Raw genomic sequence first — 144,179 nt, 5'->3', positions numbered from 1 at the left:
TATCTGAGTTTCTGATTCAGTAAGTAGGTCTGGGGTGGAACCTGAGAATTTGTGTTTCTAACAAGTTTTAGGGTGATGCTGATCCTGCTGCTCCAGGGACCACATTTTAGGAATCACTGACTTAGACCTGCTTGTCCAATATGGTAGCCACATGTGGCTATTAAGAACTTCAAATGTGTCTAGTTCAAATTAAGATGTGCTATAAGTGTAAAAACATACACTGGATTTCAAAGACTTAGTACAAAAAAAAGAATGCAAAGTATCTCTTTAATAATTTTATATTGATTTATGTTTGAAAATGTTTTAGATATATTGGGTTAACAAAAACTATGTTATTAAAAATAATTTCACCTTGGAAGAGGAGGAAGTGAAAAAAAGAAAAAAAATCACCTGTTTCTTTTTACTTGCTAGTTACTAGAAAATTTCATCTTATACGGCTCATATTATATTTCTGTTGGACAGTGCAGACTTAGACAATTCTTTCTTCTCTCCTGTTTCTGTGCTGTTTAACAACAGTATTTTGCTACAAGACTAGTTGATAAATCTGATAAACTGATAGTCTAAATTATTAATAGGTGATGATAACTTAATAGGTTTAAACTGTTTTCATTTTAACAACAATAGCTAATGTCCACGTATAAAAGAGTATCTACCAGGGAGAATTTTCTGACATCTTGGAAGTCAGGTGGAAACAATACCTTTGGTTAGGCAGTTCTTTTCCCTGCTTCTCAGTCCCTACTAAACTCCAAACACGTATGTTGCTGCCTCTTCAGCTCATGGTAGGACAGGGCCTGAAAGCAAAAGAACAACTCATTCCTCACGCTTTTTTCTCATAAAGTAGACATGTTGAGAGAGAAAAGCTAAATTAATTTGGAGCTACAGAACAGCTGTTTTAAAGCTATTAAGTTACTATTTCATGAATGTCACATGTTCTGTTTAAGTGGGTCAAAGGAATTCAGTGAATCCACATACCAGGAAACACTTTCACAACATTTAATCATTTGCTAGTTACTTAACCAAGGAGAAAAATTCGCTTTTGGCCGGGCGCGGTGGCTCAAGCCTGTAATCCCAGCACTTTGGGAGGCCGAGGTGGGCGGATCACAAGGTCAGGAGATCGAGACCATCCTGGCTAACACGGTGAAACCCCGTCTCTACTAAAAAAGTACAAAAAACTAGCCAGGCGAGGTGGCAGGCACCTGTAGTCCCAGCTACTCGGGAGGCTGAGGCAGGAGAATGGTGTGAACCCGGGAGGCGGAGCTTGCAGTGAGCTGAGATCCGGCCACTGCACTCCAGCTTGGGCGACAGAGCGTGACTCCATCTCAAAAAAAAAGAAAAAAAAAAAAAAGAAAAATTCGCTTTTAATATGCATTTAAGGGCAATAATTAACCAGCTTAGTCACTGAGTTATTTAATTTTTTAATCTAATACCCTAAATAGAATGATATAAAATATTTTGTAATTAGTTTTTTCAGGTTATACAATCATATAATCTAGAGTCAAATAGTTCCATAAGTTGAATAATGTAAAATGTTATTTTTTATTTATAAAATATTTTAATTTGTGCACATTAAAATTCGTTGCCATTACATTTATGATAAAATGAATGTTAATGACTTGCTTCCAATAGGGATGAAAATAGAGCTATGAGAAAAGTGTTATAAAGGTGTTTGCATTTTCTTATGTGTTTAGTGTACATATCATTTTGCATTTCAGAGGTCTTGAAACTGAACAGAACATCAATATTTCATAGCCCTTTTGGATTTCTTGATCTCCACACAATCCTGCTGGATGAATGTCAAGAGCGGCTTTTCTTGGGAGGCAGTGACCTTGTGTATTCCCTCAGTTTGGAGAGAATCAGTGACAGCAGTTTTCAACAGTTCACATTGTTTTGGTTTTCTAATTGAAGGTATACTCCATGCTCCATTTGTCCTGCTGGAGCTTAGCTTCAACATCACCTGGAGCATCCTCTCAGCACCTGATGTGTAGAGAAATTCAGTTTCTCAGGTCCCCCATTGATTATCTGCCATGTTGTGCAGGAATATCCTCTCCTAGCTTAATCACGGTGGAAGGAAAAGGGGAAGCAAAGCACCTTCTTCACAAAGTGGCAGGAAGGAGAAGTAAAAAATGCTATTTTTTTTTTTTTTTAGATGGAATTTCTCTCTTGTCACCCAGGCGGGAGTGTAATGGCACGATCTTGGCTCACTGCAACCTCCACCTCCAGGTTTCAAGCGATTCTCCTGCCTCAGCCTCCTGAGTAGCGGGGATTACAGGTGCCTGCCACCACAGCTAATTTATGTATTTCTTTTTTACTAGAGATGGGGTTTCACTATGTTGGCCAGGCTAGTCTCGAACTCTTGACCTTAGGTGATCCACTGACGTCGGCCTCCTAAAGTGTTGGGATTACAGGTGTGAGCCTCAACACCCAGCCGAAAAATGCTATTTTTATCCATGCTAATATTATAGTATGATTACTTTCCCTTTTATATTTTTGTTTTTCTGGGGGTTATTGTTTGTTCATTTATTTGTCTTTTTAATTATTTATTATTAATTTAACCCCAAACTTACTCCAGTTATATAAATCTGCTCTTGATACATTAAAAACAGTGGTGTAAGGTATATGGATGTGCTGTGGTCGATAGGCCCAGGTGGATATCCAGGCCTGCATAACTCAGTGAGTTTGGTGCACAGGCGTACACCTCCACTTGTTATATAACATTTTTGTGTAAGTTCATACTTGGCTCTGAGCCACTATTGTCTGTAAAATGTATAATTGCCCTGCTAACGCTATACAGGGGCTCTGGGCTCGGCTCAATACGGCTTGACGTGGAGAGTGTGCTGGCGCCCAGAGAAAGACAGAGAGCCAAAGCTGTCTGTCTTGCAGACGGACAGGAGGGAGCCATGACACAGCTCAGCTTGCTCTTGCCCAGAGAGAAAAAGAGTTAAGCTGCTGACCCTAAAGGCAAGGGAGAGCTGGCCATACAGGTGTGTGTGGGAGTCGCCGGACTAAGCAGCCAAGACAAGGTGGACAGTCTAAAAGAGCTAGTTTGAGTAAGCTGTGTAAGACAGCTGCTGCTAAACAGAACCAAATTCACCTGCCTATGGCCGGCCACCCAAGTGTTCTTTCTGCTCATCCACCCACTGCCCTTAGACTTCGGCATGGTCTGGACCCAGATCCCAGGATATAACAATTGGCGCCGAGGACGGAATGAGGTGAGTGGGTGTTCAGCCCCTGAGGGCTCCCGGGTCGGCTATGTAGCCACAGCACGAGCTGTGGTACCTGGTCGTAGTGGTGCTGCTTGGATACGCCCCAATGGAATCATGGGAGGCAGTGGCCAGATCCCCCATGAGTGTGGAGAAGGTGCTGAAGCACCTGCAAATGCACAGCATTGAAAGGAACATACCGTCCGGGCGCGGTGGCTCACGCCTGTAATCCCAGCACTTTGGGAGGCCGAGGAGGGCGGATCACAAGGTCAGGAGATCGAGACCATGGTGAAACCCCGTCTCTACTAAAAATACAAAAAATTAGCCGGGTGCGGTGGCGGGCGCTTGTAGTCCCAGCTACTCAGGAGGCTGAGGCAGGAGAATGGCGTGAACCCGGGAGGCGGAGCTTGCAGTGAGCCGAGATCGCGCCACTGCACTCCAGCCTGGGCGACAGAGCAAGGCTCCGTCAAAAAAAAAAAAAAAAAAAAAAAAAAAAAAAAAAAGAAAAGAAAGGAACATAACTTTGCCAGCAGAGTCAGATGGGCATTTGCGACTGTGCTGAGGGAAATGAATGCCCAATCCCAGGAGGATGCAGCGCAGGGAGGAGAAACCTCCGTTGCAGGCCTGCCCGGTAGTCTGTCAGAAAATAGAGCATGAACAGCTGTTGGGTCCCAAGAGGAGGCCCAGAGACTCCCCCATTGTGGTGGAACACATTTCCTATGATGCCTGTGTCCCCGCTGAGTTGCGGGAGTTAAGCAACTAATGTCTGCAGTTGTGTACAGACTTAGCGCAAGTCATTCGGGAGAAGGATCATTGCTGAGCAACCCAGTTCTGCCCGAGCATTCCAGTTCAAAGAGTACCTGCTGCAGTTTGTGGAAGGGTAAAGCCTTTTCTGCTTGATAAGAGAACTGGCCAAGGTGCCCGGCTTGCGGGGCACTGGACAACCAGAGCCACATGTGGATTTGGCAATCCACTGGTCTCTGAACCCGGATAAGTTTCCGGGCAGAGCTGCATAAACAGCTATGAAAGTTGGTCAGTGAAAGTAAAACCTGGGTCTTTGAATCTTGGCATCGGCTGCTTGGCTCTCCACTTATGCACTGTGTATGTGTCTCCCATACCTGAAGACATTCTGGGGGTGGATGTTTTGTACCGCTTGGCAGCTGTACCATCTGTCACAGACTTGCTGGACCGCTTGACAACGGAACTGGGACTTCTTGTCCAGAGAGCCAGGAACAGTTTGCCTTCATGGGAGGGCAACAGTGGACTTTCTTTTTCTTTTTTTTTTTTTTTGAGGTGGAGTCTTGCTCTGTCGCCCAGGCTGGAGTGCAGTGGCACGATCTTAGCTTCTGCAACCTCCACCACCTGGGTTCAAGCAATTCTCCTGTCTCAGCCTCCTGAGTAGCTAGGACTATAGGCACCCGCCACCACGCCCAGCTAATTATTATTATTATTTTTTTGAGACAGTCTCGCTCTGTCACCAGGCTGGAGTGCAGTGGTGCGATCTCGGCTCACTGCAACCTCCACCTCCTGGGTTCAAGCGATTCTCCTGCCCCAGCCTCCCAAGTAGCTGGGACTACAGGCACGTGCCACCATACCCGGTTAATTTTTGTATTTTTAGTAGAGACAGGGTTTCACCATTTGGCCAGGATGGTCTCAATCTCCTGACCTCGTGATCCGCCCACCTTGGCCTCCCAAAGTGCTGGGATTACAGGTGTGAGCCACCATGCCCAGCCAATTTTTGTATTTTTAGTAGAGATGGGGTTTCACCATACTGGCCAGGCTGGTCTCGAACTCCTGACCTTGTGATCTGCCTGCCTCGGTCTCCCAAAGTGCTGAGATTACAGGCATGAGCCACTGCGCTAGGCCCAACAATGGACTTTCATAGTGTTGCTGATGGGCTATTGTATAGCCCCGCCATATGCTGTGGTTTTGTTAATAATGTTCTGTTAACCTCTGATTCTCTTGCAGGTTTAAAAGTGGCAGCACTTCTCTTGCCTGGGACTGGGATGATGAGGCTGAGACAGCCTTTCTGGGTAGTAAACCGAGGGTGCCCATTTACACTAGATGTACATGTAACTACAGATAGTTTTGGCTAGGGACTATATCAGTGCATGAGCACTTGGAAGCACCAGTAAGCTTTTAGTCCCAGCTATGGAAGAGAGCTGACCTCCAGTGTTCATTAATAGAGAAGCAGTTACTAATAGTGGGATGGGTGTGTTCATGCGTAACCACCACCCCAGACTGGGAAAGCAGTTAGTAACTGCATATTCTGCCCTTCAGGCTTATAAGAGCATGGCAGTACGGGCTACAGTTGTCATGCTGACAACTAACCCAATAGGGGGATGGGTGTGTTCATGGATAACAACCCCTGGACAGAGACAGTGAAGACATCCACTTCAGCGAAGTGCGGCGCCTACTTACTTAGAGCAGCAGAGTATGCTGAATGCAAGTTCCTTAACAGCAGAGTTACAACAGGTTTTGGGACCTGAAGTCCTAATGCAAGATGAGGCCATGGGGCCCGAGGCACCTCTAGACCCTAAGCCTTCACCATTAGGAAGGGCGTCCCCCCATTCCTAATAGGGTATCATGTACAAGTGGGTCCAGCTGGGGTGCTATTGCTGGTGCAGTCCAAGCTAGTACTGACACCATATGGTTTGAAAGCAGGTATGGGCAAAGTAGTTAATAAGCTAAAGTTAAGGTAATGTGAATGGTAATCACCAAGGAGGTGACACCTAAGGTAATCTGCGCCAATAGCTGGACAGTTTATCATAGCTTATGTATGCAAGGGGCCTGCATGCCCAGAAGCTTACGTATGTATTGGGCTTGTGTGCCCAAGGCTTGTGTGTCAGGCTTATGTGTCAAGCCTGTGTATGTATCGGACCTGCGTGCCCAAAGTTTATGTCAGGCCTGTGTGCCAAACCTGTGTATCAAACCTGTGTGTCCAAGGCCTATGTCTCCCTCAGCCTAGAGGGTGGAGTGTAAGGCCGAGGTGGATATCCAAGGCCTGTGTAACTCAGTGAGTTTGGCGCATAGGCGCACACGTCCACTTGTTATATAACCCATTTGTGTAAGTTCATACTTGGCTCTGAGCCACTATTGTCTGCCCTGCTAATGCTGTACAGGGGATCTGGGGACTTGGCTCAGCTCAACATGGCTTGACATGGAGGACGCACTGGTACCCAGAGAAAGAGAGAGAGCCAAAGCTGTCCATTTTACAGATGGACAGGAGGGAGCCAGGACACAGCTTGGCTTGCTCATGGCCAGAGAGAAAAAGAGTTAAGCTGCTGACCCTGAAGACAAGGGAGAGCCGGCTGCACAGGTATGTGGGAACCACCAGGCTAGGCAACCGAGACAGGGTGGACAATGTAAAAGAGCTAGTTTGAGTAAACCATGTAAGACAGCTGCTGCTAAATAGAACCTTATTCACCTGCCTACAGCCCATCAAGTGTTCTTTCTGCTCATCTACCCACTCCCCTTGGACTTTAGCATGGCTGGACCCAGACACCGGGATCTAACAAGTGTTTTTCTAGCAATTGTAATCTATTAATTGAATCTTTCTTTGGAAATCTATTCCAGACCCTTCTGGCCTGCTCCAATCTGTATTCGTTCCTCTCTAGGCCTATACCACTGTCTCATTGGTATCTCCCTTTACCACCATCCTAGTGGTTTACTTTATACCTCTCTTTTGGTTGTACCCTTCATTTTGTGTCATATTTTTCCTCCTTCTTGGTTTGCTTCTTATTTTGGAGGATTCCATCCCTAGTAGCTTCCTAAATTTTAAAAATATTTTGCTTTTTTTTTTTTTTTAGCGACAGGCTCCTGCTATGTTCCCTGGGCTGGCCTCAAACTCCTGGGCTCAAGGGATCCTCCTGTGTAAGGAACATGGCTGCAATGCAGCAAGGGAGGCATGGGCCAAGATAAACATCCCGCATGACTCAGCAAGTTTGGAGTGCAGGTGCATAACTTTACTTGTTATATAATCACAGCTACATAGCCATAACATGGGAAGGCTCATCACTTGGCTTGGAGCCACTATTGTCTGTAAAAGGTATAACTGCCCTGCTGATGCTGTACAGGCATGCTTGTGCCCAGAGAAAGTGTTAAGCTGCTGACCTGTAGGGAAAGCTGGCTGTGCAGCTGTGTGTGGGAGTGGCAGGAGTCGCAGAGCCGGAAGAGGTAGCCAAGACAGAGACACACAGTGTAAGAGAGCTGCTGAATGAAACCATCTTTCACGTGCCTATGGCCCCTTAAGTGTTCTTTCAGCTATATAAGATGAGGGTATCACCATGTTGCCCAGGCTGGTCTCAAACTCCTGGGCTCAGGCGATCCTCCCACCTTGGCATCCCAAAGTGTTGGCATTACAGGTATGAGCCACCATGCCTGACCTCCATATTGAAGGTAGAACTAACAAGATTTACTGATAGGTAGAAGGTGGTGGGGTGTGAGAAAGAGAGGAATGAAGAGAATTCCAAGTGAGTCTGGTGACTTTTCCGTATTCCAAAGATAAAAAGAAACTCATAACTTTTCATGTTTTCTCATATGCAGCAGTAGACACAAAATGACAGTGGAGCAGGGTTTACTGTTTTAGGGAAAAAGGATAATTTTACACTGGTATGCTTGACTCTCTTTGAAATTGCAATTTAGCTAGGCAGCCAGAGAGATTGGCTAGCTGAGATCCAACTAATTTTAGGCAACTACAACAAACAAGAAGAGAGAGAACTGGGGACAAAAAGAGAAAGACTCAGCACAACAGTCAAATCACATCAGCAAAGTCCCTTAAGCCTCCACTACTTCCCTTGCTTTCTTGTTCCGGCAGGGTCTTAGCTCGTCAGCCAGTTCCATGGCCACTCATCATACTCAGGGTGAAGTCGGCCAGCAGAATGCTGCAGCCTTGGGGTGGGAGACCTAGCTCAGGGGACACTGAATAGCCCAGTAACTGACACAAGTTTTGAGGGAGTGCAAACCATCTATCAACAGGGATTTTTTTTTTTTTTCCCTTAAGGAAGCACTGTAGCAAAATGACAGATGAATTACAATAAAGAGCTCAAAAAAAGGGCAGGGGTGATACATAAGAAACAGTGATGAGTAGGCCGGGTGTAATCCCAGCACTTTGGGAGGCAGAGGTGGGCAGATCATGAGGTCAGGAGATAGAGAGCATCCTGGCCAACATGGTGAAACCCTGTCTCTACTAAAAATACAAAAATTAGCTGGATGTGGTGGCAAGTGCCTGTAATTCTAGCTACTCGGGAGGCTGAGGCAGGAGAATCACTTGAACCAGGGAGTCGGAGGTTGCAGTGAGCCAATATCATGCCACTGCACTCCAGCCTGGTGACACTGTAAGACTGTCTCAAACAAACAAACAAACAAACAAAAACCAGGCACTGTGGCTCATGCCTGTAATTCCAGCACTTTGGGAGGCCGAGGCAGGCAGATCATGAGGTCAGGAGCCTGAGACCAGCCTGGCCAACATGGCGAAACACCATCTCTACTAAAAATACAAAAATTAGCCGGGTGTGGTGGCAAGTGCCTGTAATCCCAGCTACTCGGGAGGCTGAGGCAGGAGAATTGCTTGAAGCCAGGAGGCGGAGGTTGCAGTGAGCCAAGACTGTGCCATTGCATTCCAGCCTAGGTGACAAGAGCAAGACTCTGTCTCAAAAAAAAAAAAAAAAAAAGGAAAAGAAAAAGAAACTGATAACGTTTACAGCTGTATAGATTAAATAGTTGTTGATAGTGGTTTTTATGTTTAGTGCAATTTGTCAGAAAAGATTCTTAGAAGAGACATAATAAGAAAGATGAATAACAATCTTGAACTAAATCACAACAAAAGTAGAAGTGAGGTATAAGGCAGAGGAGAAAGAAAATCTTGCTAAAGATTTTCTGTAGCAAGCAAAATTATAGGGGAGCAAAATTATAGATACCGTTTCTTGATGGTCATTAAAAATATTGGGCAGAGTGTGTTGGCTCACGCCTATAATCCCAGCACTTTGGGAGGTGGAGGCAGGAGGATCACTTGAGCCCAGGAGTTCGAGACCAGCCTGGGCAACACGGCGAAACTGTCGCTACAAAAAATACAAACATTAGCTGGGTGTGGTGACATGTGCCTGTAGTCCCAGCTACTAGGGAGGCTGAGGTAGAAGGATCACCTGTGCCCAGGAGGCAGAGGTTGCAGTGCGCTGTGATCGTGCCACTGTACTCCAGCCTAAGTGACAGAGCCTGATCCTGTCTCAAAAAAAAAAAAAAAAAAAAAAAAAAAGAAAGAAAGAAAAGAAAAGAAAAAAAGTAAAAAAAAAGAGAAGAAACCAGTGACTCATAACATAATTGTTAACAATTTATAGGTAACCAATTGTAAAAGAGAAACAGAATTAAGACAGAAAATGCACACCCAAATGACCACAGGGGCCGGAAGGGTAATGCAGAAGTGGATATTTTTACTTTCGTTTCTTGAAATACGGCTCTTTTGGGTCTTCAATAAAAGTAATAGAGTCATGGAAACAGATATTCTACCATAAAAAAAAAAATAGTGCAAGGAGAGATCATAAATATAAACTAAAATTCTCTCCACTTTGGAAAAATAACACAGAATGGGGGACACTGTGGTGAACCAGAGGGTACATACCCCATCTGGAAGGGCCAGCCACCACTCAGTGATGTGAGATTAGGGGACCTCACATTATCGTGCCTCTAATTTTTAAAGTGTGGATACACAACTGAATTTCTACATGAAAGATCCAGATTTTAAAACATTGGATGAGCCAGGCATGGTGGTGCACGCCTATAGTCCCAGCTACTCAGGAAGCCAAGGTGGGAAGGATCCTTTGAGCTTAGGAGTCAGAGGCTGCAGTGAGCTATGATCACGTAGTAAATTCTCCCAAAGTCAAAGTCATGTTGAGAAAAGAAAACAATCCCAGCTATTTACAATTTACGTAAGATATACCTAAAACAACATGACTAAAAGAGTTTGATAATACTGGGAAGTGTTTCCATCAAAGCAAATGCTAACATAAAGAAGGCTATTGTGACTAATATGATAAGGAAATGTATTGGTTCATATAACTAGAAGGTTAAAGTTAAGGAAGGGTTTATGGTTATTTATTTCAGTAGCTCAATAATTTCATCAAGGACCCAATTTATTAGGTCCATCTGATTTGCCATCTACAATATTATATTCATCCTAAAGTTGGCTTTCTTTTATTTTTTTGGAGACAGGGTCTTGCTGTGTCGCCCAGGCTGGAATGCAGGGGTGCAATCACAGCTTGCTGCAGCCTTGACCTCCCAGGCTCAAGCGATCCTCTTACCTCAGCCTCCTGAGTAGCTGCCACCACAGGCGTGTGCCACTATGTCCAGCTAATTTTTGTATTTTTTGTGGAGACAAGGTTTCCCCATGTTTCCCAGACTGATTTCAAACTCCTGGGCTCAAGCTATCTGCCTGCCATAGCCTTCCCAAGTACTGGGATTACAGGAATTAGCCACCACACCCAGCCACTTTCTTTCTTAAGACTCATCAAGTACACTAGTGAGGGCTTTATTTATAATGAGATGGCTGCCAGCCACACTCTGAACATAGGTTTTCATGGTTATGGGTAGTAGAAGAGAGCTATTTACCCAACTGTTTATAAGTCTGTCCCTGGGTCTAACTGGGACAATTTAGTAACATATCTATTCTTGAACCAGCAAAGTTCACAGGGAAATGCCACGTGCTGATTGGCTTAGGTTTGGATTCCCAAACTAATCTTGTATTAGTTATCTATCGCCACACAACAAATTACCTCAAAACTTAGTGGCTTATGGCTGAGCATGGTGGCTCACGCCCATAATGTCAGCATTTTGAGAGGCCAAGGCAGGTGGATCACTTGAGGTCAGGAGTTCAAGATCAGCCTGACCAACATGATTTAACTATATCTCTACTAAAAATACACAACTTAGCTGGGCATGGTGGTGCACTCCTGTAGTCCCAGCTACTTGGGAGGCTGAGTTGGGAGAACTGCTTGAGCCAGGTAGGTGGAGGTTTTAGTGAGCAGAGATTGCACCACTGAACTCCAGCCCGGGCAATGGAATGAGACTCTATCTCAAAAAATAAAAACAAACAAACAAAAAAAACAAAAAAACTTAGTGGCTTAAAACAACAACAAACATTTATTATCTCTCAAAGTTTCTGTGGTCAGGAACAGATTAGCTGAGCAGTTCAGGATCACTCATGAGGATGTAATAAAGATGTCATCTGAAGGCTTGACTGAGGCTGGAGTATCCACTGTCAAAGTGGCTAACTCTGGCCAGGCACAGTGGCTTATGCCTGTAAGCCTGTAATCTCAGCACATTGGGAGGCTGAGGCGGGCGGATTGCTTGAGTCTAGGCGTCTGAGACCAGCAACATGGCAAAACCCTGTTTCTACAAAAAATGCAAAAACTAGCTAGATGTGGTGATGTGCACCTGTCCCGGCTACTTGGAAGGCTGGGTTGAGAGGATCACCTGAGCCTGGGAGGTGGAAGTTGCAGTGAGTGGAGATCATGCCATTGCACTCCAGCCTGGGTGACAGAACCCAGGTGACCAAACAAACAAAACAACCCAAAGTGGTTCACTCACATGGCTGATGCCCTAGTTCTTCTTCACAGGGTCCTCTCCTCAAGGTTGCTTGGGTGGCCTCACAATATTGTGGCTGCCTTCCCCCAGAGCGAGTGATTCAAGAAAGAGGGTACTGAATGGCAGCTATGTCCTTGGAAGTCACACAGCATCACTTCCACCATATTCTATTTGTTAGGTGTCAGTCACAGTAAAGAAAGGGAACCTCTCTTTCCCAATAGTTTCAACTAAAGTTCCAGAATTGATTTCCATTAGCCTTGCCAGGTTCATCATCACTCTGGCCAAGCCTGGGTCTTGGCTAGTCTCTGGAGCTCAGAGGTGGGCTCAGTCCCATCTGAAACACATTGACAGAAAGTGGAAGAGAGATAGTTCCTCAAAGGGAAATCAGGTGGTGTTACCAGAAGAGAGAATAGATACTAGATGAGCAAAAATAAAAGATGTCCTCTATAATGCCTCAATGTGACTGGAAATCTTTACAGTAATTGTGCATTACTTCATGAAAAAATTTAAGAATACAAAAAATTAAAGATATTAATAGTGATTACCTCTGCATGGCATTTTCCTTTTAGTTTGCTATTTATTCCAAATTTCCGTTCATGAGTATGTATTACTTTTATAATCAGAAAATAAAAATAACTATTATTTTCTAAAAGGTAAAATTCACCACCATGAAAGTGGAAACAGGATACAGTACTTCTGGCCAGGTGTGGTGGCTCATGTCTGTAATCCTAACACTTTGGGAGGCCAAGGCAGGCAGATCACCTGAGGTCAGGAGCTCGAGACCACCCTGGCCAACATGATGAAACACTGTCTCTACTAAAAATACAAAAATTAGACTGGGCATGGTGGCTCACGCCTGTAATCCCAGCACTTTGTGAGGCCAAGGCGGGCAGACCATGAGGTGAGGAGATCGAGACCATCCTGGCTAACATGGTGAAACCATGTCTCTACCAAAAATACAAAAACTTAGCCAGGCATGGTGGCACGCACCTGTGGTCCCAGCTACTCGGGAGGCTGAGGCAGGAGAATTGCTTGAACCCGGGAAGCAGAAGTTGCAGTGAGCAGAGATCACGCCACTGCTCTCCAGCCTGGTTGACAGAGCAAGACTCTGTCTCAAAAACACAAAACAAAATGAAAACAAAAATTGGCTGGGCATGGTAGTGTGCACCTGTAATCCCAGCTACTCAGGAGGCTGAAGCAAGGAGAATCACTTGAACCTGGGAGGCGGAGGTTGCAGTGAGCCAAGATTGCACCACTGCACTCCAGCCTGGGTGACAGTGTGAGACTCTGTCTGAAAAAAAAAAAAAAAAAAAAAAAAAGGGATACAGTACTTCTAATCCCAGCATTTTGGGAGGCTGAGGCAGGAGGATCACTTGAGGTCTGGAGTTCCAGGCTGCAATGAGTTTTTTTGTTTTGTTTTGTTTTTTTCTTGAGACAGGGTCTCCCTCTGTCACCAAGGCTAGAGGGCAAAGGCACAATCTTGGTTCACTGCAACCTTTGCCTTCTGGGCTCAAGTGTTCCTCCCATCTCAGCCTCCCGAGTAGCTGGGACTACAGGCATATGCCACCACACCTGGCTAATTTTTTTGGTTTTTTTTGTAGAGATGGGGTTTTGCCGTATTGCCCAGGCTGGTCTCGAACTCCTGAGTTCAAGCGATCCGCCTGCCTTGGTCTCTCAAAGTGCTGGGATTACAGGCGTGAGCCACCATGCCTGGCCTTGAAGTGAGCTTTGATAGAGCCATTGCAATCTAGCATGGGCGATAGAGCAAGATCCTCTCTCTTTAAAAAAAGAAAACAAAATCCATTTAGCCAAAGTCAAAGACTTTTCTTTCCAGGGAAAAGAAAGAAAGCAAGAATATACAATGAGTGGAAAGTGTAAACCATGATGGCTGAAAGTATAAGCATGATGGCTGAAGCAAAATCAGATATACCAATTATTAATATATGAGTTTAATTCTTATATTAAAGGGCAACAACTGTCAGATTTAGCATTTACCAAAAAAAGATACATTACAACTATATGCTGTTTTGACCAGAAAAATGAGTGAAATTGTTGAGAGTAGAAACAGTTCTACTCTCAACAAATAGAAGTCAAAATTTCACAATATTGTCTTTCTGGGAACAAAGCATGTCCCTCCTTTCATTAAAATCCTCTTTTACCTCCACCTGTTGTCTTGTAGCTTTTTCACACAGGTCCACTGCATTTTTTGTTGACTTTATTCTTCCATATTTTATGTTTTTATTGCTCTTATAATCTTTCCTTCCATTATAGTTTTAACTTATCTATATGTTTATATATATTGTATATATACTGTGTCCTTATATATGGATGTATTTGTATATAGGAAAATTACTGCCACTACTGGAAGAAATATAAATGAGTACAACATACTAAGATAAAAATTTCGTCAAAAATGATTCTATCTTTCCATATAATTAGATCTATAGGAAGAAACGTAAGAGTATCAATTGTTGAAAATAATTGCTAAGGCTGGGCATGGTGGCGGTGGCTCACGCCTGTAATCGTAGCACTTTGGGAGGCTGAGGCGGGCGGATCACCTGAGGTCAGGAGTTCCAGACAAACCTGGCCAACATGGTGAAACCCCGTCTCTACTAAAAATAAAAATTAGGTGGGGTGGTGGTGCACGCCTGTAATCCCAGCTTCTCAAGAGGTTGAGGCAGGAGAATAACTTGAACCTCAGAGATGGAGGTTGCAGTGAGTCAAGATCGTGCCATTGCTCTCCAGCCTGGGTGACAGAGCAAGGCTCCATCTAACAACAACAACAAAAAAAGACAGAAAGAAAAAAGAAAAGACAATTGCTAAATATACGAGATTCTGTAGCAGGGCACGGTGGCTCACGCCTGTAATCCCAGCACTTTGGCAGGCTGAGGCGGGTAGATCACTTGAGGTCAGAAGTTCAGAACCAGCCTGACCAACATGGCAAAACTCTATCTCTACTAAAAAATACAAAATTAGCCGGGCATAGTGGTGCACACCTGTAATTCCAGCTACTTGGGAGGCTAAGGCAGGAGAATTGCTTGAACCCGGGAGGTAGAGGTTGCTGAGATTGTGCCATTGCACTCCAGGCTGGGCAACAAGAGTGAAACTCTGTCTCAAAAACAAAACAAAACAAAATAAAACAACACTATCATATCTTTACTTGCAGATAATTTTCTGGGAAGAAAAACAAAAACCCAACAATCTATTACATCTTTGACACTGTAAGTCCATGTGGTGAATTAAGATATTTGCAGTTTTTGCTTGCCAGACATTCCTGACCCCATCTTTTGGTAACATCCCCTGATTGTTTTCTTAGGTTATTACCCTTTTTCTAGTTGATGTAGTTTTGGTGAACAATTACATTGACCTGTCCTCTGGCCAAAGGTGGACATGTGACCAAGAGAGCCAATCAGCCTTTCTATCCCTGGAATTTTAATTTTGAGTCATGTGATCTAAGGACCAAAAAATGCTTAGAGCTGTTTCATCCTGCTAGTGATCAGCATCTGCGAGATGGCCAATGTGTGCCCATCACTGCTGTGCTTTCCTCCTTCTGATCATAGAGCTTCTTGAGAGGCAGATTTCTCTCTCCTTTCTCCAGGGCACCTTGGAATTGTCAACCCCTGTGACAGGCTGCCAGTGGCCAGTTTGGGAGGCTGCCTAAAGTTCCTAAACACACAGAAATCATTCTGTTTTTCTGAGCAACTCTTGAGTTACCCAAAACACTTCGCAGATGCTAGTTACTACCAGATAATTCAAGAGCATCATTGTATGGCTCCCATATCATGCTGGGGGGCCGGGAGAGGTTGTCTAAGGCCTATCAGCCTGGGCATATCAGGCAGCTGTTCCACTTTGGGTTCCTACTGCCTTTCTCAAATCTTCCTGTGAAAGTAGGTCCTATGTACTCAGATACCACAGATCTTTAATTTTTGATTCCTACTCTGGGATCCATAGGGTGGAGGTAGTGGTGGGGTGGTGAGGGGACAGGGTGCAGGGTACTTTCTACATAATAAGATTCCTATGCTTTCTACTTTGGGCTTTCTCTCTTTTTCCTTTCTCCTCTCCAGGGAAACTGGCTGGTCTAAGGGATGCAGAAGCTCTATTCATCAAGTTGCTCCCAAATCTACTGCTGTGTCTATGCATATTAGCTCTTTCTATTTCCCTGCGGGGGCTAGACTTTTAAACAAAAGGCTCCTGTTTCTCTCTTCTGTGCCCTCTCACTTAAAACAAGTAAACATAGAACCACAACAGCTGCTGCCTCAATGCGGGGGAGGGGTTGCAGAGTAACTTCAGTTCACATATTAAAACAGTTATGTTAGTTGGGCATGGTGGTACACGCCTGTGGTCCCAGCTCCTCAGGAGGCTGAAGTGGGAGGATCACCTGAGCCCAGGGAGGTTGAGGCTACAGCGGGCTGTGATTGTGCCACTGTGCTCCAGCCTGGGCAACAGAGTGAGACCCTGTCTCAAAAACAAACAAACATACAAACTGATATCTTACCACATAAACAAACTGTATAAACATCTTCATACATAATCTCTTTGAAGATGGGAGAAAACATTTATAAAACCAGTTGGAATTGAACATTTTAAAGGCTCCTAATATGTTTGCCTAAACATTTTCTAATGTAACTTTAGTGTCTTCAATTCTAAACTTAATATGCTTTTCTTATTAGGCTAGCTCACCCTTCTGTGGATTTTATGAGACAAAATTTTTAAAGTGTATTTTAATTAATTAGAGAGAGCATTTTGCTCTGTCACCCTGGCTGAAGTGCTGTTGGGCAATCATCACTCACAAGTGCAGTCTTGACCTCCCGGGCTTAAGCGATCCTCTCACCTCAGCCTCCCAAGTAGCTGGGATCAAAAGCATGCACTACCACAACTGGCTACTTTAATTTTAAAGTTTTTAAAAAATTTTGTAGAGACAGGGTCTCACTATGTTGCCCAGGCTGGTCTTCAACTCCTGGGTTCAAGTGATCAGGAGCCACCACCCAGCCTTTTTTTTAAGAGACAGAGTCTCTGTTGCCCAGTTGCCCAGGCTAGCTAGCTCACTGCTGCCCTGAACTTCTGGGCTCAAGTGATCCTCTCTCATTGGCCTCCCAAAGTGCTGGGATTACAGGCATGAGCCACTGCACCTGGCTACAAAAATATTTTAATACCATTTTACACCCATTAGAATGACTATTGTTTTATTTATTTTTATTTTTAATTTATTTTTATTTATTTATTTTTGAGACAGAGTCTTGCTCTGTTGTCCAGGCTGGAGTGCAGTGGCCTGATCTCAGCCTACTGCAACCTCTGCCTCCTGGGTTCCAGCAATTCCCCTGCCTCAGCCTCCTGAGTAGCTGGGATTACAGGCATGCACCAACATGCCTGGCTAATTTTTTAATTTTTAGTAGAGACAGGGTTTCACCATGTTGGGCAGGCTGGTTTTGAACTCCTGACCTCAAGTGATCCACCTGCCTCAGCCTCCCAAAGTGCTGGGATTACAGGCATGAGCCATGGACCCAACCTTTTTTTTTTTTTTTTTTATACGGAGTCTCACTCTATTGCCAGGCTGGTATGATCTTGGCTCACTGTAACCTCCACCTCCAGGGATCAAGAGATTCTCCTGTCTCAGCCTCCCAACAGCTGGGATTACAGGCGCTTGCCACCACACTCAGCTAATTTTTGTATTTTTAGTAGAGACAAGGTTTTACCATGTTGGCCAGGCAGGTCTCGAACTTCTGACCTCAAGTGATCCACCTGCCCTGGCCTCCCAAAGTGATGGGATTACAGAGCGAGCCATCATTCCCAGCCAGAATGACTATTATTTTAAAAAAGGAAAATAACAAGTGTTGGTGATAATGCTGAGAAACTGGAACCCTTGTACATTGCTAGGGGGAATATAAAATGGTGCACATGCTGTGGAAAACAGTTGCCAGTTCCTCAAAAAATTAAAACATAGAATTACCATATGGTCCAGCAATTCTACTCCTGGATATATTCCCCAAACAATTAAAAACAGCGACACAAACGAGTACTGTACACTGATGTTCACTGCAGCATTATTCACATTTGCCAAAAGGCAAAAATAACCCAAATGTCCATTGACCAATGAATGAATAAATGAAATGTGGTATGTACATACAATGGAATATTAAGCCTTAAAAAGGAATGCAATTCTGATACATGTTACAGCATGGATGAACTTGAAACATTATGCTAAGTGAAATAAGCCAGACACAAAAGGACAAATATTGTATAATTCCACTACATTAGATATCTAAAATAGGCAAATTCAGAGACAGACAGTCAAAAGGTGGCTGCCAGGGCCTGACTGTGGGGACAGGAGAATAAGGCTTTTTGTTTGGGATGATGAAAATTTTCTGGAAATAGATAGCGGTGATGGTTGCACAACATTGTAAATATACTTAATGGCAATGAATTGTACATTTAAAAATGGTTAAAATGGGTTGGATGTGGTGGCTCATACCTATAATTTCAGCACTTTGGGAGGCCGAGGTGGGTGGATCACTTGAGGCCAGGAGTGGATCACTTTGAGACCAACCTGGCCAACATGACGAAACCCCATCTCTACTAAAACTACAAAAATTATCCAGGTGCAGTGGCGCACACCTGTAGACTAGACCTAGCTACTCAGGAGGCTGAGGCACAAGAATTGCTTGAGTCTGGAAGGCAGAGGTTGCAGTGAGCCATGATTGTACCACTGCATTCCAGCCTGGGTGACAGAGCAAGACTATCTCAAAAAAAAAAAAAAAAAAATTAAAATGGTACATTTTATGTTATAGCACAATTTTTTTTAAAAAAGGAAGAACGTTTTTCTTTTTTTCTTTCTTTCTTTTTTTTTTTTTTTTTTTTTAGAGATGGGGTCTTGCTATGTTACTCAGGCCAGAGTACAGTGGCTATTCACAGGTGTGATCACAACTCACTGGAGCCTCAAACTCCTGGGCTCAAGTGATCCTCCTGCCTCAGCTTCCTGAGTGGCCGGGATTATTGTTGTGCACCACCACACCCAGCATGAAAAAATATTTTAAAGTGTATGTTTTTGCTACTTTGGGTTTTAAAGAAAGTAAATGTTTTGCGATGCAGCAAACACCTACATAAACACCTATGTACAAAATGTGCTTTTCCCCCCTAGAGAAAAATAGGAAGGATCTTTCCTTTTCATCCAGTTATTAAATACTCATCCTATATCTGCACTATGTTTGGTACCTGAAATATATATTTATGTTTCTGTCCTCAAGATGCTTATGAGGGTCAGGCACGGTGGCTCACGCCTGTAATGCCAGAACTTTGGGAGGCCAAGGCAGGCAGATCACTGAGATCAGGAGTTCAAGACCAGCCTAGCAAACATGGAGAAACCCCATCTCCACTAAAAATACAAAAATTTGCTGGGCGTGGTGGCACACGCCTGCAATCCCAGCTACTCAGAAGGCTGAGGCAGGAAAATTGCTTGAACCTGGGAGGCGGAGATTGCAGTGAGCCAAGATTGTGCCACTGCACTCCATCCTGGGGGACAGAGCCAGGCTCCATCTCAAAAAAAAAAAAAAAAAAAAAAAAAAATTAAGGACCAGTTTGGGAGGTAAGGCACCCATATACAGCAGTCCCTCCTTTTCTGTGGTGGATACATTCCAAGACTCCCAGTGGATGCCTGAAACCTCAGACAGCATTAAACCCTATATATAGCATATTTGTAAATATACAGTAATGGGTGTATACAGTGTAGATATACTGTACAAAAAGATGATTCATGTCCTGGGCAGGACAGAGCAGAATGGAGTGGGACCATGTGAGATTTTTTTCACACTACTCAGAATGATGGGCAATTTAAAACTTATGAATTTATTTCTGGAATTTTCCATTTAATACTTTTGGACCCCAGTTGACTGTGAGTAACTGAAACTGCAGAAAGTGAAATAGCAGATAAGGGGCGACTACTGTATATTACACTATAATATAAATTATAACAAATCATTCTAAGAGATCTTAGGGGGCAGATTATAATGTGATCTCTTTTTCTTTTCTCTTGAATTACACATTTGTCTTAGTCCATTTCTGTTGCTACAACTGAATATCTGAGATGGGGTAATTTATAAGAAAAATAAATTTACTTCATACAGCTCTGGAGGCTGGGAAGTCTAAGGTTGAAGGCTACATCTGGCGAGGGTCTTCTTGCTGGTGGGGGCTCTCTGCAGAGTCCTGAGGCAGCACAGGGCATCACATGGCTAGGGAGCTCAGGAGAGAGAGTCAAGCTGTCTTTTTTTTTTTTTTTTTTTTGAGACGGAGTCTCGCTCTGTTGCCGGGGCTGGAGTGCTGTGGCCAGCCGGATCTCAGCTCACTGCAAGCTCCGCCTCCCGGGTTCCCGCCATTCTCCTGCCTCAGCCTCCCGAGTAGCTGGGACTACAGGCGCCCGCCACCGCGCCCGGCTACTTTTTTGTATTTTTAGTAGAGACGGGGTTTCACCGTGTTAGCCAGGATGGTTCGATCTCCTGACCTCATGATCCGCCCGTCTCGGCCTCCCAAAGTGCTGGGATTACAGGCTTGAGCCACCGCGCCCCGCCCAAACTGGCTTTTTATAACAGATCCACTCTCACAATAACCCATTCCCATGATAATTCATTAATCCATTAACACATGAGTAGATTAATCTATTCATGAGGTCAGAGCCTTCATGACCCAATCACCTTTTAAAGGCACCACCTCCCAACACTGTTATACTGTGGATTAAGGTTCTTTTCATTTTTTTTTTCCGTTGAGACAGTCACTCTATCATTCAGGCTGGAGTGCAATGGCATGATCACAGCTCACTGCAGCTGCAAACTCTTGGGCTCAAGTGATTCTCTCACCTCAGGCTTCCAAGTAGCTGGGACTACAGGTTTGTGCCACCACATTCAGCAAATTTTTAAAATTTTTTGTAGAGACAGGGTCTCACTATGTTGCCTAGGCTGATCTTGAACTCCTGGCTCAAGAGATCCTCTCACTTCAGCCTTCCAAAATGCTGGGATTACAAGCATGAGCCACTGTGCCCAGCCTAAGTTTCAACATGAGTTTCAGAGGAGACAAACATTCAAACCATAGCAATATTCCTTCTCTCTTTTGATAGAGTATACTCTCTTATCTTTACCTATCATCAACAATTACCATATTATTTCCCTAGTCTTAAAGCTTTTTCCCAGTCTTCCTGAACATATATGTGTGTGGTTTTATGTATACATAACATATATTTTGTATATAATATATAATAATGTATTATACACAATATATAATATATAAATATATATTTTATATATAATATATAGTATTGTTATATATTGTATGATATAATATATAATATTGTTATATATCATATATATTATGTATAATCCATATTATATATCATGTGCATATACACATATTGTATAATACATTATACATTATGTATTATAATGTATTATATAATGTATACATTATGTGTTATAATGTATTATATATTATGTATAATGTATTATACATTACATACAATATACATATTGTATATATACATTTTATATAATACATATTATATATTATATGCATACACACATGTATATTATGTATATTATGTACATACACACATATATATGATGTATATCATATATAATGTATCTCACATAATATACATGTGTGTGTGTATATATATATTTTCTTTTAAGAGATGGGTTCTTGCTATGTTTCCCAGGCTGGATTAAAACACCTCAGCTCAAGAAATTCTCCTACTTCTGCCCAGCTTCCAGAGTAGCTGGGACTGTAGCTGCCTGAACATCTTATAGATACATCAACCTTAATAAAAAGCTGGACCCAAATTCCTCAGTATTTGTTAAGTTCAGTAGATGGCCTCACCATATATGTTGTATTCTAAGTTAAAAACGTGTCATTTGCACATTTTAACTAAAATGTTTGGTGGGAGGTTGGAGGTATATGGGATCACTTAGGATAATGGTATTTCTACCAGATGGCTCAAGAGTTATCATTATTATATGACTATGTTATATTGCCTATAGTTTTCCCTGTTCCTATTTTTTCTTTTCTTTTCTTTTTTTTTTTGTAAGACAGGGTCTCACTCTGCTACTCAGGCTGGAGTACAGTGGCACAATTATGGCTCAGTGGAGCCTTGAACTCCTGGGCCAAGCAATCCTCCTGCCTCAGCCTTCCAAGTAGCTGAGACTACAGGTGCACACTACCATGCCTGTCTAATTTTATTTTTCTTTTGTAGAGATAGGGTATCACTATGTCGGCCAGGCTCATTTTGAACTCCTTTTACATTTTTTTCCTGATCCATGATCTTTGCTATTTTCTATCTCATTAAAGAAGTCGGCCGGGCGCAGTGGCTCAAGCCTGTAATCCCAGCACTTTGGGAGGCCGAGACGGGTGGATCATGAGGTCAGGAGATTGAGAACATCCTGGCTAACATGGTGAAACCCCGTCTCTACTAAAAACTACAAAAAACTAGCTGGGCGAGGTGGCGGGTGCCTGTAGTCCCAGCTACTTGGGAGGCTGAGGCAGGAGAATGGCATAAATCCAGGAGGTGGAGCTTGCAGTGAGCTGAGATCCGGCCACGGCACTCCAACCTGGGCGACAGAGCGAGACTCCATCTCAAAAAAAAAAAAAAAAAAAAGAAGTCATATCACCATCACAAATAAAGAACTACAATTTTTTGTTGTTGTTGTTTTGGAGACAAGGACTCACTGTGTCACCCAGGCTGGAGTGCAGTGGCGTGGTTTTGGCTCATGGCAATCTCTGCCTCCCAGTTTCAAGGGATTCTCCCCTCAGCCTCCTGAATGGCTGGGACCACAGGTGCATGCCACCATGCCTGGATAATTTTAAAAAAATTTTTCATAGAAACAGGGTTTCAACATGTTGCCCAGGCTGGTCTCAAACTCCTGAGCTCAAGCAATCCAGCCACCTCAGCCTCCCAAAGTGTTGAGATTACAGGTGTGGGCTGCCACAGCCAGTCAAGAACCACAACTTTTATTCACAAACTTCTATGTATTTTATACATTCTGATAATTAGAAAAGATTCCAGAAAATTTTACTAGGTGCAATGTCAAGGTGAAAATGAACCCACGTTAAAAAAAGAAAGAAAGAAAATGAACGCACTTAGAATTGCCCAAGTAAATCTGTTCCAGTATTATTTTCCTATGAGTTTCATTGCAACTAAAAATACTTGAGCATTGACCTATATTGGAACTGTTACCGCATTATTACAACCCAAATCAAGTCATTATCTCCCCCTCCGTGTTCCCATAAAATTTTGTGCAAACCTTACCACAGACTTTTCACAATGAATTATCATCGGTTACATGTCTGTCTTTCCACATATATGATCCTTAAGCCTTTATTCTACACATTAAACCAGCCTTTGCAGCACAAATCCAGAACTACTCAGTCCTTCTATGCTGGGTTTCTACTTCAGATTGTCAAGTAGGCAGATTGTATGTGCACAATCTGACCTCTCAGGCTCAAGCAATCCTCCTGGCTTCAGCCTCAGGTGGGCTTCTTCAAAATAAGGACTGGCCTAATCAGAGGTTATACCGTGTTTTGCTTCTTAGAGCCAAATAGGGATGATGTTTTTCGGGTTTTTTTGTTTTTTTGGAGATGGAGTCTTGTTCTGCCGCCTAGGCTGGAGTGCAATGACACAATCAGTTCACTGCAACCTCCGACTCCTGAGTTCAAGCGATTCTCCTGTCTCAGCCTCCCAAGTAGCTGGGATTACAGGGGTGCACGACCATACCCAGTTAATTTTTGTATTTTTAGTAGAGCCAGGGTTTCGCCATGTTGGCCAGGCTGGCCTCAAACTTCTGGCCCCAAGTGATCCAACCTCCTTGGACTCCCAAAGTGCTGGGATTACAGGCGTGAGTCACAGTGCCCGGCCTGTTTTGTTTTTTTTTTTTTTTTTCTGAGGCAGGTCTTGTTCCATCACCCAGGCTGCAGTGCAGTGGTGCAATCACAGCTCGCTATAGCCTTGAACTGCCAGGCTCAGGTGATCCTCCCATCTCAGTCTCCTAAGTAGCTGAGACTACAGGTACGCCACCATGCCCAGTAAATTTTTGTATTTTTTTGTAGAGATGGGGGGGTTTCACCATTTTGCCCAGGCTGGTCTCGAACTCTGGAGCTCAAGCAATAACACTTTCCTCTGCCTCCCAAAGTGGTGCAATTACAGGTGTGTGCCACGGCGGCCGGCAGGGATAGGATTTTTTTGAGACAGATTCACTCTCTGTTGTCCAGGCTGGAAAGAAATGGTGTGAACACTGCAGCTCTGATCTCCCGGGCTCAAGCAATCCTCCTGCATCAGCCTCGGCAAACTAGCTGGATGCGCCCCACCATACTTGCGTAATGTTTTTAAAAAATTTTTGTAGAGATTGTGTCTTGCCATGTTGCCCAGGCTGGTCTCCAACCCTTTGGCTCAAGTGATCCTCCTGCCTCAGCCTCCCAAAATGCTGGGATTACAGGTGTGAGCCACCACACCCAGCAGGGAGATGTTTATGTTAGTGGCAACAGTAAAGATCAAGAACAAGGGAACAGCCTAGCAGGTAGCAATTTGGATTAATTTTGGCCATAGGATCTATGTCTAACAAGCAGGGTGAATTTAAAAGGGCCAAGACAAGATGGATGGTAACTATGAACATGTTCAGAAAACTCTTTAGTTTTCTGCAAATACGGGTGATGAGGGATGATGATAATTAGGCTGGATTTAGGCCAGGTGTGGTGTTTCACACCTGTCATCCCAAGACTTTGGGAGGCTGGCGGATTGAGACTAGGAGTTTGAAATCAATCTGGGAAACACGGCAAAACCTTGTGCCTACAAATATATATATTTAGCTGGGCGAGTGTCGTATGCCTGTAGTCCCAGCTACTCAGGAGGCTGAGGTGGGAGGATCACTTGAGCCCAGGAGATCAAGGCTGCAGTGAGCTGTGATGGCGCCACTACACTCCAGTCTGGGAAACAGAGCAAGACCTTGTTTCAAGACAAGCAAACAAAAAAGAATTAGGCTGGACTTCTTATCTACATTGTTTTCTCAGGTGACCAGAACTTGTTGACAAAGACTTGCTTTGATTTTTGGTAGTTTCAAGTTACATGGGTCATTACAAAATGACCTAGTCATTTAGCTTATATGATGTGTGGTGCCATGGGTATGCCACAACAAGACCTTATTTATTTGATGGGCAATGAATACGTGCATTTTAGACTTGGAGGGCTCTCCAAAAGACTTCAGATTTAGGACAAAAATCATTGTCTCTATCTTGACACTGTGACTAGGCAGTTCACTTTTTTTTTTTTTTTTTTTTTTTTTTGAGACACTCACTCTGTCGCCCAGGCTGGAGTGCAGTGGCACAATCTTGGCTCACTGCAAGCTCCGCCTCCTGGGTTCACGCCATTCTCCTGCCTCAGCCTCCCGAGTAGCTGGGACTACAGGCACCTGCCACCATGCCCAGCTAATTATTTTGTATTTTTAGTAGAGATGGGGGTTTCACTGTGTTAGCCAGGATGTTCTTGATCTCCTGACCTCGTGATCTGCCCACCTAGGCCTCCCAAAGTGCTGGGATTACAGGCATGAGCCACTGTGCCCAGTCCAGTTCACTCTTTAAAGTGTAGCACAGTCAGAGTCTGTAAACTATGAAAGTTCTCTAGTATAGGCTACGAATCCTATCATTTTCTTTTTTTCTTTTTTGAGATGGAGTCTCACTCTGTTACCCAGGCTGGAGTGCAGTGGTGCAATCTCGACTCACTGCAACCTCTGCCTCCCAGGTTCAAGTATTGCTTGTCCCTCAGACTCCCAAGGACCTGGGATTACAGGCATGCGCCACCATGACCAGCTAATTTTTGTACTTTTAGTAGAGACAGGGTCTCACCATGTTGGCCAAGCTGGTCTCGAACTCCTGACCTTGAATGATCCACCCGCCTCAGCCTCCCAAAGTGCTGGGATCACAGGCGTAAGCCACTGCACCCAGCTTGAATTTTCATTTTCATGAATGTATCCACATGTGTAGTGACACGTATCCTTGAAAAGGAATAGGTTTATTATGGAGTCTAAGATAATGAGTTCCTGGGAACTTTAGAGGATTGGGATGGGGTGTTCCAGTTATCTATTTTGGCATAACAGACCACCCACAACATTAGCGATATAAATGAACAACCATTTTATTATGCTTTTGTGAGCAAGGAATTCAGAGTACAGCAGGGATGCTTGTTTCAGCTCCATGATGCTGGGCCCTCATCTAGTAAGACTGAAGGTATAGGGTCTCCCAGTTTCCCCCACTTTCTGTGTCCTGACCAAAAATCAGAGCGCCTGGACAGCTCTGTGACTCTTCAAACTGGGGCCTTGAACATCCCCAGGCCCTGATAAAGGTATTTAGGTTTACTACAAAGAAACCAGCCCCAGCACTGAGTCAAATTCCTTAAACCCTCATGTAAACTCTCTGCTTTGACTCCTTTGCTGCAAACATACCCAGGTAGAACGTTCTTTTTCTCTCGCCCTCTGTCAGGATATGAGGCAGCCCTCTGCATCTTAGTTCCACTAATACATGCTTGGGACTGATCAGCCTGGCATTTTGTGCTTCTTTCTTGTGAATCCCAACCAGCCTCATCTTGAGATGGTTTGGGGCACATCTTGAGATGGTTTGGAGCACAAAGATGGTTTGCCTCCACTTTTGGGGTGACCCAAGCTACAGGTTCAGTGGGATAAAATAAAGGGTGATTCAAATATCTTACAGTTGGAATCGTCTGAAGGTTCTTCACCTAAACATCTGGTAGCTGGGCTGGGATGACTCAAGGGCTGTACTCTGGGGCTGTAGACCAGAGTGCTTACGTGTAGCCTTCCAGGAGGCTTGGGCTTTGTCAGGGTATGTATGAGTAGAAAAACAAACTCAGTTTCTCCTACTATACCCTCATAACATGCCCGTGACACCAGCTGTGTGGACTTTTTCCCTCTACACATCAAGCAATCAATCAATTCTGCAGCAGACACCAGCTGAGTATCCTCTAGTTCAATTCAGACACTATCTACTTGGAGAAAGCATCAGATCCCACAGGTTGAGGGCTGAGTCCCACAAGACTGCCCCCAACTTTTGATGCCAACAAATGCCAATTGCAAGCCCCAGGCTGTTTTACTTGTGCTTCTGACAGACTGGCTACAAATCAGGGTTCTCATGTCGCTCTTCTTGGGTTTGATTAATTTGCTAGGAGGAACACTTACTTACATTTACCAGTTTATTATAAATGAATTTTTTTTTTTTAAACTGAGACAGTCTCACTCTTGTTACCCAGGTTGGAGTACAGTGGCACGATCTTGGTTCACTACAACCTCTGCCTCCCTGGTTCAAGCGATTCTCCTATCTCAGCCTCCCAAGTAGCTGGGATTACAGGCGCCTGCCACCATGCCCAGCTAATTTTTGTACTTTTTTTAGTAGAGATTGGGTTTCACCATGTTGGTCAGGCTGGTCTCAAACTCCTGACCTCAAGTGATCCACCCGCCTCGGCCTCCCAAATTGCTAGGAATACAGGCATGAGTCACCGTGCTTGGCCAGGATATTTTAAAGGATACATAGTGTAAAAGAAAATAAAAACAGGACCCTCTAAATTTATTATGCCACGTAAGAAGTTAAGCCCTGGACACCAAGTCAAATAGCATGTTTGCAAGTTCTAGTTCTTACAGATTAACTCGCTTCCTCATTGTTCTTGTTTTATAAATGACTAAGGGAGACCACAGTTCCTCCCCTTCCAATCACTCAACTTTGTTGTAGATTAACTGCCTCCTTTATTGTTGTGTACCTAACTCAGACCAGAGGGCACAAAAGACCCCATGACTGCTACATCTTCAGTGTGTAATGTTAAATATACCTTTCCTGAAAGAAAAAGACCACCTGACTAATCAGATTGTTGTAACTATGCATTAAGCCTTACATACAGCTGGATGCAGTGGTTGGTGCCTATAATCCCAGATACTCAGGAGGCTGAGGCGGGAAGATCCCTTGAGCACAGCAGTTAGAAGCTGCAATGAGCTATGATTGTACCACTAGACTACAGCCTACACAACAAATAAGACCCCAGAGAGAGAGAGATGTTGAAATTCTGTTAAGCTTCCCCAGTCTCTGTCTATATAAACAATCCAAATTTCACATTCACAGAACACTGACTTCCATCCTTCGGAATCTGTTATTTCCCAGGAGGCTGTCCTCAAACTGTGCTTGAATAAACTCTCTTTAAACCAGACTCTGGCTGGGTAAGGTGGGTCACATCTGTAATCCCAGTGCTTTGGGAGGTCAAAGTGGGAGGATTGCTTGAGAACTCCAGCCTGGACGACACAGCAAGACCCTGTCTCAATAAATAAATAAATAAGCTATAGATTCTCACCCTTTTGACTATTTTAGGTTGACAAAACGAACAGCCAGATTAAGAGATACATAGGGTGAGGAAGCCTGGAAGGGTCCCAAGTGTAAAAACTTCCATCCTCATCAAGTTGGGGTGAACCGCCTTTTAGGCATGTAGATGTATTTTTCTTCAACTTCTTGGAAGCCCCCTGCACTCAATCCTTCTGGTTTTTATGGAGGCCTCATTACACAGTCACGACTGATTAAGTCATTGGTCATTGGTGGCCTTCAGTCTCTCTTTCCTCCCTGGAGGTGGAGGGTGGGGCTATGAGTTCCAACCCTCTGAGCACTTGGTTCACGTTTGGTTTATATGTCACCTTTTAACCAATGGCCTCTTTGGCTATTATATCCAAAATTGCTGCTTTCCCTTCAAAGTTAACCTGTCTCTGGTGATACCCCTTCACTTATTCCCCACTTCACCCAGTAACAATCTTGTCTGGGCACTTCTTCAGAATATCTGCAAGCTTTAGGGCAGGAGAGTACTCTGATTTGATCTGACTGATGACTTAGAAAGAAAACTGACATGTAGTGTGAGACTGTTTTGGAATTATAGGCTGTAAATCTGGATTATTCTTTAGAATTGCTTCCCTATCATTCTCCCATTTTAAATAAGCATCCCTTGATGTGGAATTTCTTATAGAGCATCATCTTTCCACGCAAGGAAAACGATTTTTACATACTCTCTTCAAATGAAAAATGTATATACTTGGCAAGCAGCAACCCCATCCAGTGGTTATCAAGGGACTTTCCAAAAACCACCTCGTTAATATAAGCTCAGGTGTGGTTGCAAGGGGCTTGTTATAAATAACACAAAACTGTCTTTCATCTTTGTCCCGGGAGCTGTTTCTGAGCTGTTTCAGAAACCAAGGACAACAGGTCAAATATTTTCACAAAAGATACTCGTATTGCTCTAGTCACTGAGGAAATTACAAGGGTTACAGGAGCTATGAGTTAGGAACCATGGGGGAAAACCAAAAAATATATATCATATCATACAGGACATGGTGGCCTCAGAGTAGTTGATTTTCTTATATGGTAGCTTAGGAATCCAAGACTATTTATTATAGATAACAAGGTGACCTCTGAATGTCCTTTTCTTTCTTTTTTTTTGAGATGGAGTCTTGCTCTGTCACCCAGGCTGGAGTGCAGTGGCGCAATCTCGGCTCACTGCAAGCTCCGCCTCCCGGGCTCACACCATTCTCCTGCCTCAGCCTCCTGAGTAGCTAGGACTACAGGTGCCTGTCACCACGACCAGCTAATTTTTTTTTTTTGTATTTTTAGTAGAGACGGGGTTTCATGTGTTAGCCAGGATGGTCTCGATCTCCTGAATTCTGGATCCGCCCGCCTCAGCCTCCCAAAGTGCTGGCATTACAGGCATGAGCCACTGTGCCCAGCCAAATGTCCTTTTCTGATCTAGCCTCAGAAGGCATGCAGCATCACTTTCAATGTACTCCCTTGGTTCGAGCAGTCACAATCCACCCAGATTGAAGGGGAAGGTATTTAGATCTCATCTCAGTGAAGGGATCCTTAAGGAAATTTCGACTTAAAAAGTTATCACAATGGGGCCAGGCACAGTGGCTCATGCCTATATAATCCTAGCTCTCTGGGAGGCTGAGCAGGGTGTATCACCTGAAGTCAGGAGTTCGAGACCAGCCTGCTCAACATGGTGAAACGTCATCTCTACTAAAAATACAAAAATTAGCCGAGCTTGGTGGTGCATGCCTGGAATCCCAGCTACTTGGGAGGCTGAAGCACAAGAACAGCTTGAACCTGGAAAGTGGAGGTTGGAATGAGCTGAGATCAGGCCACTGCACTCCACCCTGGGTAACAGAGCGAGACTCTGTCTCAAAAAACAAAAACCAAAACAAAAAACATTGTCACAATGTGCATCACAGTCTCTTAGGATTCTCAGAAATCTATTTGGACAAGACTCATGTCTCAGATATCTCTGTCTGGTGCAAGGCCTCCTGGCAAATTTGAAAGTACCAAAAGTCAAGGGTTAAAGGGGATCTGGTGGACTGTAGGGGTAATTTTGTGATAATATGGTCCTGTGTCTAAAATGGTATAGGTAGCCACAACAGTTTAGGCCTCTTTTGTATTCTACCCTTTTCTCTTTTACCCTTCTGGAGCTGGGAGAGCATGATTCTGGATCTTCTTCTGGTTCTCTGTGCTGGTCATAGATTATTGTCATCTTCTTTCTGACGCACAAATCTGATCTGTTTACTTGCCTGTTTACAATGCCTTAAGGATTGCCTATCAGCTCCGAGATAAAGTCCAAGGCCATTAGCATCACATATATGCCCCTTTATGTTCTGTCTCTGATCACCAGAAACTCAGATTCTATGTTCTAATCCAAAACATGGAAAGCAGCATAGTATAATTACTGAGTCCAAATCACCACTCTGGTAAGCTTCTGGGCTTTCATTAATTTTCTGGGGTGCAAGGGAGGACCTTTCTTCCCTTAGTCCACAACAAAATGGCCTAGTTTCCACTGGTTTCTCTAGTCAGCCAGTTCTGGAGGGCCCAAGCCTGAAAATGGATTCTAATTCTAGAGCCTATGCTTCCTTTTGACCTTTGACCCTTAGTATAGATGCCAGCCTATTGCTCCTGACTCCTCTAACCCTCATGGTGAATCGTTTTTCAGGGATCTTATCCTTTTTTTTTTTTTTTTTTTTTTTTTGAGACGGAGTCTCGCTCTGCCACCCAGGCTGGAGTGCAGTGGCCGGGTCTCAGCTCACTGCAAGCTCCACCTCCTGGGTTTACGCCTTCTCCTGCCTCAGCCTCCCAAGCAGCTGGGACTACAGGTGCCCGCCACCTCGCCCGGCTAGTTTTTTGTATTTTTTAGTAGAGACGGGGTTTCACCATGTTAGCCAGGATGGTCTCGATCTCCTGACCTCGTGATCCGCCCGTCTCGGCCTCCCAAAGTGCTGGGATTACAGGCTTGAGCCACTGCGCCTGGCCCGATCTTATCCTTTTTGAGATAGGGTCTGGCTCTGTCGCCCAGGCTGGAGTGCAGTGGTGCTGTCTTGGCTGACTGCAACCTCCACCTTCCAGGCTCAAGCGATTCTCCCTCCTCAGCCTCCTAAGTAGCTAGGACTATAGCTGCATGCCATCATGCCTGGCTAATATTTGTATTTTTTTTTTTTTTTTTTTTAGAGACAAGGTTTCACCATGTTGCCCAGGCTCATCTCAAACTCCTGAGCTCAAGCAATCCGCCCACCTCAGCTTCCCAAAGTGCTGGGATTACAGGCATGAGCCACCGTACCCGGCTCCTTATCCTTAAAAAAAAAAAAAAAAAAAAATATATATATATATATATATATATATATATATATATATATATAAAACTCTTCTGGAGCTGGGAGAGCATGATTCTGGATGTTCTGGTTCTCTGTGCTGGTCATAGATTATTGCCATCTTCTTTCTGACACACAAATCTGATCTGTTTACATATATACATGTAATATATATGTAAATTATATTACATATAATATATATTTTAGACGGAATCTCCCTCTGGAGTCTCACAGGCTGGATTGCAGTGGCACCATCTTGGCTCACTGCAACCTCTGCTTCCCAGGTTCAAGCCATTCCCCTGTCTCAGCCTCCCAAGTAGCTGGGATTACAGACATGAGCCACTGTGCCTGGCCCAAAAAAAGATATAAATTTTTAATTTTTGTGGGTACATAGTAGATATATACATTTATGGCGTACATGAGATATTTGATACAGGCATGCAATGTGAAACAATCACATCATGGAGAATGGGGTATTCATCTCCTCAAGCATTTATCCTTTGTGTTACAAACAATCCAATTATGATCTTTTGGTTATTTAAAAAAAATGTACAATTGTTGTTATTGACCACAGTCACCCTGTTGTGCTATCAAATAGTAGCCTTTATTCATTCTATTTTTTGGTAGCCTTTAACCATCCCCATCTCCCTCTCAACCCCCCACTACCCTTCCCGGCCTCTGGTAGCTATCCTTCTACACTCTATGACCATGAGTTCAATTGTTTTGATTTTTAGATCTGACAAATAAGTAAGAACATGTAATGTTTGTCCTTCTGTGCCTGGCTTATTTCACTTAACATAATGATTTCCTGTTCCATCCATGTTGATGAAAATGACAGGATCTTTCTTTCTTTTGAGACGGAGTCTTGCTCTGTCACCAGGCTAGGGTGCAGTGGTGTAATCTCAACTCACTGCAACCTCTGAATCCCGTGTTCAAGTGATTCTCCTGCCTCAGCCTCCCAAATAGGAGACTAGAGGCGTGCACCACCACGCCCAGCTAATTTTTGTATTTTTAGTAGAGATGGGGTTTCACCATGTTGGCCAGGATGGTCTCAATCTCTTGACCTCGTGATCTGCCTGCCTCGGCCTCCCAAAGTGCTGGGATTACAGGTGTGAGCCATCGCGCCTGGCCTGGATCTTTTTTGTTTTAAGGCTAAATAGTACTCCATTGTGTATATGTACCACATTTTCTTTATCCATTCATCTGCTGATGAATGCTTAGGTTGCTTCTAAATCTTAGCTATTGTGAACCGAGCTGCAACAAACATGGGAGTGCAGGTATCTCTTTGAAATACTGATTCCCATTCTTTGGGGTCTATACCCAGCAATGGGATTGCTGGATCACACAGTAGCTCTAGTTGTAGTTTTTTGAGGAACCTCCAAACCATTCTCCATAGTTGTTGTACTAATTTACATTCCCACCAACAGTGTATGAGGGTTCCCTTTTCTCTATATCCTCGCCAGCGTTTGTTATTGTCTGTCTTTTGGATAGAAGCCATTTTAACTGGAGTGAGATGATATCCCATTGACTACTCCTGCTCTTTTTTTGGTTTCCATTGGCATGGAATATCTTTTTCCAACTCTTTACTTTTAGTTTATGTGCGTCTTTATAGGTGTAGTGTGTTTCTTGTAGGCAACAGATCAATGGGTCTTGTTTTTTCACCCATTCAGCCACTCTACATCTTTTTATTGAAGAGTTTAGTCCATTTACATTTGATATTACTATTGATAAGAACTTATTCCTGTCACTTTGTTTTCTAATTGTTTTGTAGTCTTGTTTCCTCCCTGTGTTTTCCTCTAGTGAAAGTGATTTCCTCTGACAATATTATTTAGTTACTTGCTTTTTATTTTTTGTGTATCCATTGCTTGCTTTTTGGTGTGAGGCTACCATGAGGCTTGCAAATACTATCTTATAACCCATTATTATAATCTGATAAAAATTTAACACCATTTACATAAACAAACAAGCAAAAAAAAAAAACTAATAAAAACTCTGTTTTAACTTCATCCCCTTTTTTTAACTTTTTGTTATTTCTATCTTATTATATAGTCTATGTCTTTTAAAGTTGTCACAGTTACTATTTTTGATTGGTCCATCATTTAGTCTTTCTACGCCACAGTTTCTATACCACAGTTATAGTGTTATAATGTTCTGTGTTTTTCTGTTTATGTACTATTACCAGTGATTTTGTACCTTCAGATGATTTGTTGCTCATTAGTATCTTTTTCTTTCTCATTGAAGTACTCCCTTTAGCATTTCTTGAAGGACAAGTCTGATTTGAAATTCCTCAGCTTTTGCCAGGGAAACCTTTATTTATCCACAACCTTTGGGAGTTTGATTATTAAATGCTTTGAGATAGTCTTCTTTGGCTTAAATCTGTTTGGTGTTCTATAACCTTCTTGTACTTGGATATTGGTATCTTTCTCTAAGTTTGGGAAGTTCTCAGTTATTATCCCTTTGAATACACTTTCTACCCAATCTCTTTCTCTACCTCCTCTGTAAGGTCAATAACTCTTAGATTTGCCCTTTTGAGGCTGTTTTCTAGATCCTGTAGGCCTGCTTCATTATTTTTAATTCCTTTTTCTTTTGTCTCCTCTGATCATGTATTTTCAAATAGCCTGTCTTCAAGCTCACTAATTCTTTCTTCTGCTTGAACAGTTCTGCTACTAAAAGACTCGAGGCTGGGTGTGGTGGCTCACACCTATAATCCCAGAACTTTGAGAGGCTGAAGCAGATAGATCACTTGAGCCCAGGAGTTCAAGACCAGCCTGGGAAACATAGCAAAAACTCTATCTCTACAAAAAAATACAGGCCGGGCGCGGTGGCTCAAGCCTGTAATCCCAGCACTTTGGGAGGCCGAGACGGGCGGATCATGAGGTCAGGAGATCGAGACCATCCTGGCTAACACGGTGAAACCCCGTCTCTACCAAAAAAATACAAAAATCTAGCCGGGCGCGGTGGCGGGCGCCTGTAGTCCCAGCTACTCGGGAGGCTGAGGCAGGAGAATGGCGGGAACCCGGGAGGCGGAGCTTGCAGTGAGCTGAGATCCGGCCACTGCACTCCAGCCCTGGCGACAGAGCCAGACTCCGTCTCCAAAAAAAAAAAAAAAAAAAAAAAAAAAAAAAAAAAAAAAAATACAAGCCGAGCATGGTGGTACACACCTGTAGTCTCAGCTACTCAGGGAACTGAGGCAGGAAGATTGCTTGAGCCTGTGAGACTGAGGCTGTAGTGAGCTGATATCTTGCCACTGTACTCCAGCCTGGGTAACAGAGTGTGGCCTTGCCTCAAAAAAAAAAAAAAAAAAAAAAAAGATTCAGATGCATTCTTCAGTATGCTAATTACATTTTTCAGCTCCAGAATTTCTGCTTCTTTTTAATTATTTCAATTTATTCGTTAAATTTATCCAATAGAATTCTGAATTCCTCCTTTCTGTTATCTTGAATTTCTTTGAGTTTCTTCAACATGGCTATTTTGAATTCTCTGTCTGAAAGGTCTCATAGTTCTGTTTCTCTAGGACTGGTCTCTGGTGGTTTCTTTCTTTTTTCTTTTTTTGACACAGAGTTTCACTCTCGTTGCCCAGGGTGGAGCACAATGGCATGATCTCGGCTCACCGCAACCTCCACCTCCCAGGTTTACACAATTCTCCTGCCTCAGCTTCCCGAGTAGCTAGGATTACAGGCATGCACCACCACACCCAGCAAATTTTGTATTTTTAGTAGAGACAGGGTTTCTCCATGTTGAGACTGGTCTCAAACTCCTGACCTCGGGTGATCCGCCCACCTCGACCTCCCAAACTGCTGGGATTACAGGTGTGAGCCACCGCACCCGGCCGGTTTCTTTAGTTTATTTGGTGAGGTCATGTTTTCCTGGATGGTGCTGATGCTATAGATGTTCTTCAGTGTCTGGGCATTGAAGAGTTGGATATTATCAGTCTTCACTGTATGGGCTTGTTTGTACTCGTCCTTCTTGGGAAGGCTTTCCAGATATTTCAAAGGACTTCACTACTGTGATCTAAGCTGTATCTGCTTTAGAGGCACCCCAAGCCCAGTAATGCTGTGGTTCTTGCAGACTTGTAGAGGTACCACCTTGGTGTTCTTGGGTAAGATCTAAGGAAAATCCCTGGATTACAGGCAGAAACTCTTGTTCTCTTCCCTTACATTCCTTAAACACACAAAGTCTCTCTCTCTCTGTGCTGAGCTGCCTGGAGCTGTGGGAGGGATTACCCCAAACCCAGTAACACCGTAGTTCTTTGAAGTTCTTACAGACTCTTAGAGGTACCACCCTGATGGTCAAGGACAGCATCTGGGAGAAATTCTCTGGATTACTGGGCAGAGACTCTTGTTCTCTTACCTTACTTTCTCCCAAACAAATGGAATTTCTCTCTCTGTTCTGAGCCACATAAAGTTGGGAGTGGAGTGACAGAAGTACCCCTGTGGCCACCACCACTATGACTGGATTGGGTTAGAGATGAAGCCAGCATAGCATTGGGTCTCACCCAAGACCTGCTGTAACCACTCCCTGGCTACTGCCTATGTTCACTGAAGGCCCTGGGGCTCTACAATTAGCAGGTGGCAAAGCTATCCAGGCATGTGTCCTTCCCTTCAGGGTGGCGAGTTCCCCCAGGCCCTGGGTAGGTCCAGAGGTACACTCCAGGAGTCATGGACTAGAGTAAAAAATCTCAGAAGTCTACATGGTGTTCTATTGTACTGCAGCTGAGCTGGCTCTCAAACCATAAGACACAGTCCTTCCTACTCTTCCCTTTTCTTTCCAAAGGGAGACTAGCCTCACTCTGTAGCCACCACCACCACAGGCCACGGGGAGTACTGCCATGCTACCATCGATGTTTCTTTAAGGCCCAGGGGCTCTCAAGTTAGTGTGTGGTGAATGCTGTCTGGCCAGAGACTCACCCGTCAGGGCAGTGGGCTCTATTCTGGACCAGGGCAGGTCAGAAATGCCATTTAGGAGTCAGTCCTGGAATCAGGAACCAACCCCAAGGGCCCACTTGGTGCTCTACCCCTCTATGGCCATGCTGGCACCTGAAGCCAACAAGTCTCAGAGGCTCACCCAAGGTCCTCAACGTAGTACCTGGGTATATCTGCTGGTTATTTAGGGCCCAAGGGCTCTTCAGTTAGAAGGTGATGAATACTGCCAGGACTAAGTCCTTCTCAGGGGCCCTTATCCTTTCTGGCAGTTTATCTGCTCTTGGTCAGGACCTCCTAGTCCGTCATACACATCTGAATAACTTTCAATCTGAAAGCAGTGAAGAAGGGATTAAGAGGCCCTTTTATCCAGAGTCCCCTTTGTGACTATATACATTTTTCAATGTCTAACTCAGTGATATATGGTTTGGCTCTGTGTCCCCACCCAAATCTCATCTTGAATTGTACTCTGATCATTCCCACGTGTTGTGGTAGCGACCCAGTGGGAGATCACTGAATCATGGGGGTGGTTTCTCCTATACTGTTTTGTGGTAGTAAGTCTCATGAGATCTGCCAGTTTTATAAGGAGAAACCCCTTTCACTTGTCTCTCTTTGCCTGCTACCATCCATATATGATGTGTACTTCCTCCTCCTTGCCTTCTGCCATGATTGTGAGGCCTCCTCAGCTGTGTGGAACTGTTAGCCCAATAAATCTCTTTCTTTTGTAAAGTGCCCAGTCTCAGGTATGTCTTTATCAGCAGCGTGTAAATGGACTAATATACTCAGCATCTAAGGTCCATATAGCAATCAATATGTGTGTCTGACACACCTTTACCTGTTTACAGGACCTTAGTACAGATCCTGATTTAGCCAAAATGTCCAAGAACATGTGCATTCAATTTCAGGGGATTCATGGATCCCTTCAGGTAGGATTGCTAGATAAAATCAGATGTCCAGTTAAATGTGAATTTCAGATGAACAACAAAGTTTTTTGTTGTTGTTGTTTTTTGAGACAGGGTCTCGTTCTGTCACCCAGGCTGGAGTGTAGTGCCATGATCATGGCTCACTGCAGCCTCAACATCCTGGGCTCAAGTAATCCTCCTGCCTCAGCCTCCTGAGTAGCTAGGACTACAGGTGCACGCCACCACACGTGGCTATTTTTAAATTTTTTGTAGAGATGGGGGTCTTGCTATGTTGCCCAGGCTGGTTACAAATAAGTTTTTAGTATAAGTATGTTCCCTGCAATATTTGCAGAGATAATAGACAATTATTCTTTTATGTGGGGCAGGGATCCTGAGCTTCAAAAGCGCCAGTGTCTACTTAGTGATGAAGGGATTTGCTGAATGAACTAATACACTTGAGTGACTCCAAAGGCATGAGCAAAACTATTGCATGGAACATACTTACATTTCAAAACCATTTGTTGGTTATATGACATTAAGATGTGACTGGGCATTTGTATTTTTTTACTTGCTAAATCTGCCAATCTGATCTTGAGACCATCCACAGCTTTACTAGGTTCATAGATTATAGAACAAGAATTTATATAGACTGAAGAAGATTAAGAGTGTTTCTTTATTTTTTTGTGGAATTATTTAATCACTTAACACTGAAGTAGCAGGTGAAGGGTAAACTGAAAGAACTCTTTCCACTTCTTTTAGCTCTAAATATTCACCAGGACATTATTATTATTGCTGTTTTCAGGACTCACATCGTTATAGAGTGACTATGAGTTTGATAGTGTCACCAACCATTATGGCCAATAATTTCCATGTTAAATTCCTAGAACAGAAAGATGTTGCATCAAATTCTTGAAATCGCAGACTTAGGAAATTAAGTTACATAAACAGCAGATGTTCAGGCTGAGGAAGGAAAGAAGCTGATACAAGTACTCCCAATTATTCAACAATCCCTTGAAGCCACCACTGTAACTAAGGGAATTGAAACACCATTAAGTCCTATCACGGCCACCACTTAGCCTTTTTTCTCTTACTATTATTTGTAATTCCATAATCAAGCTAGTTTTCCTACTAAGTTCTAGGGCAGGAGTTTTCTTTTTTCGGAAATTTTATTTGGATAAAGAAATATGGTCAAAAAGTTAAAACGGTGCAAATGGTTATACAAAGAAAAACAAGTCTCTCTTCTATCGTTACCCCTAGTTCCTGGACCGCGGGTTCTTAACTTGGGTTAGGAACTGCAGTCTAAGGATTTCTAAAGTAATGTGAATTTTCTCAGTGCATAATTTTCAATGTACAGATAATTTTGCTCGTTTGTGGGGAGAGGATCCAAACTTTTACCTGAGCCTTAAAAGGGTCCGTGATGCAGAGAACCTGCTGAAGTAACCGATGCGCCCGAGTGACTCGGAATGGGGAGTGCAGATATCCTGTAATAATTTGTCCCCGTGTGAAAAGTCTACCCCTATCCACACCACTCCACTTCACTCCGAGGCCGCTTGGAAAGGACGCCCCCCGTGGGAGGAATCCAGCTCTTCCTAAGTTTTCCGCCTGCCGCATTCCTCCCCTCCGGCGCGTCGGCGTGCTCTTACGTCATGACGCCGCACACGCAGCCCCGCCCCTGCAGAGATCGGCGCTGGGACGGAACCCGGGTTCCTCTCAAACCCGGAATGTGAGGCTTTGGCCTGGGTGGCCCCTGTTTTGTGCCCCACTTTTTACTCGGGCCTGCGTCCGCTGCCGCCGTCCCTCACTTTGCCCTCGGAGAAGGCAGGGCGGCCGTGCCTCCTGCCGTGCGCCCGCGTGGGTGCCACCGCCCCTCCGAATCCTCCGGGGCCGCAGAGGGGTTCGCTACGGAGGGAGGTGCGGGCCTTCGGGAGGAGGAGGCGGAGGAGGCGGAGGAGGAGGGAAGGAAGATGGCGGCCGTGGAACTAGAGTGGATCCCGGAGACTCTCTATAACACCGCCATCTCCGCTGTCGTGGACAACTACATCCGCTCCCGCCGAGACATCCGCTCCTTGCCCGAGAACATCCAGTTTGATGTTTACTACAAGGTATGCGCCGTGGGCCTGCTCTCTGCTCTCCTCCAGCAACCCCGGGGGCCGCACCCCCTTCCACGTCTGCGAACCCCCGCAGTTAACCCCTCACCCCTCGCAGCACGCTTGCCTCCCGAAACGTCTGGTGTGGTGTCCGCGTTGCCAATGGAGAAGCACCCTATCTGCCCATGCAGTCTCTTAAGCTTTGGGGCATTGAAATCTTCCTAAGGAGTCTTGTCCCCTTTTGGTGTTCCCTTCTACACAGTGGCCCTCTTGGGTAGGCCTTTTGCGTGGACTTCCTCTGTCGCGCCCCTGTCCCACCCAGTCCTTTCCTTCTAGCCAGTATCTTCAGGATAATTTTCCACCCTCTCCTTCCAGTTAAGTGTCAGCATCAGCTGGACTTTTTTCCGTGCTCCTCCCCCGACCCCTTCCTACTTTCTCATCTCGCCGCCTTCCTTACCCGAGTGTTTTGGTGTTTCTGCTTTGTGTTCCTTCGTTTCTCCTTTCCCAACTGGGAAGGAGTTAGGGATTTTTGGAAATGATCTCTGTGTTTTATTTGCATATTCTTTAAAGCTTTGCTTTTTTGTGGGAGAAGAGGGGCTCTGTACTTGAAGTTGAATTAGGGATTTTGTGAAAATGGGAGTGCTCATCAACTGTTTGAAAAGGACAGGGAGAGATCTTTACTGAAAGAGAAAAATGCTTTAGATGGTGTTCCTGTATTTGAAAGTTGCAATCTTGCAGCATTCTTAAATCGCTCCACCTCAAAAATCTGAACAGAAAGTCTCGCAAACCACTCTCCAAGGAGTTTCAAGGGTAAGTGTCCTTAGTTGTGGACTATTTTTGCTGTGTTTTGAGAGTGTAGAGAACTTTATGCACTCAGAGCCTGCCTTTTTCTCTCCCCCACATTTGAATGTGAACACTGGATTTATTATTCAGCCCTCCTTGTCTTGAATCTGCGTCGATAACTCCTAGGTAGAATGTAATTTATTTTTTAGACCTTAAATACTTCCTCTTGATCTGTAAGTTGGCTGGAACAGTGTAAACTGACATTTTAACAAATGTGTATGTTCTTATGTATGTACGGTGTTTTATGGCAATTGTTTTATGGGGAAGATTGTCTGCTTTCTCCAACCCTAGAATTTTTTTTTTTTTCCAGAATTAGCAGTTCTACTAAATCCAGCTGCTTTGCACCAGTTCTAACAATTAAAGTGGGGTTTCCCCCCTGAATATTTGGAGAAGATTCATTTAGGTCATGCATATTATTATTTTGGATTTAGAGAAAAAGCTCCCTTTATTCCTAATCCCTTTGATACATTGATTTACTTTTGTGTATATCTAAGGAAGTTTTGTTCATTTAAGATACATTCCTCCCCAGGAAGGACCAATTAGATGTATCTTTCTCAGCCTGGGAAACTGCAGCTTTGTGTGTGCTCTCTGTCCATTTTATTAAATTATATGTAATCTTGTACCGCATATGTAATCTCGCAGAGGAAATCATTAGGAATGTAATCAAAGTATATTTACTAGTTGAATTCGCTCAGAATACTTGAATATTTTCTAGTAACTTTCACTTCTAATTGAAGCTTTTCATTTGAAGATTATTAGTATGAACAGATGGTGGTTTTGTCAGAATTTCTGTTTCACATAGTTCACAGTTTTAATCTTTCTCCTTTTTGGTACACTTTTACTTCTTATTGAGAGTATGGCATTGTGCTAAGATGAGGGAAGTGTTAAATATGTGCCTGTAACTGTGTTAAGTAGTTTTATGTGTTACCTTGTTTAATCTTCAGAATTAAACTGTGAAGTAGAGTACAGTATAACCCTGCTTTATTGGTGAGAAAGTTAAGTAATTAAAGTCTCCAACCTCATGTTTAGTTTCTGAGTTCTTTGCTTTTTGACTTAGCTATCTATCTTAAGATAGTGGATTATTTTAATGAAAGGTATTATAACACTAATTTTTTTATTAGCCTCTATAGAAGTAGAATGAAAGTCAGTCCCAGGACTCTATTCCAGTCTTCAGTGGAGATAAAAGAATAAATTATTCTTTTTATTAAAATAAAAAAATTGATGGGGTCTTGCTATTTTGCCCAGTCTGGTCTTGAACTTCTGGGCTCAAGCTATGCTCCTGCCTCAGTCTACTGATTAGCTAAGACTACAGGCATATGCCACTGCACCTGGCTTTTCTTCCTTTTGAACACTGTATTAGCATATACATGTAAGAAACTTTTTTTGTGGAGACAGGATCTTACTCTGTTGCCCAGGCTGGAGTGCAGTGGTGATCATAGCTCACTGCAGCCTTGAACCCCTGGGCTTAAGCGGTCTTTCCATCTCAGCCTCCTGAGTAGCTGGGACTACAGGTGCATGCCACCCATGCCTAGCTAATTTTTTGTATAGATGAGGTCTTGATATATTGCCCAGGCTGGAGAAACTTTTTAAAGCAATATAATTGCACACATAAATATAAGATACTCATCCCCTGCCCAACTTGTGAAAATTTTAGGAAGCTTACTGTTTACGATTTCCAGTTTTCTGCACTTTAAAGCCAAGGAGAATTTCATAATTACATCTCTCTTGCAGTCCAAATTTCCATCAGTAGGCATAGTCATAGACAAAATGGTAGTATTTGTGGAATCGTAAATTTCCCTATTCTGCTTGTTTGGTGTAGTACAGTATGACTGTGTTAATTTTTGTAATAGCTTCAGATAAAGGCACAATCATAAAACATTAGGAGATGGGGTTATGAAATGAGTGGAAGGTAAAGAAGTAGGAATATTGACTGCTCCATAAGCAGGGAAGGGAGAGAATAGAAAGGGTAAAATATGAATTTTTTTTTTTTTAAAGAATGGAAGACATTAGAATATATTTGTTGGCTGAATGGCAGAAACCAAGAGAGTGAGGTTAAATATCCAAGTGAGGTGGGAAATAAGTTTTGGAACAAGGTCCCTGAGCAGGAACATGAGTTGATGATTCTTGCCTGTTTTTGGTCTTTCCTCCTTCACTGTGCATAAATTAAGGTATTATCCTTATACTGGAGTTGGGGAGAGAAATCTTCTAAGATCAGAACGAAAGAATTAAAGATATAAAGGCGCAGGGCTCACACCCACAATTCCAACACTTTGGGAAGCTGAAGCAGGAGGATCGCTTGAGCGCAGGAGTTCGAGACCAGCCTAGGCAACATAAGTGAGACCCTCGTCTCTACAAAAGGTAGAAAAAATTATCCAGGCATGGTGGTGCCTGCCTGTCATCCCAGCTACTCGGGAGGCTGAGGTGGGAGGATTGCTTGAGACCGGGAGGTCAGAGCCTGCAGTGAGCTGTTATTGTGCCACTGCACTCCAGCCTGGGCAACAGAGGGAGATCCTATCTCAAAACAAAACAAGTCATTAATATAGGTAAGTTTGTAAGAACGATTGTCACGAATGAGGAGGTGAGTTCATTTGCTGAGGGTAAGTGATAGGAGTGGTAGCTTTTATGTAGGAAGTCTAAACAGAAGTTGGGAATGTCTAGTGAGGTGTATGAGAAGGAAAGATGACTAAAAATATGTAAAAGAATTGACAGTTCAATAAAAATCAGAACCCTACGAAATACAGTCATGTGTTGCTTAATGACAGGGATATGTTCTGAGAAATGCATTAGGTGATTTCATGCTTGTGGGAACATCAGAGAGTATACTTATATAAGCCTAGATGGTATAGTCTACTACACACCTAGGTTATATGATAGCCTATTGCTTTTAGGCTACAAACTCGTACAGCATGTTACTTTACTGAGTACTGTAGGCAGTTGTAAGACGATAGTAAGTACTTGTGTATCTAAACCAGGGGTGTCCAATCTTTTGGCTTCCCTGGACCGCATTGGAAGAAGATAAATTGTCTTGGGCCACACATAAAATACACTAACGATACCTGATAAGCTGAGGAAAAAAAATCTTATAATGTTTTAAGAAAGTTAACGCATTTCTGTTGGGTTGCATTCAAAGATGTCCTGGGGACCAGGTGCAGTGGCTCATGCCTGTAATCTCAGCTCTTAGGGAGACAGAGATGGGAGGATAGCTTGAACACAGGAGTTCGAGGCCTCCCTGGGTGATAAAGTGAGACTCCATTCTTCACAAAAAGAAAAAAAAAAGTAACTCAAAGCTGACCTGGGCCACATGCGGCCCACTGGCTGTGCATTGGGCAAGCTTCATCTAAACATAGAAAAGGTACAATACAAATACAGTGTAAAAGATAAGAAATGGTACACCTGTATAGGGCACTTACCGTGAATGGAACTTTTAGGACTAGAAGTTGCTCTGGTAAGTCAGTGAGTGAGTAGTGAGTGAATGTGAAGGCCTAAGACATCACTGTACACTACTATAGACGTTATAAACAGTGTATACTTAGTCTACTCTAAATTAATGTTAAAAAAATAAAGTAATTGGACTACAGTGTCACTAGGCAATAGGAACTTTTCAGCTCTATTATAATCTTATGGGGCCACCTTTGTGTCTGCAGTTGGTTGTTTACTGAAACTTTATGTGGCATGTGATTGCAATGGCTTGGATTCTGAAGTTTTCTCTCCAAGGGCGTGCAACCATTTTGGTATAAAAGCGGATAAGATGAAGTGAAAGAATTGTAAGTCAGATGAAGTGATATATGCCTGTAGTCCCATCGTAGCTACCCAGGAATCTGAGGCAGGAAGATGATTTGAGTCCAGAAGTTGAAGGTTGTAGTGTGCTAGCTGTGGTTGTGCCTGTGAATACTGCACTCCAGCCTGGGCAGCAAAATTGTCTCTTAAAAGAAAATTCTAGAACTCTATACAGAGTGAAAGGAAATAGAGACGGGGCTAGGTTCTTATTCTAAAGAATGAAGTTTATGGCCAGGCATGGTAGCTCATACCTGTAATCCCAACAGTTTGGGAGGCCGAGCTGGGAGGGTCTCTTGAGTCCAGGAGTTCAAGACTGGCCAGGGCTATGTAGTGAGACTCCATCTCTAAAAAAAAAAAGAATGAAGTTTATGATCTTTTTATTTTAACTACTGAAGGTCTATTTTGTGTTTTTTCCAAATACAAAGTCTGCCATAGAGTTAAGCTTTGTCTGGGTGAAGTGTTTCAGTAGTGTGTTCTATGTATAGTTTTCACTGTCTTAATGTTGTTTTTTTTTTTTTGAAACAGTCTTGCTCTGTTGCCTGGGCTGAAGTGCATAGGCACAATCTCAGCTCACTGCAACCTCTGCCTCCCGGTTTCAAGTGATTCTCCCTCCTCAGCCTACCAAGTAGCTGGGATTACAGGTGCCTGCCATCACGCCCAGCTGATTTTTGCATTTTTAGTAGAGATGGGGTTTTACCTTGTTGGCCAGGCTGATCTTAAACTCCTGACCTCAGGTGATCTGCCCACCTTGGCATCCCAAAGTGCTGGGATTACAGGAGTGAGCCACTGCACCCAGCCTCCCTAATGATTTTTTTTAAAAATTAAAGTATTAATGCTGAAAAGAAAAAAGGAAATAAAAATAAATACCATGCTGAAAACCATACTAATTAGGTTTTGATTTAGGATCAGAGTTAATTTTTTACTTTTCTCTATATATTTCAGTTGTACAGCTATATACAGCCTGAACCAACATTCAGTTTTCTGAGAATTTAAAAAAATTCACTGATGGCCAGGCATGGTGGCTCATGTCTGTAATCTCAGCACTTTGGGGGCCATGGTGGGAGGATTTTGCTTGAGTCCAGGAGTTTGAGACCAGCGTGGGCAACATAGTGATATCCCATTTCTAAAAAAAAAGAACAAATTAGCCATGTGTGGTGTTGCATGCCTATAGTCGCAGCTACTCAGCAGGCTGAGGCAGGAAGATTGCTTGAGCCCAGGAGGCTGAGGTTGCAGTGAACTGTCATTGCACCACCATACTCCAACCTGGGTGACAGGATGAGACCTTGTCTCAAAAAAAAAAAAAAAATTAAATTTGGCTACTAAAATTATAAAAGTGTCAGAATAAATTATTGGGTCAATATTTTGCAATGGGAAATGACCAGAATTTCTTCTTTTTTTTTTTTTTTTTTTGAGACAGAGTCTGGCTCTGTCGCCCAGGCTGGAGTGCAGTGGCCGGATCTCAGCTCACTGCAAGCTCCACCTCCCGGGTTCACGCCATTCTCCTGCCTCAGCTTCCCAAATAGCTGGGACTACAGGCGCCTGCCACCACGCCCGGCTAATTTTTTGTGTTTTTAGTAGAGACGGGGTTTCACCGTGTTGGCCAGGATGGTCTCGATCTCCTGACCTCATGATCCGCCCGTCTCGGCCTCCCAAAGTGCTGGGATTACAGGCGTGAGCCACCGCACCTGGCCCTCCAGAATTTCTTCTTTAAAGAAATTGTTTTTCTTTTTTAAGACACAAGGCCTCCCTGTGTCTCCCAGGCTGTAGTGCAGTGGCATAATCATAGCTCACTGCAGCCTTTGAACTCCTGGCCCCAAGTGATCCTCCTGCCTCATCCTCCGTGCATGCTGCCACACCTGGTTAATTAAAAAAAAATTTCTCCTTCCTGTAGGAGATAACAACAAAAAAAACCTCAATTTTTTTTTTTTTTTTTTTGTAGAGACTGACTGTATCTCACTTTGTTGCCCAAGCTGGTCTTGAACCTTAGCCTCAGGCAGTCTTCCCACCTCAGCCCCGCAAAGTGCTGGGATTACAGGTGTGAGTCACTGTGCCCAGCCTAAAAAAGTATTTTTAAGGTAATGTACAAATTATGAAAATGTCAAACACTATAAAAGTAAGTGACCAGGAGCAGTGGCTCATGCCTGTAATCCCAGCACTTTGGGAGACCAAGGCGGGAGGAGGATTGCTTGATCACAAGAGTTCGAGACCAGCCTTGTCAACATAGGGAGACACTGTCTTTACCAGAAAAAAAAAAAAAAAAATTATTCAGGCAGGGTGGTACATGCCTGTGGTCCCAGTTGCTTGGGAGTCTGAGGTGGAAGGATCATTTGAAGCTTGGGAAGTCAAGGCCGCTCAATGAGCTGTGATTGTGCCACTGCACACTAGCCTGGGCAACACAGCGAGAACTTCTCTCAAAGGAAAAAAAGTAATGCAAAAATAATTTTAAAATCTATCTTTACCTCTTGTCTTATCTTGCCAACACTGTAATGCCATCTTGGCATGAAGAAGGCATTTCTAAGAATGAAACCAGAACCCAGAAGGAGAAAAAAGAAATTGATGTGTTGGAATGCATTAGAAAGTAGAGCCAGGACCGGTGGCTCACTCCTGTAATCTGAGAACTTTGAGAGGCCAAGGTGGGAGGATGGCTTGAGCCTAAGAGTTTTAGACCTGCCTGGGCAACATAGGGAGACCCCGTCTCTACAAAAAAATTAAAAATTATTCAGGCATGGTGGCACATGCCTGTGGTCCAAGCTGCTCAGTCGGATCGCTTGGGCCTGGGATGTTCGAGGCTGCAGTGAGTGGTTATCATGACACTGCACTCAGCTTCCGGAGTGAGACACTGTCTCTCACACACACACACACACAGAAAGGCTGGGCATGGTAGCTCATGCCTGTAATCCTAGCACTTTGAGAGGCCGAGACAGGCATTGCTTAAGCCTAGGAATTCAAGACTAGCCTGGGTAACATGGCAAAATGGTGTCTCTACCAAAAACAATAAAAAATTAGCCAGGCATGGCGACATACACCTGTAGTGCCAGTTACTTGGGAGAATTGCTTGAGCCCAGGATGCGGAGGTTGCGGTGAGCCAAGATCATGCTGTTGCACTGCAGACAGATTGAGACTGTCTCAAAAAAAAAAAAAAAAAAAAAAAATTGTAAGCACACTTTAAAAAAACACTATGCAAATGACAGCATTTGACAGATGAAGGGCATGTTTTCTAATACAGAAAGATCTAATACTAATCAGTTTGAAAACGGCAACTAAGGCAACTAATTCATGTCCCAAAAACCAGCTTACAGAAGAGGAAATATGAATGGCCAATGAACATTAAAGGATACTCAACTGAAATACAAATTCAAATGCAAGATGAAACCAGATGCAAGGTAATCATGATGATGATGAAAGAAAATCTGGAGGAATTAAACTTGTTACCTAGCTATAACAATTAAGGTAATATGGTATTGGCACATGGATTGACAAATAGACCAATGGACCAAAATGAACAGTCCAGAAACAGACTGGCACATATACTATAACCCGTATTATGATAAAAGTGACATGGCACGATGATAGGGAAAGGAAAGTCAAATCAATGGTATTGGTTAATTAATTTCTGTATCAGGGAAGAAAATATCTTGACTTTACCTCACACCACACACAAAAGTCATTTCCAGATAAATTGCTGATCTAAATGTGAAAAAATGTTTTAGAAAAAAAGTTTCGGCCGGGCGTGGTGGCTCAAGCCTGTAATCCCAGCACTTTGGGAGGCCGAGACAGGTGGATCGCGAGGTCAGGAGATCGAGACCATCCTGACTAACACGGTGAAACCCCGTCTCTACTAAAAAATACAAAAAACTAGTCGGGCGAGGTGGCGGGCGCCTGTAGTCCCAGCTACTTGGGAGGCTGAGGCAGGAGCATGGCGTAAACCCGGGAGGCGGAGCTTGCAGTGAGCTGAGATCCGGCCACTGCACTCCAGCCTGGGCGACAGAGCGAGACTCCGTCTCAAAAAAAAAAAAAAAAAAAAGGAAAAAAGTTTCTTTATGTCAGTAAAGATTAATTTGGATCTCAAAGTGGTTAAATATAAAGGAAGTGTGATAAATTGGTGCTATATTAAGATCAAGAACATCTCATCAAAATATATCAGTAAGCAAGTGAAGAGTCAAGCCATAGAGTGGGAGAAGATATTTGCAGTACCTGTATCTGACAAAGGACTCCTTGTACACCTAAAGAACTATACACATTAATAGCAGAGAAAAGGCTGGGCGCAGTGGTTCATGTCTGTAATCCCAGCACTTTGAGAGGCTGAGGCAGGTGGATCACCTGAGGTCAGGAGTTCGAGACCAGCCTGGCCAGCATGGTGAAACCCCATCTCCACTAAAAATAAAAAAAATTAGCCAGGCATAGTAATCCCAGCTACTTGGGAGTCTGAGGCAGGAGAATTGCTTGAACCCCGGAGAAGGAGGTTGCAGCGAGCTGAGATCACGCCATTGCACTCCAGGCTGGGCGACACAGCAAGACTGTGTCTCAAAAAAAAAAAAAAAAAAACGCAGAGAAAAATACTCAGTTTTTTGTTTGTTTGTTTGAAGAGAATTTGAATAGCATCCCAAAAGAAAATATTCAAAAGGCCAAACATTTAGAAAGCAACTCAACCTTATTTTGTCTTCAGAGAAGTACTGTTTTACTGTACACCCATCACAGTGACTCAATGAAAATGTTAGGAAGGATATGGAGAAATAAAAACTCTCATATGTTGTTAATGGGAATGTAAGTTGATATGCCATTTTGAAAAAGTAGCATTATGTACTAAAACTGAACATAAACATACCCTGTAACCCAGTAATGCTACTTCAAGATATATACGCTTATGAATGTTCATAGCACTGCTATTCATAATAGCCCAAAGGTGGAAACTGTCTAAATACCCATCAATAGAAGAATATTAATAAAGAGTGGGATAATCATATAGTTGAATATTACACAATGAAAATGAGCAACAACTACTTGAAATAATATGAATGAATCTTGCAGATGATACTGAGTGAAATAAACCAGTCACAGGAATGTGTACCAGAGGTTCCTAAACTTTTTCCCTTTATAGTTCATGGCAACCCCAGGCCAAAAGAAATACTTGACAGTTCTGTTTATTAAGTAGTTAGATCCAAAAAACTTCATATTATTTATGTCCTAACAACTTAAGATCTATTTTTTAAAATGCACAAAAATTGAAGAAAAAAACTTTCATTGTTAGACAACCACCTTAACTAATGGGATGCTTGTGTGTTGGGCACTGTACAGCATCTCAAACCTTGGAGTCAGATTGGATACCACCACTCATCTTTTTTTTGAGACGGAGTCTCACTTTTTTGCCAAGCCTGGAGTGCAGTGGCATGATCTCTGCTCACTTGCACCTTTGCCTTCTGAGTTCAAGCAGTTCTGCCTCAGCCTCCCCAGTAGCTTGGATTACAGGTGCGTGCCACCACACCTGACTGATTTTTTATATTTTTGGTAGAAACAGGTTTCACTATGTTGGCCAGACTGGTCTCGAACTCCTGACCTCAAGTGATCCGCCTGCCTTGGCCTCCCAAAGTGCTGGGATTACAGGCGTGAGCCACCGCGCCTAGCTTCATCTGATGTTCCATATTGACTTTTGCATATTACTCTTTTTATCACAGCAACCACTGAAAACACAGCTTCATAAAGATGTCATTGAAAGCAATGTAGTGTAGCAATCTAGTATTTGGTATAATGCAATGCAGATGTTGAATGTTGTTTCTCTCAAATTAAGAATATCTTGCAGTGCGTCAGGGTACCTTGTTGCAGTTTGGAAACTGTGGGTGTATAATACATGATCCCATTTATATGAAGTTCAAAACAGGCAAAATTTAGTTGTTGGGAGTAGACACTATCCTTGGGCAGTAGTGATGATACAGGGACAGATATGAGGGGAGGCTTCTGAGATTCTGGTTATACTTTTTTATTATCTGGATGCTGGTTACAAGTGAAAATTTATCCAGCTTCACATTTAAAATATTTGAGTTGTGCACTGTTCTGTATGCATGTTATACTTTGATTTAAAATTTTTAAAATAGGCTGGGTGTGGTGGCTCATGCCCATAATCCCAGCACTTTGGGAGGCTGAGGTGGGTGGATTACTTGAGGTCAGGAATTCGACACCAGCCTGGACAGCATGGTGAAACCCCGTCTCTACTGAAAATACAAAACTTAGCTGGGCGTGGTGGCGGGTGCCTGTAATCCCAGCTACTCGGGAGGCTAAGGCAGAAGAATCACTTGAACTTGGGAGGTGGCAGTTGCATGAGCTGGGATTGCACAGCTGCACCCCAGCCTGGGCGACAGAGTGAGACCCTGTCTCAAAAGAGAAAAAAAAAAAAGAAGTTTTAAAGTAACATCAGCCTTCACCTATCAGATTGTCATGCTTTAAAAATTCAAATCACTCATGCCCTTTAACCAACAATACCATTTAAAGAATTTTTCCTCCAGGAATACTTGTTGAATGTGTGGAAAATCCTATTAAAGGATATTCAGTGTTTGTTCATAAATAGCATTGTTTATGATGGCAAAAATTGAAAACAACCGTATGCTAATCAGAAATGGAATATCACAGTGCATTTGTAAAGAATGAGTATTCTATATATACTAGAGTAGAGATGCCAGAACATAGAGCAAGTAGGGAGAATAAAAAGTTTGTTACAAAGTAGTGTGAATAGAATCATCTTGTGTGTGTGTTTTGTTTTTCTTTTTTTGGTAGAAGTGGGGTCTAGCTGTGTTGCCCAGGCTGGTCTTGAATTCCTGGCATTAGGCGGTCTTCCTGCTGTGGCTTCCTAAAGTGCTGGCATTATAGGTATGAGCCACTTTGCCTAGCCCCCATTGTGGGTTTTTTGTTTGTTTGTTTTGAGACAGGGTCTTGCTCTGTTACCCAGGCTGGAATGCAGTGGTGCAATCACCACTCACTACAACCTCCACCACCTAGGCTCAAGTGATTCTCCCTAGTAGCTGGGACTTACAGGTGTTTACTGCATGCTCAGCTAATTTTTCTATTTTTTTGTAGAGATGAGGTTTTGCCACGTTGTTCAGGCTGGTGTTGAACTCCTGGGTTCAAGTGATCTTCCTGCCACAGCCTTCCAAAGTGTTGGGATTATAGGCGTGAGCCACCATGCCTGACTGCGTTTTGTGTTTGTTTTTTGTTTTTTTTAATATGGGGAAAATATGTATATTCATGTGTTTGCATTGAAAGAAGAATATAGGGGAACACAACAAAATTTTAATGGTGTTTACTCAAGGGGTAGGATCGCAGTTGCTTTTTACTTTGTACATATATGCTCTATTTTTTTTTGAGATGGAATTTCACTCTTTTTGCCCAAACTGGAGTGCAGTGGCATCTACAACCTCCGTTTCCCAGGTTCAATCGATTTTTCTGCCTCAGCCTCCTGAATAGCTGGGATTACAGGTGCCCACCACCACGCCTGGCTAATTTTTTGTATTTTTAGTAGAAACGGGGTTTCACCATGTTAGGCTGGTCTCGAACTCCTAACCTCAGGTGATCCACCTGCCTTGGCCTCCCAAAGTGCTGGGATTACGGGTGTGAGCCATCGCGCCCGGCCTCAAAATAAAAATGTAGAAAACAACATTTCTTTTGGTGCATCTATCTTGATACTATATTTCTCTGTGAGAAGCTTCAGCTGTTCCTCCTCCTTCGTGTCCATCTTCTGAACTGCCCTGTTGGCATTGTAGTACAAAACCACAAGTTATCTGTCACAAAAATTGAATCTCGGTAGGTGATCACAAGCATTCTTGGCAACAAAGATGTATTCATAGACCACATAAGCTGTTCCTCTAGTTTCAGGTGTGTTCCCTACTCTGATTTGATGAATAGGTCCATATTTCCCAAATATACATTGATTCAACTGTGATTTTGTATGGCAAATTTCTTACATACAATATCCGATTTACTTCAGGTGGAAGTCGAATGCTCACCCTCTTAGCCGCTTGCATTGCTGTCTTGGCAGGCTGGTGAGGTTACTGTAGCAAATACTGAAATTCTTCTGGACACCTTCCAAGCTCACTGGGCTTCAGGTGCTGCATAGCGTCAGGGCAGGATATCAACACCCAAGCACTGCTGGAAGCTGTTACAGTACCCACAGAATAGCACTGTCTTACGCCAAGACGTGTCCGTGTAGCGTTCCATTTCGAATCGACTCCTGGGGCAAAAAAAAAAAGACTCCTTTTTTTAAGGCGGAGTCTCGCTCTGTCGCCCAGGCTGGAGTGCAGTGGCCGGATCTCAGCTCACTGCAAGCTCCGCCTCCCGGGTTTACGCCATTCTCCTGCCTGAGCCTCCCGAGTAGCTGGGACTACAGGCGCCCGCCACCTCCCGGGAGGCTAGGTTTTTGTATTTTTTTTTTAGTACAGACGGGGTTTCACCGTGTTAGCCAGGATGGTCTCGATCTCCTTCCCTCATGATCCGCCCGTCTCGGCCTCCCAAAGTGCTGGGATTACAGGCTTGAGCCACAACGCCGGGCCAAAAAAAAAATTTTTTTTTTAAGTGAAGACTTTCAGACTTATTTCTGAAACTATATACTACATATTCAGCATTTCATTCTTTTTTTTCTTTTCTTTTTCTTTTTTTTTTTTTTTTTGAGATGGCATCTCACTCTGTTGCCCAGGCTAGAGTGTAATGGTTCAGTCTCGGCTCACTGCAACCTCCACCTCCTGGGTTCAGACGATTCTCCTGCCTCAGCCTACTGAGTAGCTGGGACTACAGGCGCGTGCCATCACACCTGACTGTTTTTTGTATTTTTAGTAGAGATGGGAGTTTCACTATGTTGGCCAGGCTAATCTCGAACTCCTGACTTTGTGATCCGCCCGCCTCAGCCTCCCAAAGTGCTGGGATTACAGGCGTGAGCCACCGCACCCGGCCCTATTCAACATTCTTGAGGTGCTAACCTGTACAGTTAAAATTAGTAAAAAGCCAGCAAAGTCAACTGAAAAAGTATAGCAGTAAGATAATTCAGTAAAGGGGTTGATTACATGTTTATAATTAAAAATTCACTTTTTCTATGTGCAATATAGGAAGGATTATATCTGACTCAAAATAATAAAACACCTCTTTGGGAGGCCGAGGCAGGCAGATCACGAGGTTGGGACATCAGGACCACCCTGGCTAACACGGTGAAACCCCGTCTCTACTAAAAATACAAAAAGTTAGCTGGGCGTGGTGGCAGACGCCTGTAGTCCCAGCTACTTGGGAGGCTGAGGCAGGAGAATGGCTTGAACCCAGGAGGTGGGGCTTGCAGTGGACCGATATTGGGCCACTGCATTCCAGCCTGGGCGGCAGAGTGAGACTCCATCTTAAAATAATAATAATAATAATAAAACACCTCAAGGAGTAAAAAGACACCCAGAAATCTTCAATAAATGTAGAAGAGACAATATTTTGTTCCTAGATTGGAAGATTTGGGGTTTTAAAGATGTAACTTTTCCCAGAATCTGTGTATTCAGTGTGAACTTAATCAGAATCCCCAGAACAGTTCTTAGAACCAAGTTAAAAAATTTAAAAATGTGTAGTGAGAAAAAATATATCTGTTATATAATAGAGGATTAAAGTTTATTAAGCATGTTCAAAACTCTTGCAAATCAATAAGAAAAGGAGGACTGAAAAGAAGTGTGCCATTATGTTGACAGTGATTTTCCTCTGTAGATGGTAACATTGAGCAATTCTTTATGAAATTCCCTACATTTTCTAATGTTTTTAAAAACTAATGTTTTTAAATACTGAAATCAGAGGAAACAAATGTTTTACAGTTGGTTATCTAGAATACAGAATGAGTTTTCTTGTAGAGACAGAAAGTGTTTTCTTTTTTTTTGAGATGGAGTCAATCTGTCGCCAGGCTGGAATGCAGTGACGCGATCTTGGCTCACCACAACCTCTGACTCCCTAGTTCAAGCATTTCTCCTGCCTCAGCCTCCCTTGTAGCTGGGATTACTGGCATGCACCACCACTCCCAGCTAATTTTTGTATTTTTAGCAGAGACGGGGTTTCACCATGTTTTCCAGATGGTCTCGATCTCCTGACCTCGTGATCCGCCCACTTTGGCCTCCCAAAGTGCTGGGATTACAGGTGTGAGTCACCGTGCCCAGCAGAAAGTGTTTTCTTATAGCCATACTGCCCTCTCCTTCTGCCTCATGGAAACACTTTTGATTTTCACCACATATTGGTAGTGAAGCTTCAAGAACAGAAGCTGAGAAACTTATCCCAAATATAGAGATTGTTGGTATATATTGTGTTATGTATGACTGGTTATCTGTCGCTGGCTAGGCCTTACATCTAACTAGATTTTTGTTTTGAATTTCCATTTGTTCTATGGTAACATCTACCACTAACACAGTCATACGATCTTGAAAATTATGCCATTGACTTAGAAAGTGAGGTATAGAGTTGGAGCATCTCGGTAAATATGCAAGTTCGTTATTTTAACCATTGGGGGAAAAACTCTTGATTTCTTGTTTCATGGATAATTGACCTAGTGACATCATCATCATAAATGGACAGCATATTTAAGTTTTAGTAAAGGGTTGCCCTTTTATTTGAATACTCTGAAATGACACTTTAATGAAGCAACAACAGATAAAAGACCTTAATTGTAAGGTATAAAGTACAAAGAAAAGGAATATCAATATTCTAATATAATTTTTTTCAGAGTACATTTCAGATGAATTTATTTCCCCACAGAAACAGGATCTCACTTTGTCACCCAGACTCTGGTGTAGTGGAGCAGTTATGGCTCACTGCAACCTCAACCTCCTAGGCTGAGGCAGTCCTCCCGCCTCAGCCTCCCAAGTACCTGGGGCACACGCCATCACACTTGGCTAATTTTTAAAATTTTTTGTGGCAATGGGGGTCTCCCTACGTTGTGCATGCTGGCCTCAAACTGCTGGTCTCAAGCAATCCTCCCACTTTGGCCTCCAAGAGTGCTGGGATTACAGGTGTGAGTCACCACGCCCAACTGCAGATGAGTTTTTTACTTTTTTATTTTTATTTTTTTATTTTTATTTTTTATTTTTTTTTATTTTTATTTTTTGAGACGGAGTCTTCCTCTGTCACCCAGGTTGGAGTGCTGTGGCCGGATCTCAACTCACTGCAAGCTCCGCCTCCCGGGTTCACGCCATTTTCCTGCCTCAGCCTCCCGGGTAGCTGGGACTACAGGCGCCACCACCTCGCCCGGCTAGTTTTTTTTGTAGTTTTTAGTAGAGACGGGGTTTCACAGTGTTAGCCAGGATGGTCTCGATCTCCTGACCTCGTGATCCGCCCGTCTCGGCCTCCCAAAGTGCTGGGATTATAGGCTTGAGCCACCGCGCCCGGCCACTTTTTAAAATTATTTGTTTTTGAGACAGGATTTTGCTGTATTGTCCAGGCTGGAGTGCAGTGGTACAGTCATGACTCACTGCTGCCTCAGCCTTCAGGGCTCAAGTAATCCTTCCATCTCAGCCACCCAATTAATTGGGACTACAGGTATGTACTACCATGTCTGGCTAATTTTTTATTTTTTGTGGAGATGGGGGTCTCGCTACATTGCCCAGGCTGATCTCGAACTCCTGGTCTCAAGCAATCTTCTCATCTTTGCATGCCAAATTGCTGGGATTACAGGTGTGAGCCACCATGCCAGCCTTCAGATGAGTTTTGAGATCAGAGGATAATAATAAATGAATCATGTAAGTGACAATAACTCATGTTTGTTAAATGAAACATAGTCTTTTATGTTAGAGGTAAAGGATACATTTATAAGACTTTCTTTTTTAAAAAAATTAAATACGTACAAAAATAGAATAGAATAATGGATTCCTGTGTCTGTCACCTAGCTTTAACAGTTATCAATTCTTGGCCAGTCTTGTTACTGAATCTGTTCTCCCATTCACTTTCCCCTTTCATGTGGCATTTGGAAGCAAATCTAGACATCAGATATTTCTTTGTTTTTGTTGGTTTTTGAGACAGAGTTTCACTGTTGTTGCCCATGCTGGAGTGCAGTGGTGCAATCTCGGCTCACTACAACCTCCGCCTCCCAGGTTCAAGCAGTTCTTCTGCTTCAGCCCCCTGGTAGCTGGGACTACAGGCACGCACCACCACGCCTGGCCAATTTTTGTATTTTTAGTAGAGATGGGTTTCACCATGCTGGCCGGGTTCGTCTCGAACTCCTGACCTTGTGATCCACCCGCCTCGGCCTCCCAAAAGTGCTGGGATTACAGGCGTGAGCCACGGCGCCCGGCCTAATTTTTGTATTTTTACTAGAGATGGGGTTTCACCATGTTGGCCAGGATGGTCTCAATCTCTTGACCTCATGATCCGCCCACCTTGGCCTCCCAAAGTGCTGGGATTACAGTCGTGAGTCACCGCGCCTGGCCAAAAATATTTTTTTTTTTTTTTTTTTTTACGGAGTCTTGCTCTATGGCCCAGGCTGGAGTGCAGTGGCCGGATCTCAGTTCACTGCAAGCTCCGCCTCCTGGGTTTACGCCATTCTCCTGCCTCAGCCTCCCGAGTAGCTGGGACTACAGGCGCCCGCCACCTCGCCCGGCTAGTTTTTTGTATTTTTTAGTAGAGACGGGGTTTCACCGTGTTAGCCAGGATGGTCTTGATCTCCTGACCTTGTGATCCACCCGTCTTGGCCTCCCAAAGTGCTGGGATTACAGGTTTGAGCCACCGTGCCTGGCCCAAAAATATTTTTTTTAAAAAAGAAAATATTGAATATATATTTTGTACTAGGCATTGTGCTAGGTATTGAGAATATAGTGGTAACTATGGTCACCTCATAGAATGTAGAGTGTGATGAAATAATATATTTAACAAATGACTGTTGAAGTGAATGCATGCATGTCTTGATGTTACCATGGAGGTAAAAAAACAGCGTGTCATGAGAAAGTTTAACAGGACACAATTTAGATTGCCGAGTCAGGGGAAGATCTCTGAGGAAGTGACATAGTAGTTGAGAGGATTTGTATGAATTATAAACTAACCAGGCAAAGAATCATGTTACCATTGCTTCATGTAGAGGTAGTAGCATATGTGTGCAAAAATTATGAGCCAAAAGAAAGCTAAGGTGGCAGGAATGTAGGAGACAGGGAGAAACAATAGTAAACAATGAGGTCAGAAATATAGGCAGACATCAAGGCTGGAGGCAGTAGCTCATGCCTGCAATCCCAGCACTTTGGGAGGCCTCGTTGGGAGTATCACTTGAGCCCGAGTTCATAGACCAGGCTAGGCAACATAGTGTGACCCAGTCTCTACAAAAAATAGGAAAATTAGCCAGGCATGGTTGTGCATGCCTGTAGTACCAGCTACTATCTGGGGCTGAGGTGGGCGGATTGCTTGAGCCCAGGAAGGAGATTGAGGCTCTAGTGAACCATGATCATGCCGCTGCCCTCCAGCTTGTGAGACAGAGGCCAGACTGTCTCCCAGGGAGAAAAAAAGAAAAAGAAAGAAAAAAAGGCCGGGCATGGTGGCTCACACCTGTTATCCCAGCACTTTGGGAGGCCGAGACAGGTGGATCACCTAGGTCAGGAGTTCGAGACCAGCCTGGCCAACATGGTGAAACCCCATTTCTACTAAAATACAGAAATTAGCTGGGCATGGTGGTGGGTGCCTGTAATCCCAGCTACCCAAGAGACTGAGGCATGAGAATTGCTTGAACCTGGGAGGCAGAGGTAGTGAGCCGAGATGGCACCACTGCACTCCAGCCTGGGCGACAAGAGTGAAACACTATCTCAAAAAAAGAAAAAAAAAAAAGCAGGGGTCACGTGGCTTTTAGGAGCTCAGAGGTAACATTAAAGATTTTGGATTATGTTCTACAGTGAGGGTGCCATTTAAATAAAGGTTTTAAACAAGAGAATGGCATGATATGAGTTTTTTTTTTAAACAAGATTCTGGCTACTGTATGTACAGTGATTTTGAGGGAGACAAGTGGTAGTGGAGAGACTAATTCTATCAAACTTTTACAGTAATCTAGGTAAAATATTTGAGATATAAATCCTATACCATATATATAAACATTGTATTATCATTTCAGGTTCTTATATGATGCATATATAATGTAGGTATACAATTTAGAAGCAAAGGTGGCATTTTATTACCCTTTTCAGGAACTTGTTCACTTCATATATATGCATGGTCATTTTTCCTTGATAACAACCCGTTTTCATTTCTGAAGTTTTTGGCTATTTAAAGACTCTGAGAGAGTTCCAAACATGAATGAGATGCACAGGTTTCATTGGTATATGTGAGTGTGTGCGTGCAATTATGTGCCTTCAGGTTTTCTTAGAACATAGGTGTTTTTTGGTTGGTTGGTTGGTTTTGAGACAGAGTCTCGGTGTCACCCAGGCTAGAGTGCAGTGCACAATATCAGCTCATTGCAACCTCTGCCTCCTGACTTCGAGCAATTCTTGTGCCTTAGCTTCCCAAGTAGCTGGGACACACAACCATGCCGGGCTAATTTTTGTTTTTTTGTTATAGTCAAGGTTTCACCATGTTGGCCAGGCTGATCTTGAATTTTACCCGTGATGTAGTGCTTAGGAAGGCAATGTTAGCAGGTAACTTTTAATAAGGCTCTGATATAATTTATTCCATTTAAAATTTTGATAAATCTGGAATTCATTTTTGTTACATTTTATTAGGTAGGCATCTTTGTTTACCCATTTTTATACACTCTTTATTAAGTAATTTTTTTCTTTCCTCAGTGGTCTTAAAATGCTTCTTTTGTCATACGTTAATTTTTATATGCACTGAGGTCTGTTTCTGAACATTGCATTTTGTTCTGTTGGTTGGTCTATCTTCATACCTGTATGATATTGTTTTAATTGTATTTTTATTGTCTGTTTTTATCTCTGGTGGGAGATAATTTGCCTACTTCTAGAAATAAGCTTGTTTTTCCTTTAAGGAAAAACAACAGCTAAAAGTAGTTGATATAGCCCTTAATAGCTTCATTATGCTACGGGTACATAATATAAACACTGTAATGGACTAAAATAAGTTTTAAAAATCTTATATGAGAATCATTACCGGAACACAAAGCATCAGTTTCCTCTTTTCTAAGCTCTGTTTCATAAGATGTATAAATCTATGAGGGGATTAACCTTTAAATCTTCTATGATTTCTATAAAAATATTTTAAATTGTCCATTTAATACTTTTAAAAATTTCCTTTTATATTATCTTCAAGAGGCAATGTAGGGTAAGTTGTTAAGAACATGGATATAGGGACAAACTGCCTGGGTCAGATTCCTGCTTTGCCCCATCCTAATTGTGTAATTTTTGAGAAGGTTGTTTAACTCTAAATGCCTCAGTTTCCTTGTCTGTAAAAGGATAGAATGAATAATTTATGAAAAGCACTGAGAACAGTGCCTGACACATAAAAGATCTCTGTATGATTAGAAGCTATTTTTATTCTGGATTGGTATCCAAAAACCCCTTTAATTCATAAAAATGTATTAATTTCAGGCCTGGCACAGTGGCAGACACCTGTAATCTCGGCACATTCGGAGGCCGAGGCAGGTGGATCACCTGCCTGGCCAACATGGTGAAACCCCGTCTCTACTAAAAATACAAAAATTAGCTGGGTGTGGTGGCGGGCACCTGTAATCCCAGCTACTCCAGAGGCTGAAGCAAGGGAATCACTTGAACCTGGGGAATAGAGGTTGCAGTGAGTCAAGTTCACGCCACTGTACTGTAGCCTGGGCAACAAGAGCGAAACTCCGTCTCAAAAAAAAATTACTTTGCATTTTTTAGATAAACTTGGTAAGGATGAGTTGAAACAAATTACCCTTTCCTCACAATTTAAATGTGATCCTATTTTATTAACTAGAGAAACTCATTCCTGTAATCCTAGCACTTTGGAAGGCCGAGGTGGGCAGATCACGAGGTCAAGAGATCGAGACCATCTGGCTAACAATGGTGAAACCCTGTCTGCACTAAAAATGCAAAAATTACCTGGGCGTGGTGGCGCGTGCCTGTAGTCCAGGCTATTCGGGGGTCTGAGGCAGGAGAATCACTTGAACCTGGGAGGCAGAGGTTGCAGTGAGCTGAGATCACGCCACTGCACTCCAGCCTGGGGACAGAGTGAGAGACTCTGTCCCTCCCCCCCACAGAAAAAAAGAAAAAGAAAATTTAAACAGCCAAATATAGAATCTCATTTAGTAGGATACACCAGTTTTTAGTCATTAAAGGAATACGGTGAATTGTAAAATAACATAAATTTTGTTTTTAGGCAAAGTAGTTGTATAACTTGTTTTTTATTCTTTTTTTGTTTTTTTGAGACAGAGTTTCGCTCTGTCACCCAGACTGATGTGCAGTGGCATGATCTTGACTCACTGCAACCTCTGTCTCCTGAGTTCAAGCGATTCTTTGCTCCTGCCTCCTGAGTAGCTGGGATTACAGGTGCCCGCCACCACGGGTCTGTTTAATTTTTGTATTTTTAGTAGAGACAGGGTTTCTCCACGTTGGCCAGGCTGGCCTTGAACTGTTGACCTCAGGTGATCCACCCGCCTTGGCCTCCCAAAGTGTTGGGATTACAGGTGTGAGCCACCATGCCCAGCCTATTTATTCTATTTTTAAAAAGAAATTCTAAGCCTTAAGTTTGATAATGATGACAGTCATTTTGGTAAGAAGCGAAGATTTTTATCTTAGTGCTTTTGGAGTGTGTGTTTGTATTTATTTTGATAACTGTTCTGTCGCAAATCAGAAATTTATCACCTCATTAAGCCCATGTCATGAGAATGTGGTCGTAAGTTCTCAGCTTTATTTTCCCTGAGTTGTTCTGTTTTGGTTGTCAAGTAAATAAGACAGCAATTAATAGTAGTGAATTTTACAGCATGCATTCCCAGAAACTCTTACTTTTCTGTAGCAGAAAACAAAGTCCTCTATACGAATAGCAAATATAGGCTGAACGCAGTGGCTCACACCTGTAACCCCAGCACTCAGAGAGGCTGAGGCAGGAGGATTACTTGAGCCCAGGAGTTCGAGACTGCAGTGCTGCATTGAGCTATAATTGTGCCACTGTACTGTAGCCTGGGTGACAGAGTAAGATGATAGATAGATAGATAGATAGATAGATAGATAGATAGATAGATAGATAGATAGATAGATAAAATAACAAATCTTTCCTGATGAAGGTTTTTAATGTTAACATAAATGTCTAACTATTACGTGAAGATAACATTGCTGCCTTTCCTTCCTGAGCATGTCCCCTCTCCCCTGTAGCAGTTATACATTTTTTGAAGTAGTCATTATGGATTTGGATTAATATATTTACCTAATTTGACCTGACCTCCATTGTGACTAGTGATTTATACCCAAGAGTGTGCTCAGCTTTTATTATGTTTTTTGTGCACAAAGTAAACTGGCCCATTTTGAGAGTGACCTTGTCCTCTTTATGAAACCCATGTTCTCTTTATGAAACCCATGTTCTCATCAACTGAGCTGTTAAGTGTCTGTAATATAAAGTCAAATAAATCCTGCTTTCTAGGGCACTGTATTATTTATATAGCACATGTAAATTCAGAAGTATTTGGTCTTGAGATCAGGAGTTCAAGACCAGCCTGGTCAACATGGTGAAACCCTATCTCTGCTAAAAATACAAAAAAAAATTAGGCGTGGTGATGCATGCCTGTAATCCTAGCTACTAGGGATGCTGAGTGGGAGGATTGCTTGAACCTGGGAGGCAGAGGTTGCAGTGAACCGAGATTGCACCACTACACACTGTTGGTATTGTATCGCCTGGGCAACAGAGCAAGACTCTGTCTCAGAAAAAAAGCATTTGGTGACATTGAGGTGGGTTGCAAGGAGGGACAATACTATTTGTCTTTGTGTTTATTTATTTATAATTTTTTTGAGACAAGGTCTCACTCTCACCCAGGCTGTATTGTAGAGACAGGGTGTCACTCTGTTGCCCAGGCTGGTCCCCAGCTCTTGGGCTCAAGCAGTCCCCTTGCCTCAACCTCCCAAATAACTGGGACTACAGGTGCAGTTTATATTTTATAAATTTATTTATATTTATAAATAGGATCTTATTATGTTGCCCAGGCCTGTCTCAAACTCCTGGCCTCAAGCAATACTCCCTCCTTCGCCTCCTTAGTAGCTGGAATGACAGGCTCAAACCACAGCACTCAGCCTTAAAATGTTATTTTAAATTGTAGTTCTAAAAAGTCAGAATGTATAAACGATTATGACATGATTAGAAATCCTGCCATCCTGTATTACTGTAGACGTGCTTTACTATTGGTGTGTTTTTGAAGTGTTATACCCAGGACTGAACTGAGATTTTTGAGGTGGCCATATTGACCAGCTCTGTTTTCTGGACATTATCTTTGCTATTATTTTGATAATTTTACATTGACTCTCCAGTTTTGTTTAAGTAAAAAACTTAACAGTTTAATATTTCTTTAATTATTTTTATCTGTATTTAATAAATACATAATTATACAGCGCTTTGTAGTACTTGCCATGTTCCAGGTACTGTTCTAGGTGGTTTACAAATACCAATTTGTAACGATTATACACTACTATTAAAATATTTTTATATCAATTGTAGAAATTTGTGTTACATTTCTTAACATAAGCATCTTTTCTGAAATTAGTCGTTACATTTATCAAATATGATTAAAGTAAAAATAAGAATTAAATTGCAGAACTTTTAAGTCATAATTAATTGTTTTTTATTTCAGCTTTACCAACAGGGACGATTATGTCAACTGGGCAGTGAATTTTGTGAATTGGAAGTTTTTGCTAAAGTACTGAGAGCTTTGGATAAAAGGTAAATTCTTTTTTGTTAAATTGTAAAATATACATAACACAAAATTTACTATTTTAACCGAATTCAGTGGCATTAAGTATATTCACATTGTGGGCCAGGTGCAGTGGCTCACGCCTGTAATCCCAGCACTTTGGGAGGCTGAGGTGGGCAGATCACGAGGTCAGATCAAGACCATCCTGGCTCACATGGTGAAACCCCATCTCCACTAAAAATACAAAAAATTAGCTGGGCGTGGTGGTGGGAGCCTGTAGTCCCAGCTACTTGGGAGGCTGAGGCAGGAGAATGGCATGAACCTGGGAGGCGGAGCTTGCAGTGAGCCAAGATGGCGCCACTGCACTCCAGCCTGGGCAACAGAGTAAGACTTCATCTCAAAAAAAAAAAAAAAAAGAAAAGTATATTCACATTGTGCAACCATCAACACCATTTATTTCCAGAACTTTTTCATTACCCTAAACAAAAGCTCCTTACCCACTAAATAGTAACTCTCCATTCCCTCTTCCCCTTATCCTGTGTAGCCACCATTATACTTTAGATGAGTTTAACTGCTCTGATATCCCATATAAGTGGAATCCTATAATGTTTATCCTTTTGTGTGTGTTATATTTCATTTAGCATCATGTTTTTAAGGTTCATCTATGTTGTAGCACAAGTTAGAATTTTATTTCTTTTTATGGCTAGATTATATTCCATTGTGTGCATATACCACATTTTGTTTATTCATCTGTCAATGGATATTTGGGTTCTTTCTACCTTTTGGCTAGTGTGAATAATACTGCTGTGAACATGAGTGTAGAAATGCCTCTTCAAGCCCCTGCCTTCAGTTATTTTGGTTATATACCCAGAAGTTGAATTGCTGGATTATATGGTAATTCTATTTTTATTTGTTTATTTTTTAAGACACTTAGTTTCACTATGCTGTGCAGGCTGCCCTCGAACTCCTGGGCTCAAGGGATCCTCTTTCTCAGCCTCCCTGCCAGCTGGGACTACAGGCGCTATGCCACTGCACCCAACTCCTATTTCCAATTTTTTTGAGGAACTGTCATACTGTTTTCTATACTTTTTTTTTTTTTTTTTTTTTTTTGAGACAGGGTCTTCCTCTGTTGCCTAGGTTGGAGTTCAGTGGCATGTTCGTAGTTCACTGCAAACTGAAACTCTCCTTGGCTCAAAGCCATCCTCCCACCTCAGCCTCCTGAGTAGCTGGGACTATAGGCACATGCTACCACACCCAACTAACTTTTTTTATTTTTAGTAGAGACGAGGTCTTGCTATGTTGCCCAGGCTGGTCTTGAACTCCTGGATTCAAGTGATCCCCTTGCCTCAGTCTTCCAAAGTGCTGGAACATAAATTCATTTTTAAGTTACTTGTTTTTTAAAATTCCACTACACCTCTTGTTAATGCATAAAGTTATGTTTATTTTTGACTAATTTCTTATATGGTTTAGAAATTATTTCGTAAATATGATTGTATCAGAAAATTTAGAGTGGATAAAATAATTTTGCCTCATAAGTGTAGTACCAATATAAATCTATAACATTGTTTCATTGAGAACTTGTCTCAATTAGTTTTTCCATATACCTGGTATTATTTCACTATGAATTATGTTTATTTGCAGTTGCTACCAGAACCCCTGTCTTACCTGTTTCCAGTCACTACTTCCCCTCCCCTAGGGTAACCACTAGATTAATTTTATGTGTTTTAGAACATATTAAATAAAACATACAGTTTGTGCCCTTTTGTGTCTGGCTTTTTTTTTTCCCCAGTATTGTTTTATGAGAATCACCTATGTTACGTGCAAATACAGTGTGTTCATTCTCGTTGCTGTATATATATGGTGTTTTATTACATGAATATAGTAGTATTTATTCTATTATTGATGAATATTTGGGCTGCTTCCAGTTTTTAGCTATTATAACTCATGCAGCCCTGAACATTCTTGTAAATGTTTTTTGGTGAACATATGTATGTATATCTATTAGATATATACCTAGAAGTAGAATTTGAAAGCAATTTAAGACAACTCAAGGAGTCTTTGCCAGCATCATAGAGAATATAGTAAAAATATTGTGGCACTGATTGTACAACCCAAATAGAAGCTTGGCGACAAAAAGAAGATCATTTGTTCTGCCTCCTTCTATCACTTTTGGAAAGTTAACACTTTGACAGTTTAGCTTTTTGAGTTCAAGAAAGGGAGATTGAATTCATCTTCCTGTTGTAAGTATCATCATGTAGTAGTAGTAGCTACAGATCTGGCTTTTCATTGTATTTGTGGTTTTTTTTTTTTTTTTTGGAGGCAGGGTCTCTCTTCCATCACCCAGCCTGGAGTGCAGTGGCAAGATCATGGCCCACTGTAGCCTCAACTTCCAGGGCTGAGGTGATTCTCCCACCTCAGCCTCCCAAGTAGCTGGGAATACAGGCATGTGCCACCACACCTGGCTGATTTTTTTGCATTTTTAGTAGAGACGGGGTTTCGCCATGTTGCCCGTGCTGGTCTCAAACTCCTGAGCTCAAGCCATCCACCTGCCTTGGCCTCCCAGAGTGCTGGGATTACAGGTGTGAGCCACCGTGCCTGGCCTGCTTGCTGTTCTGTTTAGTGTTCTTCTCTAAGTTTAACTGCCATTAAGTTTTCAGGGGTACATAGTAGGTGCATTTATTTATGGGTTACATAAGATACTTTGGTACAAGCATGCGATGTGTAATAATCACATCAACATAAATGAGGTGTTCATCACCTCAAGCATTTATCCTTTGTGTTACAGACAATCCAGTTATATTCTTTCAGTTATTAAAATGTAGAACTAAATTATTTCTGACTATAATCCTGTTGTATTAGCAAATAATAGATTTTATTCATTCTTTCTATTTTTTTGTACCCATTAACTATTTTCATTTGCCTCCCTCTCCCAGTTACCCTTCCCAGCCTCTGGTAACCATCCTTCTTCTCTCTATATCCACGAATGCAATTATTTTAATTTTTAGCTCCCACAAATAAGTGACTACATGCAAAGTTGTTCTTTCCTTGGCTGGCTTATTTTACTTACCATACAGTTCCATCCATGTTGTTGCAAATGACAGGATCTCATTCTTTTTTTATGGCTAAATAGTACACCATTGTGTATATGTATCACATTTTCCAGATGCTGTTTTAGATGCTGGGGCCATAGCGATGAGTAGGATCCACAACGTCCCTTCCTCGTGGAGTTTGTATTTTCGAGAGGGATGATAAGATAATAAGTAAGTCGGCTGGGCGTGGTGGCTCACACCTGTAATCCCAGCACTTTGGGAGGCCAAGGTGGGTGGATCACCTGAGGTCAGGAGTTCCAGACCAACATGGTGAAACCTCATTTCTACTAAAAATATAAAAATTTAGGCCAGGCACGGTGGCTCACACCTGTAATCCCAGCACTTTGGGAGGCTGAGGTGGGTGGATCACCTGAGATTGGGAGTTTGAGATCAGCCTGACCAACATGGAGAAACCCCGTCTCTACTAAAAATACAAAATTAGCCGGGCGTGGTGGCACATGCCTGTAATACCAGCTACTCAGGAGGCTGGGGCAGGAGAATCGCTTGAGCCTGGGAGGCAGAGGTTGCAGTGAGCCAAGATCGCGCCATTGCACTCCAGCCTGGGCAACAAGAGCAAAACTCTGTCTCAAAAAAACAAAAAAAAAATTAGCTGGGCGTGGTGGCGGACGCCTGTAATCCCAGCTACTTGGGAGGCTGAGGCAGGAGAATCGCTTAAACCCAGGAGGCCGAGGTTGCAGTGAGCCGAGATAGCGCCATTGCATTCCAACCTGGGTGACAGAGTGAGACTCTGTCTCAAAAAAAAAAGTAAGTAAATAGCATGATTTCAATGTTCAGGGGTAACTTTGAAATGTGGCCTTTATACTAAGACTATAGAGCAACTTCTTGATTAGTTGATTAAAATTAGTCTGTTAAAAAAAAATCTGATAAATAAGAACTTCTCATTTTGGTAAAAGAAGACTAGAAAAACTTTAAAAAACATTCCTTACTCTAAAGAAAGGATAACTTTGGGAGATTTGAATCTCTCTAGGTAGTTTTAAACATGGCTGTTGTAAAGATTTAGTGGAATACCTCTTTTTCATCTCTTAGGTTATCTTTCACCAAATCCAAATCCTTTGGTAAGTGTTTTACGTATTTGTAAAACTAAAAGCATGTAATTTGACCTTTTTTTCCTTTATCCAAAGCAGTGACTCTGTTATTTACAATTTTGTTTAAAAGGTTTTTTTCTATTGAAATGTAATTCACACACCATAAAATTCACCAGTTTAAATTCTACCACTCAACTATTCACAAGATTTTGCAACCATCACCACTGTCTAATTTTAGAAAATTTGGTCACCACAAAAAGAAATCATTAACAGTCACTCCATTTCCTCTTACCCTGGCTGACTATTTCCTCAGTTAACAGTACCTATTTCCTCAGTTTCTAGCTGACCATTAATTTACCTTCTGTCTGTATGGATTTGCCTAGTCTAGATATTTTATATAAATTGAGTCTTATACTGTATGGTTTTTTGTGACTGACACATTCACTTAGCATAATGTTTTTAAGGTTCATTCATGTTTTGCTTGCATCAGTACTGCTTTCCTTTTTAATGGCTGAATAATTTTCCATTGTAAGGATAATACTACATTTTGCTTATCCAGTCATCTGTTGACGAACATTTGAGTTGTTTCCACCTTTTGGCTATTATGAATAATGCTGCTGTGAATGTGGTTGGGCAATATTTTGTATGTGTGTTTATAGTCTCAGTTCTCTTGAGTATATACTCAATTCTCTTGAGTATATAATATGATAACCGTATGTTTAACTATTTGAGGAATCGCTAAACTGCTTTTCGCAGCAGACGTATCATTTTGTATTCCCACCACCAATGTATGAGGATTCCCATTTTTTCACCTCATGACAACACTTCAAAAAAAATTATAGTAGGGTGCAGTGATGGGCGTCTATAGTCCCAGCTACTCTGGAGGCTGAAGCAGGAGGATCTGAATTGAGACCAGTTCAAGGCTACAGTGAGCTATGATCATGCCATTTCTCTCCAGCACGGGTGACAGAGCAGGACCTTGTCTCTCAAACAAGCAAACAAACATAAATAAATAAATGCGTATTTTAAAAAATTATATTGGGTTTAAAGAGGTATCTCATTATGATTTTGGTTTGCATTTCCCTGATCATTAATGATGTTGAGCTTCTTATTTCATGTTTATTGGCATTTGTATATCTTTTGTGGAGAACCATCTGTTCATATCAGCTGGGCGCGGTAGCTCATGCCTGTAATCCCAGCACTTTGGGAGACCGATGCGGGTGGATCACGAGGTCAAGAGATTGAGACCATCCTGGCTAACACGGTGAAACCCCGTCTCTACTAAAAATACAAAAAATTAGCTGGGCATGGTGGCCCGCGCCTGTAGTCCCAGCTACTCGGGAGGCTGAGGCAGGAGAATCGCTTGAACCAGGGAGGCAGAGGTTGCAATGAGCCAAGACCACACCACCGCACTCCAGCCTGGATGACAAAGTGAGACTCCATCTCAAAAAAAAAAAGAAAAGAAATATCTCTTCTATCTTCATTGCCTTTTAAAAATTGGGTTATGTACCTTTTTATTGTGAATTATAATTTGGTTTTTAAAGCCGATTTTAAAAGTTAGCTTCATCCTTCTTTGTCATCAAGTTACACATTGTGTACTTTTCCTGAATGTTGTAGGATCACTCAGTTATCCACTGAGTAAAGAGGTTAGGCTAAATTTTGAATTATGGCCTCATAATTGATAAGGCAAAATGCTTTTAATCTTGTTCCATCCTGGAAAATAATGATGCTTTTATTTAAAAGAAAAGCAGTTAGCACTTTCTAAAAGGAAAAAAATAAATTACCTCTATAAAATAATCGTTTTCTTTTCTTACAGACATTTGCTTCATCATTGTTTTCAGGCTTTGATGGATCATGGTGTTAAAGTTGCTTCAGTCTTGGCCTACTCATTCAGTAGGCGGTGCTCTTATATAGCAGAATCAGATGCTGCAGTAAAGGAAAAAGCCATTCAGGTTGGCTTTGTTTTAGGTAAGTAATGGTAAAACAGAAGTATTTTGTCCTGTGATGGACTCAGAATTAAACCTGCTAACAAAGAATTCTTCCAGGACTTTCCGAAAGTCTACATAAGAAGGTTATGAGAAGAACATCAGAACCACTTAACCCTGTGCCAAAGCATTATACTATACATTTAAGTAGTATCTTTCTAAATCCTTATGACATTCCAACGAAGTGATTGTATTAATAACATTTTACAAATGAGGAAACAGACTCAGAAAAGTTGAGTAACTGGCTCAAGTCACATAGCTAGTAGTAGAGCTAAGTTTAGATTCCTGTGTCTCTGTGATTCTATAATACATGTTTTTCTACCAGCCTGTTTCACCTGCTTACTGTAGACTGTGGCAGGGAACTTCATCCTTTTGGAGCCTCAGTTTTCCCATCTCTAAAATGAGGGTTATTCTGTATTTCCTCATGGGGATGTTATGAGGATAGTGAAAACAAATGTAAAAGCAACATAGTGAGATCTTAAAAATATGTGATAGGGCCGGGCATGGTGGCTCATGCCTGTAATTCCTAGCACTTTGGATTACTGAGGTGGGCGGATCACTGTCAGTAGTTTGAGACCAGCCTGGCCAACATGGAGAAATCCTGTCTCTACTACAAATACAAAAATTAGCTGAGTGTGGTGATTTTTGAGTGTGCCAGTAAATCCCAGCTACTTGGGAGGATGAGGCATGAGAATTGCTTGAACTGCACTCCAGTCTGGGTGACAGGGAGGCTCTGTCTCAGGGAAAAAAAAAAAAAAATAAAGGCTGGGCATGGTGGCTCTCACCTGTAATTCTAGCACTTTAGAGGGCTGAGGTAGCAGTATCACTTGAGCCCAGGAGTTCAAGACCAGCCTGGGCAACATAGCAAAACCTCATCTCTAAAAAAATTTTTAAAAAATAATGATAAATATAAAAGTAGTTAGAAAAATGTTTTGTGTGCTATACATGTAGAAAAATATTGTTTAATGTATGTATAATATTTTATATGGTTTTCACAAATCTGTATGGATAAGTGTGTTTCAGGCAATTTCTTATTAAAGTTTTTGCTACTTTTTTTGTTTATTTTGTTTTTTTATTTTATTTTGAGACAAGGTCTCTGTCACCCAGGCTAGAGGGCAGTGGCACAATTGTATTAGTCTGTTTTCATGCTACCATTAAAAACATACCCAAGACTGGGTAATTTATAAAGCAAAAAGAGGTTTAATGAACTCATAGTTCCACATGACTGGGGACCGCTTCACAATCATGGCAGAAGGTGAAAGGCATGTCTTACATGGTGGCAGACGAGAGAAAGAGAGCCAAGAGAAAGCGGAAACACCTTATAAAACCATCAGCTCTCATGAGACTTATTCACTAGCATGAAAACACTATGGGGGAACTGGCCCCATGATTCAGTTGTCTTTCACCAGGTCCCTCCCACAACACGTGGGAATTATGGGAACTATAATTCAGGATGAGATTTGGGTGGGGACACAGCCAAATCATATCATTCCGCCCCTGGCCCCTCCCAAATCTCATGTAGTCACATTTCAATGCCAATCATACCTTCCCAACAGTCCTCCAAGGTCTTATTTCAGCATTAACTCAAAGGTCCACAGTCCAAAGTCTCATCTGAGACAAGGCAAGTCCCTTTTGCCTGTGAACATGTAAAATCAAAAGCAAGTTAGTTATTTCCTAGATACAGTGAGGGTACTTGCATTGGATAAATACAACCATTCCAAATGGAAGAAATTGGCCAAAATGAAGGAGCTAAAGGCCCCATGCAAGTCTGGAATCCAGCAGAGCAGTCAAATCATAAAGCTCCAAAATGATCTTTTCTGATTCCATGTCTCACATCCAGGTCATGCTGATGCAAGAGGTGAGTTTCCATGGTCTTGGACAGCTCCGCCCCTGTGGCTTTGCAGGGTACAGCCTCCCTCCTAGCAGCTTTCACAGACTGGCGTTGAGTGTCTGTGGCTTCTTCAGGCACACAGTGCAAGCTTTCGGTGGATCTACCATTCTGTAGTCTGGAGCACAGTGGCCCTCTTCTCATAGCTCCACTAGGTAGTGCTCCAGTGGGCACTCTGTGTAAGGGCCTCAACCGAGTATTTCCCTTCCACACTGCCCTAGCAGAGGTTTTTCGTGAGGGCCCCACCCTGCAGCAAACTTCTGCCTGGACATCCAGGAATTTCCATACATTCTGAAATCTAGGCAGAGATTCCCAAATCTCAGTTCTTGATTTCTGGGCACCCACAGACTCAACACCACGTGGGAGCTGCTAAGGCTTGGGACTTACCCCCTCTGAAGCTATTGTCTGAGCCGTACCTTGGTCCCTTTTAGCAAGTTTTTCTTTTCTGTCACATCCTGAGGCTGCAAATTTTCCAAACCTTTATGCTCTTTTTTTCTTTTAAAACTGAATGCCGACTGGGTGCGGTGGCTCACGCCTCTAATCCAAGCACTTTGGGAGGCCAAGGCAGGTGGATTGCTTGATATCAGGAGTTTGAGACCAGCCTGGCCAACATGGTGAAACCCCATCTCTACTAAAAATACAAAAACTAGCCAGGCCTGGTGGTGGGTGCCTGTAATCCCAGCTGCTTGAGAGCCTGAGGCAGGAGAATCACTTGAACCTGGAAGGCAGAGGCTGCAGTGAGCTGAGATTGCCCCACTGCACTGCTGAGATCACCCCACTGCACTCCAGCCTGGGTGACAAAGCAAGACTTCATCTCAAAAAATAAAAATAAGAAATAAAAATAAATAAAACAATGCTTTTAACAGCACTCAAGTCACCTCTTAAATGCTTTCCTGCTTAGATTTTTCTTCTGCCAGGTACCCTAAATCATCTCCATCAAGTTCAAAGTTCCACACATCTCTGAGACGGGGACAAAATGTCACCAGTCTCTTGGCTAAAACATAGTAAGAGTCACATTTACTTCAGTTCCCAACAAGTTCCTCATCTCCATCTGAGACCGCCTCAGCCTGTATTTCACTGTCCATATCATTATCAGCATTTTGATCAAAGCCATTCAACAAGTTTCTGGGAAGTTCCAAACTTTTCCCACATTTTTCTGTCTTCTTCTGAGCCCTCCAAACTGTTCCAAGCTTTGCCCGTTACCCAGTTCCAAAGTCGCTTCCACATTTTCAGGTATCTTTATAGCAGCTCCCCACTCTGCTGGCACTTACTTATTTTATTAGTTCATTTTCACACTGCTGATAAAGACATACCTGAGACTGGATAATTTTTAAAGGAAAAGGAGGTTTAATGGACTCGTGTGGCTAGGGAGGCCTCACAATCATGGTGGAAGGTAAAAGGCACATCTTACATGGTGGCAGGCAAATCAGAATGAGCCAAATGAAAGGGGAAACCCCTTATAAAACCATCAGATCTCGTGAGACTTATTCACTACCACAAGAACAGCCCCCATGATTCAGTTGTCTCCCAGCAGGTCCCTCCCACAACACGTGGGAATTATGGGAGCTACAATTCAAGAGGAGATTTGGATGGGGACACAGAGGCAAACCATATCAACAGTCATAGCTCACTGTAACTTCAGACTTGGACTCGAGCAGTCTTCCTGCTTCAGTGTCCTGAGTAGCTAAGACAACAGGCATGTGTCACCTTATCCAGCTAACTTTTATTTTTGTTGAGACAAGATCTTGCTGTGTTGCCCAGGCTGTTCTTGAACTCCTGGGCTCAAGCATTCCTCCCAAACTACTGGAATTATAGACATGAGCCACTGCACTTGGCTCTTTTTTCTCTGTTAAACAAATTTTGTTTGAAGTGACTGTAGATTCATAGGAAATTGGAAAAGAGTACCCAGAGTTCTTTGAACCACTCCTCCAGCTTCCCCCAGTGGTCACATATCATTTAACTGTAGGGCAATATCAAAACCAAGAAATTGAAACATGGTGTTATGCCATCAGCTAGTCTACTGACCTTACTTAATTTTCACCAGTTTTTACATGCACTCATTTGTGTGTGTATATGTCTGTGCAGTGGATTCCATGTAGAGTCGTACAGCTACCATCACTATCAAGATACAGTACTATTTGATCACCACAAACTACTTTTGTTTTGGGTTTTTTTGTTGTTGTTTTCTGAGATGGAGTCTCGCTCTGTCACCCAGACTGGAGTGCAGTGGCGTGATTTTTGCTCAGTGCAACCTCCGCCTCCTGTGTTTAAGCGATTCTCCTTCCTCAGCCTCCCAAGTAGCTGGGATTACAGGCATGCACCACCACCACACCCAACTAATTTTTGTGTTTTTAGTAGAGACGGGGTTTCACTATGTTGGCCAGGCTGGTCTCAAACTCCTGACCTCAAGTGGTCCACCCACCTCCGCCACCAAAAGTGCTGGGATTACAGACATGAGCCACTGCACCCAAACCCTACTTTTGTTTTTAACTTCTCTCATTACTGTGTGCATGTGCCGTGTATGTGTTTTCTGTCTTAAAGCATACACACATGTGCGGGTACATCCTTCCCAGCGTATTTTAATAGTCATTTTCTATAATCTTTTCCTTTTTTTTTTTTTTTTTGGTACAGGGTCTCACTCTGACACCCAGACTGGAGTGCAGTGGCACAATCTCAGCTTACTGCAACCTCCACCTCCTGGGTTCAAGTGATTCTGCTACCTCAGCCTCGCAGGTAGCTGGGACTACAGGCATGTGCCACCACACCCAGCTGATTTTTGTGTTTTTAGTAGAGACAGGGTTTCATCGTGTTGGCCAGGCTGGTCTCGAATTCCTGACGTAAGGTGATCTGTCTGCCTCAGTCTCCCAAAGTGCTGGGATTACAGGCGTGAGGCACCATGCCTGGCCTGTTTAATCTTAGAATAATTATTTGTAGTACTCAAAGATAGGTTGCTGAAGGGACTCTAGAACATATTTTTTTTTTAAAAGAACCCTCAGCATTTTTCTTATTCTTCTTATTTATTATTTTAAGATGTGATCTCTCACTGTCACCTGGGCTGGAGTGCAGTAGCGCGATCTCAGCTCACTGCAGCCTCCACCTCCCAGGTTCAAGCCATTCTCCTGTCTCAGCCTCCCGAGTAGCTGGGATTACAGGCACCCACCACATGCCTAGCTAATTTTTTGTATTTTTAGTAGTGATGGGATTTCACTATGTTAGGCAGGCTGGTCTCGAATTCCTGACTTCCTGATCCACCCGCCTCAGTCTCCCAAAGTGCTGGGATTACAGGCATGAGCCACCGTGCCTGGCCAGCATTTCTCTTTTAAATAGTCTTATGGAATGTCTGTAGTGATAAAGAATTGTCCAAAGAAAGTCTCTAAAAACTTGTGGTCTTGACTAATGTTAAGGATAGTTCTGTACGATCATGTAAAAATGTGTATGTGAGAGAAATTTAGTATCAAAGAAGATGAAAGGAAGACTAGTGTTCATTGAGGTCCTCTGTCATCTCCACATCTACTTATGCCAATCTGGCCACTGTATTGACCCACATAGATACCTTGGAGAGAGAACCAAGTCCTGGCAAACTCATAGTTATCAGTCTTAATCCTGCAGTTACCCAGAGAGAGAAAAAAGTCATACCAGAAGAGTTGTGCAGACATCACAATAAGTTTTAGAACATTGTTACCACCCCAAAAAGAAAACGGTACCCATTAGCAGTCCCTCCCATTTCTCTCCCACATGAAGCAAACATCATCCACTTTCTGTCTCTATAGATTTGCCTTTTCTGGACATTTTATACAAGTGGACTCTTGAAATACATGGTCTTTGTGACTGGCTTGTTTTATTTATCAGAATACTTCCAAAATCCATGTTTTAGAGATAGAATTTAATACAAATAATATTTGTTGACCTCTGGGGGCAGGGCATAGCTGAACAAAAGGCAGCAGAAACTTCTGCAGACTTAAACATCCCTGTCCGACAGCTCTGAAGAAAGCAGTGGTTCTCCCAGCATGTAGTTTCAGCTCTGATAACAGACAGACTGCCTCCTCAAGTGGTTCCCTGACTCCCATGTAGCCTAACTGGGAGACACCTACCAGTAGGGGCTGACTGACACCTCATACAGCCAGGTAACCCTCTGAGACGAAGCTTCCAGGGGAAGGGTGAGGTAGCAATACTTGCTATTCTGCAGCCTCCACTGGTGATAACCCAGGCAGACAGGGTCTGGAGTGGACCTCCAGTAAACTCCCAACAGACCTGCAGCTGAGGGACCTGACTATTAGAAGGAAAACTAACAGAATAGCATCAACATAAACAAAAAGGACATCCACACTAAAACCCCATCTGTAGGTCACCATCATCAAAGACCAAAGGTAGATAAAACCACAAAGATGGGGAGAAACCAGAGCAGAAAAGCTGAAAATTCTAAAAACGAGAATGGCTCTTCTCCTCCAGATGATCGCAGCTCCTCGCCAGCAACGGAACAAAGCCAGACATAGAATGACTTTGACGAGTTGACAGAGGTAGGCTTCAGAAGGTCGGTAATAACAGACTTCTCTAAGCTAAAGGAGGATGTTCAGACCTGTCGCAAGAAAGCTAAAAGCTTTGAAAAAAGGAGCCGGGCGCGGTGGCTCACGCCTGTAATCCCAGCACTTTGGGAGGCCGAGACGGGCGGATCACTAGGTCAGGAGATCGAGACCATCCTGGCTAACACGGTGAAACCCCGTCTCTACTAAAAAAATACAAAAAACTAGCCGGGCGAGGTGGTGGGCGCCTGTAGTCCCAGCTACTCAGGAGGCTGAGGCAGGAGAATGGCATGAACCTGGGAGGTGGAGCTTGCAGTGAGCTGAGATCCGGCCACTGCACTCCAGCCCCGGTGACAGAGCGAGACTCCGTCTCAAAAAAAAAAAAAAAACTTTGAAAAAAGATTAGAAGAATGGCTTACTAGAATAAACAGTGTAGAGAAGACCTTAAATGACCTGATGGAGCTGAAAACCATAGCATGAGAACTACGTGATACATTCAGTAGCCAATTTGATCAAGTGGAAGAAAGGGTATTAGTGATTGAAGATCAAATTAATGAACTGAGAAGTATAGAGAAAAAAAGAGTAAAAAGAAACAAAGTCTCCAAGAAATATGGGACTATGTGAAAAGACCAAATTTACATTTGATTGGTGTACCTGAAAGTGATGGGGAGAATGGAACTAAGCTGGAAAACATTCTTCAGGATGTTATTCAGGAAAACTTTCCCAACATAGCAAGGCAGGCCAACATTCAAATTCAGGAAATACAGAGAACACCACAAAGATATTCCTTGAGAAGAGCAACCCCAAGACACTTAATTGTCAGATTCACCAAGGTTGAAATGAAGGAAAAAATGTTAAGGGCAGCCAGAGAGAAAGGTCAGGTTACCCACAAAGGGAAGCCCATCAGCCTAACCATGTATCTCTCAGCCGAAACTCTACAAGCCAGAAGAGAGTAGGGGCAATATTCAACATTCTTAAAAGAGTTTTCAACCCAGAATTTCATATCTAGTCAAACTAAGCTTTGTAAGTAAAGGAGAAATAAAATTCTTTACAGACAAGCAAATGCTGAGAGATTTTGTCACCACCAGGCCTGCCTTACAAGAGCTCCTGAAGGAAGCCCTAAACATGGAAAGGAACAACCGGTACCAGCCACTGCAAAAACATGCCAAATTGTAAAGACCATTGATGCTAAGAAGAAACTGCATCAACTAACAGGCAAAATAACCAGCTAACATCATAATGACATGATCAGATTCACACATAACAATATTAACCTTAAATGTAAATGGGCTAAATGCCCCAGTTAAAAGACACAGACTGGCAAATTGGATAGAGTCAAGACCCATCAGTGTGCTGTATTCAGGAGACCCATCTCACGTGCGGAGCCACACATAGGCTCAAAATAAAGGGATGGAGAAAGATCTGCCAAACAAATGGAAAGCAAAATAAATAAATAAATAAAAGCAGGCGTTGAAATCCTGATAAAACAGACTTTAAACCAACAAAGATCAAAAGAGACAAGGCCATTACCTATTGGTAAAGGGATAATTCAACAAGCTAGAACGAACTAACCTAATATATATGCACCCAATACAGGAGCACCAGAGTCACAAAGCAAGTCCTTAGAGACCTACAAAGAGACTTGGACTCCCACACAGTAATAATGGGAGACTTTAACACCCCACTGCCAATATTAGACAGATCAACAAGACAGAAGGTTAGCAAGAATATCCAGGACTTGAACTCGGCTCTGCACCAAGCAGATCTAATAAACATCTACAGAACTCTCTACCCCAAATCAACAGAATATATTCTTCTCAGCACCACATTGTACTTATTCCAAAATTGACCACATAGTTGGAAGTAAAGTACTCCTAACCAAATGTAAAATAACAGAAATCACAATAAACTGTCAGACCACAGTGCAATCAAATTAGAACTTAGGATTAAGAAACTCACTCAAAACCGCACAACTACTTGGAAACTGAACAACCTGCTCCTGAATGACTACTGGGCAAATAACGCAATGAAGGCAGAAGTAAAGATGTTCTTTGAAACCAGTGAGAACAAAGACACAATGTACCAGAATCTCTGGGACACATTTAAAGCAGTGTGTAGAGGGAAATTTATAGCACTAAATGCCCACAAGAGAAAGCAGGAAAGATCTCAAATCAGCAGGCTAACATCACAATTAAAAGAACTAGAGGAGCAAGAGCAAACAAATTCAAAAGCTAGCAGAAGGCAAGAAATAACTAAGATCAGATCAGAACTGAAGGAGATAGAGACATACACAAAAATAAACCCTTCAAAAAAATCAATGAATCCAGGATCTGGTTTTTTGAAAAGATCAACAAAATTGATAGACCACTAGCAAGACTAATGAAGAAAGAGAAGAATCAAATAGACACAATAAAAAATGATAAAGGAGATAAAACCACCGATCCCACAGAAATGCAAACTACCATCAGAGAATACTGTAAACACCTCTAAGCAAATAAACTAGAAAATCTGGAAGAAATGGATAAGTGCCTGGATATGCACCCCTCCCAAGACTAAACCAGGAAGAAGTTGAATCTCTGAATAGACCAATAACAGGCTCTGAAATTGAGGCAATAATTAGTAGCCTACCAACCAAAGAGAGTCCAGGACCAGACAGATTCACAGCCAAATTCTACCAGAGGTACAAAGAGGAGCTGGTACTATTCCTTCTGAAACTTTTCCAATCAATAGAAAAAGAGGGAACCCTCTCTAACTCATTTTATGAGGCCAGCATCATCCTGATACCAAAGCCTGGGAGAGACACAACAAAAAAAGAGAATTTTAGACTAATATCCCTGATGCACATCGATGCGAAAATCCTCAATAAAATACAGGCAAACCGAATCCAGCAGCACATCCAAAAGCTTATCCACCAAGGTCAAGTTGGCTTCATCCCTGGGATGCAAGGCTGGTTCAACATATGCAAATCAGTAAACACAGTCCATCACATAAACAGTACCAAAGACAAAAACCACATGATTATCTCAATAGATGCAGAAAAGGCCCTCAACAAATTTTAACAGCGCTTCATGCTAAAAACTCTCAATAAACTAGGTATTGATGGAACATATCTCAAAATAATAAGACCCATAGCCAGTATCATACTGAATGGGCCCAAACTGGAAGCATTCCCTTTGAAAACTGGCACAAGACAGGGATGCCCTCTCTCATCACTCCTATTCAGCATGGTGTTGGAAGTTCTGGCCAGGGCAATCAGGCAAGAGAAAGAAAGAAAGGGTATTCAAATAAGAAAAGAGGAAGTCAAGTTGTCCCTGTTTGCAGATGACATGATTGTATATTTAGAAAACCCCATCATCTCAGCCCAAAATCTCCTTAAGCTGATAAGCAACTTCAACAAAGTCTCAGGATACAAAATCAATGTACAAAAATCACAAGCATTCCTGTACACCAATAACAGACAAACAGGGAGCCAAATAATGAGTAAACTCCCATTCACAATTGCTACAAAGAGAATAAAATACCTAGGAATCCATTACAAGGGATGTGAAGGACCTCTTCAAGGAGAACTACAAACTACTGCTCAAGGAAATAAAAGAGAACACAAACAAATGGAAGAACATTCCATGCTCATGGATAGGAAGAATCAATATTGTGAAAATGGCCATACTGCCCAAGGTAATTTATAGATTAAATACCATCCCTATCAAGCTACCAATGACTTTCTTCACAGAATTGGAAGAAACTAAAGTTCATGTGGAATCAATAAAGAGCCCGCATTGCCAAGACAATCCTAAACAAAAAGAAGAAAGCTGGAGGCAACGTGCTACCTGACTTTATACTACAAGGCTGCGGTAACCAAAACAGCATTGTACTGGTACCAAAACAGAGATATAGACCAATGGAACAGAACAGAGGCCTCAAAAATAACACCACACATCTACAATCATCTGATCTTTTACAAACCTGACAAAAACAATAAATGGGGAAAGGATTCCCTGTTTAATAAATAGTGCTGGAAACACTGGCTAGCCATATGTAGAAAGCTGAAACTGGATCCCTTCCTTACACCTTATACAAAAATTAATTCAAGATGGATTAAAGACTTAAATGTTAGACCTAAAACCATAAAAACCCTACAAGAAAACCTAGGCATTACCATTCAGGACATAGGCATGGGCAAGGACTTCATGACTTAAACACCAAAAGTAATGGCAGCAGAAGCCAAAATTGACAAATGGGATCTAATTAAACTAAAGAGCTTCTGCACAGCAAAATAAACTACCATCAAAGTGAACAGGCAACCTAAAGAATGGGAGAAAATTTTTGCAATCTACCCATCTGACAAAGGGCTAATATCTAGAATCTACAAAGAACTTAAACAAGTTTACAAGAAAAAAATCAACCCCATCAAAAAGTGGGCAAAGGATATGAACAGTCACTTTTCAAAAGAAGATATTTATGCAGCCAACAGACACACGAAAAATACTCATCATCACTGGTCATCAGAGAAATGCAAATCAAAACCACAATGAGATACCATCTCACACCAGTTAGAATGGCGATCATTAAAAAGTCAGGAAACAACAGATGCTGAAGAGCATGTGGAGAAATAGGAACGTTTTTACACTGTTGGTGGGAGTGTAAACTGGTCCAACCGTTGTGGAAGACAGTGTGGCGATTCCTCAAGGATCTAGAACTAGAAATAGCATTTGACCCAGCAATCCCATTACTGGGTATATACCCAAAGGATTATAAATCATGCTGCTATAAAAACATGCACACGTGTGTTTATTGCGGCACTATTCACGATAGCAACTACATGGAACCAACCCAGATATTCATCAGTGTTAGACTGGATTAAGAAAATGTGGCACATATACACCATGGAGTACTATGCAGCCATAAAAAAGGATGAGTACATGTCCTTTGTAGGGACATGGATGAAGCTGGAAACCATCATTCTGAGCAAACTATTGCAAGGACAGAAAACCAACCACCACATGTTCTCACTCATAGGTGGGAATTGAACAGTGAGAACACTTGGACACAGGGCAGGGAATATCACACACCGGGGCCTGTCGTCGGGTAGGGGGATAGGGGAGGGGTAGCGTTAGGAGAAATGCCTAATGTAAATGATGAGTTAATGGGTGCAGCAAACCAACCTGGCACGTGTAACCTGCATGTTGTGCACATATACCCTAGAACTTAAGAGTATAATAAAAAAAACTCTTTAATCCTAAAAAGTAAAATTAAAAAATTGTTTTTTAGAAAGGACTGCATTATTAAGTAGGACTATCACCCTGACCAAGATCTTTTCTGACAGACCACATCTTTATTGTGATGAGGCTATTCAAAGGGAAAACTAAACATTTTTTAACAGGCATATGTTTTTAAATGGTTTGAATTTATTTATTTCTTAAACAAGTGTTTAATTTGATGCTTATAGGCAAGGAACATATTTCTTAAAATTAAGTTTTTAATCGAAATGGTAACCTGGCCGGGCGTGGTGGCTCACACCTGTAATCCCCGACTTTGGAGGCTGAGGCAGACGGATCGTCTGAGGTCAGGAGTTTGAGACCAGCCTGACCAACATGGAGAAACCCCGTCTCTACTAAAAATACAAAATTAACTGGGTGTGGTAGCGCATGCCTGTAATCTCAGCTACTCAGGAGGCTGAGGTAGGAGAATCTCTTGAACCCAGGAGGCATAGATTGCAGTGAGCCTTGATCACACCATTGCACTGCAGCCTGGGCAACAGGAGCAAACCTCTGTCCCTAAAAAAAAGAAATAGTAACCTATCCTGCGGTCACTGGATTGATACTTCTTCTAATTATAGCAAATGTCCACTTCATTTTCAGGCACAAATGGTCATTGTAAGAAGCTGTGACAGCTGCCACAATTGTGCTGTTGTCTTCTTTTCATAACTTCTTTTGAAAACAAATAAGGATCTCATTCGTTTTGAACAGGGAAAATAAATTTAGTTCTGGATTTGACTTAGCTGAAGCCCAGCTCTCTTGTAGTATTTTCCTTGAGTTTAGGTAAATTCTAGGGTCAATATTACAAGTTTTGATTTTATGCTCTAGAATAAACCTAAATTTTTAGGGATTTTCAAGCTAAGAACCAAATGAAATTAAGTACATTGTATAAATGTTTTCCTTCTCAACAAGATGTGAATGAAATAGATGTTATATGTGAATGGTTCATTTCACTAGACTATAAAATCAATTATCAAGATAAAAATAGTATTTATTTATTTAGGAGACAGGGTCTCACTGTGTTAGGGTGGTCTTGAACTCTTGGCCTCAAGGGCTCCTTCCATCTTGGCCTCCAAAAATGCTGGAATTACAGGCATGAGCCACTGTATCTGGCCTAGTACAGATCATTTTTAACCAGATATTAGAGAACTAAAAAGGCAAAAAGGGAACAGTTGGTTATTATAGACAAAGCAGCTGTGAGAATTGGCTACCATACCTATGGCTTGGGGAACCAAGGAAAGAGATTGGAATCATTAAAAATTAGAAGTTGGAGGGGTTTGCCCCATGGAGCTAGGATGCTGCTAGACTGTTACTAGTGCCTTAGAGGTCTGAAAAGAGGGCCCTTGGGTCTAGGATCTAGACCTCTAGGAGGGGCAACCTGGATGTCTATTGCTGGTGTTTGATGGAGTGCTGTGAAACTGGTTTTGCAAGCATTGGAAAACTGCAAATGGTATTGACTATTATTTAATGGAATGAACTACTACCACCAAAGAAAAGAAGCAAACCCTGGGGTGTTTTTGTTAGCAGGAACCTCACTAACAGATACAGAAAGGAGAGTGTCCTTTGCTCTTCCAGTCTTGCAGCCCTTTTCTCTAGTGCCTCCTGTTGGCTGAGCCAAACAGGGAGCTAGCTAGCAAAAGAGAAGTGTGGTTTGCAGAGTCCTTGTTCAGCATCCTCAAACAGACTCTAGTAGTGTGGGTTTGAAGCTGAGAGACAATATTCTAATAACCAGCACAATACACAATATGTTGGAATGATAAGTAGAATATTGCTTACTATGAATATGAATAATAACCTCATTTTTCTGCTCAACTTGGTGAGGAACCTAGAAAGATCTAAAGCACAATTCTCTCCAACTAATTAAAAAATTGCTTAATTACATGTAGCTTTAATTAAATATAAAACATGAGTCTGTGCAAAATATAACATTTTGTTGACTCAGACATTAATACTATTAAGACACCATATTTTTTGTGTGCCAAGAAAAAAAATGCAGTCAATTATTGTAATATACCATTATTTTTATGACGTACTCTAATTTCAGAGTGTTTTTGTTGTTGTTGTTGTTTGAGACAAGGTCTGACTCTGTTTCCCAGGCTGGAGGGCAGTGGTGCGATCTCCGCTCACTGCAGTCTCTGCCTCCCAGGTTCAAGCCATTCTCCCACCCCAACCTCTGAGTAGCTGGGACTACAGGCACTTGCGACCACACCTGGCTTACTTTTGTTTCTTTTGTAGAGACAGGGTTTTGCCATGTTGCCCAGGCTGGTCTCAGATAATTTCAGAGATTTTTTAATGTGCAAAAAAATGTGTTTTAGAACATACCATGATGGTATGTTACTTTGTGTTTTCTGGTTATTGTAACTAATCCTGAATAGCACTAAGAAATTATTCCTTAATAACTATTGCAGTATAGGGACTACAGACTTAGCCTCTGAAGTCACATTGTGTGCATCCAAATCTTTTCACTTACTGGATTATAAGCTTTGGTTTTCCTGTGACTCAGGTTTTTTCATCTGTTACTTTGGGGCAGTTATTGCATTTAAGATGAAGATGTGTTGTGAAAGTTAGTGAGTTCATGTAGTTACCACAGTACGAAGTGTTTTATATGGTGTAGTAACAGTGTATTAAATGTTAGTCATTTTTAGGGGTCAGAATCCTCAAAAAGATTATATGTTGAGGAAACATTGTCCAGGACAGTAATTTCCTGGTAAAAAAAATGAGATAATCAGTTAAGTATCATGGTCTTTTTATAATCTGTGTATCCTCCGTTATGTGCTGCTATACTAAGATTAAGTATATTCAGATTTATCTTCTTTGAGATTGTGTATTGGGAGATGCTAAAGTTATGTGTACTCTCCAAGATGAAAATAGCAAAATAATTTAGTTAGCTCATTAGCTGGAAAATAACAACTCTTAGGCCATGGAGTATTCTTACAAGGTTGAAACTTTTGATTCCTTATTCAAGGTTTTAGCCTTAATCCTCCTTCCTCTAGTTCAAAACTTTTTTATAAAAGTCTCACAATTCATACCTGTGTTTTATGCTAAACACAAGACTTTAATGTCATTTTTTTTTTTTTTTAAATTTAGGTGATATTCACTGTCAGCATGTCATTTTAGCTTTCAGGCTATTAAGTTATCTAAAGTTGGTGTTTCTTATTTTTTTAGGTGGCTTTCTTTCAGATGCAGGCTGGTACAGTGATGCTGAGAAAGTTTTTCTGTCCTGCCTTCAGTTGTGTACTCTACATGATGAGATGCTTCATTGGTTTCGTGCAGTAGAATGTTGTGTGAGGTAAGTTGGAACATATCCTGTAATTATGTGCTATAATGGTATTTAGTGGTTTTTATAGTTTTAGCTGTTATAAGTATATGCCAACATTTGAGTAAATCTCTGAGATGATGTTTATATGTCATAGTTTCACTAGTCTGGCATCCTCTCATCTCTAAAATATAGTTAATCTGCTATAGACAGTTAGGTTAGATTTAAGTGTTATGAACCAGAATGTGTTTCTTTTTTTATTTGTATTTTTGAAATGGAGTCTCGCTCTGTTACCCAGGCTGGACTGCAGTAGTGCAAACTTGACTCACTGCAACCTCCACGTCCTGGGTTCAAGTGATTCTCCTGTCTCAGCCTTCGGAGTGCTGGGATTACAGGCATGCGCCACCATGCCTGGCTAATTTTTTAAATTTTTAGTAGAGATGGGGTTTTGCCACATTGGTCAGGCTGGTCTCAAACTCCTAACCTCAGGTGATCCACCCACCTTGGCCTCCCAAAGTACTGGGATTACAGGCAGGAGCTACTGTGCCCGGCCCAGGATGTGTTTCTTATGTATCTTTTTGCTTTATCATAGAGCTTGTTTGTTTATTCATTCAACAAGTATTTATTGAATACTTATGTACTAGGAACTGTGGTAGACACTGGATGCTAGGAAACTCCAAAAATGTACTTTTCCTTGAGTGTTACTTTTGTACCCCCTGCTTTGTTTACATTTCCATAATTGTGCATAACAAAATTAGTGCTTTATGAGCAACTTTTCTTTGAGGATACATTTATTAATTTTTTACAGATGTCCTTAAAGTCAAGCAAATCTAGAAGTAACTCTGCTTTATTGTCCTTATTTTTTTCTGCACATGTTACATCTACCTTTATTTTCTTCTTTTTTTTTTTTTTTTTTTTGAGACGGAGTCTCGCTCTGTCACCCAGGCTGGAGTGCAGTGGCCAGATCTCAGCTCACTGCAAGCTCCGCCTCCCGGGTTCACGCCATTCTCCTGCCTCAGCCTCCCAAGTAGCTGGGACTACAGGCGCCACCACCTCGCCCGGCTAGTTTTTTGTATTTTTAGTAGAGACGGAGTTTCACCGTGTTAGCCAGGATGGTCTCGATCTCCTGACCTTGTGATCCGCCCGTCTCGGCCTCCCAAAGTGCTGGGATTACAGGCTTGAGCCACTGCGCCCGGCCCATCTACCTTTATTTTCATACAGGTTTTCTCTTTGTCTCCCAATTTGATTTGGCATTTCTTAAAAAGAATTTTTTATATAAAACTAAAAATTAAAGTCAAAAAATTAAACAGCAGAAATTCTTTATCCTAAGTTAACTAAAGTCCAATCAAGGCCGGGCGCGGTGGCTCAAGCCTGTAATCCCAGCACTTTGGGAGGCCGAGACGGGCGGATCACAAGGTCAGGAGATTGAGACCACCCTGGCTAATACGGTGAAACCCCGTCTCTACTAAAGAATACAAAAAAAAAAAAAAAAAAAAAAAACTAGCCGGGCGACGAGGCAGGCACCTGTAGTCCCAGCTACTTGGGAGGCTGAGGCAGGAGAATGGCGTAAACCCGGGAGGCGGCGCTTGCAGTGAGCTGAGATCCGGCCGCCGCACTCCAGCCTGGGCGACAGAGCCAGACTCTGTCTCAAAAAAAAAAAAAAAAAAAAAAGTCCAATCAATTTATTGAATTTACAGTCTTCTATTTTTATAGAATTAAGGTACATGTTTCCTAGGTATTTTTTAGAAGAGTTAATTGAATCTGAATCCCTTTAAAACTAGAATATTCTCCTATAAAACCATTGTATTTTTGTTTTGGGTTTTTTTAAAATACATTTTTTATTTTATTTATTTTTATTAGAAATGATATTTCGCTGTGTTGCCCAGTCCGGTCTCCAACTCCTGGGCTCAAGCAATCCTCTTGCCTGGGCCTCCCAAAGTGCTGGGATTACAGGCATGAGTCACCACACCCAAGCCAGATTATTGTTGATTTAAGCTAAAATTGAGTAAAACTCTCTCTCTTTTTTTTTTTTGGCCAGTTCAGTCTTTTGAGGCTGTCACTGCCCTTTTTTATACAAGGCTTGTCTATGTCAGACAGACATTCAAATCCTGAAGTTAATTTTGTAATATGGAAACTTAATTATAAATAATATTTTAGAAGATGATAATTTCCCACATATACTTTAGAAGTGTATGATAAATTATAGGAATCTGTGTGTGCAGAAACTGTAAAAGAATTAGTATTTAGCCCTATAATTTATAGTACTCATAAAAATAATCGCTAATTTTTTCCCCTCTTCTGCCTATTTTGTATTTTTAGGAATAGGAGACTAGACTATCCCATATGGGATTTCAGGGGTTAGTTATATATTTCTATGTACATAAACTAGTCAATTTGGAACAGAAAGGGGATTTTGTATGATTTTATCATAGATTATTCACTATAGCAATCTTGACCAAAAGATAAAGCACATTCTTTTTTGTATGTGCTTTATTTTTTTGTTCACATATTCACATTTATTTCACCCAAATACCTGTGTTTCTTCTGATTTTAAAATTCCTGTATAAATTTGACTTTAGCCTTATCAAAAGGTTTAGTTTTCTCACAAGACAAGTCAGTTTCCTTCTCTCCTTTCTAGTGTGTCATCTTTAGCAAGTAGCTCACATCATTATGGTTGCAAGTGTTAATAGGCAGTGAGAAGAAGGGAGGGCAAAAAGTGCATGACAGCTGACTCTTCTTTTTTAAATCAGAAAAAAATTGCTTTCCCAGAAGTCTAACCCTATCTCTTGGATTACCTTTCTTTTAAACTGGAAACTGGGATACATTCTACACAACTTCTAATCTGTGTAATATAGTTTGAGGAGCAAAACATTTTCAGTTGTGCATGAATTAACTCATGGGTCTACATTAAGGAAGAAAACATGAAGAATATTGGGTAGATAACTGTCTGGGTGCAGTGGCTCACGCCTGTAATCCCAGCACTTTGGGAGGCCAAGATTTGAGGATTGCTTGAGTTTAGGAATTGGAGACCAGCAAGACCCCATTTCTATAAAAAATATTTAAAATAAATAAAAACAATAGTTAATTAACAAGTCAGAACTAGCTGTCTTTTTAGCAAGCACATGTGAAACTAGAATATTGTCTGGACCAAGGAACAAAGCCATTTATAATGCCAACTCACTGCCTGTATACCAAGACATTAGTCTTTATGAATTTGAAATTTCAAAACAAAATTTGCCTTTATTCAACTAACCTTGCCAAATTCTTGGTCATTACAAGTGTATTTAATATAATTTATTTATAATAAGTACTTTTTTTCATCTACTTAGTATCATTTGACAAGATGATTAAAATTTGATGGCTTAGTCTTTTTTTAAGGCAGAGAGAAATTTGAGGTATTAGTTGACCTTGTGTTTAATTGAATTGGAAAAGAAGTGTTTTGCAGAACAGATACGAATCAAATGCTGTGGCCAATCCCAGGGGCTTTGAGCCTGAGGCAAGAATAAAAGTATGTTATTCAATTTAATGTCACAAAACCAATTTCTAATATGGGGGTAGTGGCAAACCATTATACAACAAAGGTCAGAGAACCTTCCTAGCCTTTCTTGATAGAAAGTAGTTAAAACTGGTACTATTTTTCAGTCCTTTTGTATTCTTTGGAGACTCTGCCTATTTCCATTTATTCATTTTCCATTTAATGGCTTTGTTTTTCTTGCTTATACATGTCTGTGGCCAAACATACCCAGAAAGCTATGAGGAAGAAAATTGTTGTCTATAACCCTGCTGCTCAGAAATAGCCACAGTTGCTGAATTGGTTTGTTTTGGGGGGATGACAAACTTAAAATCACACCTGCAACCCCCTTTTCAATTTTTTCTTTGGAGCTTATCAGTCCATGTGAGCATGGTTTGTTTAAGGTCAAGAATTTTCTAGAACCTCCAGATAAGGGAACAGAGATTGCCTTTGGGCTTGTGAGAGTTAGGCAGAACAAACTTACTTTTTATTTTAAATCCTTTTCTACTGTTCATTATGCTTTTAAACAATTGACATGTATCCCTTTAGTTTTTTTTTTTTTAAATGATAAAAAGAACTTCTTGAACTGGACGGTGGGGTGGGGTTGGGTAGTGTATGTATGTGTGTGTGTGTGTGCGCATGCATACGTTTGTAAAGAGTTGAATGTGGCCAGGCATGGTGGCTCACGCCTGTAATCCCAGCACTTTGGGAGGCTGAGGCGGGTGGATCATGAGGTCAGGAGATCGAGACCATCCTGGCTAACATGGTGAAACCCCGTCTCTACTAAATACAAGACATTAGCTGGGCGTGGTGGCAGGCACCTGTATTCCCAGCTACTCGGGAGGCTGAGGCAGGAGAATGGCATGAACCCGGGAGGGTGGAGCTTGCAGTGAAAGAAGATCGCACCACTACACTCCAGCCTGGGCAACTGAGCAAGACTCTGTCTCAAAAAAAAAAAAAAAGGGTTGAATGTGGATTGAAAGAGAACCCTGGGCAGTTGAATTTCCTGAAAGCCAAAGATAAATAGAAATTAGAAGCTAGAAGAAAGCAGCAGTATCTTAGTTACCGAGAGAAAAATACTGTACCTCACCAGTTCGAAAGGAAAAAGAAACAACTTTCAAATATATGAAGACTCAGTATATCTCCATTTACTTTATCTGAGGGAAATAATCGAGGAACTTCTCTAACCAAATGCCAGCCAGGCATAGTACCTTAGGCCTGTAATCCCAGCACTTTGGGAGACCAAGGCAGGAGGATTGTTTGAGCTCAGGAGTTTGAGACCTGCCTGGGCAATATAATGAGACATGTTATGTTATGTTATGTTATGTTATGTTATGTTATGTTATGTTATGTTATGACATGACTGAGTCTTTTTATTTTTTTAAAATTTTTTTATTTTTTGAGACGGAGTCTTGCTCTGTCACCCAGGCTGGAGTTCTATACGATGGTGCGATCTCGGCTCATTGCAAGCTCCGCCTCCTGGGTTCACGCCATTCTCCTACCTCAGCCTCCTGAGTAGCTGGGACTACAGGCACCCACCATCACGCCCAGCTAATTTTTTTGTATTTTTAGTAGAGACCGGGTTTCACCATGTTAGCCTGTATCATCTTGATCTCCCGAGCTCGTGATCCACCCGCTCTGGCCCCCCAAAGTGCTGGGATTACAGGCGTCAGCCACTGCACCTGGCCTCTATTTTATTTTAAAATAAAAATTTTAAACTTTTGTTTAAGTTCTTATATTGATAATAATAAATCCCAAGGTAGGGGAAGATGATATAAAGACAGTGGTAGGTAATGAATATTGTAATATATGTCTCACATGTAATTGGAGTAGGAAGAGAATGAAGAACAAATTGAGAATTTGTAATAGGCCTCAAATAAGGATGCTTTTCAAACCAGAGGTGAAAAGGAAATTTTAGAAATAACAAAAAGCAAAAATTTACCATGTCAAACCTATTACAGATTTAGTGTTCCTAATCCAGAAATTTGAAATCTGAAACATGATTGGTCCCAAACATTTCAAATAAGGATACTCGACCTGTATTTTGAACAAGAAAGTAGTACTTAGGAAAGAAATGTTAACCTGAAACTTCAGTTAGTGCTAATGTCAGGAAGCTTTATAGAGACCACCTAGCGAAATTTTCTTTCTAAAGACGTAATGAGGCTGGGTGTGGTGGCTCAATGCCTGTAATCCCAGCACTTTGATAGGCCGGGGTGGGTGGACCACCTAAGGTCAGGAGTTCTAGACCAACCTGGCCAACATGTTGAAACCCTGTCTCTACTAAAAATACAAAAAAATTAGCTGGGCGTGGTGGTGGGTGCCTGTGATCCCAGCTACTTCGGGAGGCTGAGGAAGGAGAATTGCTTGAACCTGGGAGGTGGAGGTTGCAGTGAGCTGAGATTGCACCATTACACTCCAGCCTGGGTGACAAGAGCAAAACTCTGTCTCAAAAAAAAAAAAAAAAGTAATGAAATTTAGCAGATTTAGAATATTCTGGAGGTCATGACCTTATAGTTGTAAGAGTTGGATAATTTTATTAACTGGCTTTTTAAAGATTACTTTGAAAAGTGATGGAGTAGTTCAGTTGTGGAGATCATGGATGTCTACTTGCCATAGGAGAAATTGAAAAGCCCAGCAGTCCTAATGCTTTGCAAATGGTTACTGGTAGCTTTGGATTAAATTTCTGGTGACATCATACAGAGATTCAGAAGTACTGGTTTTCAAACAAGTGAAAATGTTTTACTCTAAAAAGCTGTCATTCCAAAGAAGGATTTATTTAACAGATAAAATAAAAACTGTCAGATGACTCCAGAAATGACTATGGTGATGATGAAGCTAAATGTTTAAGGTACATGTGAATAATTTGGATAAAGTTTTGTAAATTGTGAGGAGGAAAAGTGATTTTTGAAAATTTAATTTAGATTTTAAATATGTAGGTATAAGGAAAGATTTAAATGTTATAAATTTTTATTATTTTTGTTTTTAATAGAAAAGGGACCTCAGTATGTTGCTCAGGCTGGTCTCAAACTCCTGGGCTCAAGTGATCCTTCTGCCTTGGCCTCCCAAAGTACTGGGCTTACAGGCATTACCACCACACTTGGCCTTAAATAAAAATTACAAGTGTTTTAATGTTATCACATATATCCCCAAAACTTGATATATATGAGTTGGCAAAAATAGTTTTAGATGGAAAATGGAAGTTCATCTTACATTCAGGTTGTTTTTTAATAGACATATAGCCTATTTTTAAAATATACATTTGGGAGAATGGAGGAGTTAAAGTGTTACAAAGTTCTCATCTTAGTGGGTAGAGTAGGAAAGGGCATCATTATTTAATGTTTAAACATTATCAGTGCTAGAGATGGGTATTTAATGCCTTGGTTAATAGAAAAGTGTGATAGAACTTCCAAACTAGGATGGTGCGAATATGGGTGAGAATGATTTGAAACTTGACCAAGCTATATATAAGCAAAGAGAATAGAGGACATAACTGATTATGATAAATGAAAGATAAGATGAAAAGGTTAGACCAAATACAATTATCATCATAATACATGTGAATGGGTTCAATTATCCTACCTAAAGATGGTGGTTACCAAGAGGGTTAAAAAATAAAAGCTAGTGCTATATCATAAAAAGGAAACACCCCGAAACAATAATACTAACAATAAGGAAGAATTCAGGATAAAAGTCATTAGTTGATACAAAAGGGATATTGATAATAGAATGTATAATTCACAAAAAGGTCATAAACCTGTGTGTAGCAAATAAGATAGGAGCCACCTACATAAGCAGTGCACCTTAAAAATACAAAAAAGATAAAAAGATAATCAGTACAATATTGAGTGCCTCCAGGGTAGGGTAATTCTGAATATATAGAGTTTATTAAGGAACTAGGTTCTTTCAGTCTGTCTGCTAATTCTTTGTGTACCAGTCATTTCTTTGGCTAGCTCACCAGTGCTTGTAAGATTGCTGCCATTGTTTTGAGGTATCAGATGCAGATTCCACATTCTCTAGCAGAAGAAACACTCTCACACTGATGTCCTCCCTGACTTGAAATTAAAACCATACCAGACTAACAAAGAGAAAAAGAAGACTCAAATAACTAAAATCAGAAATGGGACTTGGAACATTACTACCAACCTTCCACAAATAAAAAGGATTTAAGGAGAATCCTATGAACAGTTGAACACCAGCAAATTAGATAACATAAATAAAATGGACAAATTTTTTAGAAATGGACAAATTACCTAAATGCTCCAAGAAGAAATAGAAAATCTTATGAGACCTATAACAAGTAAAGAAATTAAATCCATAATCAAAAACCTTCCAACAAAGTCCAGGACTGAAGACTTCACTAGTGAATTCTATCAAACATTTAAAGAATTAGCACTAGTTCTTCTCAAACTCTTCCAGGAAATTGCAGAGGAAGCAACACTTCCTAACTCATTTTGTTTTGTTTTTATTTTTATTTTTATTTTCATTTACATGTATTTGCTTTATTTTATGAGACAGAGTCTTACTCTTTTGCCCAGGCTGGAGTGCAGTGGCACAGTCTCAGCTCACTGCAACTTCTGCCTCCCAGGTTCAAGCAATTCTCCTGCCTCAGCTTCCCAAGTAGCTGGAATTACAGGTGCCCACCACCACACCACCACACCTGGCTAATTTTTGTATTTTTAGTAGAGATGGGGTTTCGCCATGTTGACCAGGCTGGTCTCGAACTCCTGACCTCAGGTGACCCGCCCACCTTGGCCTCCCAAAGTGCTAGGATTACGGGCATGAGCCACTGCACCCAGTCCCTAACTAATTTTAAAAGGCTAACGTTACCTGATACCAAAGACCAAAATTGACATCACAAAAGAGACAATTTCAGACGAGTATCTCTTATGAATATAGATGGAAAAAATCGTCAACAAAATACTAGCAAATCTAATAGAATATTAAAAGGATTTTACACTATGACCAAGTGAGATTTATCCCAGGAATGCAAGGATGGTTCAACATAAGAACATCAGTGTGATACACCATGTTAATAAGGTGAAGGAGAAAAAAAAAAAAAGTTTATCTCAGTTGACACAGAAAAGTCGTTGAGCAAAATCTAACACCTTTTCACGATTAAAAAAAAATTCGGCCGGCCGCGGTGGCTCAAGCCTGTAATCCCAGCACTTTGGGAGGCCAAGATGGGCGGATCATGAGGTCAGGAGATCGAGACCATCCTGGCCTACACGGTGAAACCCCGTCTCTATTAAAAACTACAAAAAACTAGCCGGGCGAGATGGCGGGCGCCTATAGTCCCAGCTACTCGGGAGGCTGAGGCAGGAGAATGGCGTAAACCCGGGAGGCGGAGCTTGCAGTGAGCCGAGATCGCGCCACTGCACTTCAGCCTGGGCGACACAGTGAGACTCCGTCTCAAAAAAAAAAAAAAAAATTCACAAAGCTAGGAATAGAAAGGAACTTCCTCAGTATGATAAAGAGTATTTATGAAAAACTCACAATTAACATCATACTCTATAGTGAAAGACTAGAAGATTCCCCCATAGATCAGGAACAAGACATAGATGCCTGCTTTTACTAGTGGTTTTCAACGTTGTACTAGAAGCTTTAGCAGAAGAAATTTGACAAGAAAAATAAAAAGCATCGGTATTGGAAAGGAAGAAATAAAACTATAGATTTGTTGGACTTAATCAAAATAAAAAACTTCTGTACATCAAAAAACATCAAGAAAATAAAAAGACAATCTATGGAATGGGAGAAAATATTTGCAAATCATATGTCAATTAGGGTTCTAGTATCCAGAATATATCAAGAACTACAACTACAAACAACACAATTTAAAAATGAGGCTGGGCCCCGTGGCTTACACCTGTAATCCCAGCAGTTTGGGAGTTCGAGGCAGACAGATCATCTGAGGTCAGGAGTTTAAGACCAGTCCGGCCAACGTGGTAAAACTCTGTCTCTACTAAAAAATATAACACGAGTGAAACTCTGTTAAAAAACTAATTAATGAATTAATTTTTATTTTTATTTTCATTTACATGTATTTGCTTTATTTTATGAGACAGAGTCTTACTCTTTTGCCCAGGCTGGAGTGCAGTGGCACGATCTCGGCTCACTGCAACTTCCACCTCCCAGGTTCAACCGATTCTCCTGCCTCAGCCTCCCAAGTAGCTGGGATTACGGGTGCCCACCACCTGTAATTATTAATTAATTAATAAAATAAAGAGTAGGCTGGGCATGGTGGCTCACATCTGTAATCCCAGCACTTTGGGAGGCTGAGGCAGAAGGATTTCTTGAGCTCAGGAGTTTGAGACCCGCCTAAGCAAAATAGCAAGACTTTGTCTCTGTTAAAATAATTTTTTAAAAAATCAACCAGCTGTGGTGGCACGAGCCTGTAGTCTCAGCTACTTAGGAGGCTGAGGTGGGAGGATCACTTAAGCACAAGAGATCATGACTGTAGTGAGCTTGATCATGCCACTGTTCTCCAGCCTGGGTGACAGACTGGGACTCTGTCTCATAAAATAAAAAATAAAAATAAAAAATGGGCAAAGGACTTGAATAGACATTTTCCCAAGGAAGATACATAAAAGACCAGTAAGCACATAAAAAGATACTCAGTGTCATTTGGCATTAGGGAAATGCAAATCAAACATAATGAGCTACCACTTTATTGCTATCAAGATGGGTACAATTAAAAAAAAAAAGAAAATAAGTGTTGGCAAGGATGAGAAGAAATCGAGTGATTCTGCTGAGAGAGCATTTGAAAAAAAAAACGAAATTGGAAACTTTGTGCACTGTTGCTGGGAATGTAAAATGGTGCAGCTGCTGTGGAGTACAGTTTGGCAGTTTATCAAAAAGCTAAACATAGAATTACTGTATGACTCAGCAGTTTCACTCCAGGGTATATGCCTAAAAGCATTGAAAGCAAGGAATCAAAAGATATTTGTGTGCTAGTGTTTATAGCAGAATTTTTCACAAGTCAAAAGATAAAAACAGTCCAAGTATCCATCATCAGATAAATAGAGACATAAAATTTGGCATTTTTACATATGTATACATACAATGATTCAGCCAGTTTGGGTACATGCTATGACATGGATGAACCTTGAAAATTTTATCCTAAGTGAAATAAGTTAGACACAAAAGGACAAATACTGTATGGTTCCACTTACATGAAATACGTAGAATAGGCAAATTCATAGAGACTGAAAGCAGATTAAAGGTTACTAGGGACTTAGGGCTAAGGCAGAAGGGGAAGCTATTGCTTAATGCTTACAGAATTTTTCTTTGGGGTGATGAAAAAGTTTTGGAAGTGAATAGTATTGATGGTTGTATGATATAGTTAATATAATGAATGCCACTGAATTGTATACTTTAAAATAGCTCATATGGCAAAGTTTTATATATATTTCACCATAGTAAAAAAAATTATTAAACCCATACTGGTCTTTATTTTCATTATGCAGCTCTACCCTTTCAAGCTATCATTTATTTCCATTTTTTATTTTTTTGAGATGGAGTCTTGCTGTTTTGCCAGTCTGGAGTGCAGTGGTGCAATCTCGACTCACTGCAATCTCTGCCTCCTGGGTTCAAGCAATTCTCCTGCCTCAGCCTCCCGAGTAGCTGGATCTACAGGCACGCACAACCACGCCCGGCAATTTTTTTTGTATTTTTAGTAGAGATGGGGTTTCTGTGTTGGCCAGAATGGTCTCAATCTCCTGACATCATGATCCGCCCACCTCGGCCTCCCAAAGTGCTGGGATTACAGGTGTGAGCCACCACACCCGGCCAAAATTTTAAACTAGTTCTAAGAAAAAGACACTTATGAGAAGGAAAGAAATTCTTTTCCTTTAGTTTCACTTTTAGTGTATTTTACTTTCGTTATGTCTGGCTGATGAGGTTCTAACTAGTCATGTTCAGTCTTATGGTAAATATTAGTAAAATACTGTGTTTGCATGATAGTGCCACATTTTGAGAACCTGCGTTTTCCTTAGGCAGAATGTTGGGATAAAATTAGACCATAATGAGTTGGACCACAAGTTCCTTGAATTCAATATACTGCTTAGTGTCAGCCCAGATGGACACACAGAACCTTAAAGAGTCTCCATATGTTTAATTTGCCCTTTTGTTTAAATAGACATTCAGCAGGGACTGGAGAAAATATCAAGCTGTGCCTTTCTGGCATACAATGTTTATTTTGTTACCTCATCATGTGCCAATTACTAAATAATTTCCACAGATTGTTATTTCAGGAGAATACTTACAGTGAAGGTCTTTGGGAAGGAAATTCTTAGCATTGTGGAAATGAGAAGTAAGCACTGTTCTTTTTATTCTCTAAAATTTCAACCTATGGGTTTCTCATTTTTTTTTCTTTTAGCCATTTGGCTATCAAATCTGTGTTTCAAATACTAATCCTTTTTTTCCTCAAGGAATTTTTTCTTCTGGACTGTTACAATATCTTCTGCCTTGGTGGCTTTGCTTCCACTCTTGGCGTTGCTGTAATCCATTCTCCACACTGTAGCTAGAGCATTCTTGATACAGTTGCATTGTCCCATATGGTAGCCACTAACCATATGTGATTATTAAGGTTAAAATAATTAAAAGTAAAATGTGCCTCAGTCACACTGGGCACCTTTCTAATACTCAGTAGCCACTGTGGCTAGTGGCTACCAAATTGAGCAACACAAGTATAGAACATTTCTAACATCTCAGGAAATTATATTAGATAGTGCATAAGTCAAATCACCTCCCTTACTGTTGCAACCAAAACTCCTTTCCACGGCAGGCAAGGTGCTACAAAATCTTGCTTATCTCTCCCTTGTCATTTCTTTTTACATAATCTTTTATTCACTGTAGTCTAGATGAATTGGCCTTCTCTCTGTTCCTTTGACTATGCCAGGATTCCCCCCCATCCCTTCTCAGGGGCTATTCCTTCTATTTTGCAGTTGCTTCTGTTTTGGAACATGCTTCCCCACCAGATCTTCACTTGGCTGGCTACAGTGTTATCATTTAGGTGTCAACTTAAATGTTACCGCCTCAGGAGAATTCTTCCCTGTCTACCCTAAACACCTCCTTTCAGAATCTTTTGATCATATTACTCTACTTTTTAAATCATCTTTATAGCATTTATCCTTAAATGAAAGTCTTACGTATTTGTATCTTTGCCCACGCTAATACCCTTGCCACCACTAGAACGTAAGCTTCTTATGGTAATAGATTTTGCAGATAACTGTGTGGTACATGTTGACAGGATACACACTGGCATTGTATAGTAGTCATCACTTTATTGATTAGTCCTGGTTCTCTTGAAGTTAATCTGTTTCCCTGACTATATAAAGGAGTGATAGATATTAAAAGATTGTCTGAATTTTTATCATCATGGGTTATTAATCTGTTAATATTTGTGGTATAGATAGAAAAAATAAATTTTATGTATCTGTTGATTTGATGCTCCTAAAGAATAATTCCTAACCTCTCCATCCTTGGTTTTCTTTTAAATAGCTTTTATACCTTTGTTCCTTCTCAGGCTGAGCATTTCAGAAAGTTGTATTGGCTTGATACATGAACATAATGTTCTAGCTAGCATTTAATAAATAAATAAATAAATATTTGTCCAGTCCTAACACTGTTTGCCTATGTTGTATAGTCTATATAGATACATAGTCTGTTGCTATCTAGACCAGTCTGATCTAAAGCATTGTACTATTTTGGCATATCGTTAAATAGTCAGCATGGTTGTACAGTTACTTTGTGTAAAGAACTCTGTATTTCCACTATAGAGGATAAAGATTTTAAAAGAAATAGTTGGCCGGACGCGGTGGCTCACGCCTGTAATCCCAGCACTTTGGGAGGCCGAGGCGGGCAGATCACGAGGTCAGGAGATCAAGACCATCCTGGCTAACAAGGTGAAACCCCGTCTCTACTAAAAATACAAAAACTAGCCGGGCGAGGTGGCGGGCGCCTGTAGTCCCAGCTACTCGGGAGGCTGAGGCAGGAGAATGGCGTGAACCTGGGAGGCAGAACTTGCAGTGAGCTGAGATCGTGCCACTGCACTCCAGCCTGGGCAACAGAGTGAGACTCCGTCTCAAGAAATAGTTGACACTACTGGTATTTTTGGTAAATTTATCTTATTGGAAAGAAAAATGAACATTATGAAGCATCATGAAATAAGTGGTAACTGATCAAGTGTTAGACTGTACTAAAAATAAGAAAAGAAGGTATTTTATGTTGATTTTAGTTTCTTCATTATTTTCCAAGTTTCTTATACTGAAGCTGTATTACTTGTGGATTTGGAACAAAAAGAGTAAATGTAATTTTTTTAGATGCAGTACATGCTGAGTACACAAAATATATAAAATATTTAGAGAAGATAAGGAATCAACAATTGATGAAATTAATTATGGGAAGCTTTCAGGAAAGAGCATGTACTTCTTTATGGGCATGAGGTCAACTCCAATTTGGTCCACACATGTATTTTCAAATGCTGCCTTGTAATTGCATTTAATTACCTTAAGTCAATTAGATGATTGGTAAGAGGTCATCAGGTCTACCAAGCTGGAAATATCAAAAATAGAGCAATGTTATTTGTGTTTTATAGGTTGCTTCATGTGCGAAATGGAAACTGCAAATATCATTTGGGTGAAGAAACATTTAAATTAGCTCAGACATATATGGATAAACTATCAAAACATGGCCAGCAAGCAAATAAAGCTGCACTCTATGGAGAACTGTGTGCACTCCTATTTGCAAAAAGTCACTATGATGAGGTAAGTGTCTTAAGGTACGTTTCATTGTGACCAATAAGTACCTATAAAAACAGAGGGTAAATCAAATAGTCTTCTCTTATTTTTCTTGCAGATCTTTTTTGCTTATTAGGTTTATATGAGGCAGTACACATTTGTAATGGAAAATTCAAAATCAGTCACGCTGAGCACTGTGGCTCATGCCTATAATCCTAGCACTTTAGGAGGCCAAGGTAGAGAATCAGTTGAGCCCAGGAGTTTGAGGCCAGCCTGGGCAACAAAGTGAGACCCTACCTCTACAGAAAATTAGCCGCATGTGTAGCACACACCTGTGGTGGTCACAACTAGATGGGAGGCTGAGGCAGGAGGATCCCTTGATCCCAGTAGATTGAGGCTGTAGTGAGCCATATTTATACCACTGTAATCCAGCCTGGATGACAGAGCGAGACCCTGTCTCAAAAAAGTAAAAATGAAATCAGACAAAAGGAGTATTTGTGAGATGAATTTGAAATATATACATGTATCATTTAGAGCCCTTTCTTTTGTTGTTTTTGTTTTAATTTAACCAAATGTTTGCCTAAATTGTTTGGATGGGCTTTTTGTAGTTTTTGGGACAGGGATGGTCTTGCTTTGTCACCCACACTGTACTCAAACTCCTAGGCTCAAGTGATCCACCTTCCTCAGCTTCCCAAAGTGCTGGGATTGCAGGCATAGCCACCATGCCCAGCCTGACAGTTATTTTCCTTCTACATTTGGATTTAGGGGTTTATACCATGCCTTATTCATGTCTTTGCAACTCTCAGCACATTCGTGAGGAATGTTGAAGTCTTGGATAATTTTGACAGTTCAATCTTTTAGTGATAAATAAGCTTTTCACTGATATCTACAGAAAAGTAAACAAATCTTACAGACATAGTTTGATGAATTAGCACCACGTTTTTGTGTTAAGATAGGCTAGGCTATGCGGAGGTAATATCAACCCCAGAATAGCTTGGAACAATGAAAGTTTCTTTATGGCTCATAATATATCCCTGTCTTCAGATGGCTATGGCTGTTCTTAACATTATATCTACACTTTGATCAAGACCCAGTGTGGTTTTGGGTCTATCTGGAACATATCTATCTAGAACATTACCAGCCTGGGCACAGGGGCAGAAACTTCATGGAGAAGTACTGCTGGCTCTTGGACTTTTCTTCCAGAAATGGCACATTTCACTTTTCATACTTTAATTGCCAAAAGAAATAACATGGCCACACTTGTCTTTGTTTGTTTGTTCGAGACAGAGTCTCACTCCATAAGGCCTGGAGTGCAGTGGCATCATCATGGCTCACTGCAGCCTTCACTTCAGCCCCACCAAGTAGCTGGAACTACAGGTGCACATCCCCACACCCAGCTGATTTTTTTGATTTTTGATAGAGACAAAGTCTTACTATGTTATAACCCAGGCTGGTCTCAAACATCTGAGCTTGGTGATCCTCCCACCTCAGCCTCCCAGAGTGCTGGGATTACAGGTATGCATCACCACACCCAGCCTGATCATTTATTTTGCCTTTTTTATTTCTTCCACTAAGCACCAGGAGAGGAAGGACGTTTTTTGTTTTGTTTCCCACTTCATACCTAGATACTAGCATATTTGCCTGCCACTTAACCTCTCCACACCTCAGTTTCCCTTAATAGTACATATCTTATAGAGCTGTTGTGTCAGGTAAATGTGTTAATGCACATAAAATACTTTGGACAGTAGCTGGGACAAAGTAAACACTCAACAGATAATTCATACATAAAATAATAAATCTTACAGTAGGAGGATGGAATGTATAGGAAAACACAGAAAACCTTGTCTAGGACTGAAACCTGCAAGACAGATGAGTTTAGGAGTTGGAGGAAGGGGGAATGTATTTTAAGGCAAAGGGAACAGTATGTGCAAAGGCTTCTAGGCGAGAGAGAACATACCTCTGATTTCTGGAAAATATGTATATACACAAGGTCTGATTCAGACAAGCTGTAGGTATTAAGAGTAAAAATAATGTAACAGATTTATACTTTGAAGAAAGTTTAGCCTCAGAAAATTCTAACTGTAAATATTTTGTGTGTGTTCTTATTTAAGTGCTTGTAGAAAAATTTTGCAGTCATCTTGTTAAATATTGTCAACTTGATTTACCACAGTTCTGTCTCTTCTATAAATAATAATTTTTTTAGGCATACAAATGGTGCATTGAGGCAATGAAAGAAATTACAGCAGGCTTACCAGTGAAAGTTGTGGTGGATGTTTTAAGACAAGCTTCTAAGGTAAATATAATGTTAAAATTATTAAATGAATTATAGGATTTATCAGGCTTTAATTAACCTATTATTTAACATTTTAGTTATTTGTACACTCCATAGACATAGGTCTGTTTTATAAGTTTCTGTGCTCATTTTTAGAAATCTGGTTTCTGACTAAAACTATCACACGTAGATTTTTAGCTAATTTTTCTTTACCAAGAAAACCAGTGAAATAATTCATTTTGATAATTGTTTCAGTGCACTAAAGTACAGATCAGAGTAGTATTTGGGTGCTATTCTGGCTTGAGTTTCTTTTTGTTGTTTTTTTTTTTAATATTTATAGCAACCTGAATTCCTTATGCCAAAATCCTGTGAACTTTGGTCACTTTTCTGCTAAAGGATAGCCTGGTATTAAATTTCTTTGTCATAGTATTGCAGTCTCACAGCAAGGCAGCTTGCTATACTTGACCTGCTAGGCAGTCCTTACTTGATTTTTCTCTAGTTTTTTCTTATTCTGTAAATAAATGCATTAAATCTTTTACATTTTTATTTTAAATAGAGACAGTGTCTCACTATGTTGCCCTGGCTGGTCTCAAACACCTGGTCTCAAGCGATCCTCCCACCTGAGCCTCCAGAAGTTCTAGGATTACAGGTGTGAGCTGCCACGTTTGCCTGCATTAACTCTTGAGGATATTTAGTAGTAGTTTAAAACTACTGCTTTGGTGCAGTGAGGCCTTAAAGCATTAATGTGCTTTTCAGATACATTCTTCTACCCAGAAGTTTCTCAGATTTGAATATTTCATTTTGGTTTATTTTACTTATGGAAATTCAACTAGAAGATAGATTCCAAAATTATATCTGGGAGAGTCCAAGATTTCTGTATTAAGTCAGTCATTTTCGAGTAAGTAAACAGTGTAAATATTCAAGTTATGAGAGCTAGAACAGGGATATTCTTATGTTTTTAATTAATTGAAATAATTGAATATTTAATATAAAGCCAGCATATTTATGCAAGATTAATATTTCTATATACAAATTATATTTAGAGTTTTTAAAAAACAACTAGCTATACTCATGGATCAAAATATTTTAAGAAATAATTGGGAGCTGTGCACAATGGCACATGCCTGTAGCCAGGAATTCAAGTCCAGCCTGGGCAACATAAAACCTTGTCTCTTAAGAAAAGAAATAATAAGAAAACTTGAAATTCTATGCATTTAGAAATTATTAAATGAAAATAACAAAAGATTGTTGTAAGCCACTCCAGGACTGGGATATAAGGACCTTAGAAAATGCTGTGGTAAATTCTGCCCCCATTATTTTATTATAATAATAGGGAAAAATGGGAGTATACTAGCTTTGTAAGGTGACTTTATTATGACAGATATGTACTGGGACTGACTGTCAAAATTTTAAATTTTATAATTTCCCCAGCTTATATACATATCTGTTTGTAATAGAATTTTTTTTTTTTTTTTTTTTTTTTTGAAACGGTGTCTCTCTCTGTCTCCCAGGCTGGAGTGCAGTGGCACTTGGCTCACTGCAAGCTCCGCCACCCTGGGTTCACGCCATTCTCCTGCCTTAGCCTCCCAAGTAGCTGGGACTACACAGGCGCCTGCCACCACGCCCGGCTAATTTTTTTGTATTTTTAGTAGAGACAGGGTTTCACCGTGTTAGCCAGGATGGTCTGGATCTTCTGACCTCGTGATCTGCCTGCATTGGCCTCCCAAAGTGCTGGGATTACAGGTGTGAGCCACCGTGCCCGGCCTATAATAGAATTTTTAAGTACTTGGAAGGAAAGAAGTTGCAAATAGAACGTTTGTATTTATGTTTGGAGGGTTTTTTTTCTTATTAACTATTATAGCCAGAATATATAAACTACACTTATTTTAGCACACTAATGAACTGTTTGAGAGTTAACTGTTTTTCACTTTATCTTTAGGCTTGTGTAGTAAAACGTGAATTTAAGAAGGCGGAACAGTTAATTAAACATGCAGTGTATTTGGCACGGTAGGTGATTATTATTTAAAATATCCTTTTAAATTGTCTGTATACTTTATATCCTAATAATTTTGTATCTTTTTATAGGGATCATTTTGGATCAAAACACCCAAAATATTCTGATACACTGCTAGATTATGGGTTCTACTTACTCAATGTAGATAATATCTGTCAGTCTGTTGCAATTTATCAGGTATGTTAACGGTTACCCTTTTTTTCTTTCAACCTATATTGACTTGCTGACCTGTATTTGTTTGTGGTGTATAAACCACTCTTCAAAAATGACTTTTTAACACCTACCCTTCCCACCAATATAGGTTGCATCATTATCTTATTAAGTATTGCCTAGAAGGCATAAAAGTTAATGCTTTGGGAACTAAAGAGAATCATTCAGGAAAGGAATTGTTGGGTTGTGAGCTCATATTTGGGAATAGTTTTCCATTTTTTATTTACCCATATAATGGCTTGTCTTTGTTGTTGATTTAGTAAATGTCACTAAAGCTGCCTTTGTAATAACAAAGATGGCTGATAATTATTTTAGGCCTTTCTTACTCATTCTCAGGTAAATGATATATTATGCCATTGCTCTAGACAAGGCATACTTGACTTTAAGGTTCACTTTTTTTTTTTTTTCTTTTGAGACAGTTTTGATCTGTCGTCCAGGCTGGAGTGCAGTGGCGCTATCTCAGCTCACTGCAACCTCCGCCTCCCAAGTTCAAGCAATTCTCATGCCTTGGCCTCCTGAGTATCTGGGATTACAGGCCCGTGCCACCATGCCTGGCTAATTTTTGTATTTTTAGTAGAGACGGGGTTTCACCATGTTGCCGAGGCTAGTCTTGAACTACTGACCTCAGGTGATCCACCCACCTCAGCCTCCCAAAGTACTAGGATTACAGGTGTGAGCCACAGTGCCTGGCCTAAGGTTCACTTTTGAAGAAGGACGCAGAGAAAAACATTCCCAATGTCTTGATTCTCAAGACATAGGAATGATTATTATTATTAAGCCATTGCCTTTTAAAAAGTCAAACTCTATCTTCAGACATTCAGGCCTTCTAGGTGACTTTCATGTTCTGTAATTTAAATACAGCAGGACTTTCTGGGCTTCATAATTTTGTGGTGTTAGGCATATGGATATATATTTAAATTACTAGGATGTTTAGGTGGTATTTTCTACAGTATTGACAAATATTTTTATGATTCTTTCAGGCAGCACTTGACATTAGACAGTCAGTGTTTGGTGGCAAAAATATCCACGTAGCAACAGCTCATGAAGATTTGGCTTACTCTTCTTATGTCCACCAGTATAGCTCTGGGAAATTTGACAATGCACTGTAAGTTCCACATTCCTTTTCTCTAAAGGAGGAAATACTGTTTTTGTTTTATTTTGTTTTTTCCCATTAGGGAACTATTATTATATTAATAATAGTACTTGATATACTTTATAGATTGAATTTGTCTTCCTGGAGCTTTAACAGAATACCTAAAATGTTCTTGAAGTCATTTAAAATCATACCAGTTTTCAGGTGCAGAGGCTCTTGCCTGTAATCCCAGCACTTTGGGAGGCTGAGGTGGAAAGATTGCTTGAGCCCAAGAGTTTTGAGACCGTGTCTACTCAAAAAATTTTAAAAATTAGCTGGATGTTTTGGTGCATGTCTGTGGTCCCAGCTGCTCTGGAGGCTGAGGCAGGAGAATTGCTTGAGCCCAAGAGGTCAAGGATGCAGTGAGCCATGTTCACACCACTGCATTCCAGCCTGGGCAACAGAGTGAGACCCTATTTCCGAAAATAAATAAAATCATACTAATTTATAGGTTATTCATTTAGCCTTTATGTGATTTAATATTGAGGCTTGTATATTTTCATGTAGAATATAACTTATCTTTTGAGTATTTACTTCAATAATTTTTGAGTAATAGAGTAGCAAACTTAACCTGAAAACTTCTTGGTCAGAACACATAGAAATACTGAATCAAATATAACAATTGTCTTTTTAAATGTGTAACTGAGCTTGCAAGAGTGAGGGGGAAATCCTCCAAGGGCCAATAATGGACACTAAAATTCAAAGGATTAAGCTTGGCCTGTGGTATAACTGCTCTGGGGTGATGGGAAAGTTTAGAGATTTCTGTAACCTTGGTTTAAGAAATAGCCTATAGGAGGCTGGGAGTTAGAACTGAAACCCTCACATGAAGCAGAATCAAGACTACAGCCCAGGTGGGCGCGGTGGCTCACGCCTGTAATCCCAGCACTTCGGGAGGCCAAAGCGGGTGGATCACCTGCGGTCAAGAGTTCAAGACAAGCCTGGCCAAGATGATGAAACCCCATCTCTACTAAAAATAGAAAAATTAGCCGGGCGTGGTGGCAGGCACCTGTAATCCCGGCTACTTGGGAGGCTGAGGCAGAGAATTGCTTGAATCCAGGAGGTGGAGGTTGCAGTGAGCCAAGATTGTGCCACTGCACTTCAGCCTGGGCAACAGAGTGAGACTCTGTCAAAAAAAAAAAGACTACAACCCCAGGGAAAAGACAACAGGTGGACATCTATCTAATTGATAGATGATAGGGAAAGTTGGCCATCTGAGTTTGGTATCACAGTTGAACCCAAAAAGAAGCCTCACAAAACATAATTCTTTACCTGTAACACTCTTGAGACAGGGATAATGCATCAGGATCTCCAAACAGAAAAATATTAAAAAGCACTTTGGGACTGCAGGTTTTCCTGGGATGCCTTGTGAGAGAAAATGAAAAACTTGGAAATAATTACCTGTCAACCCAAACTACACAGACATTTCATAGACAAAGCTTTACCTAAAATGAACTCACCATTAAAAATTACAAAACATAAGAAAATATTTCCTCTGAGTCAGCAGACATAATGAACAGGATTAGAATCCTGAGAACTTTAGTTAACAAAACTTTTTGGCTGGGTGCAGTGGCTCACACCTGTAATCCCAGCACTTTGGGAGGCCGAGGCGGGCGGATCATGAGGTCAGGAGATCAAGACCATCCTGGCCAACAGGGTGAAACCCTGTCTCTATTAAAAATACAAAAATTAGCTGGGTGTGGTGGCACCCGCCTGTAATCCCAGCTACTCGGGAGGCTGAGGCAAGAGAATCGCCTGAACCTGGGAGTCGGAGGTTGCAGTGAGCCAGGATTGCCACTGCACTCCAGCCTGGTGACAGAACGAGACTCCATCTCAAAAAAAAAAAAAGTATGTTTTTTTGGTTGATGCTATAAAGTATGTATTCTTTCTATGATTAAAGACAAAATAGCCGGGCGCGGTGGCTCAAGCCTGTAATCCCAGCACTTTGGGAGGCCGAGACGGGCGGATCACGAGGTCAGGAGATCGAGACCATCCTGGCTAACACGGTGAAACCCCGTCTCTACTAAAAATACAAAAAACTAGCCGGGCGAGGTGGCGGGCGCCTGTAGTCCCAGCTACTCGGGAGGCTGAGGCAGGAGAATGGCGTGAACCCGGGAGGCGGAGCTTGCAGTGAGCTGAGATCCGGCCACTGCACTCCAACCTGGGCGGCAGAGCGAGACTCCGTCTCAAAAAAAAAAAAAGAGACACAAAATAGGTTGGCGAACTAGGCCTGCAAGTAAATTAAAGTTTTATGTTTTACTGGAACACAGCCATGCTCATTCATTCATGTATTTTCTATAGCTTCTTTCACACTGCAGCAGCAAGAGTTCAATAGTTGCAACAGAGAATATGTGGCCAACACAACCTAAAATATTTACTATCTGGCCCTCTACAGAAAAAGCTTGTTAACCCTAATATAAAAGAAAGAATGAAGAATATTCCTGTAAAGGAAATGGGAACTTTTTTTGTTTTGGTTATGGTTTTTTTTGAGACAGAGTCTCTCACTCTGTCCCCAGGCTGGAGTGCAGTGGCGTGATCTCGGCTCACTGCACTCTCCACCTCCCAAGTTCAAGCGATTCTCCTGTCTCAGCCACCTGAGTAGCTGGAATTATAGGCTCGCGCCACCACGCCTGGCTAAGTTTTGTATTTTTAGTAGAGACAGGGTTTCACCATGTTGGCCAGACTGGTCTCGATCTCCTCATCCCAAGTGATCTGCCCACCTTGGCCTCCTAAAGTGCTGAGACTACAAATGTGAGCCACCGCGCCTGGCTGGAAAAGGGCAGATTTTAAAATAAAACAACTGATACATGCTACAGCATGGATGAACCTGGAAAACACTGTGCCCGGTGAAAGAAGCCAGTCACAAAGGATCACATATTGTATGATTTCATTTATGTGATATGTCCAGAATAGGCAAATCCGTAGAGACAGAACATAAATTGGTTTTATCTGGGCTGGGGAGGTGGAGGGAAATGGAGAGTGACTGCTAATGAGCATGGGTTTCTTTCATCATGGGGTGATGAAAATGTTGTAAAATTGATTTTGGTGATTGGCATACTATTCGGTGAATACACTAAAAATCATTGAATTATACACATTAAATGGGTGAATTGTGTGGTATACTAATTATATCTTGAGTCATTATAAAAATAAAACAAATGACTAGAAATGGAAGTAGTCATTGACATTAAAACACAGCAGATAGGCCAGGCATGGTGACCCACTCCTGTACTCCCAGCACTTCAGGAGGCCAAGGTGGGTGGATCACTTGAGCCCGGGAGTTTGAGACCAGCCTGGGCAACATAGCAAATCACCGTCTCTACAAAGAAAATGCAAAAAAAATTAGTTGGGCATGGCGATGTATGCCTGTAACCTACCTATCCAGGAGGCTGAGGTGGGAAGATCACCTGAGCCCAGGAGTTTGAGGCTGTGGTGAGCCGTGATTGCACCACTGTACTCTAGCCTGGACGACAGAGCAGGATCATGTCTCAAAACAAAAAAAAAAACTCAGCAGACAGGTTTAACAGCAGATTAGTTAGAACAAAAGAGAGAATCAGTAAATTGGAAGACAGATTTGAGAAAACTAGTGGTTACCTGGAAGATGGGGGAGAGGAGGCTTGGTGTTGTTTGAAAGGAACTGACAATAAAACAGAAATAGCTTACCTTCTATTTGGTGATATGGGCCATAAACAAATAACCAAACTTGTCAGGCGAGAATACATGTTGTGAAGAAGAGTAAAGTAGGCTAAGAGTTGAGAGAGAGATGGTAAATTTTTTTTTTTGAGACAGTCTTTGTCACCCAGGCTGGAGTGCAGTGGTGCAGTCTTGGCTTACTGCAACCTCCACCTCCCGGGTTCAAGCGATTCTGCCTCAGCCTCCTGAGTAGCTGGGATTACAGGCGTTCACCACCACACCTGGCTAATTTTTGTATTTTTTTAGTAGAGATGGAGTTTCACCATGTTGGCCAGGCTCGTCTTGAACTCCTGACCTCAGGTGATCCACCCACCTCAGCCTCCCAAAGTGCTGGGATTACAGGTGTGAGCCACCACGCCTGGCCAATGGTAAATTTTTTTAGGGCCTTTTATATGATGTGTTCTGGAAAGACATGTTCAGTGAGGAGCGAGCTGTGAGAATGTTCAGGGGAAGAGCATTGCAGAGAGGGTAAAGCCAGGGTGAGAACATGCTCTGCATGTTCAGGAAACTGCTAGGCCTGTGTGGCTGGAGGGGAAGGAGAGGGTTGGTGTGAGAATGGCAGGAGATGAGGTCAGGGAAGTAGCAGGCTGAAAGATCATACAGTGTTGTAGACTATAGTAAAGACTTTCTTTTTCATTCTGAGGGAAATGGGAGTCTCTGTTGGGTATTAAAAGTTCAGTCTACAGCAGATTGGAAATTCAAAACAAAAAGCTGAATCTTTACCATAGATAGTTTTAGAAGTACTTTCTATCAGTATTATATTACAGATTGTGATTTTTAAAATTCCTAAATCATTTGTAACTAAAAAGAAATGCCAGACTGTATCTATCTGTATTACAGATTTCATGCAGAAAGAGCTATTGGTATCATTACCCACATCCTACCTGAAGATCATCTTCTTTTGGCTTCTTCAAAGAGGGTGAAAGGTATCCTTTGTAATCTAGACTCAGATATTTTAAAATAGATGATATATGGTATAAAATAGGAGTATTTGTTTATTTTCTCAGAGGATTGGAGGATTTTCTCACAGGATTAGACTCTGTCTACATGTTACTAGATAGCTATTTTACCACAACTCTACTTAAGGGATTCCAGTGGTTCATAATGAAAGACTGTTTGCATCTCTCATTAAACATTGTTAATAGGCCGGGCATGGTGGCTTATGCCTGTAATCACAGCACTTTGGGAGGCCAAGGCAGGCGGATCACCTGAGGTCAGAAGTTTGAGACCAGTCTGGCCAACCTGGTGAAACCCCGTCTCTACTAAAAATACAAAAATTAGCTGGGTGTGGTGGCACACGCCTGTAATCCCAGCTACTTGGGAGGCTGAGTCAGGAGAATTGTTTGAACCCAGGAGTCAGAGGTTGCAGCGAACCAAGATCGTGCCACTGCACTCCAGCCTGGGCAACAGAATGAGACTCTATCTCAAGAAAAAAAAAAAGTTAATAAGCCAGAATTTCTTTCTTTTCTCTCTCCCTTTTGTCATTCACTCATGCATGCATTAATTTTTTTTGAGGATTTCATGGAAGAATAATACAAATGTTTCTACACAACATGGATAGAAGATGGGTTTCATAACTTCAGCTTTGTAGTGCAGGATTCTTATCCTGAGCTTCATATCAGGTTACACTGAATGTTGCAAGACTCTTACCAAATACCCCTATCTTCTATTTCTTTTTTTTTCTCTTTTTTTTTTGAGACAGAGTCTTGCTCTGTCGCCCAGGCTGGAGTGCAGTGGCCGGATCTCAGCTCACTGCAAGCTCCGCCTCCCAGGTTTACGCCATTCTCCTGCCTCAGCCTCCCGAGTAGCTGGGACTACAGGCGCCCGCCACCTCGCCCGGCTAGTTTTTTGTATTTTTAGTAGAGACGGGGTTTCACCGTGTTAGCCAGGATGGTCTCGATCTCCTGACCTCGTGATCCGCCCGTCTCGGCCTCCCAAAGTGCTGGGATTACAGGCTTGAGCCACTGCGCCTGGCCTTCTATTTCTTATTTTAACTTTCCTTCTGATTACCACCAAGGCTTTTTCATGTAATGTATTTATTTTGCTAACATGATTGGGTTACCTATGTGGTAATTCCATGCCTGTTGGGTATGTTCTACCTTAATTCTGGAACTGAGGTTTTTCTCTCTCTAGGTTTGTATTTTTTAAGTTACACAAGTAATACATGATGTTAGATAGAAAAGAGAAAAAATAAATTGCCTTAAAAAATCCCACCAATCCTCAATCAACATTTTGGTGTATATTATTTTAGACTTTTATTACTTCAAATAAGATAACCAAATGAATTTTTTTTTAGTTTTATAATCTGATTTTTTCACTCAATATATTACAAACATTTTTTCATGTCTCTACATATATCCTTTTTTCTAATGTATTTAACCTTACCTTTTTTATTTGACTCTTACAATTGTTTTTAACCTTTTCTTTTTTAAAAATGCTACAGCGAAGTAAATCTCTTTTTCTTACCTTTGTGTACATAGACAGTTTTCTAAGAAATCAAATTATCTGGTGAAATAATATGTATATTCTTAAGACTTTAGATAGAATTTGAAAGTCTTGAATGCAGCTTTGAAATTGAAATGTCTTGCCTGATTTGGTTGGTCAGATGAGTGGGAGGAAACCAGTTCTTAGCTGTGTTTGCTTAAAGGTTATGTTTTATAAAGTGTGGTTTCAAAATTTTCAAAAGTGCTTAGGTACTCCTTGACACAGTTTCATAACTTTTAAAAACTTGCCTTGTCCACCAGGCGTGGTGGCTCACGCCTGTAATCCCAGCACTTTGGTAGGCCGAGGTGGGTGGATCACAAGGTCAGGAGATCGAGACCATCCTGGCAAACATGGTGAAACCCCGTCTCTACTGAAAATACAAAAAATTAGCCGGGCATGGTGGCGGGCGCCTGTAGTCCCAGCTACTCGAGAGGCTGAGGCAGGAGAATGGCGTGAACCCAGGAGGCAGAGTTGCAGTGAGCCGAGATCGCGCCACTGCACTCCAGCCTGGGTGACACAGAGAGACTCCGTCTCAAAAAAAAAAAAAACTTGCCTTGTCCTTCCATTTGATTTGAAAAACAAATTCACATCAGCAAAGTATAGCAGTCTATTAAAATAGAAACTAACTCTGCAAAATCGTTTATACCATTGTTTTTCTTAAATTTGAGTTTATATACTGTGCAAAATAGAATGACCACCAAAAAGCGTACTTTTTTGTTAAAGTGGAATTCTTTTATCTTGACCAGTTCCAAACCATAATCACGTATAAATATAATCAGTAAACATTTTTATTATTTAAGTTTAAAGTAAATGTTCTTATTAGCTTTGGTAGACAGTTTTGAAGTACACTAATTTATTGCCTTCTTTTTTAGCACTTATTTTAGAGGAGATTGCAATTGACTGTCATAATAAGGAAACTGAACAGAGGCTGCTTCAAGAAGCTCATGATTTGCACCTGTCTTCACTCCAACTAGCTAAAAAAGCTTTTGGGGAATTTAATGTACAGACTGCAAAACACTATGGAAACCTTGGAAGACTTTATCAGTCAATGAGAAAATTTAAGGTAGAAACATGTTTTACTATATTTTTCTCTCTTAATCTTAAGTAATGAAATAGAATCTTAAATAATCTTAAGCTCAAATAAATTATACACTTACCTTATTCACAAAGGAATTGAGAGAATAGCGAATATAAAACAACATAGGCCAAGCACAATGGCTCATTCCTATAATCCTGGCACTCTGGGAGGCTGAAATGGGAGGGTCCCCTGAATTAGCTTGAGTTTAGTTTGTTGGAATAAAAATTGTCAGAATTCCAAAAAATGAAGTGTATGCCCATGTAAATTAATATACTATGATAGAGAGCTTGTTAAGAAGGTTCAACTAAATTTTGGACTGTGTTAACTGTGTTAACCAAAGGAAGTAATTTTTGTTTTAGAATGTTTTGTTAATTTCTTCTAACAGTTTCTTAAAATAATTAATTTTTCAAATTTCTTTGTTCTAAAAAATTATTCTTCTAACAATTTTTTATTACCAGGATAAGTTTTCACTTGTTACTTTTGGCATAGGATACTATTGCTGTCATCACTTTATCTGCGGTTTCCAAAACTGTGTAATGCTTCCTATAGGCAGTTTTTGGAATAACATAGTATGTTCTTTGATATGATTACTTTATGGCATTCGTAAGATGTCTTAGGCATTTAGATCAGTTTTGCTCATGAAAGAACTGTTAAGATGAGAAAAAGTATAATGATTGATATGGCATACTTGTTTTTCAGGAAGCCGAAGAAATGCACATCAAAGCAATTCAGATTAAAGAACAACTTCTTGGTCAAGAAGATTATGAAGTAGCCCTTTCAGTGGGACATCTGGCTTCTTTATATAATTATGACATGAATCAGTATGAAAATGCTGAGAAACTTTATTTGCGATCTATAGCAATTGGTATGTTACATTTAAATTTTCTTTAGTCAGTTGATTACAAATCAGCATGTCAGCATGTCTTATATGTTGTATAAGGAAAATATTACTAAACACTTAAATGGGGCTGGGTGTGGTTGCTCATACCTGTAATCCCAGCACTTTGGGAGGCCGAGGTAGGCAGATCACTTGAGGTCAGGAGTTGGTGACCAGCCTAGCCAACATGGTAAAACCCCATCTCTACTAAAAAAATACAGAAACAAATTAGCTGGGCATGGTGTAGTCCCAGCTGGGCACATCTGTAGTCCCAGCTACTCAGGAGCCTGAGGCAGGAGAATCGCTTGAACCTGGAAGGCAGAGGTGGTCGTGAGCTGAGATTGGGCCACTGCTCTCCAGCCTGGGCAACAGAATGAGACTCCATCTCAAAAAAATAAATAAAATAAAATAGTAAAATAGTTAATAAAATAAAATAGACTTAAATGGGATAAGTTGCTAAGGATATTCAGGAACCACCCAAAAATCATCTGGAACATTTTGCTAAAGGTGCTTTTTTTGATACTGAAGCCAATAGTAAGAGGTGTGACAGTAGAGTGTCATGTGTAGGCAAAAGTAGTTATTTTAAAGTATTTGTGCAGTTATTGCCCACTCATGCCTCCCCCTCCCTTCTCCTAACTGTAACATCATAGATCAGGCTTACCTGTTTTTGAACTTGATGAAGTTATACAATGTGTATTTTTATGTGTCTGACTTATTGGTGAACAATAATGGTAAAATCTGTGATGTTGCATATCACTGCCATATGCTGGATTAGGATGTCATCATTTATCCATTCCACTGTTAATGAACATTTGGAACATTTGGGTTTCCATTTCAGGACTATTACAAAATCAAGATGAGGAATCTGTGGCCATCATCTTATGAAGTGCCTGTTAAAACTCTTGCCCATTTTTACACTGATTTATCTTGTCATTTTCTTATTGACTTATAGAAGTTCTTTATATGATATGAATATGACAGACCTTCGTTGGTTACATGTGTTGCAGATATCGTCTCTTATTCTATTGCTTGTTTCCTAACTACTTGGAGCCTTTTAAATAACAAAAATTATTTTTTGTGTGTGAGACAGGATCTTACTTTGTCATCCAGGCTGGAGTGCAAATCAGGGCTCACTGCAGCCTCAATCTCCTGAGCTCAAGTGATCCTCCTGCCTCAGCTGAGTAGCTGGGACTACAGACATGTACCAGCACAGCCGGCTAATTTTTTTTTTTAATTTCAATAGGGATGAGGTCTCACAATCTTGGCCCAGGCTGATCTCAAACTCCTGAGCTCAAGTGATCCTCCTACCTCAGCCTCCCGAAGCGCTGGGATTGCAGGCGTGAGCCACTGTGCCCAGCCAGTCCTTAATGTAATCAGATGCATCAATATTTTCTTTTCTTTTCTTTTCTTTTTTTGAGAGGGAGTCTCGCTGTGCCACCCAAGCTAGAGTGCAGTAGCGCGATCTTGGCTCACTGCAACCTCCAACTCCCAGGTTCAAGCGATTCTCCTGCCTAAGCCTCCTGAGTAGCTGGGACTATAGGTGCCTGGCACCACGCTCGGCTAATTTTTTGTATTTTTAGTAGAGACAGGGTTTCAGCATGTTGGCCAGGATGGTCTTGATCTCTTGACTTTGTGATCTGCCCGCCTTGGCCTCCTAAAGTGCTACGATTACAGGCCTTTGAGCCACTGCGCCTAGCCTGCATCAGTGTTTTCTTTTGTGAATAGCACTTTTTGTATTCTGTTTAAGAAATCTTTTTGACTAGGTGCAATGGCTCACTCCTTCCCAAAATAATAAAGATATTTTTCTAGAAAATTATCTTCAGGAAACTTTATTTATATTGAGATCTACAGTCCTGAAACTGATTTTTGTTTATGGTGTGAAGTAGGGATTCAATTATTTTTCCCCTTATGGACATAGTGTTAAGCCAAGACCATTTCTTCAAAAGACTTTTTTTGGTTTGGTTTGGTTTTGAGACAGTCTCAAACTCTGTCATCCAGGCTGGAATGCAGTGGCGTGGTCTTGACTCGCTGCAGCCTCCGCCTCCTGGGTTCAAGCGATTCTCCTGTCCCAGTCTCCCAAGTAGCTGGGACTACAGATGCGCATCACCACACCTGGCTAATTTTTTTGTAATTTTTTAGCAGAGGCAAGGTTTTGCCATGTCGGCCAGGCTGGTCTTGAACTTCTGACCTCAGGCAATCTGCCCGCCTCGGCCTCCCAAAGTGCTGGGATTACAGGTGTGAGCCACCACACCTGGCCACAATACTGTTTTTTTCCCTCTGCGATACTGTCTTTATCATAAATCATTTATCCATATACATGTGGTTTCCCTATTATCTATAATGTATTGACTGACTTGTTCATTCCTCAGGTGCATGTAGTTTAAGAGTTGCTAACCCATACCACTGTGAAAAACAGACCTACTACTTAGAGTTCAATATTCGTTTACAGATTTTGTTTAGCCTGAAGGTAGTATATATTCAGAATACTGTGTTCAAAAGTTACTTGGGGTTATTTACACCCCCTTCCTTCAATGTGGTTATGTTATTCTTTTGCAAAACAATTAGGTTTATTTAACATGTTAAATTTTTGCTCCTATCTATCTTTCTTTATTTTGTTAATTTTTGAGTTAGTTAATGGACTGTAATTAAAACTATACAGAAAGATATGCTCAGAGACATGTCATTTTCTCTGATTTCTTCTACCCAGTTCCCACCCACTCACTATGGATAACCAGTCTCATTAGTTTCTCTTATCTTTTTTGTATATCTTTTTGCACAATGAACAAATACATATTTTCTTATTTTCCCTATCATACACAAAAGATAGCACACTATGGATACTCTGATATTTTACATTTTTGAATCTTAGCAGTATACCATCAGTTACTCCGTAACCGTTTATAAAGAGCCCAGAATTTCCTCCTCAGTTTGCAGCTACATAGGGTACCACAGTTGATTAAACCATTCTACATGTTTTCATTTGTTTCTGTTACTTTGTAATTACAAATACTGTTGCAGTGAATAGCCTTGTGCATGTGTTTTGGTTTTTTTGTTTGTTTTGAGACGGAGTCTCTCTCTGTCACCCAGGCTAGAGTGCAGCAGCCTGATCTTGGCTCACTGCAACCTCTGCCTCCTGGGTTCAAGTGGTTCTCATGCCTCAGCCTCTCCAGTAGCTGGGATTACAAGCATGCGCCACCATGCCCAGCTAATTTTTGTATTTTTAGTAGAGATGGGGTTTCACTATGTTGGCCAGGCTGGTCTCTAACTCTTGACCTCAGGTGATCCACCCACCTTGGCCCAAAGTGCTGGGATTACAGGCATGAGCCACCATGACTGGCCTGTGCATGTGTATTTTTCTGTTGTTAGAGATGCTGCTGTTCTTCTTTGAGATCTCTTTAAAACAGTTCCTTCAAACCATGAATTTTTATAATTCTGTTCTAATGAGGCCAACTTCTTTAGACAAGAGAAAATTTTTTTGAAGTCTTAGTGATAGCTCATGGACTGATTTGGGGGATGCTAATACAAGAATTACATCTATTCCTTGCAGGGGAATAAACCTAAGCCTCCCTGTTTAAAGAATTGAACTTGTTCCTACTATAGAAATTGCTTGTTATCTCATTATTTGTGCTTTTGTGCTTTCTTTTTTTTTTTTTTTTTTTCCTTTTTTGTTACTTTCAGGGAAGAAACTTTTTGGTGAAGGCTACAGTGGACTAGAATATGATTATCGAGGTCTCATTAAACTTTACAACTCCATTGGAAATTATGAGAAAGTGTTTGAATATCACAATGTTCTGTCTAACTGGAACCGGTTGCGAGATCGGCAGTATTCAGTGACAGATGCTCTTGAAGATGTCAACACCAGCCCCCAGTCCACTGAAGAAGTGGTGCAGTCCTTCCTGATTTCTCAGAATGTTGAGGGACCGAGCTGCTGAGAGAGGACCTCAGTTAACCAATTACCTTTTCCCGGATTCCAGGGAATTCATACTGTGAAATCAAAACCATGTTGTTTTGGGGGGCTGGAATTTGCATTGAAACACTGGTCCAGTCCATTGAAGACCCTATTTTGGGTGATCCCTATCTTGCAGAGTGTCTGTAGGAATAAGCATATATTCAGTTATATTCAGCATGTACCGCATGTGTAAGTAGTCTGGCCCACATTTTCAACCTCGTAGAACAAACAACAGGAAATATTTTTTTTTTGTTTTTAAAAAATTCATTTTGCAGAAAGCCTGAAAGAATAAAACACACCCCTAAATAAAACTATTTAAGAGTTTAAAAGAGTTGCATTCTTATTATGTAAGGATGATTTTAACAACTTTTTAATATGTAATTCTTCCATGTGGAGGTATTCAATACTGTAGGGTAAAGGAATTTTATGGGAAAATCTTTATATGCAGTATAGAAAAGTTAATACAAGTACTAATAAAAGAGGGACATCCTGACTTATATTTGGCTACCTTGCCCAGATAAGTGGATACAACCACTCTGTATTACAAGGAAAGGACTGTCAGATTCATCTGAACTGGACCAGTGTTGATCTGTAAGTAACAGAAAATCTGATAGACCAGCACTTCTGACTTTTTTTTTTTTTTTTTTTTTTTTTTTTTTTTTTTTTTTTTTTTTTTTTTTTTTTTGGTACAACAGTGTAAGATGCTCTGATAGCATTTGCTAACAGGACCAGGAGGATCTAAAAAGGACCAGCCTTATGTAGAAGGTGGTTAATTGGACCAGAGGCTTTAGATGATTATTTTAGATCCTATGTATACTTTTATCAGTAGAATGATTTCATTTAGATGTATAATGAAAAAGGATAATGCAAAAATTATGTAATAGATACCAAATTAGGGAAGTTTGGCAATTTCAATGGCATATTTTTAGTCAAGGTACACAGATGGCAGTGCCATAAGCAAGTCTATAAATATTGGCTGCAGCCATCCCCCTCATTTTAAATGTTGCCCTAGTAATCAATGCAGTTAACAAGTATAGTGACTGTGAGTCATGAAAAAGTTCATGTTCAGATGGAAATGTTAGGTTACTGTATGGTTTATAGAGATTAATGAAAATGAATGCCCAAAAATAAGTCTTAGAAAACCCTCCATTTTTATGGTAAATAGTAATACAACTAGGTCGTTTCATTTGAAATCTAGGAGTCAAATGGAAAGATCCCCTAATAATACAACTATTTCACTAACTTGTCTTTCTGTTTATTGGGTTTTGATTTGATTTTTTTGTAAGCCAGTCAGGTTATTTAATTATGAGGTAATAATCAAATTTAAGAATTTGTGACATGTAGCAATTCAAGAAACAAAAAGGTATTTTGCTGTTACCTCAATTCTTACTGTAGTAGCCCATCTGATGCTTCTATAGTTAAGAATCTGGGCTCCCCCCCTATTTTCAGGGGTTCATGACTTGGCTGTTAAAGATGTTGCTCTTAGCTAATGCTTGGAGTAGTCTGTGGGTGAATGGATGTGTGTGGAATTTTAGTTTTCTTTTAACATACATGTTGGGTGAGAGGGGAAAAAAATCTAAGCTGTCTGCCACATTGAGTACAGAAAAATTGTAGATTTCAAATTTTATTAATATTTTAAGCACTTTTTTCAACTTCCCAACCTTGTTTGAAGCTGTTATTTGCAGTCCTATTAGTTTTGAGCCAGTGCATTTAAGTTCTCTAGGAGGGGGTTGGTTGGGGGATGTACTGAAAGAGATGAAGCATGCCCACACCCTAAGATGATAACTGTGTGATTTAGAAACCTGAGTTTATTCCTCAAATTGAATTATTTTCTTTTTAAATTTTGGAAAGAGTAAGTTGATGTACTTGCAGTTTATGAAGCTGCCCCCCCCCCCACCCCTCAGTTAATTGCAGTCTAATGTCAAGAGGCACTTCTTTATTAATTACCAAATAGTCTTTGTGACCAAGGACTAACATTTTTAAGTTACTCAGCTCTATCCTCATGGGCCTATATATTTAATACCTCCAAAGATATTTTCAGGATAGGCTTTGTATACTTTTATTGGTTATTTAGAATCCAGTGGTATGTTTGTGGTATAGGAATGTCATGGTAAATTGTTTTTCAATAAATATTTTGAAACGTGTTTCCATATGAAGTTTTTTTTTTTTTCAATCTGTATTTTTTGGTTTTGTGCACATACAGCATTTCCTAGGATAAAAATAAACAAATGACCTACAGCCTCATCCTCCCTAACTCAGTTTGAACTCAACTTAGCTCACACTCAGTGATAAAACAACATGGTGTGTAGAAGCCTAGGATCACAGGGTGATAATGTCAGTTGGCAGCCAGTTATGTTTTTTGAAACATCATTATTGGCAATTTCTCCTTATCGCCACTGCTTTAATGTAGTTTTTTTTGTAAATCCATATACTTTTGTGCATACACTAGCTAAGAAAACAGATTGCCATTTTTAGTTAGGGATATGACTTAATATGCTATTATTTCTGGTTCTAATGAAGAATAATACCCTATGACTTTAAGTGTAAGATTCATCCTTTAAGTAGGGATGTTTAGATAAGTTAGATCTGTGCCACTGTGATTTATTGGGTTTTTTAAAAATCTGAAAATAATAAAATTTATCTCACAATAAGTTAACTTGCACAAACTTTTTACATATGGTGAGGTATGTAAGGAAGCCCTGGCCAACTTAAAGATTTTTCTGGAGGTTCAGCAAAGTCATGTTAAATTAGGGGCCTTTGGTCTCATCCTTCTCTGACTCTTCTCTTCTACCCAGTCTTTTCCTAAAGTTCGGTGCTACTCCAGTTGGGTGCATCAGGGAGCTCCGTCAGCACTCGCATGTGTCGCTCAGGTGGCCATTCATGCCTGCATTCCATTTAATAGAGCCAATTGGAATTTTTAGAGCATAGTCTTTATGGGTCCTCAAAGCTGACTTTGCCAAAGGGATTGAGACCCTTATTACCATCAGCTCTCTGTCTCTGCCTGGTTAAAAGGTGACTCACTATTGCTTTGTAGTAACCCCTGCCCAGGTATTTTTTCATTTGTGAAAATAAAGGATTTGGGAAAGACCTTTGTTACTAGCCTGTTGGGAAGAGTTTATAATTTTATGAAAATTAAGTACAGAGGCTGCAATCTTAGAAATAATGAAGGTGCCGTTTGGCTGCTCCTTAATAGTACAGACAGAAAACTCAGTAAACACATGCCGAAACATGATTGAAGCCTTTGGCTGAAACTTTATACGTAGAAATAATGATTTGCTCATAACAGATATCGTTAACTGCCACTTTTAATGTTTTCCCTAGAATTTGTAGCCTTGCTGCTCCTTTTTTTTTTTTTTTTTTTTTTTTTTTTTTTCTGGGTGGCAAAGTTACTACTGGAAAAACACTAATTTATAAGTACAATTCTTTACCTTTGCTTTAAAAGTGAATGTGTATTTCACCTCTTGGCTGTGGAGGACCTTAGTTGCCAGGAAATTCTTTTTTTTTTTTTTTTTTTTTTTTTGAGACAGAGCTTCGCTGTTATTGCCCAGGCTGGGAGGGCAATGGCACTGTCTTGGCTCACTGCAACCTCCGCCTTCCAGGTTCAGGCAATTCTCCTGCCTCAGCCTCCCGAGTAGCTGGGATTATAGGCTCCTGCCACCACGCCTGGCTAGGAAATTTTTTGTTGTTAATATGACATTTGGATTAATCTCCAGCTTCAACACTACTTCTTTTGTCCATAAATCTCAGGAATGTTTTAGGCAGAAAACTGGTTTTACCCTGTTGATAATCAGAAGGAGTGTGCTTTAGGACTTATTGCATAATACTGTTCTTTAATTGCAATCCTAGGTATCTATAGCATGAGTGGCCTTAGTGAGTTTGTTGAAGTGCACATGTTTTTCAAGAGTAAAATTTAAGATTAAAAATATATGCTATATATAGATATCTAGAAAACTTGGTTTGTGGTGCACAGTTAAGTGTTGGATCACTAAATAACCATTGCAGGTACTGTTTGTGTAACATTACTCATTTCTGTATATTCCTTTTATGGGAAGATATTTTGCCATGGTAACTAGAACTTCAGTTTAGTTCTACTTTTATGATGTGAATGGATGCTACATTTTATTAAATATTACCAGGTCAGTACTATTTTTATACTTTATTAAGCATCAGGGGATTTTAGTTTAATAGGCTCAAAATTAAAAGTTCTTAATGTGACAGTTAAAAGCAAAACACTAACAATCTTTACGTGAAAATCCCCACTAATAGTGCCACAATAATTTCTATAGAAATATCTAAGGTCATTAAATAGATTTTTGAAGACAGTTCTTCATTGTGTCAGGATGACCTTTCATACCATTCTCACCAACTTGTAGTGCCCACTGTTATTTGTAACTATTAAACCATACTAAGTATGTTTGTAACCAGCATTGTGATATTATTCTGTACTTGTATTGCTAAAAATGAATTATTGACCTAATAAATATAGTGTTCCTGCATTCATAGTGTATCTGTTTCCAATTCGGTTTTGATTGCTTTTGGTTGGGATTAAGCTTTGCAGACTGTTTTTATTAGAGAATAGTGTTAGAGAAACTGTTGGAACTAGAACAAAAGTGCTCTTGTTCAAGAAAATTAAGATGTGTGGCAGAGGAGGCACATGGTAACATCTGGAGATTGTGCCGATGAAAAACACTTTGAAAAAAACAAAGCACTGCATTAATGCAAAGGGATTTTTTAGTCTTTACAAAAGTATACCATTCTTTTAAGAATCCTCTCACTCTAAAGGCTGAAAATGAATGATGAGACCTGATAAAGTTCTGTTGGAATAGTAAACAAAACCCTAGATTGGAGTTTCAGTTCCAGCTGGCTCTGAACTGGAAGACTGAGTTATGTCATTGCAGCCCTCTTTGTGTTTTACTTCCTCACTTGAATAAGGGGGTAAAATTAGGTCTTTAAAAAACTTCACCATGAAACAGCATAAATCTGAAGTACTCAGAAACCAGTTGCAGGAAACGAAGCCATATTTTTAAAGATTAGGAAGAAAATATTGTAGACAAAATCCCATCATCACTTGGAATATAGTGAGCACTAGCTTCATTGCCTGCCACCTTCAGTGATACTGAATTTTAAAATGTTTCTTTTTACATCTCCATGACAACCTCTGAACTTGGTATTTCATCTGCTTTGTGGAATGTCATTTCCTGGATAGTCTTACTCATCTGTCAAGCTCAAAGATCAAGGGAACCTTTCCCTTAAAGTTTGAGTTGCCACTTGGTAGTAACGCAGTGTTTTAGAGCTTTGTTAAAGCAATTACCATGTGGCCATATAACTTACAGTATTAAGACTATTTCCAACTTGTAAACTGCTGATTTGTGTATTTTTTCAAGAAACAAAGTTTACCCTGTGACAGATACTGTCCTGAGTGTGTTAGCAAACCACACTCAGTTACTTTAAGCACACATTTCTATAGACAAATGCCCATTAGGATGGCTATTACAGAAAGTAAGTGTTGGCAAGGACGTGCAGAAATGAGAGCCCTTGTGCACTGTTGGCAGGAATGTAAAATGCTGCATGTGCTGTGAAAAACTCACCTGTGCTCAAAAAATTAAAAACACAGTTACTCTGTGATCCAGCAATTCAACTTCTGGGTATAGATCCAAAAGAATTGAAAGGGTCTTGAACAGATATTTATGTAACTGTGTAGAAGCATTATTTGCAATAGCCAAAACCAAAAGCAACCCAAATGTCTATCAATGCATGAACAGATCAATATAGCAGGCCAGGCGTGGTGGCTCATGTGTATTCCTAACATTCTGGGAGGCAGGCTGATGCAGGATTGTTTGAGCCCAGGAGTTCAAGACCACCCTGGGCAACAAGGTGAAACCCTGTCTCCACAAAAAATACAAAAAAAAATAATTAGCTGGGCATGGTGGCACACACCTGTAGTCCCAGCTACTCAGGAGGCTGAGGTGGGAGGATTGCTTGGGCCCAGGAGGTCGAGGCTGAGTGAGCCATGATCACGCCACAGTGCACTCCAGCCTGGGTGAGAGAATGAGAACCTGTTGATAAATATGGCATATACATACAGTGGGATATTATTCAGCCATAAGAATATAGGAAATGCTGACATAAGCTATAATGTGGACAAACCTTGAAGACATTATGCTAGGTGAAATAAGACAGTAACAAAGCGTATGATTCTATTGTATGATGCATCTAGAGTAGTCAAATCTATAGAAGCAGAAAGTAGGATAGTGGTTGCCAGGAGCTGGGGATAGGGGAAAATGGGGAGTAGTTACCTAATACAGGGGCCCCCAACCCCCAGGGGTCCGTGGCCTGCTAGGCACCAGGCAACATGGCAGGAGGTGAGCAGTGGGTGGGCGAACGAGCGGAGCTTCTGTATTTACAGCCTCTCTCTATCACTTGCCTGAGCTCCACCTCCTGTCAGATCAGTGGCAGCATTAGGTGAACCCTATTGTGAACTGCCCATGTAAGGGGTCTAGGTTATGCACTTCCTATGAGAGTCTAATGCCTGATGATCTGTCACTGTCTCCCATCACCCCCAGATGGGACCGTCTAGTACAGGAAAACAAGCTCAGGGCTCCCACTGATTCTACATTATGGTGAGCTGTATAATCATTTCATTATGTATTACAATGTACTAGTAATAGAAATAAAGTGCACAGTAAATGTAATGTGCTTTACACGGTGGCTCACACCTGTAATCCCAGCACTCTAGGAGGCCAAGGCAGGCAGATCGCTTGAGCTCAGGAGTTCGAGACCTGAACATGGCAAAACCTCATCTCTGCCAAAAAATACAAAAAATTAGCTGGGTCTGGTGGTACATGCCTGTGGTCCCAGCTGCTCAGGAAGCTGAGGTTGGAGGGTTGCTTGAGCCTGGGAGGTTGAGGCTGCAGTGAAATGTGATTGTGCCACTGCACCCCAGCCTGGATGACACAGTGAGACCCTGTCTCAATTTTAAAAACAAATGTAATGCACTTAAATCATCTCAAAAGCACCCCACACCCCCTGCTTCTGATCTGTGGAAAAATTGTCTTCCACAAAGCCAATCCCTGGTGCCAAAAAGGTTGGGGACCACTGCACTAATGGATCTAGAGTTTGTGTTTTGCGTGATGCAAAAGTTCTGGAGATTGGTTTCCCAACACTGTGAAAATTAATACTAGTGAATTTTACACATAAAATGGTTCAGACGGGGCTGGGCACAGTGGCTCATGCTTGTAATCCCAGCACTTGGGGAGACTGAAGCGGGTTGATCACCTGAGGTCAGGAGTTTGAGACCAGCCTGACCAATATGGTGAAACCCTGTCTCTACTAAAAATACAAAAATTAGCTGGGTGTAGTGGTGCGTGCCTGTAGTCCCAGCTACTAGGGAGGCTGAGACACGAGAATTGCTTGAATCTAGAATACAGAAGTTGCAGTGAGCTAAGATTGTGCTACTGCACTCCAGCCTGGGTGACAGAGCAAGACTCTGTCTAAAATATATATATATATATAAATATATATATATATATTTCAGACAGTAAACTTTATGTGTATTTTTAAAAATCAGACTTCATGCCGGGCGTGGTGGCTCATGCCTGTAATCCCAGCACTTTGGGAGGCCGAGATGGGCGGATCACGAGGTCAGGAGATTGAGACCATTCTGGCTAACACGGTGAAAACCCGTCTCTACTAAAAATACAAAAAATTTGCCTGGCGTGGTGGAGGGCACCTGTAGTCCCAGCTACTCGGGAGACTGAGGCAGGAGAATGGCGAGAACCCAGGAGGCAGAGCTTGCAGTGAGCAGAGATCGCACCACTGCACTCCAGCCTGGGCAACAGAGTGAGACTCCTCAAAAAAAAAAAAAAAAAAAAAAAAAAAAAAAAAAAAAAAGACTTCACTTTGCATAAGCAGTTAAATATGATGCATAAAGTTTGAAAAAAAATCTGTGAATGATCACTTCCAGAAAGTGCCTTGAAAAACCTCTAGCGTAATTTACTTTTGAATTAGAACTTTGGTGTAACAAGTGAAAGTTGATTTGCATTTAAATTCTTTCCAAGTACAGAATCAGGCTTTTTCACTCTTGCTGCTATTTGAATTTTAAAGTTTGAGTATTTTTCTTTCCTGTTACATAATGACTGGTTATTTCTCTCTATGAGCTAAGAATGATCCAGATGTTGCCTTCTGTTTCACTTAGCCATGAGTTGTGTGTTTCTGTTTTGTTTTTGAGGCAGGTTCTCACCATTGCCCAGGCTGGTTTCAAACTCCTGGGTTCAAGCAATCCTTCTGCCTCAGCCTCCTGAGTAGCTCAGATTACAGGTTTGAGCCACTGTGCCTGGCTCATGAATAGTTATTTTTCATTTCTAAACATTCTATTTTTTTTTTCAAGTCTGTATACTCTTTTCCTATCACAAATTCTCATGCCTGTAATTCCAGCACTTTGGGAGGCCAAGGCAGGTGGATTGCTTGAAGCCAGGAGTTTGAGACCAGACTGGGCAACATGGCGAGAATCTATGTCTACAAAGAAACTTTTTTGAAGTTAGCCAGGCGTGATGGTACATGCCTATAGTCCCAGCTACTCAAGAGGCTGAGGCAGAAGGGTCACTTGAGCCCAGGAAATCGAGACTGCAGTGAGCTATCATCATGTCACTGCACTCCAGGCTGGGTAACAAATTCAGACCCGGTCTCAAAAAAAATAATAATTAAAAAAATAAATAAAAGGCCGGGCGCGGTGGCTCACGCCTGTAATCCCAGCACTTTGGGAGGCCGAGGCGGATGGATCACGAGGTCAGGAGATCAAGACCATCCTGGCTAACACCGTGAAACCCTGTCTCTACTAAAAATACAAAAAATTAGGCAGGCGCAGTGGCGGGCGTCTGTAGTCCCAGCTACTCGGGAGGCTGAGGCAGGAGAATGGCATGAACCCGGGAGGTGGAGCTTGCAGTGAGCCAAGATCCTGCATCGCACTCCAGTCTGGCAACAGAACAAGACTGTCTCAAAAAAAAAAAAAAAAAAAAAAAAAGCAAACGTCTGTATACAAAAACAGGAAAAATCATAAAAAGACAGAGCACTGTGTGTGGAGGAATCAAAAAAGCTTGGACAGTCAGCATCTCAACTCAACTAAGTCAGCCCCTAAGCCCCTGTTTTCTTTTTCTTTTTCTTTTTCTTTTTTTTTTAGACAGAGTCTCACTCTGTCACCCAGGCTACAGTGCAGTGGCACAATCTTGGATCACTGCAACCTCCACCTCCTAGGTTCGAGCATTTCTCCTGCCTCAGCCTCTGGAGTAGCTGGGATTACATGCACGCACCGCCAAGCCTGGCCAGGCCAATTTTTGTATTTTTAGTAGAGATGGGATTTTGCCATGTTAGCCAGGCTGGTCTCAAACTCCTGACCTCAAGTGATCCATCTGCCTTGGCCTCCCAAAGTGCTGGGATTACAGATGTGAGCCACCCAGCCTGGCCCTAGCTTGTTTTCTTTGTAATGGGGAGAAGGAGTTTCCCTCACAAGTTTGACACAAAAATCCAATGAGAATCAAAATGTAAAACTCTGCCATTTCTCCCAAGTTACATGCATTTGTGATAATTATTATAAAGAGGAAATTTTGGGTGACTCCTGAGACTGGGGTGGGAGTGGGTCAGGCAGTAGTTAGTCATTACATTCGTGGTTAGGAGCCTCTTCCATTTAAAACTAGGGAAAGTCACCTGGTGCAGTGGCTCATGCTTGGAATTTCAGCTATTTGGAAGGCTGAGGCAGGAGGATCGCTTGAGACCTTCAGAAGTTTGAGGCTGTAGTGAGCTGTAATCATGCCTTGCACTCCAGCCTGGACAACAGAGTGAGACCTCATCTCTTAAAAAAATAAAAGTAAAACTTTAGGGAAAGTACCCTTTATTCTCTAAGGAAAAGGACCCTTCTTGAAGGCTCTGTTAGTGAGGTATTTTCTCTAGGATAAGCCTCATCCCTAAGACAGCATAGGCCAAGGTATGATTTGGGGATTTCCACCAAGGCTCCCCACTTCCCAATAGCTTCTCCAACAACCTGTTTATGGTGTTCCCAAGTCCAACGTTATACTTTTGGGTAGAGATACTTTAAAAAAATAAAAACAATCCTAGGAGAAGTAATACATTTTGGCTAGGTACAGTGGCTAATGGCTGTAATCCCAGCACTTTGGGAGGCTGAGGTGAGCGGATCACCTGAGGTCAAGAGTTCGAGACCAGCCTGGACAACATGGTGAAACCCCATCTCTACTAAAAATACAAAACTTAGCTGGGCATGATGGGGCACACCTGTAATCCCAGGTACTCTGGAGGCAGGGCAGGAGAGTCGCTTGAACCTGGGAGGCAGAGGTTGTGGTGAGCCGAGATTGTGCCACTGCACTCCAGCCTGGGTGACAGAGTGAGACTGTCTTAAAAAAAAAAATAGAATAAAGAGGAGAAGAAGTAATACATTTTAGTTTTGAGGGTTATTTCCATCTTGTGAGAAATGAGTGCGTGGGCCGAGAGTAGGTGAAACATACATTATTGGTATGTAGGAAGTGCCCTGGCCTGGGGGACCTGAGTTGTAGTTCCAGTTCTGCTTAGAAACGTCACCTTTCTTCTTGGGCCTCTGTTTTCCCTCTGAACGAGGAGGTGGTTGGTCAGAATTCTCTGTTTTGGGTTCGTTCATTCATTAAAAGTTTGCTAAGTACCTATTATATGCCGAATACTATTGTAATTGCTTTGGATACAGCAATGAACAGGACAGACAAAAATCTCTAACCTTGTGGAACTTACATTCTAAGGGAGAAGACAGTTAATAAACAAGAAATATAATAATTGGCCGGGTGTGGTGGCTCACTCTTGTAATCCCAGCACTTTGGTAGGTGGAGGCCAGCGGAGTTTGAGACCAGCCTGGACAACATGGTGAAACCCCTTCTCTACTGAAAATACAAAAAAAATTAGCCAGGCATGGTGGCACGCTCCTGTAAGCCCAGCTACTTGGAAGGCTGAGGCAGGAGAATCGCTTGAATCCGAGAGGCGGAGGTTGCAGTGAGACCAGACTGCACCATTGCACTCCAGCCTGGGTGACAGAGTGAGACTCCATCTAAGGAAAAAATAAAAATAAAAAAGAAAGCTTCAAAACCAAGCCTCACTTGTTGTCCATTTTTGCCTTTAGGCGTCCCGATTGGTTCTCAAAGTTGATAAGCGAACCCCTGGCCCCCTTCTCTCCTCTTCATCTTTTGTACACGCTGGTTTGCACACGTTGGTTGGAAGAACAAGGCTGTAGTGTCTCACAATTCCTCTAGGTGGCAGTGCTGCCTTGCCTACTGGGGACACTTAGTATTTTGGACTGTTCCCAAAACAGCCACATTTCACTTGTCAGTGAAATCTCTCAGGAGTAGAAAAACATTGGAAAGCCCGTAGTCATCATGGACACCCTCCTGCCCGACTTCCCGTCTCTCTGAAATCCTCCCTGCTTTGACAAAACTGTCAGGGTCTAACCAAGCCAGGCTGGCCCCAGGCCTATGCCTTGGCCGTCTTACCTTGCCACTTCTAGGAGGCGGTGACGATAAGGAAGAAAGAAATGGCCGCTTCCCCCATTCAAGCTTCCCTGAACTCCTTCTTCGAGACTAGATTGATATTCAGTTTAGCATCGTAAGTCTATGAAGATACTCACTTCTGAACACAAATCGAGGGAGGGAGGGAGAAGAGTCACACCCATCTGCCCTGGCCTCTCCTGCTCCAGGGCACCCCTGCACCCTAAATGCCGCTGCCTTAGGCAGAGCCCTGGAGAATATGTCATTTGTGTTTTTGGAGAATGATTGGACCTACTTTCCCTCCTGGAAATGACAAAAGTTCACAAAGTTTGGAGGAAGAAGAGGCGAGAACGATCCCCGGACCGACCAAACCCCGCGCCGCTGCATCCTGCGCCCAGTGCCTAGTCCCGATACCATCGTCGCCGCCACCATGCCCAAGAGAAAGGCTGAAGGGGATGTTAAAGAAGATAAAGTCAAGATGAAGGACGAACCACAGAGAAGATCCGCGAGCTTGTCTGCTAAACCTGCTTTTCCAAAGCCGGAGCCCAAGCATAAAAAGGCCCCTGCAAAGAAGGGAGAGAAGCTACCCAAAGGGAAAAAGGGAAAAGCTGATGCTGGCAAGGAGGGGAATAACGCAGAAAATGGAGACGCCAAAACAGACCAGGCACAGAAAGCGGAAGGTGCTGGAGATGCCAAGTGAAGTGTGTGCATTTTTGATAACTGTGTGTACATCTGGTGACTATACAGTTTGAAGTACTATTTTTTATCAAGTTTTATAAAAATGCAGAATTTTATTTTATTTTTTTTAAATATTTATTTTTTTAAAACAACAACAGAACACTTCATTGTTGTTTTTGGGGGAAGGGCCATATGTCACTAATAGAATGTCTCCGAAGCTGGATTGATGTGGGGTAAACACCTTTAACTTCTATTTTTGAGAGACTTCCTTTTAGCTCCCAGGAAGAGGGATTCCCTACTTTTGACACACATGGCTACCTTGGCACAAAAGCCTTGTGGTATGGAAAAACAAATTTGTTTTTATGTCCTCTTCTCCCTTTCCACCTTTCAGCATAGACTTAACTGCCTTAAGCCCAGACATCTGTTGGGACCTGACCCCCTAGTCATTGGTTACCAGTGTGTCAGACAATCTGGACTTTCCAGTGATGCCACTGAGATGGCACCTGTCAAAAGAGCAGTGGTTCCATTTCTAGATTGTGAATCTTCAGATAAATTCTGCCATTTTCATTTCACTTCCTGAAAGTCAGGGTCGGCTTGTGAAAAGCTGTTAAACAACATGCTGAATGTGAAGCGTCAACCCTCACTCTAAACTTTCCCTGTTCGGAGCATCAGATGAAGACTTCATTGGGTTTTATAGTGACTTTCTTTTTGGTAGTCCATTGAAGAATCCCGGGAGTTTGAAAGTTGTTGTATACTGTTAATGATTGTCTGCCCATGTCCTTCCTGAAACACCATGATTGTTTATGGAAAGTATCTTTAATAAAGCTGGATACAATTTGGCTTGGAAAAAAAAAGTTAACAAAATTTGCAGCCTGATGATGTGATAGAAAAATAAAAACTCATTTTCTGGGGAGAAATTCAAGCTGCAGCAGAAATTGGCATAAGTAAGGAGGAGCCAAATGCTAATCCTCAAGACAATGGGGGAAAATGTCTCCAGGGCATGTCAGAGACCTTCTTGGAAACGCCTCCCATCACAGGCCCAGAGGTCTAGGAGGGAAAAAATGTTTTCCTGGGCCAGGTCCAGGGCTCTCCTGCAATGTGCAGCCTCAGGATTTGGCGCCCTAGAGCCCAGCTGCTCCAGCGTGGCTAAAAGGGTACAGCTTGGGCCATAGCTTCAGAAGGTGCAAGCCCCAGCCTTGCAGCTTCCACATGGTGTTGAGCCTGTGGATGCACAGAAGTCAAGAATTGAGGTTTGGGAACCTCCACTTAGATTTCAGAGGATGTATGGAAATGCTTGAATGTCCAGGCAGAGGTATGCTGCAGGAGTGGAGCCCTCATGGAGAACCTCTGCTTGGGCAGTATGGAAGGAAAATGTAAGGTGGGAAGACTCCACACAGAGTTCCCACTGGGGCACTGCCTGATGGAGCTGTCAGATGAGGCCCACTGCCCTCCAGACCCCAGAATGGTAGATCCACCAACAGCTCACCATGTACCAGGAAAAGCGGCAGACACTCAATGCCTGTGAAAGCAGCCAGGAGTGGAGCTGTACCCTGCAAAGGCATAGGGCCAGAGCTGCCCAAGACCATGGGAACCTACCTGTTGCATCAGCATGACCTTGATGTGAGACATGGATTCAAAAGAGATCTTTTTGGAACTTTAATATTTGACTGCCCTGCTGGATTTTGGACTTGCATGGGACCTGTAGTCTTTTCATTTTGCCCAATTTCTCCCATTTGGAATGGGTGAATTTACCCAATGCCTGTACCTCCATTGTATCTCGGAAGTAACTAACTCGGCTTTTGATTTTATAGGTTCATAGGTAGAACGGACTTGCCTTGTCTCAGATGAGACTTTAGACTTGAACTTTTGGTTAATGCTGAAATGAATTAAGACTTTGGGGAACTTTTGTGAATGCATGATTGGTTTTGAAATGTGAGGACATGAGATTTGGGAAGGGTCAGGGTGGAATGGTATGGTTTAGCTCTGTGTCCCCACCCAAATTTCAACTCTAATTGTAATAATACCCACTTGTTGTGGGAGGGACCCAGTGGAAGGTAACTGAATCATGAGGGTGGGTTTCTTTCCATGCTGTTCTCATAAGTCTCATGAGATCTGATGGTTTCACAAAGGGGAGTTCTCCTGTACACACTCTTTTGCCTGCTGCCATGTAAGATGTGACTTTACTCCTCATTTGCCTTCTGCCATGATTGTGAGGCCTCCCCAGCCATGTGGAACTGAGTCAATTAAACCTCTTTCTTTTATAAAGTACCCAGTCTCAGGTATGTCTTTATTAGCAGTGGGAGAAAAGACTAACACATGGATACAATCAACTCTCCCACCTTAGCCTCCCAAGTAGCTGGGACTACAGGTGCCTGTCACTATGAACAGCTAATTTTTTTGTAGAGATGGAGTTTTACCATATCGCCCTGGCTAGTCTGAAACTCCTGAGCTCAAACGATCTTCCACCTCAGCCTCCCAAAGTGCTGGGATTACAGGCATGAGGCACCATGCCCAGCCTTAAAGTGTTTTAAACAAGTAGAACATGACCAGGGACAAACAAAACACATCGGTAGCCTTACTTTAGTGCACAGGCTGTGGTTTTGTGACTGCTGGCTCGAGCCATCATGTTAGCTAAGACCATTAGTGTTGTTTCCTGTTTGGTCTCCTGCCTCTAGCCTTGTTCACTACCATGCACTTTGTTCACAGTCACCAGAACATCTCCCCAATACCCTAGTCACACCCATTCATTCCACTGCTTGACACATCCCTTGCCACTGCCCATCCCAAGCTACCCACTAAATGAAGTCCAGATGATGCAGGCAGGCTGCCAGGCTTGCCATGCTGACCCCAGGCTCCCTCCCTCCCTATCTGTGCACTCCCCTGGCAAACACCCAGCTCCTTTGTTAACTCCCCCAAGGCCTGCCCCAGTCACCTGCTGTTGTGTCTTTTCTATGTCTGTCTGCTCCACCAGACTGTGATGGTCCTCGACAAAGTGACCACATCTTATTCATCTGTGCATATGTGGGGCACCTGCCACTTAGAAGGTGGCTGGCAAATATTTTTCAAACAAATTAAAAATGTATGAATGATGGCTGTTGGTCAAGTGAGGTAGAACTGTCATAAGAATGTTTATTTCCCACCTCATTTATTCCTAATTAAGACCTGAGAATCCTTTTGATAAGGACAATTCTTTTCCCTTTTTGGTCTCCATTCCCCGTGCTCTGAGAGCCAGGGCAAGCTGGCCCTTTGTCCCAGCTGGTCTTCTTATGGGTCAGTCTCTGGAGTTTCTGGGGCTTCCTTTATTCTCCTTCTCTTGAGTTTTGATTTTTGGGAAAGCTCCCTTAAAGAATCTGAAAAAGAGAAGGTCAGAGGCAGTCACAGTGACATCATAAACAGTACGAATTTCAGTCTGTAATACATGGGGGGTGTTGTAGGGGCAGAGAGGAAGAATAGCAAAATCTTATCTTACTTCCCACCTATATCACTTAGTCTTTTCTCACAGAAACCCTGTAGAGAGATGGCACTGTCCCCAATTTACAGACGAGGACTGTCACCCAGGTCCAGGGTAAGGGGATGACCCGCCCAAAGTCTTACAGCAAGTTAGGGGAAGAGTCAGGGCAAGACCCAAGTTTCCTTGACCTCTGGCTCCAACCTCTGATTCTTCCTTACTCCTCTCCTAGGCCTCATGATCCAATTCCCAGTACTGTTTGCAAACCCTATTGCCAAGTTTTAATTAAGAACTAACTTTATGGCCAGGCATGGTGGCTCACGCCTGTAATGCCAGCACTTTGGGAGGCTGAGGTGGATGAATCACTTGAGGTCAGGAGTTCGAGACCAGCCTGGCCAACATGGTGAAACTCCCATCTCTACTAAAAATACAAAAATTAGCCGGGCATGGTGGCACATGCCTGTAATCTTAACTACTCGGGAGGCTGAGGCGGGAGAATCACTTGAACCGGGGAGGCTGAGGTTACTGTGAGCTGAGATTGCACAACTGCACTTCAGCCTGGGCCACAGAGTGAGACTCTGTCTCAAAAAAATAAATAAATCAAAAATAAAATAACTGACTTTATTAACATAGTGCCAAAGAAATACCACATAGGTTATTTTCATTGCAAGGACAGACTCATTGACTAATCTTAGCCCATTCCCGGTGGGTCCACGAGATATTCTGTGCTTTGTCAGGTAGTAATGGGAAGAGCATAACCTCATCTCTTATGTAGCCTCTAGCCAAAAACACGTTTAATTTGAACCCATGAAGACTTTCAAGTCCTGTTTCTAGAGGAACAAGCTAAAAGATGTCAAAAGGAAGCAACAGGGAATAAATCAGGAAGGAGAACATTCTGCTGAATAGAAACCTCATCTTTTCAACAGGTCAGGAATGTAAAAAAAAAAAAAAAAAAAACAGCCAGGCACGGTGGCTCAAGCCTGTAATCCCAGCACTTTGCGGGGCTGAGGCAGGTGGATCATTTGAGGTCAGGAGCTTGAGACCAACCTGACCCCGTCTCTACTAAAAATACAAAAATTAGCTGGTCATGGTAGCATGTGCCTGTAGTCCCAGCCACTCAGGAGGCTGAGGCAGAAGAATCGCTTGAACCTGGCAGAGACTGCAGTGAGCTGAGATCATGCTATGGCACTCCAGCCTGGGTGACAGAGCAAGACTTTATCTCAAAAAAAAAAAAAAAAAAGGACTTTCTTAGGTTTAAAGATTTAAACCAAAGACATGACCAGGTGAAATGCATGGTTTGAGAAGCCAGTGCAAAAGTTCTCTGGCTGTAGGGAAAATCTGAATATGGAGTATTTAGTCCAATTATTAGATGAAATGAAAATGTTGACATAGAAATGTTGATACAGGGCCAGGCTTGGTGGCTCATGCCTGTAATCCCTGCACTTTGAGAGGCAGAGGCAGGTGGATTGCTTGACCCCAGGTGTCCCAGTGCAGGCGGGACAACACGACAAAACTCCATCTCTACAAAAAAACACAAAAATTACCCAGGCATGGTGGTGTGCATCTGTAGTCCCAGCTACTTAGGAGGCTGATGCAAGAGAATCACTTGAACCTAGGAGATGGAGGTTGCAGTGAACTGAGATCAAGCCACGGCACTCCAGCCTGGGTGCGAGGACTGAAAAACCCTGTCACACACCAAAAAAAAAAAAAAAAAAAAAAAAGAGAGAGAGAAAGAAAAAAGATAGGTTGATACCATTAACTTAAAAAAAGCAACTCCATTGAGACCAGCCTGACCAACATGGTGAAATCTCGTTTCTACTAAAAATACAAAAATTAGCATGGCGTGGTGGGGCGTGCCTGTAATCCCAGCTACTCAGGAGGCTGAGGCAAGAGAATCACTTGAACTCGGAAAGCAGAGGTTGCAGTGAGCCGAGATGACGCCGTTACACTCTAGCCTGGGTAACAGAGTGAGACTCCATCTCAAAAAAAAGAAAAGCAACTCCAAATCAAAATTGCATGTACAGCATGATCTCATTTCATTTAAAATATATATATTTAGGCCAGGCATGGTGGCTCAGGCCTGTAATCTCAGCACTTTGGGAGACCAAGGTGGGTGGATCACTTGAGGTCAGGAGTTCAAGACCAGCCTGACCAACATGGTGAAACCCCTGTCTCTACTAGAAGCACAAAATTAGCCAGGCATGGTGGCGCATGCCTGCAATCCCAGCTACTTGGGAAGCTGAGGCAGGAGAATCGCTTGAACCCGGGAGGCGGAGGTTGCAGTGAGCCAAGATCATGCCATTACACTCTAGCCTGGTCAACAAGAGCAAAATTCCATCTCAAAAAAAAAATAAAAAATATATATTTATGGCTGGGCGCAGTGGCTCACACCTGTGATCCCAGCACTTCGGGAGACTGAGGCAGGAGGATCATGAGGTCAAGAGATTGAGACAATCCTGGCCAACATGGTGAAACCCTGTTTCTAATAAAAATACAAAAATTAGCTGGGCATTGTGGTACACCCCTGTAGTCCCAGGTACTCGGGAGGCTGAGGCAGGAGAATCGCTTGAACCCGGGAGGCAGGGGTTGCAGTGAGCCGAGATCTCACCACTACTCCAGCCTGGCGACAGAGCAAGACTCCATCTCAAAATATATATATCTGTTTTATGTGTATATATATACACACACACACACACATATATACATAAAAAAGATCTGGAAAGTGTTAATAGTGGTGATGACAATGTGATGTTTATATTTCCTTATTTTTGCTTATCTGCATAATCAAATTTTCTCTATGTTTATATTTATACTAATAAAAATGTTGTTAATTTTTAATAACTGCATGAAACCCATCATCAAAAAATGTTTCCTGTTACTTCCCTCCGTGCACCTCTCCAATCCTCTTCCATTCACCACCAAGCCCAGGCTGTCTACTCATTGCCCCTCACCTCTGCACTTTATTCCCACTTCCCTCCTTTCCTTCATCCATATCCTTATCCCTTTCTTTAAAGCCTGTCCCAAATTTACCTCCTTCAAGCAACCTGTCTCGTTTGACACATCCTTTGCCCTGTGGCCTCAGACAGCTGTTTGTAAAAGGGAGATAATAACACCTATCTCATCAGGATGCTAAAGAGGTTGAGTGAAATTAACAGATACAAAGCCCCTGGTACAGAGAGAAGCCAGTCCAGAATCCCAGAGCTCACTTTCCTCATCTGAGTCATGGACTGCTTGGCCCAGAGCATCTTTGTTACAGACTGGTCTTCATTCTCTTGTCTGTTTACATCCTCAACTTAAACTGGGATGGTCCGGGCACAGTGGCTCACACCTGTAATCCCAGCACTTTGGGAGGTCGAGGTGGGCAGATTACTTGAGGCCAGGAGTTTGAGATCAGCCTGGCCAACATGGCAATACCCCCATCTCTACTAAAAATACAAAAGCTGGGCATGGTGGTGTACACCTGTAATCCCAGCTACTGGGGAGGCTGAGGCGGAATAATCACCTGAACCCGGGAGGCGGAGGTTGCAGTGAGCCAAGATTGCACCACTGCACTCCAGCCTGGGCGACAGAGTGAGGCTCCATCTCAAAAAACAAAACAAAACAAAAACCCCTAAAAATAATAACAATAAAATAAAAGAGGCCGGGCACGGTGGCTCATGCCTGTAATCCTAGCACTTTGGGAGGCTGAGGCGGGTGGATTGTGTGAGCTCAGGAGTTCAAGACCAGCTTGGGCAACACAGTGAAACCCTGTCTTTACTAAAAGTACAAAAATTAGCCAGGCATGGTGGTGGGCACCTATAATCCTAGCTGCAGGGGATGCTGAGGCAGGAGAATCGCTTGAACCCAGAAGGCAGAGGTTGCAGTGAGCCGAGATAGCGCCATTGCACTCCAGCCTGGGTGACAGAGCGAGACTCCACCTGGAAAAAATAAAATAAATAAATAATAAAATAAAACAAAAACCTTTCTATAATGAGCACACCTGGGGAAGAGGGGGACTAAAAAGAGAATAGAAAGTAGAGAAGAAGAAGAAAAGATGGACAGAAAGGAAAATGCAGGATGAAGAGAAGATGGAAAGGAGGGAAGAGGAACTTGTCAGGCTCGGGGCAGAGGCTCCTGGCTGCTTGAGTCTACTCTTGGGGAACACCCAGACACCACTCACAAACCCCTGGGCCCAGGCATCACCTCAACACCAAATGGGCATTACCTCTCTTGACATGATCCTGGGATCTTGGCTCCCTGGGCAGGGGGCTCCCTTGACCCGGGGCCTGCATCTTGGACAGCCGCTCCTTCACACCGCTGATGTTGCCGTGCAGCCCCCAGGCATCGCAGAGCTTTGGCAGACTGTCTTCCTGGTCGGCCAGCAAGGATCTCTCCGGCGCATCCGAGGCGCAGAATGCCACCTGCCATGGAGCCTCCATGTTAGGGAGAGTGTTGAGAAGAGGGGGACCTGAACTTTAGAGTCCCGGCCCCGCATTTGTTGAGAAATACTGAGGTCTGTCTGCCCCTCACACTTGCTAACCAAAAGGATGGGGTAGGAATCATAGTTGTGGGAGAGAAAGGACTGTGTCGACGTGGAGGGAGGCTGCCAATGATGTCTTCCTGGGTCGTCCTTTATTTTGAGATCATGTCTTCCATCTCTTTTTGGAATTGCAGTGTCTTACTGGTTTTTTGCAATGAAATGATATTTGTTTAAAAGACCTAACTTAGCAAAAATTAAAGTGGGAGCCTTACTTGGTTAGCTGAGGCAGGAGAATCCCTTGAACCCTGAAGGCGGAGGTTGCAGTGAGCTAGTGAGCTGAGATCACGCCACTACACTTCAGCCTAGGCACAGAGCAAGACTCCGTCTCAAAAAAAAAAAAAAAAAAAAAAAATTGCGAGTCTTTGTAAGCTTTGAGTCTGTTTAAAAAAAAGTAAAAATTTAAAAAATGAAATAAATTAACAGCCTGAATTTTGAAAGTAAAATTCAAAGACTATATATATATAAATTTTTCTGCCCAGTGTGGTGGCTCATGCCTATAGTCCTAGCACTTTAGGAGGCTGAGGAGGGCAGATCACTTGAGGTCAGGAGCTCAAGACCAGCCTGGCCAACATGGTGAAACCCCATCTCTACTAAAAATACAAAAATTAGCCGGGCGTGATGGTGCATGCCTGTAATCCCTGCCACTCAGGAGGCTGAGGTAGGAGAATCGCTTGAACCGGAGGTGGAGGTTGCAGTGAGCCAAAATCTTGCCATTGCACTCCAGCCTAGGGGACAAGAGCGAAACTCTGTCTCGAAAAGAAAAAAAAAATTCAGGCCAGTGAAATCCAGAAATCTAGAAATCAGTAAAGTGGCAGCTCCTCTTATTAAGAAGAGAAATCTTTGAAATGATCCAATCATTACATGGTCAGAGGAAGAATCAGTTGCAGAGAGGGAGAGGACCTGGTTAGGGCTGCATGGCGAGAGTGGTGAAAGGAGGGCACAGTTAGGGCACGGTTCTCATCCCGGACAGATGGAGGCTGAACCCTGCCTCTTCCTTCCTACTTGCTATAAAGACTGTGACAAATTAACTTACTTCCCTCTATTTGGGATCCTCTTTTACACACTGTGGACAATAATCCTAATTACCACTTAGGGTTACTTTTGAATATTACTTGAAGGAACATAAAGTGCCTGGCACGTAGAATGCCTTTACAACTGCTTTATCTATGATTATTATTCTGGACCAGTGGTTCTCAAAGTGTGCTCTGCAAACCCCCAGGAGTCCCTGCAATATTTTGACCTCATGGACCCCCTGAAACCAATGGATTCTAATGAAACCTAGCATGAAAATTTCATTGATACGAATCTGAAAAGGCTACATATTGTATGATACCAACGATATGACATTCTGAGACAGCAAAACTACAGAGACAGTGAACCTAAGATCAGTGGTTGTCAGGGGAGTGGGGGCAGGAGGGCAAGGACAAATAGATGGAGCACAGGGGGTTTTTAGGACCATGGCACTCTTCTGTATCGTACTGTAATGGTAGATACATGTCATCATAAATTTGGCAAAACCTATAGCCCATACAACGTGAAGAGTGGTAGGCTGGGCGTGGTGGCTCACTCCTGTAATCCCAACGCTTTGGGAGGCTGAGGCGGGCAGATCACCTGAGGTCAGGAGTTCGAGACCAGCCCGGCCAACATGGTGAAACCTCGTTTCTACTAAAAATACAAAAATTAGTCAAGCACAGTGGCATGCACCTGTAATCCCAGCTACTTGAGAGGCTGTGGCAGGAGAATCACTTGAACCCAGGAGGCGAAGGTTGCAGTGAGCCAAGATCACACCACTGCACTCCAGCCTGGATGACAGAGTAAGACTCCATCTCAAAAAAAGACTAGCTGAAACAGGGAAGGGGTGTAAGCACCTCTTCCTAAGACACGCCTACCAATGCTATGTCAGTTTACTATTACCATAGCAACACTTGGAAGTTGCGACTCCTTTCCATGGCAACAACCCAGAAGTACCACCCTTTTTCTGGTAAATTCCAAATAACCGTCCCATAATTTGCATGTAATTAAAAGTGGGGATAAATATGAGCACAGAACTGCCCCTGTGCTGCTACTCTGGGCACACTGCCCGTAGGGTAGCCCTGCTCCGCAAGGAGCAGTGCCTCTGCTGCTACTCTACATGGCCGCTTCCATAAACTTACTATTTAATACCATCAGCTCACCCTTAAATTATTTTCTGGGCAAAACCAAGAACTTTCCCGGGCTGAGCCCCAGTTTGGGGGCTCGCCTGTCCCTGTATCAAATACATATGGAGAACTTGATGGTAAGCCTCGGCCTCTTCAGCCCACTCTGCCCAGGGCAGGGGTAAAGGTCGAGCAGCAGAGTCTTGCCCTGGCAGTGAGCCCTGGGAAGAACCAGAGGGGCTCTGGGTGTGTCAGTCCCAGGCCTCCCCCCAAGTCTAAGGACACACCAACCAACCCTCAGCTGTGCCCGGGCAGAAGGTCTCATGCCTCACCAGGAACTTGGCCAGCTGGTTGCTCTTGGTGTACTTGTAAAGTCGGCAAAGCTGCTTTGCTTCCAGCTCTGAGAAGAGGGAGACGAACCGCCAGAGCATCCTGCAAAGGGGGAGACCTCAGGCTGGGGAGGTGGAGCACATGCTTCCTCCCTCCAGCATTTGTCTCAGGGTCAGGACCCACCCAGGGGAATATGGACCACATACCTCTTCGGGGTTTGGAGTTGGGGGAATGGAGGGGTGGGATTTGCCCAAACTTGAATATCCTATCCTGGTGTTGAGCACCTGCACGCAGTTGTTCAGTCAGAGACAAGGTGCAATCGGGGCTGTCCTGAGTGACTAGGAGCTCTCTCCACCCCACCAGGCTCCTGACTCCTCCACATAAAGATGAAGGACTGGGGGATCAACTAAGGTATCTCCTTGAATGAAGAGGGGGTTGCTCAGGAGTAGGTATGGGGAGCAGAGCAAAGAGACTGCCTTACTTTCTCCAGTGTTTGATTTCCCAGGCTCGGCAGTAATGCTGCAGAAAGTTGTTGATGTGGTCCCCTAGGACCACAAGGCTCTGCTTCATGTACTTCAGCTTCTTCTTCTGGGGAAGGTCCCTGGGCAGGTGCAACTTTCGCAGGAACTTCTTCAGTGGTCTTAGATATTCTTTACACTGAGGAGGCAACAGGTGAGGTGAGGAGGCAACAGGTGAGGTGAGGGGCCATGGGAGAAAAGAAGAGGCAGATGGGCAGTCCCAGGTATCCAGCAGATACCACAGCCCTGAGTGGCCCAGTGCTGCATGTTTGGCCACAGCCCTGAGTGGCCCAGTGCTGCGTGTTTCGGGAGGTGGCTCCGGTGCACGTCTCACCAAAAGTCCTTCCCAAGAGTAAGACAAGTGGGGCAACGCGCTGTGGGTCTGAGGCTTGTCATTTCCTGACTCAGGCCTCCTGAACAATGGGGAAAAGGGGACAGGGTTCCAGGCTGGCTCTTTACTCACAATTTTGAAGGTGTCCTGATCCAGGCCCTTGGCATGGCGCATGAGCGAGTCTCTGGCAGGGCTGGTGCTGGAGCTTGTCTCCAGGCATGGCACATTTGTCACCTGGGAGGAGGCAGGGGGCACTAAGCCGGGGGCTTGGACCGTTACTCCTGGGGGCAGTGCTGGGCAGGGACTGACCCAAATGGCAGCCAAAGCCCTTCTCCGCTGCCCTCTGACCTTCTTGACCCAGCATGGATGTGAGTGAGCCTTGGGCAAAGAAACCTATCTCTGAAAATCTCTGCTTAGAAAACCTAGAATATTCCACCTCTTTCTTTTATAATAATCATAGCATATTCTACTAGGTAACTTTACAAAGCACTTGGTAAACATTAACTCACTTTATCCTCCCACAAACTGTCAGGTTAGATGTTGAGGACCAACAGGTTTAAATGCCTGCTGGACACTCACAGTCCGATATATAGAGACAGCAAAAGTTGCAGCAGACCAGTCTAGACAATATAGTGAGACCTGGTCTCTACAAAAAATATAAAAATTGGCTGGGCACGGTGGTGTGCACCTATGGTCCCAGCTACCCAGGAGGCCAAGGTGGGAGGATCGCTTGTGCCCAGGAGGTGAAGGTTGCAGTGAGCCGAGATCATGTCACTGTGAGAAAGAGTTTATTGATTGCTGGGTGCTCAGTGAGGAGATGGAAGGAGTCCCTCAAATCTATCTTCCCAAGGAGTTCTGGACTGGGGTTTTTAAGGAGATCATGGAGGAGGAGGGATTGAAAAATCTGTGGTCATTGATTGGTCAGGGTCAGGGGGATGAAATTATGTGGATGTGGAAACTGCATTCTCTGGTGAATCAGGTTTTTGAGGGGTTCTTTAGACCCCCTGCCATCTATCTGTAGTTTGAGTGATATGTAGAATCTGAAATAATATTTTAAAGAGAAAACTCAATGCTTCATAATGTTCGAGCTGTTATCTACAGAGCAGTTAAGGAAATACCATCTTGTAACAATGTCTATGGAATTCTTTTTTTTTTTTTTTTTTTTTTTGAGATGGAGTCTCACTCTGTTGCCCAGGCTGGATTGCAGTGGCGCCATCTCAGCTCAATGCAAACTCCACCTCCCGGGTTCACGCCATTCTCCTGCCTCAGCCTCCTGAGTAGCTGGGACTACAGGTGCCCGCCACCAAACCTGGCTAATTTTTTTGTATTTTTAGTAGAGACGAGGTTTCACCATGTTAGCCAGGATGGTCTTGATCTCCTGGCCTCAAGATCCGCCCGCCTGGGTCTCCCAAAGTGCTGGAGTTACAGGCGTGAGCCACTGCGCTCGGGTAGTCTTTTTTTTTTTTTTTTTTTGAGACGGAGTCTCGCTCTGTCGCCCGGACTGGAGTGCAATGGCCGGATCTTAGCTCACTGCAAGCCCCGCCTCCTGGGTTTACGCCATTCTCCTGCCTCAGCCTCCCGAGTAGCTGGGACTACAAGCGCCCGCCACGTCGCCCGGCTAGTTTTTTGTATTTTTTAGTAGAGACGGGGTTTCACTGTGTTAGCCAGGATGGTCTCGATCTCCTGACCTCGTGATCCGCCCATCTCGGCCTCCCAAAGTGCTGGGATTACAGGCTTGAGCCATCGCGCCCGGCCGGGTAGTCTTTTTTTTTTGAGATGGAGTCTCCCTCTGTCACCTAGGCTGGAGTGCAGGGGCATGATCTCGGCTCCCTGCAACCTCCACCTGCCAGGTTCAAGTGATTCTTCTGCCTCAGCCTCCCAAGTAAGCTGGGACTACAGGCATGTACCACCAGGCCCAGTTAATTTTTTGTGTTTTTAGTAGAGACAGGTTTTCACCGTGTTAGCCAGGATAGTCTCAATCTCCTGACCTCGTGATCCACCCACCTCGGCCTCCCAAAGTTCTGGGATTACAGGCGTAAGCCACCGTGCCTGGCTTTTTTTTTTTTTTTTTTTTTTAATTCACTCTATCACCCAGGCTGGAGTGCAGTGGTATGATCTCTGCTCACTGCAACCTCTGCCTGCCGAGTTCAAGTGATTCTCCTGCCTCAGCCTCCTGAGTAGCTGGGATTACAGGCGTGCACCACCACGCCTGGCTAATTTTGTATCTTTAGTAGAGACCATGTTGGCCAGTCTTGTCTCGAACTCCTAAACTCAAGTGATCCACCCACCTTGGCTCCCAAAGTGCTAGGATTACAGTGAGCCACCGCACCCAGCTGCGTCTACGGAATCTAAGGAAACAGGCACCAAAGGACTCCAAGGAGGTGCATCAGAGAGCAGGCTGACCTCGTGATTGATGCTGAATGGGCTGCAAGCTCAGTTAATTTTCATTTTTCCCCTCTTTTTTCCTGATTAATTTTATAAAGTTTCTAGGGACAGTTTCAATATCATTAACCCTGGTCACAGATTAGAACAATGAGGCATCAAAAGATTTAAGCAACTCCTTGGGGGAATGAACAGGGATTCATTTACTCAGTCACTTGGCAAATGTTTACTGATTGCATCAGACTGGGCCCACTTCTTTGCATCCCTAGCCGCTAGCATCATGTCCCGTGATATGGTTTGAATGTGTGTCCCCTCCAAATCTCATGTTGAAACGTGATCCCCAGTGTTGGAGGTGGGGTCCGGTGGGAGGTGTTTGGGTCATGGGGGTGGATCCTTCATGAATGGGCTTGGTGCCCTTCCTGCCCTAATTAAGTAAGTTCTCACTCTGTCAGTTCATGTGAGAGCTGGTTGGTAACAAGAGTCTGAAAGGTCCTCCTCTCTCTCTTGCTTGCTCTCTCACCATATGACAAGCTTGCTCCCCCTTCATCTTCTGCCATGCTTGTAAACTTCCTGAGGCCCTCACCAGAAGCAGATGCTGGCACCATGCTTCGTGTACAGCCTGCAGAACTGTGAGCCAAATCAACCTCTTTTCTTTATAAATTGCCTAGCCTCAGGTATTTAGGAATGCAAAATGGACTAATAAACCATGCATCCAATGACCATTCAGAAAAAGTGAATGATGGTGATGACAAGAAAGAACCTTTGACCATGACAGTGGGGCAAAGAAAGCTGAAAATTAGGCCAGGCACAGTGACTCACGCCTGTAATCCCAACGCTTTAGGAGACTGAGGTGGGTGGATTGCTTGAGCCCAGAAGTTCAAGACCAGCCTGGCCAGCATGGCAAAACCCAATTTCTACCAAAAATACAAAAAAATCAGCTAAGTTTGGTGGTGCATGCCTGTAATCTCATCTACTTGGGAGGCTGGGGCAGGAGAATTGCTGGAACCCAGGAAGCGGAGGTTGCAGTGAGCTGAGACGGAGCCACTGCACTCCAGCCTGGGTGACGGAGCAAAACTGGGTGCAGTGGCTCACACCTGTAATCCCAGCACTTTGGGAGGCCGAGATGGGTGGATTACCTGAGGTCAGGAGTTCAAGACCACCCAGGCCAACATGGCAAAACCCTGTCTCTACCAAAAATACAAAACTTAGCTGGGTGTGGTGGCACATACCTGTAATCCCAGCTACTCAGGAGGCTGAGGCAGGAGAAATTGCTCCAACCCAGGGGGCAGAGGTTGCAGTGGGCCAAGATCATGCCACTGCAGTTCAGCCTAGGTGACAGAGTGAGACTCCATCTCAAAAAAAAAAAAAAAAAAAAAAAAAAAAAAAAAGAAAAGAAAAAGAAAAAAGGAAGCTGAAAATGAGTAGCAGCAAAGTGACTGTGAAATAACACCGGACGTCAGAACTGGATTTGCCACCTTTCAACAGCTTCTCAGAAAAGTATGAATTCTGGTCTGTGATGGGGGAGAACAAGGAAGAACCTATCCAGACCACTCGGAAAGGAAAGGCCCAGGAAAGGGAGGGAGGTGCATGGAGAGGAGATGGGACACAGGCTCCTCCAGGTCCTGAAGACAGGACTCTGGCCGATCAACTCCCCAAACACAGCACACACACCACACTACCACACACAGACCATGTGTATACACACACATACTCTCAAGTCTTAATAACCAACAATGAGAGGCGACCTCTTCCCCATCATATCGCCGGGAACACAGGTCAAGCATAAACTTCTGAATGAATGAACATTCTTGTGCTTTAGGCCTCTTGCTATCTCAGGTACCCTACCATTGTTCTTCTCTTCTTTCCTGAATTTCATGTTCTCTACTTTCCAAAACCAGCCCCTCCGGGACGCTCCTTCCCTCCCTCCCTCACACCCCACTTCACCTTCTCTAGAGGCTTGTCCCCTTCACCCCCTTGCCCATCTGAGGCCTCCATCTCAGCAGGTGTGCCAGTAGGCTCTAGGGTGGCACTCCCCACGTCCCCTCTGGCTTCTGACCTTCTGCTTCTGTGACCTGGCCGTCTCAGGGAGTGGGCAGATTGGCTCCAGAACTCGGAGCAAAGCCATGGCAACTGCCAACACAGAGCCCAGCCCCCCACCCCACTCCCATCCCCTCATTCTTAGGGGTGGCCGCAGCTGGCTCCTCCAGCGGGGATCTGGACTAGGGAACGGAGCAAGATGTGCGGGGTCCAGCGAGGACTTTGGCAGAGCGCACAGCTGGCCAGGAGAGGCTGGCGCCCCTTCTCCCAAGGGTACTGTCAGATGCTGTTGATTCTGACACCACCTGGTAAGGCTTTTGAACTCATTTTCCTGCACGTGTGCCATTCCTGCCTGCTGGGTTACGCCGTGGTGGGGGCTCCCCAAGGGGAAGCACAGTTTGTAAGATTGTTTTCTGATTTGGGACAGAGGCCTAGGGAGCGCTGAAAGGGAGAAGGGACACAGTGAGCACGCACTGCCCCTGCGGCCTCCAGGAAATTGTTAATAAGAAGCCCTCGGTGCTGGGTGTTGGGTGCGGGGTG

At 42.1% G+C, this 144,179-nt stretch overlaps 2 protein-coding genes and 2 pseudogenes across 4 annotated transcripts; 2 read left to right on the top strand and 2 right to left on the bottom strand.

Moving 5' to 3' along the window:
• The first annotated feature begins 38,933 nt into the window (after positions 1–38,933).
• On the top strand, positions 38,934–120,247 carry APPBP2 (amyloid beta precursor protein binding protein 2). 3 transcript variants are annotated; one of them, XM_030923576.1, is made up of 14 exons: positions 39,235–39,379; positions 62,700–62,788; positions 66,896–66,924; positions 68,711–68,862; positions 83,708–83,831; positions 97,904–98,072; positions 100,249–100,338; positions 102,257–102,324; positions 102,403–102,508; positions 103,522–103,646; positions 108,204–108,289; positions 110,720–110,910; positions 111,625–111,790; positions 115,481–120,247. In XM_030923576.1, the coding sequence occupies exons 4-14, from the start codon at positions 68,742–68,744 to the stop codon at positions 115,732–115,734; spliced, it is 1,500 nt and encodes a 499-aa protein (XP_030779436.1). In that variant the 5' UTR covers positions 39,235–39,379; positions 62,700–62,788; positions 66,896–66,924; positions 68,711–68,741; the 3' UTR covers positions 115,735–120,247. The 3 variants fall into 3 exon arrangements, with proteins under 3 accessions (XP_010362385.1, XP_030779436.1, XP_030779435.1); XM_010364083.2 differs by lacking the exon at positions 66,896–66,924 and having other exon boundaries at positions 38,934–39,379; XM_030923575.1 differs by lacking the exons at positions 39,235–39,379; positions 62,700–62,788; positions 66,896–66,924 and adding an exon at positions 68,279–68,325.
• Positions 51,603–51,993, bottom strand: LOC115894803 (annotated as a pseudogene).
• A 7,444-nt stretch (positions 120,248–127,691) lies between the features above and the next one.
• Positions 127,692–127,961, top strand: LOC104662947 (annotated as a pseudogene).
• Positions 127,962–131,048: 3,087 nt separating this feature from the next.
• On the bottom strand, positions 131,049–143,695 carry C19H17orf64 (chromosome 19 C17orf64 homolog). The gene is made up of 6 exons (XM_010364085.2): positions 143,547–143,695; positions 139,353–139,454; positions 138,853–139,028; positions 138,374–138,473; positions 135,592–135,787; positions 131,049–131,289 (listed from the first exon to the last, which is right to left on the bottom strand). Exons 1-6 carry the CDS (start codon positions 143,595–143,597, stop codon positions 131,204–131,206), a joined length of 711 nt encoding a protein of 236 aa, XP_010362387.1. The 5' UTR covers positions 143,598–143,695; the 3' UTR covers positions 131,049–131,203.
• Between the last annotated feature and the right edge of the window lie 484 nt (positions 143,696–144,179).

The sequence above is a fragment of the Rhinopithecus roxellana genome, chromosome 19, assembly GCF_007565055.1.
Source record: "Rhinopithecus roxellana isolate Shanxi Qingling chromosome 19, ASM756505v1, whole genome shotgun sequence".
NCBI lineage: Eukaryota > Metazoa > Chordata > Mammalia > Primates > Cercopithecidae > Rhinopithecus > Rhinopithecus roxellana.
Note: the sequence above shows the minus strand (reverse complement) of the source record. Positions and strands in the feature narration are given on the sequence as shown.

What these genes read in the sequence shown, in the direction of transcription:
- APPBP2 (XM_010364083.2), top strand. Translation starts at nt 39,242, where the DNA reads ATGGCGGCCGTGGAACTAGAGTGGATCCCGGAGACTCTCTATAACACC. An exon ending in TCAGGTTGGCTTTGTTTTAG is followed by an intron (nt 68,863 to 83,707) that starts GTAAGTAATGGT and finishes TTATTTTTTTAG; the next exon opens with GTGGCTTTCTTTCAGATGCA. An exon ending in AGTCTGTTGCAATTTATCAG is followed by an intron (nt 102,509 to 103,521) that starts GTATGTTAACGG and finishes TGATTCTTTCAG; the next exon opens with GCAGCACTTGACATTAGACA.
- C19H17orf64 (XM_010364085.2), bottom strand. Translation starts at nt 143,597, where the DNA reads ATGGAGGCCTCAGATGGGCAAGGGGGTGAAGGGGACAAGCCTCTAGAG. An exon ending in GAAATCAAACACTGGAGAAA is followed by an intron (nt 138,474 to 138,852) that starts GTAAGGCAGTCT and finishes CCCCCTTTGCAG; the next exon opens with GATGCTCTGGCGGTTCGTCT. An exon ending in CCAGGATCATGTCAAGAGAG is followed by an intron (nt 131,290 to 135,591) that starts GTAATGCCCATT and finishes TCTCTTTTTCAG; the next exon opens with ATTCTTTAAGGGAGCTTTCC.